The sequence below is a fragment of the Buteo buteo genome, chromosome 7, assembly GCF_964188355.1.
Source record: "Buteo buteo chromosome 7, bButBut1.hap1.1, whole genome shotgun sequence".
In the NCBI taxonomy this organism is placed as follows: Eukaryota; Metazoa; Chordata; class Aves; order Accipitriformes; family Accipitridae; genus Buteo; species Buteo buteo.
In genome coordinates this window covers 38,005,186-38,141,737 of record NC_134177.1, presented here as the reverse complement: position 1 = coordinate 38,141,737, position 136,552 = coordinate 38,005,186, and the positions used below count along the sequence as shown (strand labels likewise).

Genomic DNA, 136,552 nt, shown 5'->3' with positions numbered 1-136,552 from the left:
TGGGAGGGCATTGCTCTACCCAAGAGCTGTTGTAACACGCTGGGGGTGACCCTGCTGCTTTGCACCTCGGGCACGGCAACAGCTTCTACCTGCTCTAGAGGTTGAGCAGTTGCACGTGTCGGTCTGGGAGACCACGGGGGGACGTAACGTGAGGTGCCTTTGCTGCAGCCTGTGCCAACTGTGGTAACACCTGTACCGTGGCGGTGAGTCATCTTTGAAGCTGTGGAAGCTTCAGAGGAACCTATATGCGAGTTCGTGGTACCTTTTTAGCATCGGCTGTTCCTAATAAAATAGACTTCTTCTGGTACGGAAGAGACAAACCGTAATTGTCTCCAGCATATTCAGAGCAACAGTTCTGCTATAGACAACTTTTTTTGTAAAACTTCCGTTATCAGCTTATGTTTAAATAAGAAAAAAAAAAAGCTAGAAAGCCCTTAATAAACTACTTCATAGCTAAGAGCTCTGCTAGAAATGCTAATTTTGTAGCAACTGCTTTAGCAGTCAGAAAAGCGTTGTACCTTATATAGTATCCTTTACACAGAGGCCAGCCAGAAACCATGCAAGCAATGCAAAACTGGGTCTTGCTCTTCTAATCTTTGGTTCAGATTATACGTACTGATTTCAAGATAGGCTTCTGCACCCGGATTTCATGTGGGAACAGCTCTGGAAGGCACATCAAAGCAATTGCTTTTGCACCTCAGCTTAGAATTGGAAGAGAGAAAGTCTAAGTGTATTTGCATATACGGCGGTTAACTATCTATCAAAGCAGCATTTCCTCTGAAAGCTTGATAGCAAAGTTCCCATCCCAGAGTTGCAAAAGTTGTAAACAGTTGGCTATTTTATCATTTTTATGATAGAAGAGTCACCTTCTGTCATAGAGATGGATGGATGTAGATGAGCGGTTGTGGTAGCTTCAGAGTGCCCTAATTTAAATATAATAAAATTTCCCTGTACTGACTAATTTACATGCCTGTATCGAAGAGGGGTATTCTAGAGCCCTGGCAAAAGGCAGCATGAAATGTTTTGTTCTGCCTATAAAGCGTGTGCCTGGCTGGCTGTTGCACTCCGGTAGCTACAACTATACAGGGCCGTGACATGCACGCACAGACTTTCCTATTCCTAGAGCAGGATACATATTTCATGTACTGTAATGGGGCTCTAAGCCAGTGGATAAATTCTCCATTATTCATAAACCCTCCTTATTCTGTTCAAGCACAACAAAAACTAAGGAACTACTATTTTTTTATTATTTTTTTTTAAGAGTACAGTGAAATTGAGTCTGATGCCTGCAAACTGCCAATGTCGAAGCGTAAGAAATAGTTTTATTCTTACAGCTCTGGACAGAAGCTCCAGGTTTGGCCATTAGCAATGTTGACCTCAGGGTATTTGCTGCCTTTGAGGCTTGATATTGTCTTTTCTGTAAAAACTCAGAGAGGACTCGCTCTTTGCTTTATTTGCTATGGGTTTTTCTGGGCAGCATCTGACGCTTCCAGTGCACAGGGTTAAATCCTGCCCAGGCTCTTTGCTAACAGGGAAACTTGAATTGTTTGGGGCACTAGCCCCACTGGAAACTCAAGGGCTGCTTGGTAAGGAACCTTGGCGGCGCGCGTGGTTCCTCGCCGTCCGAGCCTCTTCCTCTCCCCGCGGCAGATAAACCGAAATCCTCCGGCGAGCGGCTGCCCAGGGTGAGTTCGTGCAAGTACCGCCCGTGGGTCCCTCTCGCGAGCTGGCGAGGGGCTGACCGGCCAAGCGGCGGATGTTGGGGTTAGTGATTCAGATGATGACAGGAAACCAGAAACTGGCTAACGAGCCCCGAAGGAACCGGCTCCAGTGTCGGTGGCTGCAGCTGTGAGATGCAGGAGGAGATGGGACAGACGGGGGAGAGCGGCTGAGGCTGCGCGGGTAAGGTGGGAGACGGAGGGATGGGGACAGAAAGGCACCGGGGGGAGGCGTGGGGTTCGTGTGAAGGTTTTGGGGCAGGTGGGGTGTCCCACTGGTTTCGGTGAGCTTGGAGATCCTAGGCTAGACCTCGGTGACCTTTTTAAAGAGGGTTCAAGGTCAGCCCTGCGAAACCCCTCGGAAAAGCAACATGCTGGATGTTACTCCTCGCTGCTGCTCATGGCCATCACCTGACAAGCTCCAAGGTATGAAAATTACCAGATATATCTTCTCAGCAGCACTTAGGTGCCTCTGGACCAAAGATGAGAGTCTGTCCCATACAGCCTGGAGTGCCTGTTTTAAAATACTGTTCTTTACATCTCCCCACTCCATCTGCTGATGGCAGCATGGCTTTTTTTAAATTACATTATCTCTGCATTCACATCTGCTAAAACATTCTGGAAGATCCAGGCTGAGCTGAGCTGCCCTCATCCCAAATCTATTCGGTCCTGCTTCTGGCTCCTGCCTGTAGCTTCTGAGACCGCTGTTCCTCCCGCAAAAGCCCAATCCTATGAAATAGCTGACTTGAAGTACCCTTTCTGGGTTTTCCATGGGTTTCAGGGCTGACTGGCATCATCTATATGAATGTATTTATTTTGCTGCATATAAGTGCTTGAAATTGCTGATCCTAGATGGAAAGAGCTTTGTCTTTGCATCAGTTTTCTCTTGTGATCAATGTTCAGTGTAATACAGGCCATGAGGTAGACACTTTAGCAAAACAGGATAATTATGGGATAATCTTGTGCAATATCGGCTCATTTTCATTGCTCTGGACTATGTAGGAGTACTCAGTTACATACGTACAGGTTGCCTGTATCTGCAATTCCTAACGTGGTGTCTCCCCGGACTCTGCGGCGAGGGATGCTGCGTGGCTTTGATGCTGCCTGAAACAGGGGAAGTTAAGGACAAATACAAGATATTTCTGTGAATTACCTTCTTATGCTGGCATACTTGTTGTGATTAGGATTTTGCACTGTACCTTCCACCTGAGTTTTTTTAAAGCATTTTACAAAGTGATAATCTATGTGAAAGTTGATTTATCAATTCTAATTTTCCCTTTTGTCCCAAGTTCTACTGAAATGCATCTACTGCTCCCCTGGCATAAAATAAAGCATGGTCTGCTTGAAAAGCTGTACCGAACCAGACTTTATCTAGGCTGTAGCAGTTTTCCTAGGAAAACTTACACTGGCATAAAATCTGGTAGGAAATGGGATGTGCAGGTCTCTGGAAAGGAGCTTTTCTGGAGGCTCAACGCTGGTCGTTGAAGCAGTTCCAACTGCAGGAGCTTCCTGGGTGTGAGACTTAAATTTCTAAATTGATGGGACTTTCTGCGGCAATCTGTGCAACATAGACAAACAGAGAGTAGTGTTTCTTTTCTTAGAAATGTTGGAGACATTGAGTCAAGTTGAATATTGCATCTGTTCGACAAGTCCGTGTGCTAAATTTCATATGGCGAGGTTTTAAATAAACTCTCCACTTTATATTTCATGCCAGTGACTCATCCAATCAGTCTGAATTAATCTTCATTTATTGCAAACTGGTGCAGAACACAAAATTTTCTGGAGGGGAGAGAAGGTGACTGTTTTATATTTGCCTTTTGGGCGTTTTCTTACAAATCAGTTGAATACATGACATAAACCTGCAATTTCAGTCTTTATCTTGCAATGTGAACTTGGGGGGTGGGCTTGACACCTGCAAAGGGCTAGAATGACTTCATCAGAAATGATCTTACAGAAAACCAGCCATTTTTGCTGATGCCACATCAACACATTCCTCACTCTCCTGGTTTTTAGGCAAAAGATTTAAATACATTTTAAGTACTCTTAAAGGTTGGGAAGTTCTTCCAGACTTTCCATCCATTAGGAATTTTATTTCTAGCCTGTGCATATCCAGTTTATACCCACTCGTTTTATAAGCCAGTGTTGTCTTATTTAAATTTAAACAGTTTTTCTCACTTTGGTGTTTCTCTCTCGGACAGATTGACAGTGAATGTCCATGTACTCTTGCTCTCCACTTTATAGACTTTAAAAGCAAGAGACCTTTCAGTCTTCCCTGATAAAACAACCTCTCCTTCCCTTGGCTGTTTATAGTGAGCCCTGTTACTGGGTTTAATCCTTAATTTAGTACTGGAAACCATCTGCACCAGCAGCTGGGCTGACAAGACCTAGCACGTACAGAGTGAATGATCTTTTGCAAGTTCATTGATTATTCCCATTTTAAAAAAAAAAAAAAAAAAAGGTTGTCTCTTTGCTCACTAAAAAATATCTGAGGCCATGAGAAGAGCAGCCCCTGTTCAGGAAGGCGTGCTTCCCCCTCTCAGGAGAGGTGCCATGCAGAGATCATGACTTTATCCAGCCTCCAGCGCGTTGCTTTCCCTGGAATTGGTTATTTGGAGCAGCTGCTCCCGGGGGATTTCACGGGGCCGTGGTGCTCGGGCAATGCTCGCTGCTGGCAGCACACGCTGTGGCCGCACCAGCTTCCTCGTGCAAGGAGAAACTTCTGCCAGTGCAAAAAGGGGGAAAAAAAAAATGCAAAAGGAGAACAGAGAAGTGTAGAAACAGAACAGGGCGTTTTGACACTGTCTGAATTTTGCTCCTGAAACTAGACGGGAACCTGTTTTCTCCCTGTGTTTGAGTTTAGCATCTTGAAAGCAAGGCTGGCCAGGAAGTCATTAACTCCATACGTCCTTCTGATAGATCTGGACCTCATCAGAGACCTTAGTGGCTCGAGTCTATTTATTCTCCTCTCTTCTCTCCCCAAGGCGGAGAGCAGGGAAGGCACGTTCAGCCTTCCAAATATTTTATTTATATCCCACCAGCCGTGACTAAGTGCCTCCAGCCTTCTGCTTGTCATAAATCTGTTCATCACCTCCTTCCATCAGCTCCTTAGGAGAGGAGGTTTTGTACCAAAAGAAAGGATGTTCAGGGACTTGGGTGTTTGGTGAAGACAAATAATAACCTCTGGGCCGGTGTTGTGCTTGTGACTCAGTGCCTTTGCTGGGGGGGATGCCGTGATGGGGATGGGATGTGTGTTGCCCTGTTCAGCAGCCTCTGCAAATAACCACCTTTGGTGGTCCCATCGAGTGAGGGGCTCACAAGCAGCCTGGGTTTGCCACATCGCTGCCCTGCTGCAGAAATAAAACCAGCTCTAGAAGAGAGATGGTGGCCTGCCCTGCAATGGTACAAACTAGGTCAGTGTTGTCAGGTGCCTTCAGCTCTGTCTTGCCTTTTCTTTAATTAAAAAAAAAAAAAGGGGGGGGGAACATCCCCCAAAGAGCCACAAACAAACCGTCAGTTTTATAGCCCTTTGTATAATGAATTTTGGTCACCAATATTGGGCCAACTTCCCTTAGCTGCCTCTTGCAGATGCTTTAGAGATGATCCGTAGCTCATGATTTCCAGGGGGGATGTTGAGCCAAGGAAAAATGATGTGAGAAACCACATGGTTCTGACCAGGCTCTGTCCCGATGTCCCGGCTGCAGCTGGGGGTGCTGGTCCTGCACCTCTGGGGTGGGTCCATGGGGGTCTGGCCATGTCGTTAATCTAAAACGACTCATCCCAGCTTCTTCAGCAAGTGCTGCAAGAAGCTTTGCAGGGGAATGCCCCCCCCCAAGGGGTCTGGAAAGAGCAAAGCCATGATGGAGCAAGTGCTGGGAGCTGCCACATCCTTGTGAGCCCAGGCAGCCTCGAAGGGAGTAGAAATAAACCCGGTTTGCTCACAAGCAGAGAGGATGGTCTCAAAGCCAAGTTGTCATCCTGCCGGGTGTAGGGTCGCTTTTGGGCCATGGGGTCGTGTTTGGGCACTGCTGCGAGGACGCTGACACCAAACCCCCGGCAGCCCGTCCTGTCCTGCAGCAATTGCTCCCTCCCGGCAGGACCAGAGCGACGCTGTGCTCGAGGGGCTGTCTGGAGCAGAAATGGGGGACCGTGTCTTTCCTCTCCTTCCCCTGCCCCACAACCGCTTACGCCGTGCCCTGGTAATTAGGATGCTGGGGTAGGACTGGGACTCCAATGCCAAACCGGACCACAAACCTCCCGCCGGCATCCTCGGCTCCAGCACCGAGCGATGGGCGCGGGCAGGAGGATGCTCGCTCAGCACCGAAAGGCTCGGCTGCTGTGAGGAGAACTTTGGGTTTTCTCCCACGCGAAGCGGGTGTCGGAGTGGCTTGCAGTTTGGGCAGAGAAGTGTGATCTATTGCGCTTTACGCAAGCGGAGGCAGAAGGTATTCAGCAGGGCGGAATCAAGCTGCTGGTTTCTATCGTCTGTTATTGATATTAGTTTAATTGTTTTTCATTATTTTAATTACTAATTATTTTTGTATGTACATATTCCCCCCCGCCATCCACAGTGGCTATACCGATACAATACAGGCTTGAATTCAGGTTAGGTGGTAGGAAAGCTTCTTACCAGGCAGAGCAATGACGTTCTGGCCTTTGGCAAGTTGAAGCTTCTCTATCCCTAGGGACCAAAGAAGTAGTTTATTAAAAACAAAAATAAATTAAAATAATCTCTAAGTAAAGAAAATCTGGCCCCGGGGAACAGGAATGGGCTAAACGATCTGTCCCAGACCCAGCAGGCTGTTTTCTGTGATATTTATAGGATAGGTTTTAAAGGAAGAAATTGAAGCCAAATCATGCTGATTATTACAAAATGTTAGCTGCTGTTTGTGGAAGAGCCTGTCATGCAAAGGAGGGGAAGAGTCAGTGTCTGAGCCAGCAAAATGCAGGAAAAAGTGTGGGGAATTTAACATTTAAAGTAACTCTGCGCTGCAGGGAAATAGCCGGAGTGCCTCATACGGAGGTCTTGGCAGATTGAATATTTCCAAGCGCCTCCCTTTCTGTCTTCCTTTCTCGCTATCAAAAAATAGCGTCTGCTGACAATGTTTGACGATGGAAACGTGGGTTGCGGGAGTGGGGAATGAGTAAATCCAAATGGGTTTTTCCTCTTTGTGCTGATGACCTGAGGGGAACCCCGTGAACCTCTTCTCTTTCCCTACAGTGAAACAGGGGTTCGGCTCCGGGGCGCGCTCAGGTCTTACTGGAGCGGAAAGCGCGTGGGCAGCCGCTCGGACCAGAGCAGCGCCGGGAAAAGCCGTCGCCTCTGCCGCCCCGAAATACGACCCTGAAGTGTGTTCTCCATCCTTGCGTACCCCCGATGCTGACGGGGTTCCTTTCGCCGCTCTGTTTCAGGCTGGATGCGGCCGGGCCATGGCGCAGCTGGAGCTGCTGTGGGCGGCTGCCGCGCTGATGCTGCTCGGGGCCACCGTCAGCCTCTGCCTCAAGTGCCAGGTCTCCGGTAAGGTCCTGCCCGTGGGCTTCGGGGTCCTGCCCGCGGCCCCGGGCTGGGCTGGGGGGGGTCGTGGTGGGCAGACCCTTTCCTCTTAGGAGGTCCCCTCCGTGGTGGGTGGCTTTGGGACAAATTCTGCAGAGGCTCTGGGGCAGACAGGCAGGAGGAGGGCAGGCACGGAAGGAGAGCCTGGGGGATAAATTCATATAGACGTTAAATACAAAGAGGGTGGGGCAAGCACGCACCCAGTGGGGGTTTGAGCCCAACTCTGAGCACTGGGTGGGTTTTACTGGGGGAGAGAGGCTGCGGTTTGGGGTTTGGGGGACAGGAATGGCTCGCTGACTTGCTTTGCGGTGTCAGAGACAAATGCTACAATTTAAACATGGTTTAAAAAAAATTAATCAAAACTCTAACCCAACTGCTGCTCGCTCCCTCCCCTGTCTTCCTGCGCTCCCAGTTGAAGAAGTTTTGTGAACGTGTTTTATTGGTCTTTCTGATCTTTAACTCCCAAATCATCCTTTTCTGAGAGCTTTTTTCCCCTTGTCTTCCAGCCACCAAGCGAGAGAAGCAGCCGACTGAGCGGAGGAGCCAGTAAGTTGCCTTTCACAATCGCCCTTCTCCCCCAAACAGCTCACCCGGGGTGAGACCCTGGCCAGAGCCAGACCCATTTCATACCTCACAGCTGAAATCTGCATTTATATAAAATAAATGAATCCCAGAATGGGGTGTGCAGGGCGCTGTGCCTTAACCCAGGGCACTGCTGAAGGGGTAATGCCTTCACAAAGACTAATCCAAATTTAAACTGAAGCTCTGACCGTGATACCTGTGAGTCATTAATCAGTTGGAAAAAGATCTGGGAGAATTGGAAGGGCAAGTCCTTACCCTGTCCTGTTGTGCCCCGAGATGAGGTAGAGAGGTTGGTAACTTCAGAAACAAGACCCTGCCCTTGGCTGGTGCTGGTGGGACTCTCTGCCAGAGCAACCCCTGACCTGCAGCATCAACAGCGAAGGAAATGCAATTGTACACACACACACACACACCCCTTATTTCCTTCAGCAACAGACAAACCACAGCTAAATGATATAAAAAAAAAAAAAAAAAACCCAACAAAACCCAAAACCTGGCTTGTAACCTTTGATATAGGAGCAAACGTGGTGCAAAGGGGCTCTGCAAAGGCCTCTGTGGGGTCGGGGTGTTTGTTTCTGCCCCACTTGCCCAGGACTGGGGTGAGGCTTCGGTGTGGTCCATCGCAGACTGGAAAAGCCAGCACAGGCTCCGTCCCCTGCGGGCTCATACTGAATCGTCCCGACTTCTTGAGATTTATACCTGGATTAGGTGCTTTGACTTCCAGCTTGTGGTATTGTGTGCTCTTTTTAGAGATCTCTTTTGGGTTAGTTTGGGCTTTTTGCAAGCAAAGTGGTTAAACTCTATACATTTGCAGACTTTGCAATGAGGTCCGCTGACACCTCCTCTCCCCGCCAGCCCTGTGCCGTGAATACCGGCTTGGGATGGGGGGGTGATCTGAATGAAAGCGGGGGGAAGGGACACTTTCAGGGTCCCAAAATCAGAGTTAAGTGCCTGTATGCACCTGCTGTAGAAAAGCCATTGAATCCTCTTGTGCTCTGAGGAGCAGCTCTCCTGTTAAATAAAAGGTAAAGAGGTTATTGGGCACATATGTTATTTTTTTCGGGTTGATGTTGAGGGATGTTGGAAGGGGCAGGGACAGCAGCGGAGGTGAAGCAGTGGGGTTTGAAGCCATTTCATGGGTGAACACCCAGGTTTTTGTGGGTGAAAATGCTCTTCTGGCCTTAACTGGTGCATAAAGTGTCAGAGTAGGAATTACTCTAAATGATGTTTTCCTCATCCCTGGGTCCTTCCCTTAGCTGATGTTGGCTGCTCTGCCAATGCAACATAAGCACATCGTGACTTTAAAGGGTCAAAGAGGAGTCCGGGAAACTGCTCCCAGCTCTTACTGGTCCTGTGTGATGCACCGAGCGATGCACCTCGGCATTTCACCAAGCCCAGCGTGGGGGCTGTGCTCTCTTCCCTCTGCTCACCAAACAGGGAGGTCTCTTGCATCTGTTTTTCTTATCATAGACCCCCAAATTCAGCTGAAGTTGTACCTCTCTTTTTTCCAGGCTCGAAAGCCAGCAGACTTTTGAGGTGATTCGATCCCATTCCAGTGAGTACGAACGTTGCATGGGGCTCCTGCGTCATGGGGTGATGGGGGTCCTGCACGCACAAAATGGGGGGAAAGTAAAAATAAAAGGGTCACCTTGAAGCCAGGTGTTAAAATGATATGAGACCAAGATTGTCAAAGCCACCTTAGATGCTTCTAGGGATGCGAATTCTGAGCTCTAGGAAAAAATCTCCTTGCGCATTGGAAATAAATCACTAAAACAATGTCACTGAAATGCAATGCCTTATTAACTTGGGCTCTGTGAAACCCTGTGAAAACGGCAGTGTGGGTGAACCTGAATTGATAGGAGTGACTCATTTATCATCACCCCCTTACTGCTTCCTGTGGCAGGCTGGGTTAGGCTCTGACCTTTTGATTTTTATCCTGAGGCGAGCTGCTAACAGGGTCTGTATTAAATGTCACCATCTGCATCTGCGGGGCTGCTCCTTTCCCTGGGACCTTGCTGGGCCTGAGCCCCATAGCCCCACTACGAGCCTTTGCTTCAGCCCAGCCCGACCAAAGCTCATGACCTACCGAAGCATCTCGTGGTGTGGAGGGGTGCTGAGCATGGGAAAGGCCCCCAAATCAAGTGGGTTTGGGGGAGAATAGGCAATAAGGCAGCAGTTGGGATTGTAGCTTCCTCCAGTGTGTGTTTGCTAGCTCTGTGGTCTGCACAGACACCATCTTTTCCTCTATTTGTTTCCCGTTTTGGCCATTTATGAACTTTCAAGGAATGATTTGGAAGCTATTTTGGGACGCATTAGAAATATGCTTGCCAGTACCAGGGAATCCTCTCTGGTGGATGCTCTGTGCTCTTTGAAATACCTGCTGCTGCCGTAATAATTAACACCCCTTTTTTTTTTTTTTCTTGGTGCTAGCTACAACCCAAAGGCTGGAACAAATTAAGGGACCTGAAATCTTATCAATAGCAAGGTAGGTAAAAAACCCAAGTAAAATCTAGCTGTGGAGCCAAGGTTGGATGAAGTTCACCTAACATATGTGAATGTTCAGGACCTGGGATTGGATTGTGGACCCTATAGATGTGGCTTGGCCTATACTTAGAATCACAGAATAGTTTGGGTTGGAAGGGACCTATAAAGGTCATCTAGTCCAACTCCCACTGCAATGAGTAGGGACATCTTCAACTAGATCAGGTGGCTTAATTTATTGATGGTCAATATTGGGTTTAGATGGCTTCTAGGTTTTCTTCAGTCTGACTGCATTCTACTGGCAACCATTTAAATCGAACCCAAGGAAACAAGCTGTTGCTGTACATAATAGGTATGCGAAATCATGAAAAAGAAATGGCCGTTCTTTGCTTATAAGCAGTCTGACAGGAGAAATGCCCTTCTCCCCATCACCAAAACTCCCAAGAACTACACAGCCGCAATAACTCTGCTGCAATATTCAGGCATAGTCATTCCCATCTTGGGATTTGACCCCAAACTCTTCATCTCCCATTGCTTGGTGTGTGTCCTGTTATAACCTTGCAGGGAGGTTTCACGGATGGTCCATCTGGCTTAGTCATTGCTGTGGTTTGTAACCCCTGGTATGGTTTGCTCAGACCTGGGATTTTAGCTCCCTTTTCTCTCTTTCAGGAAAACCACTGAGGTGCTCGGTGCCTCCCGCCACGCTGGATACGGTGAGCATCTCCCCCAGGACAGGCACTGCTTCAATGCTCTCCCCATCCACGCAGCCACGGGGGAAGCACCTCAAGATTCATAAATGGGGATGCTGCAAATCTTGGCTCATTTGTGTATGTGCCAGCTGGGAGCTCTCACCGGTTTTGGAAAGACAGAGCCTCCGATAGGCTGGTTACTCACTGCTGGACCCTGGGCAGGGGATGGGGGGGTTATCCTGGAAGCAAGCTGAGCCATGATAAAATGAATTCCTATTATTAGCACCTACCCATGATGCTGCACAGCAACGCTTAATAAGATCTAGCCTGGGTCTGAGTTTAAAATCCAGTGCTTTTCCTGCTCTGGCTGACCAGTCCTGGTTAGAGCCACAGGGCCAGATTATTTAAAATATCCCACCTGGCTGTCCCAACACCTCTGTCCCGGGATGTCCAACCTTGCAGCCGCTTTCCCCAGCCCCGAGCAAAGAGCTGAGCAGGGGCAGAGCTGCTGATGCCAAAATGCTCGGCGCCTCCGTCATCGAACTGCTCCCATCGCTCAGCCTGAGCCCGCGTGTAACGTGCCCCTCTGCTTTTCCCCAGGGAGCAGGACCGAACCCAGGTATCAGAATTTCCTGACAGGTAAGGGCTGCAGCCACATGCCCGGGGGTTTGGGGGGGGAAGGCTGCCGAGGTGATGAGAGGCCACCAGGGATAAGAGCCGGTGGGGAGCGCGCAGGCAGTCGGCACCGCAGCTGGCAGAGCTCTGGCTTGGTTAATTTAGTGATTGCTTTAGAAGATGTGTGCTGAGCTGATTAACGCTCAGAGCGGAGGGGGCCGGGATGTTCACGAGCCCTCCGCTCCCTCCTGGGGCGGCGTGAGCTGGCGCTCGCCCTGAGAGGATTATCGGTGCGTGGGGCTGTGCTCTCCTTTCCCAAACCGGGGAGGATATTCCTGATCTCCCTGCCAGCTGGCATGGCAGGATCTGTCCATGAGAAGTGGTGAGCCCTTGTGTATTTTCAGGGCCTGGGGTGGATCGGGGCTGCCTCCCCTTGCTCCAGCCTCCCGGCTCTGCTTGTGGACAGGTTTTGGGGCCGTGCCGGGGGCTTTCTGGCTGCTGGGGACATCTGCTATAGCTGTGCTCGGGGAATTTGTCCGGCTCTGCTTTGAGATGGCAGTCTGAGTTTATGCAACGGGATGGCGTGCTGACGGCAACCCCTTTGTGCTTGCAGAGGACTGCCTGCAAGGGGACGCTGCCTACGTGTAAGTAGCTGGTTGCTGCCTGTTGGCGTGATCGAATGGAGCCGTACTGGTCCCGGTGCGGTCCTGGGTCTCTTGTCGCTCAGGCTGGGAAGCCCCTGGGCTGCCTGGGGCAGGAGGAGCTCACGGCGGCTGCTCTTGTTGCAGGGAGCCCATCTTTCTGGATTACTACAACTGTGCCAGGTTCTTCACGCCACCCAACGGTAAGGTTTCCACGGGAGCGAGATGGGTTTCTTCTCCAGCCACCAGCCCGGCTGTCCCGTGGCTCCAGGGAGCTCGCAAGACTTTTCTTGCCTAGGTCTGTGCGTTATTGCTGTATGGCCTGAAGCAAGCGTGGGTCCAGGAGACGTGGGTTTGTTAAGGGGTGTAGCAGAGCCGTGGGGTGTGAGGGACGCCCAAGCCCTGATCAGTCCCTCCATTGGCTGGACAGCCCGAACACATCCGTGGCTCCAATTGCACAAAACACTTTGTTCTTACTCCGTTTCATCTCTGGGCAGCAGCAAATTATCCATCACTGCAAGAGCGTGCAGGGTAATGAGGCCATTTCCCTGTTCTTAGCTCAGTCTGGTTTGCATGAGCAGATATTGCAGCCCCACAGGGTCCTGCCCAGATGCATGGGAACGGGCATGCCCTCCTCCAGAAGCTTTTTGCCAAAGGGACACCTTCAAGTACTTTGTGTGCTTGGTTTAGGAAGCTAGTGAATGAAGGTGGGATGAAATGCACCGCTCCATTCAAATGCATCTTTTCAAGGCACATATTGCATCTGTGAAACGTTTTCACTTCCCTGGGTACTCAGCACTTCTCTGCACTGACTCAGACATCAATCTATTTTTATCTAAAATGAATTTCAAAACACAAATCCTATTTTTTGTTTAAAGAGACTTGGGGGGAGGAAAAAAAAGATTTAAAAAAAAGAGAGAAAAAATATCTTGTTTACCAAAAAAATTTACCTTTAAAAAAAGAGGGGGGGGGGAGGGAGAAAGAGAAACCTGAATATATTAACATAAATGCTTTTGTATCCCTTATTAGTTTTAATGCTTTTTCTGTGGCTGAGGACTACCTAAAGGTAGCGTCAGTGTGTAGCTCTTACGGAACTGCTCTGAGTGCCTCGCTTGGCTAATGCCTTCCTCTCCTGCCCAGCGGGGTTTTGGGCAGCAGAGCCCTCGCCCATGCAGGGACTGCCTGTCCTGGCTGAGATCAGTCAACCTGCTGAGCTCGGTGCTTGTCCCCTTCGAAGAGGCTTTGGAGAAGCATTGGAGGGTTGTGGGGTGAGCAGCAGCGGTGCTTACACTGTCTGCAAACTTTTCAAGCTTAGGTGCCATGACCACACGAACTGTTGGGTGTCAGTGGTGTTGTCAGCGTCAGTGGATGCAGGTTTTGAGGTTAGCAATATAGGGACTCACGTGGTTCAGCTGTTTATGGGCCAACCCAGAGAGCTGAAATAACCAGCAACAGAACAAAGAGCTTGGGGGTTTTAAATTCTTTCAAGCAGATTTTGGTTCTCAATGCTATTAGATTTTTACATGCTTGGACTGGGGGTCAGTTCCTTCCCAGAAACTGAGAATAAGCCCAAGAAGGCACTGGAGTCGCAAGCTTAACACTCGCCAGGAAGGAAAACCCTCTCCCGACTGCTACCCTGGGCTGGGAGTCTGGTGATTCACTCCTCGACAGAGCCAGCCCTCCCCTTGTTCACCTTAGGGACTGCTGTAGGGTTACCTATCCGTAAGAAAAGTCATGGTGCCTCAGGACCAGCTTTGGCAGCTCACTCTCGGGTGGGTCGTGCCGTGGCCAGTGCCGTGGCTGGAGAGGCTCAGCCGGCGCTCCGTGGCATTGGTGATGATGCTCCCACGGGGCAGCAATCGCCCCGTTCAACTGCGCTGGGGATGCCCCGTTCCTGGGTCAGCACAGGCTGTCACAAAGACTGATGGTTTTTTAGCTAATGTGCATTTTGTTGTGGGAAATGGCCCTCTCCTGCAGGTGCTGAGGGATCTTCCCAGGTCAGCTACGCTTCCTTAAGTCCTTTGTCCCCCCTCTTTCTTCTCTCCGCCAGAGAAAGAGGAGGATTCCCATTCCTATCAAAACGTCATCATTGAGGCGTCTCACAGCTCCGATCTGGGTAGGTGTGTTGCTGTTGTGGTTCATGCGTGTTGCACGAAGATATCTGGAAGTGCAGAGAGGGACGGCGACCTGCTCAGCCGAAGGAAAAACCCCTCATTCACAGGCTTGGCTCTTCTTATCAGCTCTGTGCCGGCGGAGCTGGGGTACAGGGGCTGCTGCACCCACAGAGCATACCTGGAGCATTTCCCCTTTCTGCAGGAAAATGCACGTGGTGATACCTTCCCTGCCGAGAGCTCACCTCCAAGCCGGTCACTTTGACTTGGAGGTTTCTGCAGCAGTTCAGGAGCTTTGGGGTTTGCATTGCTTCTCAATGTTTTTAGTGTTATAGCCAAGATTGATCGTGGTTCTAGCCCCCAGCTCAGGTTTCTCACCACATCCAGCCCAAGAAGGCTGCAGCCAGTGAGCCGCTGGAGGATGATGTTGGACCACAGTGTCTGCTTAAGGGCTTCCAGCTTCTGTCCTGGGATGTTGCAATCAAAATAGGAAGTCAGTTTGGTTTCCTTCAGTGAATTATCACAACGCTTTCTGCATTGCTAAAGCCTGCCCTGCTCCTGCCTGGCTTTGTGCAGAGCGATTAGAGGAGGCAGGAGCAGCAGGGACCAGTCTGATCCCTGTCCGTGCCTGCAGCTATCCAGGCGCGTGGTCAGGGCTGGAAAAGTGATGAGGCAGCATCAGCAGACCTGCGGCAGGACGGCAGCAGCCTGGCTGGAAACTCAGCCACGTGCATGGGGCGGTCGGGGAGCAGCGGTAGGAGGGGGGTTTCACAAAGGTCCATTTTTAGTCTATTTGCTGTTCAGCATCATCCTGTCCAAACTCTTTTTAGTCACAGATGACGCTGTAGACTATGAGAACAGTGCAGTGATAAACATATGGAAACTCCAGGAAGCAGAAGGTATGTTCTCAGTAATTGTTTACTATTTAGGGATGGGGCTCACGGACAGGGTGCCTGTTGCGCTAGACCAGTATAGACCATGCTCAGGGCAATGCAGCCATCGCGCCCGTCTTGAGTTATTTTTTCCCCAGTCGTCCGTGATAAACATCTAAGGCAATGTGCAAATTGCTACATGCACTTGTAATTGAATGCCACTGTGATGGCACCTGGTGTTCCTAGTACTCAAAAGGCTACCACGTAGGTGGCTGTGCCTAAACCCTGGCCATGGGGTGCCACAGAAGGATGTCACTCTTTTCATGTCTTATATCCTTCTACGTTTTGAAGTTGCCCTGGTGCAAGCCTTGTAATCCCTTTTGACAAAGAAATGTGCAGCATGCGCATCCAGTGGGACAGCCCGTGACTCTCCTGCAGTAATCGGGGGGGTGCATATTTCTTAAGCTTTAAACAGCAGTTTAATCTAATGTGCGGCTTCCTGTGAAGCATAGGGGGTAGCCTGGCCTGGGAGATAGTGGTGAATGTATACATATATGTTTAAGAGCTTTCTGATATGTATTTAAGAGCTTTCTGTCTCTGATGTGGAAGCTGCCTAAGCAAACTGATTCTTGTTATCCTGTTTGCGCACCCTCAAGATTAAATCTAAGTCCGTCTCTCTTGGCTCTGAAAAGCTGTCCACGCTCGCTGCTTGCAGAGTGTTTGCAGATTTGCTGTGACCATTTTGAAGCCCCTTCAAGGAGACCTTGACACTGTGATCTGAGGTTTCTTAGCCCAGGCACAAAAACATGTTGGTACTGAAGGCTAAATATTGGCAGGACGCACAGTGTGTCTATGGTGCGATGTGTTTTTAGATCATCCGGCTTACTGATCAGTGCTTCCCATCCTCGCCCACAGCTCTGCAGACAGAAAGCCCGGATGATGAGCCAGACTACATCAACACAGCCCCTGCCCCTCTGTCAAAGCAAAGGTAAAAAGACAGCAAATGGTTGATGTATTTATTTAGGGGTGAGAGGATTGTGCTCATGCGAAAGAGAAGCTCGGTTGGAGCTTTGCTTCTTGCTGGCAGGGCCAGCCATTGCCCGGCAGCCCACGCGGGCAGCGCAGGGAGCAGGAGCAGCCTGCCCCGTGCCATGCCATACCAAGCTGACTAATACAGGCCATGGAGATAAATTTGTTAAAGTCCGTGTCCCAGCACCGCCCTCCTCCAACAGGAACTTAAAACTGCTTCAGAGCAGCTTCGTGCGGCACTGCTACGTGCTGCAGACAGGAACCCCCAAAACTCCTCTGGTCTGTGCAGCTCGGAGGCTGAGCAGCGTAAAGGATTCCCTGGGCTCAGCTGAGCCCTGCCTGCTGTGCTACAACACCATATCCTGCCCCATTATCAGCAGCAACCTGATGCCGATGATAAAGAATTACGCAAGGCAGTTAAAATAAAAACCATCTGCGGACAGTTGCAGGAAGATTGCATGACACTGAATGAGTGGGTGATCTAACAGTGTCAGTACATGCATCGTAATGTATGGAAGAAAAAAGCAGCCTCAGATATACCAAACACAGGGACAGGTTCTGCATTAGCTGTTGCGGCTCAAAACGGGCTCTCAGAGGCTTAGCAGAGAGCTTACAGCAGATGCCACCTGAGTTCTTGGCAGACAAGCATATGTGGATTGCTGGGAAAATGAACCACTGCTGTGCTAACATACAGATCTGTGGTGTCTCTACATGCTGGTTAGAGCGTGTAGTGCTGGTCACCCTGCTCCAGGCTGGACTAGGACTGCAGCTGGGAGAGGGACTGGGACCAGTATTGCACTCCTTGTCAGGATTTTACTCTCTAAGCACCTGCAGAGACCCAGCGAGATTGTCCTTATGCCACATGCTGGCAGCTCCAGTTACAGGCTTTCATATTCCCCAGACTGTGGGCACCAGCAGTGGGCAGGCTCCAAAATCAGATCTTTCTGAAGCTGTGCAAAGTATTTAAGAATTGTCCCCACCATGTAAAGCACAGTCACCCTATTGTCCATGTCACAGCGTTTGCTTTGAACTTCAGCAGCCCATCCCGGCAGCGTTAGCTCTGACAAAGACTGTGTTGGAGGGGAAACTGCACCAAAGGCAGGTTGTGCTTTTTGGTCAAGGATTCAGCATGTGTCACCCATGGCACACAAGTCCATTCCCAACACCATGTGCGTGTGGTCTGGCTGGTAGCAAATACAGCTCAGCCTGCTCGGACGCTTCTTCCCCTGCCCACGGTCATCCACTGCTCCCCATGGTCCAACACCATGGGAGCCCCGGCCCAAGGAACCTGCTGCAGCAGTACCTCGCTGCCAGGCATCCCTCTTTGCCTGAGCAAGCCAAGTGAATATCATAAAAATGGACGGTTTCACATGGGGTTGCAGAGAAACTTGCTTTTTTGCAGAGAAACTTCTTTGTTTTGGAAGGTATTTATATAGGAATAGCCAGGCATTGTGTTGGCTAAGCATCTGGAGGGAGGAAGCCAGATTATCCATGAAAAAATGAAAAGTAATTTTTATAAGCAATTCTGCATTTATTCATCTTCCACAGAGAAATTTCAAGGAGGAGGGGATTAAATTTCTGCACTAGTCACAGCCTGGCCCTGCTTTTTGCTCTGGTAGTGGCTCTATGGCACCAGCCACACCAGACTGCTCTGTTTGTAATGGGGAGAATGCCCACCTTGTTCAGAGCTGAGAGAGGAACAATCAGGACTGATAGATGCCCAAAACATTTAGCAAAGCTGCTGTAATGACCACACCTGACTTGGTGGAGAGCACTGATCAAAGCAGCGCAGGGGCTACCATAAATCTGCCTCCCAAAGTGATAAATGAAGCTGGGAAGGTAGAAGAGGGAGGAATAGCTGTCCTGCAAAGCACTGGTGATAACAGGTTTTCTGGGAAAACCTCCAGTTGTAAGCCCTAGCAAAATGCTATTGTGGCTGTATGTGTAAATAGCTTCTGGCAGCTCTGCAAGTAAACTAAAATTGCCAATGCACTTTTTGCCATTACAATGATGCCTCTTTTATAGCCTTTGCTAGCAGAGTAATAAAAGCCCCATGTCCAACCAACAAATGCCAGCACAAGTTCTCCACCAAGGGTGGGTGAATTAAAAAATGGGATCCTGGCACCTCTGTGCCCTCTGCTCTGCTCAGGGATCATCATCAGGGAGCACGGCTGGGGCTTCTGCTTAGATGTAGACATTTTGTAGTGTACCTCGCTACTTGTCCCTGGAAAGAAAATGTAAGCAGAGTTAAGAAATTGAAAGCAGGGATTAAAAGTCAGTGGACTCACTGTTTTTCCCTCTCTTCTTTCAAGTATTCTGCACAAAGTCTGAAGAAGTCCTTTGCTGAGCTGTAGGAGCACACCCAGCAAGCACACACACAGGGAGAGGGAGGACTTCAATCCCTCAATGAAATCTCTTCTCCAAATTGTGCCCAAGATCACATAGAAGGGGTGCCGCCGAAAGGAAGAAATGCTCTGCTTGAAGTCCCGTGAAGTCCAACTGCAAACCTGAAGCTGGAGAAAGCACTCTGCCCGGCAGTGAACCACCGGCACGAGCCAAGAGCTCGTTATCCCACCTGATTTTCCTGCACATCTACTCGAGGGAGGATGGCCAGTCCGTGCAGTGTTTTCTCCTGTCAGGCATGAAATGAATCGTTAAATTGCTGAGCAGTAATGCAGCCAGCTACTTTATTTGTCAGGGTGACTCATGCACGATGGTATTAAGACACAGGGATTATGTTCTGATTTAGTTCCTATGCTCTCCTACAGAAGTGGTTTCCTACAAGAGAGGAACTGGCAAGGCAGAGGTTGCTTTTACAACAGCAGTGGTTCTCTGGAATTAAATGAGATACCAACCTGTTCACAAAAGCTGAAAAGGATTAAATTCCACCTTATCCACAGCTTGTAATTCACAGTGTCTCTCTATGGCAGTCTTCCTTGTGTTTCGGTATCTCTGTTGTAATGATAGAAACACCCTGCAACAACTGGGAAGGTCTGATCCACAGCTGTCAGCCTCGGAAACTGCACCAGTCGTTCAGTAGTGCTGTAGGGAACAGCAGCCCTGAAACATAACCCTTGTCTCTTGAGCCCTGATGCACGGGTTTGGCACCATTGTACCACTTATTTATTAAAATCGAAATGCATCTAAAGAAAATGAGGTAGTTTATTACAGTTTGCTGTGATGCAGATGTTGTCTGCGTTGGTTGGGTGAGACAGATTGGGCTGGGAGCATGTGAAATGACACAGAATGGTGTGTGGGATCTGATGGGGAGAAAACATAGCTCCTTAAAGCCTTCTTCCTCAAAATCGTTTCAGAAAACTGCTTCAAGAAGGGATGGAGCCCCACACTCACATCTCTGAGACTGGTAAGAGTGAGGAGAGAAATGGAGCTAAGGGCGAGCGAGCCCTGAAGCAGGAGAAGGGGATGTCAGGTGCTTCCTGCTGCAAATGACTTGGCTGTATGTTTAGCAGAATCGCTGAGACCATGGGTGGCCACTGCTCGTGTAGCTGAAACGGTGGTTTGGTGGTTGGCTTAGGAGAAGATTTACTTGTAGCTCCTACAAATGCTTCCACAGGACTCTTACAACAGAGAAAATCTAGTGCACTTCAGGGATGTACGCGTGCAGGGAGCTACAGTTGCCTTCTGCTTGCCCCAGCTTCTCCCAGCCCAGCTTCTACTCACACCCTCTGGTTTCCTGACATTTAAATACTCTGCAAAAAGCTTCCACAGCTGGGGGACACCAGCATCCCAGTGAGCCTGGAGCACAGTGACAGCCACAGCGTGCGCTGGCTCTGCACAGGCTCACAGACAGGCAAGGAAACGAGGAGATGCCTTTGTTACTAAACAGTGCCTGGCTCTTCCAGTGAGGCAACATTGTCACCCTTGGTGACTCGTTGAGCACCTGAACAAGCTCCTGTTCCCCATGAAGTGCTGCAGACTGTAGATTTTTTGCTGGAGGGGAAGGGCAAGCTCCATTTTTCAGTGATGTGCGGTGATCTAACACCTACTGGTGAGTCATCTCATAACCAGAGGGAGCCATTAAATGATTAGAAGATTAGCAGCAGTAAAAGATCCTTGGCACACAGCTAGAGAGCTCCCAGAAAGTTCTAACCATTAGGTGAGTGCACGGCCAAAACATTAAAATACAAGATTTAGTGCTCCCCTCGCTAAGCAGAGAGGTGAATTAGACCAATTACATTTTCCTGGTGTAAGGTTCCTCCGCTGCCAAAATCTGAGTTTGAAAGTTGTGGACCTAAAGCAGGGGGGGCAGGAGCTGGATATGGAGTATCTTCCCTCCTCTTCCTGGGAGTCTGAGCAAATCCCCCCTTGCAGCTCTCCGGAGGAGCTAGCTGTAACGAGGGCTAAATCCGTTCTTAGCTTTGTAAAGCTCCAAAAGTACTTTTCAGCCAGTGATCTCATTACACTGGAAGATATCCAGGGGCTGTTACGGGAACCTTCATCAGCGTTATTACAGTCTTGTTCTGAAACACCTCATGGTTTTTCTTTGCAGTGGGTGCGTATGTGTGAGTGTGTTCACTGACGCACTGTCCTTTCAGGACTCGTTTTTAGGTGTGCAAGGATTTCTGGTGGTCAACCAAAATTGCCAGATCCTGCGTTGTCTGAACATAATGCAAGGAGAAATGACATCTCCCCTGGGTCCATGTATCTCTCTCCTCATATTAGGTAGGCAGCCAAGTAAGCAATTCACTTCCTGTTTTCAATTTAAGATGCATTAGAAAAGTAGTTTTGGCACCACTGGTGCGGCTCTGAAATGGAGCTGGGGAGCCTTAGCTAGCTGCCGGAAAGCAGTTGCTCTGCCCTCAGAGAGGGTGAGCAACCACCTTGGGCAGAACCAGCTGTGTTGGTGGTATCTTGGACTGATACTATGCCTCTTCTCTGGAAAAGTGAGTATGATTATGTGCCCCCAATGCTGTAAAGGGTTAGCCCAGAAGAGAGTCAGCTCCAAACTGGAGCTGTGGAAATGCAGCTACTGAATATAGTTTAGAAAACCACATCAACCAGGTAGGAGCAGGAACTGTGGCCCTCCGTGTTTCCACCCTTCCACTGGCACCAACACAGCAAACCAGACGACGCGCAGGTACGTACATGCAGTGGGGTAAGGACCAGCCTCACAAGTCCTCCAAATATGGGGTTTTCTATTTTATGAAACTTCTACAGTAACATCTCTTCCTTTCCCATTCAGCAATGAACATATTTAACTAGAAAGCAAAGACAGAGTAGGCTGGCTGTGATGTGAAGCCAAAGGAAAATTAATCTATTCTTTAAAAGTGCCTTATTTAAGTTTTTGGGGACAAGAGCTGTGATGCTGTGTCTGTAAAGAACTCAGAAGCTTAAGCCCCTTAATACTAAATTATTAGTTGTATATTTAACAGTGTTTATGCTAGTAGTGACAAGTCACTGGCTAGGAATCAAAAGGTAAATTTGATAAATTGACTATTACATCCATTATTCTAAGAGCTGTTTGCTTTATTCCATTTGGGAGCAAGCTCAAATGTGTCTGTGCTTTAGCTGTCAATTAACTTGCTCTCCTGCACTTTGAATTAAAAAGGGTTGTCTTCAGGCTCTTGTCAGAGGAGCTGCAGAAAGTCTTGATGGGGCAATTTATGACGCTACCAGCTCTTGCTGCTGAAACTCAGTAGCCCTGTGGCTGAGTCAGAGAAATGGAGGGTGTAACCAGCCACTGCTTCAGTGCAGGGGCCGGTCGTTGGGCTGAAGCCGACTTATACTGCCAAGTGATGATCAGTTTGGCACAGAGACAGCTGTGGTGCAGGCAACTGAATGCTTGGGGTGGAAAGCGTCAACAGAATGGGCAGGGTGAAGTGCAGGCACCAGTAACTTGTACCTCTACCACGTTTTGTTTGACTGCTATAACCAGAACATGCTTAATTATATTAAGATGGCTCTGCTTGGAGACACACATCTTGCATCTGATATGGAGGTGGTCAAATTCAATTTATATTTGCTTTCACTCTGCATTTCACACTTTACTGCTCATCTGCATTGGCAAGGTGGTTTCTAAAACTGAACAGACAGGAAAGTGTGATGCTGTAGCTTTTTGGTATGCCGAAACTACAGTGACATTACCTAGCTTGGGACAAGCAAGAACGGAAAAGGGAACTCAAATGCAGACTATCCCAGAATTTGGTAAATTTTTAAAAGATTACGAAAGGAATATCCAAAATAAATAGTTGGCACCATTAAGAAATGTGTAATATGTCTCCTGCATATGTTTGATGAAAATATATTCCTTACCCACAGCACATAAACAGCACCCAGGAGTGGCACCTGCTCAGCATGCCTCAATTATAACTTCATTAAATGCCTTATTTTGTGCAAAAATTTTTCTGTCTTGGTCTAAGACCACCACTCATGACCACACTTGAAGTGTAATCACTAACAATGGGATTCAAGTTTTTTTATTCCTGCAGACCTTATTGCTCTGGACTATCACAGTACTCTCTTCTTACAACATGTAAGAGTTCTTGGGTCAAAGTAAATTTTAAAGCTTTATTGGTCTAAATAAAAAAGTACAAAACATTTTTACAATAGAACCTGGTTATTTTTCTGTGATTTAGCAAAACCAAGGGAACAGGCTCTTTGCATGCAGAACTCAGGACGCACCCAGGGCTGCTGACCTTGCACGCCAGGCCTTCAACCTTCCAGAAAGCAGGCTTCAGCTCAGTGAAACATCTAACTTGCTGCCGGGGCGGCGGTCTTCTGACACAGTCTGGCCAGCAGTCCAGCCATTTGTAACAGTGAGTTCACACCTTCTGCTATCTTCATATGAGTGTACCCAATTTCCTGGTGATAAAGACATTGCAAAATCTTCTGTTTTCTCCCCCAGTCTAGGCATAATATGACTAATGACTAAATAGAACCTATTCCTTACTACTAAGAGACCAACTTTGAGTCACTCAAACTTCTCAGAGAAGTGTATCTTCTCATGTAAACCAATTAGAATGCCTTTTTTTTTTTTTAATCAAAGCCTGTATTTCCCCAATTCCTTTATAAGAAGCAAGGTGCATACATTTGAGGACAGGTTTTAAATCTGAAGAGCGATTCCATTACACCAGTTTACCAATTGTTAACTGGCTGTTAATTTAATTTAATATTTTACTATCTATTGGACTAGAATCAAGTAGGCGCTTGAAGAAAGTTCTCAAGGAGTTATTTAATGCTTTGATGTAAATAATAAATTCAGTCAGCATTACATTTGTTATGAATTCTAGTTGATCACTAAAGTGACTTTTGCCACTTCTGTGGGTGGTTATGATTACATGTTAAACTTCAAGTCACCATTCTTGCTGACAAACTGATGATGCAGAGTGGGAAAGAAAGCAGTAATGAATTAAGAAATACTCTTTTTGCGGTACTATATAGCAAATCTCAAACAGAAAACCCTGAGCCTGCCCCTGTATTAGGGATCACATCACCTTCTTAAAAACACCCAAAAGACCCCACTAGGAGCTAGGTTAGTACTAACCTTGATAAATTCCAGTTTCAGATATTCTGGCATTTGAAAGGTTTTACACACACGGAAGATGTTGCCAATCACATCTTCTGGAGAGTATCCAAGTCGCCACAGGTGGGCAAGAATCTGTGCAGGCAAGAATAATCCCTCAATTATCTGCAAAACTTATCAGGTCAGTCAAGTATATTCACTTTTGGAAGAGCTGTATATAACTACTGGAACTGCATGTACTATTTATCAGATGATTTAACCTCAATTGTTTAGGAAGTAATTTCAATACAACTTGATTTTTTGCTTGTGAGCTTATTCATCTGAACAAACCCCTGCATAAAAAGGATTTAATTCATCAGCTTATTTACATGGTATTGCCCTTATCTTAAAAAACAACACACTGTGAATTCTTCAAAACAAACAAGAATTCTGTAGAGAAAAATTGTCTGTCTACGCCAACACAACACATGAAAACCAACCTTGTATGCTTCATCAATATTTGCACTTATGCAGTGCTGTATCATTTCTTTCACAAGCAGAGGATGAGGCTCGTCACATACCTATATCAAAGAGAAATAATACACTTCAAAATATTAGAAGACTCTCCATTAAACCTTTGGTATTTTCACAAAGCTTCTATACAGCTAAAGTACTGAATCAGACACGTTCTATAATACAGATTAAATTTTAACTAATAAGACTTTTCAGCTATCCTGCCATGGCAGACTCAATGGCATGAAATGAGAAGACCCAAGTAATAGATTCAAAAGTTATCACTGTGAAATTTCCCAGCAGTTATGTGATTCATGTGCTTTGAGAGAGCTGGAAAGCCAGAAGGTATCAGGCATGCCATTAGGGACTGCTAGCGCACTCTCCCTTTTCAAAACGCACACGCACTTTTTTACGGCCTAATGCTTTAATTGCTACATATGTAGTGCTGTCTGCATACTGGCAAAGCACTTTCAAAGGCTTATATACCTGATGGAAGTTCTCACACAGCTGTAGTGCTAAAATTTTAGCATCACTGTTTTACGCTACTACTAACCTTAAAGACGTTTTCACTGTTTATAAAGCCAAATCCAGAATATGTGGACTGTAAGTTGTTTAATGCCTGTGAAAGAAAAAATAAGACTTCATTTATTTTTGGAGTGCTCTACTTCTCACTCCCCTCCTCAGGATGAAACACACTTTTCAGAAAATGATGCCAAATAAGCAGTTTCCAATTAAGCAACAGAGTAAATTGCAAATGTATGCAGACTTTGTTTCCTCCCACAAATTTGGTATCCAGTTCCCACCAATTTACTTTTAAGAAGCAGATCCACCTTAAAACCTCACAAAATGAAAGAGTTTAATTATTTTTGTGCCACAGGTCACATCCTCTTTGCTTTACCTCTCCAAAGATAAATCTTTGAGAGCCACAATTCAAAGGTTTTTTTGCTTTAAACAGAAGCCTTTGTTTCATTGCCTTTCTTCTTTTACCTGTCTCATATCTCCTTGGGCTGTGAAGATAATGGCTTCTAGTCCATCATCTGTATATGGTACATTCTCTTTCTCAACAATTTTCAGTAGCCTTGCAAGGATTTGTGAATCTGTCAGCTTGGTGTAACGCAGCACTGCACACCGTGATTGAATAGGTTCTGAGGACAGAGATGCGTAATTAGCATTTCCCTCTTCTCTCAAAAAAATACCATTTGTTTTCATCTTGGAAGAAGGTATCTCAGCTTCCAACTCTTCATTTGTCTTCTTTTAAAGAAAAAGAACATGTCAGCTCTAGACAGAATGTAGCATCTCCTTAAAAGCATACAATTTTTACAGTCCATCAGTTGAGCCCAAATGTGCTGCTTGAGTTTTCCGAGATATGTGCAAATATATATATGAAGCTCAGCTGCTTCTGTTCTCCGTGTTTTCTGAATGTATATGTTTCTCATTGCTAAACAAGAAAAGTCTAAAGGTCTACAATGTGCTAGCCTGTAGGCAAACTTTTATGTTTCAGAAAGCAGGACAAGAAAAGGGGTTCAATACCCATTAAACAATACATCAAACATCTTAAACTGTAGCAGAATTGGATGGAGATTAAGCCCAAAGCAAAGAAATCTGCTTCTGCAGTCATGCATAGCACTATCCATCAAAACCAGCTGTTCAGAGGGTTCACCGGCTACACAAATATACTCTTCTTTTATTAGCTGAATGTACAGGTGGTTTGATTTTTCAGAAGTACCATGGTTTCTTGCAATGAGCAGGTCCAAGGTATTTCTGAAAAGTGCCTTGGAAGTTAGCCAACAGTATGGAGAACATATGACAAAAACTCCCAGGGACTAGCAGCACTTTACCTATGATTTTGTCAGAGGCATTGCACGCAAGTGCGAAGCGCGTTGTTTTGGAATAAATTTCCATTGTTCTTCTCAATGCTTGCTGTGCTCCATCTGTCATGCTGGGGGAGAAAAGAAGACAGATTTAAGCCCTTCACTGACTTACAGGTGCAGCCTAATAACTATTTTTACACAAGCTTCAGAGTTTACTGATATTAAACAGTGCTTTGTAAATTAATTGATATTCTGCCTTGATAAACTAAGCAGCTTTCTCTAGTCATGTGAACAAATTACCCTGCAATGCAAGTAGTCACCAAGAGCTCCATAAAACTAACACACAAAAATAGATCATTAATACTCTGAAGAATACTGCTAAGAATACTACTACTTATATGCAGATGGAGGAGAATGTCCCGTTTTCATCCAGTGAAATTGTCTACGTAAGCCAGACTCTTTTCCAAGGGAAAGAGACAGTAAACTGGAAGATGCTATTTCATATCCAGATAAATTACAAAGTGTTTCACCCCAATATTCAGTATCTCCTTTGAAGCAATGATCTTTGCTTGATATGAGTAACCTCGTAAGAACACTGTTCAATGCATATTTATTTCCCAACAAATTATTTTTGATAGCCTGATAGGAACATCTAAGACTGTCCAAGAGAGCTGCTCCACAGACAGGATAGATGCAACACACTTCACATAGTAGCTGAGGTTAAGAAAAAATCAACGTACCTGTCTGCTTCATCAAGGATGATTATTTTATGCCGACCTTTTGGAAGTGTGACCTTTTGCTGGGCAAACATTTTGATTTTGTTTCTCACAACATCAATGCCTCTGGAACAATAATTCAAGTGATTCATGATCAATGGGGTGAAATTACATAACAGATTTTACTCAGCAGCCGCATCAGCTGAAGCGGTTCCGAGCTCTCTATTCTCCTGCTGTTTGTTCCTGCCCCTTCAGCTGTGCCAGTATAACTGTTGTGAAACCATGTTGTAAGCCAGACTGCCTAACTGATTCAGAGTTAAACATCAATACTCCTCATTTCTGGAGGCTTTGAAAAAATAGTTTAACAGTATCAGTATATATGTGTCAGTAACCTTACAGTACTGCCACAAAATTACTTATGTTTGGCAAAGGTAGGGGTAATAATTGAACAAGGGCAGAAGCGTTTAACACTGCTTTGCTTCTTTGCCAGTACTTCACACAGCTACATCCACAGACCCAGCTATAACTCAGAAGAGTTTAAGAAAAACAGCTGGACAGATTGCATCATTTTAGCACAACATGGGTGCTTTTCTAGACTGAGTCTCAGCAAAGACTTACTTTTAAAAATAAAGGACTTCAGTTTTTTGTTCTGTTTAGAAAATGAATGTTGTGATTCTATAGCTCTTCTATAACTGATATTAAAAAAAGCAGGTAAACTGTATTGTACTTATAAACAACCCTCTAGAACATGTCCTCAGAATACTTCAGGACAGGTCTGCTACAGAACTTGGGAAATATAATCAGCCCTTAGTGCCTGATCCTTGGAGTAGAGTCAGTGTCCTCTACATACCTAACACCCTTATCCTACATTTTAATCCTCAACTGCCCTTACAGTGCTAATTTCTATCACTTCACTTTTTTTCTTAAGCATTGAAGAGTTCCACTGTAAACAACTTGTTCACTTTTCATTCTTACGAGGATCTTCATGAATGCAGGAAGCTTAACTCTTTAAAGCGAATTCAAGAAAATAGTACCATTATGGATTCTGCACTCCATCTGTTTATATTTTTGTGCATGAAGGTACCTATCAAGTTTATAAAACATCAAGTAATAATATCTTTGTTGATAGGTGGACATCAAAGATTGCCTAACTTTTAGCCGGAAAAATTGCATTAAAATAAGTATTAGAGGCCTTACTGTAGCATTAAGTCTATCACGCTGGCCTGAGTTAAACTAAAAATAAAAATGGATACTTGCTGCTTCATTAAAAGTTTGATAAGGTTTATTCATTCTCACCTGTCATTTGAGGCATTCAGCTCCAAAACAGCATCCTTTAATGCAGGACCAAGCAGAGCACGAGCCAAGCAGAGGATACTGGTGGTTTTACCTGTTCCTGGGGGACCCTAAAAATGCAAAATGCAACAATTGCTGGTAAGTTTAATATCATTTTCTACGTTGTACACTCTACAATGCTCTCCCATCATGAAAAACAGCTGCAACAGAGGAACTGCAGGCAGAACACCAGACTAGAGGTTGCCTGAGTTCGGGATCCTGCCTCCAACAGAGGAGAAAAACGCTGCAGGGAAAAGCAGGAGACATGCTTCAATAGGCATCTGAGGGCCAGGTCAGGTTTTAACAGAAAGCTGTTCACCATTTGTGTATTCTGCCAAGAACACTGCTTGCTCAGTGGCCATACAATCAACATCTCTTACCAATACTTTCAGGCACAATGCAAATCTATACTGGGAGGCTTTTGTGGCTAGATTTCAGAAGCCAGGACCAACACAGTGAAATACAGTAAAACACAACAATACTTACAGCAATTATAATATTTGGTACGTTCCCCTCTTTTGCGAAGACCTAAGAAAGAATAAAAATTTTAAAAACTATGTAACAAATAGTTTCCAATTCTATTTTAATAATGAGAAACAGACCTACAGTTTCTTTTCTTCCCTCCTGCTTTCATTTTTTGAACCTTGCTGCTTTCATGTTTTGTTTTTTCAATTGAACCGTTAGAAGTCAGTCCCTAGAATAATATGGAAAAACTTAAAAGCACTTAATCCCACAGGTCTTTAGTACTCTTGCCTTTCCTTTGCACCTGTTACGTTTGCTAGTATAAGCTTTCTGTTAACAAATACTGTGTTCACAAACTCACTTGTCAAGGAAAATATTTTTCCTCCAGAAATTTATGTTTCTTTCTGTTGTTATATAAATTACATTTATTCATTGAAACAATATTATTATAACAGCTACAAATTTTCTAAGTTGTATCAAAACAGGGCCAATTTAAACAACATTCCAATTCAAGAAGGCATTATTTCCTTGAACACCACTCAAGCATGTCCTAAAATAAGTAACTTCTTGAGTATATCAGAAACTTTTTTTCCCACATACTCAACTATGGATGTAAAAATACAAAAGTGCTTTTGGTCTGCGGATCTGCGCAGAATCGGTTTTTGAGCTAACATCTCAAAAAAATGAAGGGACAGCTACACACCTCCAACCTGCTCACCGTATCTTCATTTCCAACTATTTCACATAGTTTCATGGGTCTGTATTTTTCCACCCTGTAAAAGTAAAACCCCACACACTTCAGCACATCTAATAAAACTTTTAATAGTGCTTTACGCTGACAGAAGAGGAGGATTCCGCTAAGACAGCACGCGGCAAAGATGACTTGATGTGTCTTTAGGGCAAACGCCGCAGGGTGCCCCCTCCCTGCTAAGCACAGCGTTCCACAACACTAATTCCTGAAAGGTTGTTTTACTTCCGTTGGTATAAAAAAAAAAGGAAAAGGAAGAAAAAAATGCTCAACTCGGACACGAGTTTGGTGCCTCAGTCTGACAGGGCTAAGGGGAGACGCCGTCCTGTGCGCTCTCTCATGGTTAACACAAGGCAGCGCTGACTTTGTCTGGACTCGACAGGGACTTCTTGCTTTCTGCCCTAGGCTGCCCGGTGCCCTCTCCCCACTCACTCCCACTTCACAGGCCCCAGCCCTGCCTGGGCAGGCTACCGGCTGCAGGCAGAGCTCTCACTGCTGCCAGAGCCCCCCACTTCCAAGTCAGACCCAGCTCCTGCAGCCCGGCGGGTACGGGGGGAAGGCCCTAAGCCGGCTGAGATCGGGATGAGGATGAGGATGGGGATGAGGATGAGGATGGGGCCGGGGCCGCCCCGCAGAGGGAGGCAGGGCCCGGCCCACAAGACCCCCCTGAGCGGAGGCGCCGCACGAACACAGGCCCGACAGGGCGGCGCGAGCCTCCGCCTTCCCGCCAACGGCGCGCCCCGCCCCCCGCTCACCCCATAGGCTATGCCACGGTAAGCCCCGCCCCCACCACGCTCTGCACCAATGGCCCTCGGCCTTTCCCGCATTCCCCGCCCCCCCGGCCCCATCTCGCAGGCGCTCAACGGCCGCCCAGGCTCCTTCGCCTGCAGCCGCCGCCCCCCCCCCCCCAGCCCCGGCGCAGGCCGCGCCGCCTCCGCCGCTCACCAGGGCAGCTCGTAATGGCCGCCGCCGGCGGGAGAGGTCCCCGGCGGGTCGGCGGATCCTCGCTTCTCGCCTGCCGCGGGCCCGGCCTTCTCGTCCCCCACGGCCTCCACCTCCATTTCCATCCCGGCGGCGCCTGGCCCGGCCCGGCCCCTGTGTCTCCGCCGCCTCCGTGAGGGGAGGGCCGCGCTCTCGGGCCCGCCTCGCGGGGCGGGACGGCGAAGGCCAGGCCGGGCCGGGTGGGTTCTTCCCCGCCCGGCTGGGGCGGGCTCCAGCAGGTCCCGGCGCTTTTGGCGGCAGCTCTGGGAGGCCGCTGGGGGGTGGGGGGGGCAGGCCGGGCACTGGAGGCGGCGGGGCTGGGCTTTGCTGGGGAGGGACTGGCGGGTAGGCCTAGGGGCCGCTCACGGCGGGGCTGGGTGGGCTTGTGCTCCGCTGTTTTGGAGACTGACTGCTTTTCCTCCCCTACTGGTTAAGTGTTAATTAATAAAAACAGTAATATGTTTGCACTTCAGGAGTTTAGTCTTTGTTTCTTCTTCTAGCTTCCTTTATTTCCCCCTATAAAATGAAAACAATAAAAGATGCATCACAAAATACCGTAAGTAGTTATGTTATAATGAGGGTATGTGGTTGTGGTGCTACCGTTAGAATTTGGGTATCCGTACTGGTTTTAAACTTGAGTAGTTACTGGGGCCTTGGTACATCTTTAAGCTCTGCTTATGCTCCACATAATCAATGACATTTGTGTTAGCTCAGTGAGCAGAGGATCTGTCCTTCAGTCTGGACTCTTGATTCCTCGGGAAGTGTTTCCAATTTAAGATTGGTGGGAGACGGAAACTTGGAACTGATTGTATTTGAAGCCACGTGTGAGTGGTGATGCCCTTCTAAGGGGGTAACTTCCTATCACTTGCCACAACATTTATGTTCCAATGTTATTGTCAGTGCCTGTTGGTGTTTTGAGGTTGCCATGTGAATGTTTGCAGGTGAGAGCATTGCCTTCAGCCTATGGAACTGCTTCTGCCTGTGGCCTGACAGCAATGGGAGTTTGCCGAATTTCTTATAAGGCTCTAAAACTCTGGAGGGTGAAGTTTCCATTATGCAAAGTGCAGTCTCATATCTGAGTTTTTATGTAGGGTGGTCAGTGCTTTAATCTTGTTTTGCATATTTATTTATTAATAGCTGTACATGGTTCCTAGTGGGTTTAGGATAAGTGTTATTTAAGGGTGAAAGTGTAAGTGGTCTGCAGCCTTTATATGGCTGGCTGAATTAACTGTGGATTAACTTCACTTCCATTGGAGGAAAACTAGAAAATTAAATACTAACACAATTATGTGGCATATGAGGGTGAGACAGTTGGTATTTTTTCTTTTTTTCAGTATTCAGACTGTTTGTAGCACATGTGCCAGATGAATACATTGTTCCTGTAATATCTCAAACTCGCTATGTTACTCTTGTCTTTGGATTTGACTTGCTGCAGTATTCAGCAGAACCCAACACGAGACAGTGAAATAGTGCAGCTGCATACAGCACTGCTGGTCATAAGAGTCTGGCAGTAGAGCACACTGGACGTGCTTTGGTTTCTTGCCAAATTAAACAGTTGTTATGCTCTTAGGAAGTACCAGCATCTAGATAAGATATAATTTTCCTGGCCAGCATTAATTCTCCCACTATATGTGTGGGATTGCTGCTGATAAGCACCCAAAGGACAGTAAGAAAGGCTGTTCATAAGAATTGTTGCAGAGAGCCTGATGACAGATTTTGTGATGTGTTTCTACTAACCAGTTGCAATGTGTGTTTCTTTGGAGCACGGTCTTCTAAAGCACTGCAGCCCCTGTGTAGCTGGTAACTCCTCATTTATCCACAGTAGTTCTGTAGTTCACCAAACACGGAACAAGTATTTACTGAGGGCACAACAATATCAATAGGGATGTGTGGCAGCTAGATAGGCTGACCTGAGCTGAAAGTTTTAAAATCCTCTGTCCCAAAATCTGAACTGTTTTTATTGTAGTCTGTCTGACATCAGAGGATACATCCAGGATAAAATTAATTCCAAATTCAGTGCTGAAATGGCAGAACTCTTTTGATGTGTCATCAACAGTGCCTGAATACACAAGCATGTAGATGTAGTGTATTATACTGAAAGGAGAATAACCCTGAATTCAAGATTATTCTTTCTGACCTGTCTCCCTCCCACCCCAAAAGATATATAGAAAAAGCTTAGTAAGTATTTGTAATCAGTATAGAGTAGAGATAAAGGCTTTTTGCTAATGATTTAGTTAGCAAGGGGGATGTTCCTCTTGAGCGTATTCAAATGGCATCTACTACTAGTAATGGAGATCGCTGTCAGAGAAATAAATAGTGATCTTGTAGTCATCCCAGGAGCAAGGAAGTCCCAGCTGCAGGTGCTTGATATAGGGAACAGTCCTTTAAAGACCATATGGAGGCTCTTCTCAGATCAACTCCAGTCAAGGGCTCATGCTCTAGCCCCTACAGGGAAACTAAAGACCAGTGCAACAGGTTTCATCAGAGGGTTGGGTAAATGCAGAATTTGTGGCAAAAGAATTGCTGTTTTGCGTGCTATGGTTGGTGAAACTGAGGATAGCTTGTTTTGTTTGAACAAGAAGTTGAAATTAGTGAGGACATTAAAAGTGAGGCAGTAGTTGAAGACAGCGAAGAGCAACAGTGATGAAATTATGATGGGGGATGTGAGGTATAAAATCCAGAAGGCAATAGAAATAAAGCATAAGAGAAGAAACTAACTTGAGGCAATCATTAGTGAAAAGTATGTTTCTGTACTTCATATTCAGTACAGAGAAGTAATAAAAAATTTCTTATATACAGAGGTTTTGGGAAGGAGGGGAGAACTGTGTAGTATGCAAGGTCATTTTGCTTTTGGGTTAAATCTGTGAGTTCAGCTTACTGTTATTGTTAGGGCTAACACTAATATATGTTATTCAGCAGGTCTAAAAGGCCTGGGGCTGAGATCTTAAATGACAGTGTTAAGAGAAGTGCAGAGTTCCTTTGGCTGTCCATTCCCCATCCCCACCAGCTCTGCAGTCTCAGTTAAAGCTGTCACCTCCTATTGCAGCGTGCTGTTGTTCAGCAGCCACAAGTAGGTCACGTAGCGCAGATGGCCTTGCTGCCAGGGAAGTGCGGAGTCTGCAGTCCCCTCTGAGGCTATTCCCTGTTCGTGCTCTCTCCCTTTCACGCGGTTCGGTTGGAGACAGTGGAATGAATTCTGATGCTACCAACCATTTTATCTTTTGTTCACTGAGGCTGAAAGCATAAAGCAAAGCTGGTACAAATACCAGGAGTGAAAGTAATGATGGGGTGGTTAGAAGGGAGGCTGGACTGGTGCTTTATGAAATAAGGCATCACTATATTAGGGGGTTTCATGGGCTTGACATGTCTGCACCCAGACTGACAGGGGCCCTGATTCTTGTAGAGCTGCCGTGCTTGAGCTCTAAGAGCAAAACAGGGGATGACATTGTCAGTATATGCAAGGTATTAATTTGTTCTTGTAGCATCATAGCACCCTCCGTTCTTCATGGATTTATTCATAGACTGTCCCTGGGAAGTACAGTTGTGCTGATGTGAGCTAATGTTATGTGTGCCATTTAAAATTTCTTCCTAATTATAATGGCTGAGGTCACACGTTCGTTCTCCACCACCATACTGCCATATCCTCATTTATTTCCCCATTCACTGCTTCATCCTTCCTCTCTCGTTAGCATCTCTAGTAGCTGCAAAGCAAGAGCAGCTCACCAGAACAGTCTAGGTAAATACAGTGTGACATCTGCCTGCCCTGCTACCTGAGTGCTTTTATTTATGGCATCTCATTACTTTTTACATTTTCATTAAGTACCTTTAAATGCTTTTTTAATGCTGTCACACGAAATTATAAGCAGCATGCTGTCTCAGTCTGCAGTTAGGAAATTTATACTGCTAGAAATGAGGCAAGTCACAGACAGTGGTGACAGGGTAGCTGGAAAGAACAATTTCAGCTTATTGCTACCAGGAGACTCTAATGTTGTATATATTTACAATTGTTTTCTATAAGCACCTGAAAATACTTAAAAGGGTAGATTTAGATCACTGCAATTTTAAGCCAGAGAAGCTTTATTATGATTTTTATGCGTGTGTTGAGGAACAAATTATAATTTGTTCAGTGCTTTACACTAGGTTACAAGAAAAGGATTCAGGAGCAGTGACCTGCTAGTCCTACTTTCCTGCTCTTTGGATGCTTAAGACTAACAATGTAATTGAATTTTTTTTTTTTTTTTTTTTTTAAGCACTTAATAGAGAACGAGTGTCCAGTACAAGACCAGACGTGTGGTTACAGCTTTAGTCAGTAGAGGGAGTATGGACACCTGTATTAGAAGCCACATAGGGTCACCCGTGACAGCCAAGAGAATAGAGTTTCTCCTAGAATTCCTCTTTCATCTGCAAAGAAAGGTAAGTTCTTTAAGTATACATTTTCCTAGGTGCCAAAATGCAGCTGTTGGCTACTAACACTGTTGATAAAGCTGAAAGTGTAGGAGAGGGGAAAGATCCTTTGTGCTTGCTGTGCTTTTCTCCTTGCAGCAGTCGCCCTGTGAGCTCTCAGCTGCTTGCACCTGCAGCTTGGGGCTGGCGTGGAGCAGTACCTTTTCTCCTCCATGTCAGGATCTTGTGTCATCTTTAGTGACTGCAGAAGGGTTCTGTTTGCACAAACGCCTGCCTCCATGGAGGACACTGACTCCCTCTTTTCACTGAGGAAGCTGAAAAAGCAATTGTGTGGGTTACTTCTGTTGCCAAATATAGATGTTGCAGAGCATCCTGCAGCAGCGAGTGCCTTGCTGGGACTCCCTTGCGTAAGAGGAAGAACCTTGATGAAGAAGAAAGAACCTGATGGCTCTGTGAGCTTTCTGCTTGAAGACTCAGCCCCGAGCTGGTGCAAAACCAGAGGAGTGGTTTGAGGGCTATGTCAGCTAAGCTCTGATGGATGGTACGATCCAATAGTTTGAAATGGAAGTAGACAGTCATCCGTTCTTTTACCAGTGTGCCACTTAGTTTGTGTTTTCAGATGTAACACTTGGTCTCCATGGCCTCCGTTTCCCATAATAATGGGAATGTGGACTGGCTTGATTGATGTTTATGAGAAACTTCAAAAGAAATTTGCAATGAAGTTGATACAAAGTGGATTTTATTCTTTTAATAGTTACAGTATTGCTTGACTTCTGGTCAGATTTCAGTGCAGCCATGATATAGCATGATACTTCTGTTTGGTGCATCCTGCGTTTCCACTTTCTTGTGTTGGTTCCTTATGTCAGCAGTCTGGTAATATTCTCCGCTGACTGCCCCTAATTGGTACTGCATGATATTATGCAGTCCATTTGAGCTGTATCTAGTCTCTTAAATGCTAGGCAAAACTTGATCAGAGACCTTGTTTGGCTGAATGCAACAAAATAAATAACATTCATTTGTGCTCATTGTCTGTATGTAAAAGATGAAAATGCGATAATATTGTTGTTTATCAGGAGCCCAGGAATTACCAGGCTGTAGCACTCTGGATTCCTTCAAGTCCACAGAGCATGGAACTATCAGAAATATCAGAAGGAAGAGCTGCGGTATTCCAAACCAGAAATTTCCTAAAGGATAAAGGAGGAATTTAGCAAAAGATAAAGGTAAAGCTCGAGGATGGCTTGACTGTTGCTCATGATATAGAAAGTGAGAAAAATTTGACAAAAATAAAAATGTGGTTGTGATCTTCAGACCTCTGTGTGTATGAGTGAATTTTACTCCAAATGTTTGGTGTGGTTTTGCCTAGATATGCAATGAAAAACAGGACTTGTACTGTTAAGAATTGTTTTAGTGGCTGCATATCAATTTGGGATTTAAATGATGACTTGGTGTGTTACATTAAGTCTAGAGCATAATACCAAAATATGCACTTGGACTTTGATTGTCTCAAGAGAAAATGGCTTGTGAACCTCTCCTTAGGCTGGGAGAATATGAAAGGGAACAGTTCTGCATTACTGGGTGAAGGTCTATGCTGTTTTATGGGGTTAGTCTAGTGAAACCCAGGTGCTGCACTAGCTGGCAATGTACAGTTAGAGTTGGCCACAGTCCCACGTGGTGCCAAGCTGGCTCTAGAGCTCCAGGCAGCATCTTTCAAATGAGATGTGACAGGACACTCCTGTGGAGGTAAACCTTTGGATATTAACCTTGCAATCCAGGCTCCATTCCACCTGTGCTAACTCCTTAAATTTAGGGCTGCCTCCCTAAATTTCCCTTGCCTTAATTAGGTTCTGTATATCCTCTGATTAAAGATATTTGTTGTTCATTGTTTCTAGTGCTACAGTATTGAAGTTATCACAGAAGTCTGAGAAATGAGGGTAAGAGAAAAAGCTTCTCTTTCCTGCATTAGTCATCTGAGTTTTGCCCCTTCTAAGTGAACAAATCCTATCAGAGCGCGCCTTACCGAGTTAAGTGAGACTCACCTGCAGGTTTGAACAGTCAGGTTGGAGTATCTCCTGGTGTTTAGTGACTTCCTTGAAAATACCTGATTTCCCTGCAGCCAAGTTGCTCTTTTTCCACAGACCTGTTGTAAGGTGGTGGTCCTCTGAAACACAAACACAACAGGAAAGGGCAGTAAGTTCCCATGTGAGAGCTCCATTTAAGCAGCAGAGTAATTTGTCACTTCATTGATATGCATTTAAGCACTATGTAAGAACAGGGCATTTTAAACAAAATGAGGCAGTTTGCCTATCTTTTCTAGTATCCAGTAAATCTTGCTTTAATGGTGTGTCAAAGTAACAGAGTTAATCTAATCAATTAAAGTGAAACATTAGCTTATATATATCTCTTCTTTTGTAGTTTTTTTTTTTTTTTTTACCTGCACTTCCTCAAAGCAGCTTTAACTGTAGCAGGAAGGGAAAATCCTTGTATCAGCCTCCTGAATGCTCCAAAGCATCTAAGAGCACTACAGTTGCACAGAAGCTGTACTTAATCAGCTTCCTTGGTTTTTTATATAGCTTTCACACTGCAAGTCACAGGATAAAAAGTTTCCATCAAAATTGGCTTGGAGAAGCCTGAAACCCCTTCATACATATGGATTGTTTATTATATTTTTGTTTGGTAAATTGACAGGCTGTCTTTAGGATATATCCAGATACTTAAAGATATGCTTATACATTTGCAGGTTTGGTGTCAGATTTTGTAAAATGCTTTTGGGGTCCCTCTGGATAAGTGTAAGACCACTATAATTGTTATCAGTCCTAAAGAGGCCAGACAAATGCTAAGATACAGTACACCTAGCATAAACATTTGCTATGTAAGGATTTTGCTGACCTTTTATTTAAATTATTTTCTTAATAGCTTGATTTTTAGTAAAGCTTTTAAAGAGCTCTGAATTTTAAAAATGTCCATTTAAATTGGCTTCTGGTTAGAGCACTTAAACTATTTATCTCTTCTGAGAGTTTTTAAAGTGTTTGGGGTTTTGTGGGTTTGGGGGGTTTTTTGTTTGTTTGTTTGGGTTTTGGTTTTTTTGGTAATCTCTGTTGTAGATATTTGTGGCCAAGTTTTGTTGAGGGGGAATTGGGGTGCATACATTGGTAAGGGAGAAACTGTCAGTAACTGAAGACCAGAGAGGTGTCCTGGCTCTGAAGGCTGAGGTTTCTGATACCAACTCAGAATTTGCCTGCCTGAACTTCAGTTTCCAGTGGGATTTGTGCATTTGTGTGCTGGAGGCAGCTGGATGCATCCGAGTGGGATTTTCAAAATAACCAGCGAGAAATGAGTGTAGTCCTAGTCCTATGGCAGTGCAGGAGAAAACTCCCATGGACTTGAGTAAAACCAGGATTTAATTTAGGAGTGCTCTTTTGGGGGGTTTTGTTGTTTTAAAAATTTCTTTCTATAACAGTAATCTTAGGTGATGCTTGTACTGATAGAAAATTATTTCTTCCACCCCTTGCCCCAATACCATAAAGAGCACCTTAAATATTAATTTATTTTTTATCTAATCCCACCACATGCCATTATTAATTCATATGTCGCATCCCTGGAAGAGTTCAAGGCCAGGTTGGATAGGGCTTCGAGCAACCTGGTCTAGTGGAAGGTGTCCCTGCCGATGGCGGGTGGGTTGGAACGAGGTGATCTTTAAGGTCCCTTCCAACCCAAACCGTTCTATGATTCTATGATATGTTTTACTGCCACCCAGGAAAACTTTGCATATAAAATGTTGGCATTATTAAATGAATGTTGGCTGCTGCATCCCAGGGCGCGTTTTTCTGCCTCTCCTGATGTGTGGGGGTTTTTATTGTCTTGGTTTTTTCCCTTCTTTTCACTCTGACTGCCCTGCTATGACTTGTTTCTCATTTGCTCAGCCCTGCAGGGGAGATATTCTGAGGGCTAATATTCATTAGACAGTAATTAAAATAATGAAGGATGGATGTTAATGTAAAATGCTACATTTCTTTTGTAATGTTCAAGAAATAAATCTTCCCCTGCATGTATCCTCTTTTAGGAATCTGTCAGAAAGTAATAGGTAGCTTCTTTCTTTCCCTGCAGATTCCAGAAATCTGCAAGGAGGAGTTCAGGCTTCTCAGAAAGGTTTGTTTTTTTTTTTTTTATAGTGTCCTGTGCAAAATAATTAGAGTTCAGGAACAGTCAACCCTGATGGTAAGGCTTATGAAATTAGGAACAGCCAGTGCTGTGTGTTAGGTTTCAGTTGCAAAGGGACCGATGGTTGCTCCTCTGCACGCTATTACAGCTTACAGGGCACTTCTGTGTCTCCAGTTAGTGGCCAGCAAATGACATCTGCAGCTTCACGTTGGTCTTCTCAGGGAAGTGAAGGATTGCAGAAGATCGTTTTCTCTACTGATATTAAGGGTCGTCTTTGTTATTGGGGGCACAAGGAAATGGAAGAGGGCTCTCTGACCATGTGGAAAGACAAGATCTCTTTTCCCAGTAAGGTGCTTATTCTGAGCTCAGGTGCGCTCCTATTTTGAAGGCATATGCAAAATAGCTTTAGGCTGATGGAGTTTTAGGACATGAGAGGAGTGTGGCAAAGTGGGGAGAGAGGTCACCTGGAAAACTCAAAGCAACAGCTTACGCAAATGGCTGGGGTAAATATCAGCCTCTCCAAAGCGAACCTTGGAGGGATCCCATCCTGGTATGCATCCACACCAACCATGCAGCGTGCATTCCCCCTGCGATGCAGTGACTCCCTGCAGGACCCCCACTACAGGACAGCAGCTGAGTTTGTTCCCTGCTGCACTGGGTCACCACACAGGACATTCAGGGTGCAGTTTGCCCTTTGTGATCCTCCTTCCTACGATCGCAGGAAGGCTGGTAGGAAGGGAGCTTTCATGCTCCCAACCTCCAGCCCTGCCTCTCCTTCTTGATGTCCTGGACACTTGCCAGCTTGCAACCCAGTGCCCCCAAGAAATATTTACTTCCTGTTTTTTTGCTTAGACCTCCAGAGGCCTCATTTTTCATGAATAAAATATGAGCTGTTCTCCTGGAGCCATGAAGGGAGGAAACCACTGCCAGCTGGTGTGGCCGCTGCTTTTTATTGCTGTGGTTGCAGATGCCTCCACCCTCGCAGGCAGGGAGACCAGAGAAGAGAGGAAAGAGCTCCAGGGTTTAGTCTAGTGACTGTTTCCAGTGTGAACTGTGCTGTCTGGAGCCAATACTGCGGAAGAGCTCGCTTTGTGTAATACCTTGTTTCAAGCAGTTTGTAACTGAGGAATTTAAATGTTTCAGTTTGAACTGAAGTTATCCATGATTTATCTTTTGCTCAGAGCGCATCGCTGGCTAATGTTCAGTTCTCAGACTGTTGTAACCAATGATTATTTCCCTGGTGTTCTCGTCCTTTTTTTTTTCTTTCTCTTTTCTTTCTTTTTTTTTTTTTTGTATTTGTCTAGATGAATGTAGAGTTGTACAATCACTTGTCTTAGCTGAATCACATCTTGATTTTTCCATCTGTTTCCACAGTTTATCAAGATTATTTTACATTAGCTTTGTTTTTCTGCTTTTCTTGGAGCTCCTCTTGTCTTGGTATCTTGTTCAAGTTTAATAGACATGATATGAAATAATAATGTTAAATAATAGCATTTACCCTCTTGGTGACTGTACTTGTGCTCCCATACTTTGAACACAGAACTTAATGGATGAGGTGAAGGGGTGTCAAATGCCACTTTCTTACCCATGTAAGTAAATAGCAATGTGTTGTCTTACCCACAAAAGTATTTAGTATGGTCTTCCTGGGCTTTGGGAACTATTATCTCCCTAAACATAATTTTTCCTGGAGATTTCCAGGCTGCCAAACAAAGCTTTTCATGCCAGTATTGCTTTTGACTATTAGACTGATACCAGAGATGAAAACAGAGACTGATTCCTACACCATTACTGCTTCCCTCAATCATTCTCTTAACATAGTTTCTGAATCCAGTACTTATATCAGCTCAGAACAGGCCAGTTTGCTAGGTATAAGTATAGTTTTATAATAGTTTCTAAGTCTGCTCTGAGATTTAGCTTTCTAATTCTGCATGTATGCTTGCTAGTAATATTTTGATAGAATCTTTAACTAAATTGCTAAAAACTTCATTCATCCAGGCAGCACACTTGCTGGAAAAAAGATACTGCCAATATACAGGTGGTAAAACTGAAACAGGAAAGTTTGAAATGTCTTGCCCAAGAAGAGAGAGTTTGGGCCTAGAATGTGGTCTTTCTCCACTATATTGAGTACAATTGACTTCTTCCTTTAATTACTTACACAATTACATTTGTGCATGTTTTATGCATGTTAATAAACGTGTCTATATACAAGTATTTACATGTTTGTACATGCAGGACATTTGTGTGTGACACTATATAGGTTTACTTGGTTAAATACAAATTGACCAGTAGCTCAGAAAAAGGTCTTAGATGTTGAAAAATACTACTTTTAGCCCCTAAACATGAAACATAGATTCTCCCACCCCTACAATGGTTATTTGGTGATTATTTGGTTATTTTGCCCACTTCTCTGGATGCTAAAATGAAGCAAATGCAGTTGTTCAAGTTATTTGTTCAGTATTTCAGTTGTCATTAATGTAAGATACTGTTTACTGCTGCACTATAGGAGGATTCTTAATCAGGTAAGTTGCTTCCCAAGTAGATAGGGCTATATAAATTGAGTGTACCGTAAGTCCTCTGTGACTGTTCTTCAGAGACAACCCTCTTTGTCTGATCAGTGAATTCCTAGTTAACAACCTCCTGAAATGCATGCTGCCATCAGATGATAAAGGTGCTGAAAGGCCAGAAAATCTTACATACCGTCATTAGGGTGAATATGAGCTGGGCTTGAGCTGTGGCTTTCTCTGCCTTTCAGGAGTTCATCTCCTATAGATAGATGATACAGTAATACAAATGCCACCTGCACTGAATTACTTCAGCTTAGGAGATGTGTTGAAGTGGAATAGAGAAAGACAGAGCTGCACACACAATCTTGGTTGTAAAATGAGTATATAGCAGCTATACAAACGGGTTTGATTGTACCGTTTATCAGTCAGCCGCTTCACTGGGCTTAACTGTTAGTGGATGTGAAGGTTTGACACAATACAACCAGAATACAGCAAAATGCCCTTTATGAACATCCCTTGTTTCAGTGCATTGTAATATACACAACTGTGCTTAGTAAATCTCATCTCAGAATGGAAATATTATTATTTATTGAAAATAACCTCATGATAATGGTGCTACAGAATGTAGTGTGCATACACGTGCACATTGAGTGAAAGCAGCACAGATGAACTAGACACACCTCATCTGGCAGGATTGTAGGTTATAAATCGGTTTATTAGAACTGGAATTTTATGGAAATTAATGACTAAAAAGACATCTGAGCTGCCAGAAATAGTCTTTCTTTCCCCAGTACATCAGTCGGTGTAACCTTGAGCAGGTATTTGACTTCCTTATGCAGCTGGAAAACAGGGTAAAAGGCAGGAATATAATTGGAAAATACTGCAGCAAAGTGGATCTTTCTTGAAGAAATAGTATTTTACAAACTAAAAGCTTAGTGCTGTCTCTAATGGCATCCCATTGCATCTGTGTTCTGCTGCCTCAAAACAATATAATGCAGAGAAAGGTCTGATCCTGACAGGGGGCTGTGCACCTGCAAGCCACAATACAACAGTGCACACTTGGTATGGAGTTGACTTTTATGATGCATCTCAATGTAATTAATTTCACGGGGATTTCTCCTACACATGAAGTTAAACCTGCACTTACAACTTTTGCTAAAATGGGGTCTCAGTTCCCTATTGAAATCAATAGGGAATCAGCAGTCTGAGAGCATGGTGTGCTTCCCAGCACGGAGTACTTGGATGCGATTTCATTGCAATGGGTGACAAAAACACCCTCTACTGTAGGTCAGAGGGTTGTGGAGGTGGAAAGTAATTGCAAATAATCTTCTGCTGCAGAGATCAGAGAATGGCTTCCAGCAGATCTGGGGGGCAGCACATCCTAACTAACTAAGCCCATGGCTTTGGCAGTCTGCAGGCACAGTTCCCATAAAAACAAATGCCAAAATTGTTGTGGGACAGGTCTTGTTTTGTGTTGGGAATGACATCCGCCTCCTTCAAGCCTACACTGGTACAGCAGAAGTATTTCACCCTTCTGTCTGCTTCTGTGATAGAGGGTTACAATATTTTTAATGTACTCCACGCCTCTTAAAACAATACAGTCTCAAGGCAGCAATGATGGAATGAATCCAACAAGCTTCTAGTTTCTTTTCATCTACTGCCCAGATCAACCTGCTTACATAATTCTAGATCTACTGAGTACACAAACTGATCTTTAAATATAGCGATACGGGTTTTTTTGCAATGTGGGGATAGGGAGAGTGAAACTGCCCTGCAAGTTTGAAGTGCTGTTTACAGGGGTTAACATCTAATATCCTCTTTATTTTCTATGGAAGCAACTGCAGGGCAGAACCCTGCATTACAAATCTCCTTGGCTGTTCTTTCCCAGATCAGTCATGTCAGCCCTGTGAAGGGGGATCCATATAAGCTGGGGATTTTAAGTGGGGAAATTGTCAGACTTCAACTCCTTGACTATTGGGACCTGAAGGTCACTGCAGTATGTCATTCTCAAGGCAATTTTCTCTGGAACTGCAATATGGTTGTGGCTTCGTTTTATGACCTTGATGTCACAAAGTATTAATAATCTCCTAAAACAAGCCCACTTGCAAGAAAAACCCAATCATTTGTTATTTTTTTTGATCAGTATTTATAGCCTGCTTAAATGTCATAGCTTTTGGTGTGATACATAGGTATGGATGCGAGTGGGTGGGTTTCTCTGCCATGCTTACCTGTATACAACAAGGAAATTAATTTTCAGTCTGTTGGGAGGGCAGCGGTTTCCATGACATTTTAAGCCCAGTTTGCAAATACCTTCATCTCTTTCCTTTAGCTATACATAGTTAGATGGGTGTGACGTTCATATTTTTAAGTGTTTTTCACAAAAAAAAAAGACTCTATGAATTTCTTATTTCCTTTCTTCGATAAATATCTCACATAGTAATCCGCTATTTCTGTTCTTTTGCCACAAGCATTCTTAGATGTACAGCAAAGAATATAAAACGAAAGGTACAGGCAAATTACCTCCTGGAACAGACCAGAAGCCTGTTCAAGCAAACATCCCCTCTGAGAAGCTGACTGTTATCACAGGCTCAAAGAAAAGAGAGGCAAACCTTAAGTGTGATATCAAACAATTATAAAGTCTGTTCAGAGAAGTTAATTTTTTCATCAAGAGTTAAGGGTTGTCTCATACTTTTTTATTCTAATTAGAATTAACATAGCTACTGCTGCAATATAATTATCTTAATTACCTTTAATATATTCTGGCATTGAGTTCCGCAGGTTAATTTACCTTACTTGTATTTTCCCACTTGTTAACTTTATTTTTGTTGTCACCCTCCTCAGATTCTGTTTCTTCTAAAGAGGGTAAAAGAACACAAAATTGACCTCCTTTCCTTTCTTTCTTTTATATCTTCACAGCTAACAAGTTGGTGTGTTCCACCAGCCAAAGCCGAGACACATAAAGTGTATTTGTGTTGTCTGAAGCTAGGACTGCAATGCACACTGGCATGACTGAGCCCTGACATTTGCAGAGAGGGACACGTAGCACAGTCTTGTCAGGAATATGGGGCATAATTACCGCATCCCCCGTTTCTAAACATGGTTCTTCTGTGTGTGCATGCTTTGTGTTATGAAATGGAGTAAGCGTGTGCTTTATGGGTGCTGTGAGGACTGTTGGGTTAGTGGCTGTAGTGCACACTGAAGATCCGAGCTAGTTGTCAGTTCTGACAGGACTGAGAGAGACTGAGTGTTTGAAGCATTCATTGAGCTGTCTGTGAGTATTTAGGACTGAGACAAATACTAGAGTAGGCAGCATAAGCTATTTTAACGTGTAGCTTCCACATTTAGTCTGGTCAACCCAAAGCCCTTTACAGATCAGGTTGGTATCATTGTTCCTCTTTCACTGTTAGTGAAAACAGTTGTTGAGATGGAGGGAGTCTCCATTTTACACCAGCAGTAAAACCAGAAACTAGATTAGAGTCCAGTTGTCATGTGTCCCCATACAGTGCTCTATAGAAAGCCACACTGGCAGCATTCTTGCGGTGATTCTTCCTTATTGGAACATATAATACAATTTATGTAGTGCAGTTAATAAAACTGAATTGGCAGGTAACTGAAGAAGTGTGTGCAAGGTCATGGATCTGGGTTATATTGTGGCATTTGACAGACAAAATCCACATGATAAAGGATTTTCTGTAATAAATATTCTAAAAGGAAAACAAATACCTGGCAAAGGATCAGGCTTTCTCAGCCTTTCTTTATCCGTTTTAGTAACACTAGGATTTTGGGGAGTCATGATTGCCCTTTCCGCCTGGCAATCACCGCAGCAATATCCAGTCAGTGAGTGAGGTCATTTGCAGCATCTTGCTACTCTGCTGTCACAAGGAATATTATTTCTGTGTAACAAAATAATCTCCTGTTTATAAAGACATCACACCGATTCTTTAAACCTTTTAATGTCATACTGAAAAAAGACAGCTGGGATCAGTGGATCGTTGAATGGGTTGATGGTGGAAACATACTATGGTGGGAAAACTGAAATTCTAACATACGGTAGATAGTTCCTCTGTACCAGAATAGCATGCTTCTGTTGCAGATGGACATTCCTATGGAAGGAGAACAAAATGCAGTTTAATTATCATCCAGCACTCTCCTGGAGACAGGATAGCAGCCCATGCCCCTGCATCAATGCTTAAACAAGATGTGCTTTGAGTTTTGAGCTATGTACTTATGCTATGCTCATTACTGTGGTATTTAAGCTAGGTTGGTCAGGGTCTTTGGTTGAAACCTCTCCTTAATTAAAAACATACATATGTTTGCAGAAAGTAGAGGGCTGCTAGCTGTACTGTCAATGGCCTCCTACCTTTTCCGTTCTTCTGCCTTACACAAGAAAATTGCTAATATTCCACACCTCAGTATGGAGCCAGCACAGCTCTAGCAGAGCTCATTAACGCAGGCTTACTTCTCACCCAGTATGCAAAGCTGGCTGGGAAGAACTAGCTTATCGGCTACTTTAATGACTGGAAATTAGTGGACTATAGGTGATCCTGCATGGGACCGTAAGTCATGTAAACCTCTTTATGCTTCAATTTTCTCATGTGCAAATTGTTACAAAGATTGTTTCTTGTGTGCTTTGGGATATTCTGGGAAAGAGTGCCCTGTGTTAAATTAAAATGTCGGTGCCTTTTGGGGGATAGCCTTGCTTTTCTGGAGAATTAAAGGCTAAGAAACCGAAGTGGCAGGACTGGATGTTTCAGTGGTCAGTGCCCATGGTCAGGCCAGCTGTTCAAACCACCTACATGCATTGCCTGCTGAAGATGTTTTAAAAGTCTGGCTTTTCTCTAAGTGTCAAAATTGGAATTTGTTTCCCTCCTCTTCCCCAATAAACACAGCCTCAGTTGTAGGTACTGAAATCTTTTTTCAAGTTCTAGGCACAGATAGGAAGCTTTTTCATCCTGGCTCCTGTCCCTCATCTTTGATGTTCTAACACAACTTCAGTTCATGCAAAGGAAACAGGACTCTCTTGCGTCTCACAGGTGCTGCACATTCTGTATCTCTGGTAGAAAACATCTGGTGCTTCTATTTGGTCTGAAATAGTATTTGTGTCAGGGCCCAAACAACAGAGAAATAAAGTGTTGGGGTTTTTTTTTCATAAAGTACAGGTTGGCTCCAATATGTTACAGACCTTATTCGACCAGGTCAGAGAAAATAACAAATCTTCACACCCCTCACAACAGTGAGAAAGGTCTGGTGGCACATACTTGGAGCAGCAGCAGAAGAGGGGAATAATTTTTCAACATACAATGAAAAATAGTAAGTGAGCCAGAAGGATTTGCAATTCACAGAGATGGAGCTTGGATGGTTTGCAGACAACTGGTGCTGGTATACATATGATGCTTTGGCAACTGGAAAAATGCAGAGTTGCCCCATTATGAGTGATCTTTGTCTACTGTGTTTTCCTGAGGATACACTGAGCTACACGAAGGTCTACAGAGAATTACCGGAGGCTTTATAAAATAGAATGCAGTTTTACCTAATGAATAGGGTATCAGACACCGAGCTGGAAACTCTAAGGCTGGCTTTCTACTCCGACTTGAACATGTATAAAAAGAAATGCATGAACTGAGTGAAGTACAACATGATAATGCCCAGAGTCTGGCCACCTAGGTTCTGCACCCAGCTGCATTAGAATGGGCCTTGGGAAGATGATAAACTAATCCCTCCCAGTTTCAATTCCCAAGTCTACAAAATATAGGTGATGTTTACTCACCTTTGAGGTCAGTAGGCATAAAGGTCCCTTTATTTATGCAAGCCTGGCTAAATGCAACTGTCAGTTGTCCCGATCTTTAAAAAAATGGACTAAGCAAAGGACAGCCTGATCTTTAGTCTCAATTCAGACAAGCAACAAGCTTTAGGGCAATAACAAAGAAAATGAAAATAAATATGTGGTATTGTGCTGGGATGGGAGGGCTGCTTAGAATGGCTTAGCCACTACTTAACTTCTGGTTTTTTGCTGTGTTGTTCCCCGCCCATGAATAAAATGTTATACTCATTAGTGCCAAATCTCCCTTCAGTCTCTCCATGCTTTGATCCTCCTGTATTACTTTCTTTTGGTCATGCTTAGCTGTAGATGTTCAACACTGAAATGTAGATGTTGACCAACATATTTCTGTTTCAGCTGGATGATCACAGATGTTATTTTTTTCTTTCCATGACTCATTTACTTCATCTGTAAAAAGTAGCTTCATATTCAGATGAAAGATTGGCAATAATCTACTGACTTTAAAAAAAGAGCTATTCCAAGTTCTCCACTGCCAGTGTGATCTTGTGTTGGTCACTTGGACAAACATGGTATCAGCAGACAGAATTTCAGAAAGCCTCCACTTAATGGATGGTGAATTTCTCTGAAAATCCACTTGCCTTTGGGCTCATGGATAGGAAACAGTCTTTGTGATGAAAATTACACTATTTCTTTGATCATGCAGTGTGGTCCATTTTATTGTTTTGCATTTGTGTGGAGTGCTGTCCCACATTCCTCAGAATAATTGCTACTGCAGCAAGGTAGTTTACTTTAAAAATGTAGAACAACAGGAACCAGACTGTGCTAATGATTAAATTATACTGATGGTTGAAGTTTAAGTAACAGTTAATGCACTAATTTCAATATAGGAAATACACTAAAAAAGCAGTAAGAGCTCCTCTTGATCTTCATAATTAATGAGAACTGCCATGATCTTTCAACATATTTCCACCCACACTTGCTTTTATGTTAGCAACTGTGTAGGAAAGCACAGCAGTCAGCCTAGTAGAAAGCCTTCTTTCAGAGCACTTTCCATCACACTGTAGAAGCCATGTGCACTCCCCTGAAGGGTCCTGGAGCCCGATCTTGCCCATGTTGAATCCTGGCCAACAGCCTAATTTCTTTCTATGAAACAGAACAAAGTCAGGCCTTCAGACAAGAACGCACCTAACACGCATGTCTGATCTACATGCACCGAAATAAGCATCATCAGCTGTGCTGAGCATTTCTGGAAAGAAGCTGGGTGGAATTCATATCACTTAACTTTAAACATCTCATTTGGGCTAATTCTTGACTACCCCTATAATTCATGAATGGAAGTGAGCATTGTTAGAGAGCAATTAATCCATTTTAGATGTCTGCAATATGATGAGGGGAATTGCACCCAAGCGCCTGTTTCTCTGCACTCGTTACATAGTAAGTCTAGACAGTTGGCTCAGATATAGATGTCTGAAGATAGATGAGAGGTTTCTTTCACCTAAGGAGATGATAGAGCAGAATCTGCTGGGTATTAGAGGCTTTGCAGTGGTGCTCGGTTGGATAACAAATGCCTGAAAACATGGCGCCACTTGGCTGAATCATTGCAACTGTGGAAGATCTTAATTTAAAAGCTGTTTAAATGAAGTTTCTGAACTTTAGTCTTGGCCTAGAATGGGTAAGGCCTAAAGCAATCACTGATCCTCAAGATAAGAAGTTCTTTCAGCAGCTCTGTAATCAAAGGGAAAAAACAGCTTGTCTTTAGATCACTGCTTTAATCTTGTTTCTCGCACCACTGCTGGAATTTTGTGCTCTGCCACCAAATGCAGCAGGGTATTTATAGCGTCAGCTTGAATGAATAGTAAGAACTTATGCTCTTGTTGCGGCTGCATCTCTGAGGTGATGGAAATCACATAACTGCAAGTTGATGGTAATGACGTTGCACAATATTTTCAAATACAGTTGTTTCTGCCACCGCTCAGTTCCCACAGTATATTGGCAGGGCAAGGGGATATATTTGGCAAGGATTTCTAGGCATGTGGTAGGGAAAAGACTGAAAGGATTCAACTCTGAAGCTTTTGTTGACTGCTGGGGTCCTGATGTCACCACTTCATGTGGCCTATAGAGGCTCTCTGTGGCCTTCAAATGTTGCTGCCTTTGGGGAACAAGTGCAGGATCAGGTCTTTAGGAAGCGTAACCTATTGGTATGTGACAAATCAAGTGTCTCATCAGCTCTTTGCAGAGAGGTCCTTCATCTCCTGCTGCTGGGTAATAAAGTAGAAAGATAATTGAACACTTTGGCCATTTCTTATCTGCTGTCCTTATTCAAACAATATAGATAACAGCAAAACACAAAATATTTGCTCTTTTTATTTTCCTAGATGTGTAAGTATTCCCTTGTTTTTTACATTACTTTGTGTAATGCTTCAGTTTGTCAGGATAATTTAAAAGAAAACAGCTGTGAAGCTCTTTAGTGATCCCAACAGCTAATGCAAATACTTACCAAACCAGAATAATAGATCAGTCAAGTGGAGATGGTTTTGACTATCTGTGAGAAGCCACCTTTCACAACAAAATATATATCATATTCATAAAATAGGAGGGTTGTGTATAGCAAGAGGTTTATCAGGCAAATGTGATAGCTGAGAAATGTCAGAGATTGCATACCAGCTTTCTACACTTAATGGTTTAATTGAAAGTCATGGCTCTGCTCACCTGTGTAAAATTAACAAGTCCTCATATATTCATAGGCTGAAACTTAAGTGTCTGCTGTGCTTCTCCGTGCTTGGGATCATCAGTGCAGGGCTGTTTGCCTGCACGCAGGCCCTGTGAGTAAATAAACAGTTACTGGGAAATAGTAGTGCCATTCTGCAGAATGATGGGATTGCAACGCTTATTTTCACCCTGAAGCTTTGCTTGTGAAAAGCAGGTACAACAAAAGCTGAGGGACAGCTTTGTGGGAGAGGACTTGATGCCAAAGACACAAATTCAAGTCTACAGGTACTTCAGCCACATCACCACGAGTGCTCTGGCCCCGAATGATCTTTCCTTCTCTCCCTGGAAATACCCCTGAGAAAGTTTAGTCAGAGAGGCACATTTGTCAAAGTGATTCAAAGAAATTACTCAAGAGCTGTGAAATTTTTCTAGCTTCATCTTACTGAAGCTGGTGGGCTCGATTCTCCTCTTGGTTTTGCATCAGCGTTGCAGAATGCATGAGCACGAGGGACACCTGACTCCATGGCGTGCAGGTCTGCCTCTTCTTCAGGGAGCGTGAAGTGCCTGGCACAACGGCCTCGCATCGCAGGACACCGTGAGTCACTGCTAGAACATAAAATATAACAGTCATTACAATATATGACTATTTGCACACAGAGCCCTTGGGACAACAGAGCTCTAACAAAGAAAACAAAAGCGCTCATAAAATTCAAGACCTCTGCCACTGAAATGGAGAAGCAATGAGAAACGTGCCAGCTTGCAACATAGCGCGTCAGTCCTGGGCCTCTGTCCTGCAACAATTCGAGGCTGAAGACAGGAAACAGCACTGAGCTGCTGCGCGTACCACAGACTATTGGCAGGCAAAATATAACCCCAGACTTGCTGACCTTCTTTGTCATAATGTAGGTATAGGTCTGTAAATGAAACGTTTATATGGAAGGTTTTTTTAATAAGAACAAATTAGCGTATATAAGATACAGCATAAAATTACGCAATTGATCAAAAATGAGAAGGTTTAACTTCTGAGCAATACATAATTTGAAATCCTACCCTGAAGCATCTGAAAACATTAAAGAGGACTTTTTCAAAACTGCTTTAAATTTACACTCCTCCTTAAAAAAATGCATGGCTACATGTAGCACTTCTCCTTAGTCTCTCTGGAGCTCACAGAGGGAGGTCACCATCATCGCTCCCACTTTGATAAGGAAAAAAACTTGGACCTAAAGATGCAGACTAGCAGAGCTGGCAAGCCAGGGGTGAAGCTGGATGGAGAAGTGAGACCTGTTAGAGTCCAGAGCCTGATTCAATAGGCACCTTCTCATGTAGCTCTTCTCTGCGTGACATACTGTCTCCCTAGGCAACTACAGATTAGAGAGGAGACAAAAAATCTTGTATCCAGAACCAGAAAGCAACAACTTGAGCTTGGATGTAGGGAAAATATCAGGGAAAGGCAGTGAACTAACAGTTGAAGCAGAGGCGTTGGAGTCAGGTGCTTCAGGTTCTATTTTTGACTCGGACCAGCTATTTCAATTCTCTTCGCTTTGGCTTCCCTTCCGCAAGATGGAAAATGAGGATGCCTGCGGCTGCCTCGTGGGGCTGGATCGTCTTTGCTGAGGCCAAGGCTGTCAAATCTCATACTCTGGATCATGCTCAGTTGACCTCAGCTTTGTTCTTCTCTGCTTTGCTGCCTGCATCTCCTTCACTTGCCCCTCCGCTGTGCTTTCCCAGGCCCATGCAGGGCGTACGGAGCAGAGTCACAGCACCCCATGTCAGGGCTGTCCCCAGGTGGGACTCTCCTCCGTACCCTGCGGCCTGGGGCCTTCCACCAGAGCGTCTGACGTGCAAAATCTCACGCGCTGTGCAAAGTCTCCCCTCGGGCGATGTGGGCCATCTGCAGAACGAGTAAAGCGCGATGGCTACAGTTGTGGCCCTCGTACGAAGCACTCCCACTCCTGTCTGAATTAAAGATGCTATCTCGGGGCACAGGCGCTAGATACGACCCTGCGCCGTTACCTCTCCATCTAATGTCAGCCCAGTTACATCTCTGGGACCTATCAGATTATCAGCTCAGCCCGCCCTGCCTGGCTTTGAATGAACGAGTTTGCAAGGCTGCAGGTGCTTTCTCTTTGCTGCATTCCCTAGAAAATCCCTGGTAATTAGGGCTCTCTCCCTTTTTTCCAGGAAGCACTGCCAACTCCTCCTGCCCTTCTCGCATCGACCCAACTCGCTACCACGTGAATTCAGGTGTGGTTGGAGAGCTCCTCCTTTCCAGCGACCAGACCCGGAGCTGCGAGGAAGGGAGGCCGCATCTCAGCCGAGCAGAAGGTGAACTTCACGATTATTTCTTTTTTTTTTTTTTTGACGGAACGAGCGCTAAGGGCTGCGGGCAACCAGGAGGAGCCTCGGCGCTGCCTTTCCACCCTCCCACCCGGCTTCCGGCGGCGGCGGGGTCCACCAACCAGGAGGATTTCGGTGCGGGGCGGCCCCGGGCCGCCCCCTTTGTTCGCGCGGGCCGCAGGGCCCGGCCGTGCCCCCGCAGCACCCGCAGGCGGCGGCGGCGGCGGCCGGGAGGAGGGAGGGGGCCGCGCTGCCGGCCCCATCCTCCTCCTCCTCCTCCATCATCCTCCTCCTCCTCCGCCAACCCGGGCCGCCCGCCCAGCTCCCTCCTTCCCGGCTGGGCTCCGCCGCGGCCGCCCAGGGAGTGGCACGGCGGCCGCCTGCCAGGGGCTGTGCAGCCTGCGGCGGCTCCGGTTCCGCTCGCCGGCGGGCTGTGAGAGGGTAAGGGGGGACGGCGGGGAGGGCGGCGGGGGGGAAGCGGCTCCGGCAGCCCCCGCCGCGCCGGCAACAAAGGAGGGGGTGAGGGGAGCGGGTGCGGGAAAAGCCCGGGGGGGAGCGGGGCTCCGCGGAGCTGTCAGCGGTGGCGGCTCGGCCGCGGTGAAGCGTCGTCCTTGGTCGGGGGAGGGAAGGCACCGTCCTCGTCGCGGGCCGCGTTCCGTGTGAGGAGGGGCCCCGCCCCGTTGCCTTCGCGGGCAGGAGCGGGGCACCCACCGGCCGGTGGGGAGGGGGCTCGGGTGGGAGTGGGCGGCCGTGGGGTCCGCCCGGCCTGCTGCACACCCACCTGCACGCTCACACCCACCCGGGCGGCCGGACAGGGCTACAGCCCGGCCCCGCACCTCCGCGGGTGGGTGTGGGTTTGGTGGTAAAGGCAGCCGGTGGGTCACGGACAAACGGCTCTGGGTGGGAGCAGCCGGAGAAGCGGGGGTCTGGTGCTGGGGAGATGGAGATAAGAGCGGGCGTTAGCATCGGTGGCTCAGTGCGGAGCGAGTTTCTGTTTTGAAACGGGAGGAAGATTTTCTTTTGTCTCCGGGAAGCTGGACCGCTCGCTGGGCTCGGTCTCCTCTCTGGATTTTTGTTCTTGAACGATCCAAGTATCGACGTTAACTACATACTGCGGGATTTGATGGGGGTTTTTTGTCTGTAGCGAGGAGGTGTGTTTCAGAGGCAGGCCCAGCTGGGTCGGGCTGCTGGCGTTCGCACGCTGCTCAGGTTGTGGGTGGCAGGACGGACGGAGCAGGTCTCTGCCCCTTGCATCTCCTGATACAAACCAGCAAATGGTCTCTTTGGGGAAGCATCCAGGGATGGAGGCAGAGGCACGCGTTGTTATCTCCAGGGCATCCAGGCAGGCTGCAACGGCGTTTGGGAAGTGCTGGGAGACAAAGCACTGTGTCAGCACCGACTGTTATTTGCTGCTCTATTGAGCGTCAGTCTCATAGGCCTGCAAACCTTGCCTCAGGAACTCATCCTGCTGGAATGGATGTCAAGTTTCACTAGCCCATCGGTTACTGTTGGCTAGAAGTGCTTCCTTAGGGGTGACTTGCAGTTTGAGTAGAATTGGTCTGTGTGTGGACAGAGATACGTTGGGAATGCTGTGTTCTCACAAAAAGGTGTCACTCTGCCTGCCAGAAATCACTGAGACTACAGGACTTCAAAGGCTCAGCTCTGAGACAAGCCACAAGTTAAAATGTTAGCACCAGCCATTACAGGCATGTCAGGGAGAAGCTGTGCAGGAACCAGTCTATCATCTCAGGAGTGCTCATGTGCGGGGCCTGCCTTCAATTAAGGGAAAACCTGTGTGTTTCAGGAGATGCTTTTAGGATAAGTATGGACTGGATTATCTACTGAGGCCAAGGGTTGGTATGTGCTCCTCTTCTGCTTGGCTTCCTGCCACCTCCAGCCTTGGAGGCTGCCATAATTTACTCCAGCATGTAGCAGTTCCTGGTGCATTTCCTCTTTCTCCCCCCTTGTGCTTTTGCTCTGGCAGAAGAAACGATGAAGAACCCAAAGGGGGATTTTCCAGTGTCAAGGGATGCAGTTATGTAAGGGTATGCATGCTAGTTCTTCTTCCCTTGTGTTACTGGGTGGTTAAAATGGGTAAGGGCATGGATTCCACCTCCTGACTAAGGTTGCTGTTTTTATTTATCAAAATGCTTCCTCTATCTGTGAAACTCGGGGAAATGAATAATTTTTTTTGGGGGGGGTGGGTGGGGGGTGGCATAATTTTGGTCACAATGAGAAAAATATATAAAGTAAGTTGCATCCCCAAGATACATGGTGTTGGTACCACTGCAGAGTGTATACAATGCATGGCAAGGTTTATATACTGACTTTTAAAGCTCTGGGAAAGCCCAGGTACAGGTAGCTAGACCTGAACATGAGTTGTTGCTAACCTCTGTTAAGATACTGCTATGGTCTTATTTATAGGGGGATCTATAGGTATTTATAGAGATACTTATAGAAGATGTTTATGAAAAATAGATATCTTGTGACCTGTTTCCCCCTCCATCTCCCAAGGGGTCTGAGCACAAGAATGACCAAGGCAGTTGCTGACATGGGGCGAGAAAGCATTTTTTTTAATGCTGCTCTATTGCTGAGTTAAAGACAGCTAACAATCTCTGGCTGTTGTTCTTTTATCACTGTTCTCATGATATTTACGGTAGAATTTCAGGTCCTGTTTTCTTGGCAGGGCACCTTGGCTGATAGTACTGGTGATGTCAGACGGCAGCAAGACTGGGGCTTTGTTTTACTGGTCAGTTTTCTAAAACAACCAAATTAGGTAAGTTGCTGAATAAAGATGACGTACTTTCCAAGGTCACTCCAGAAGCCCAGGTTAGAGAGAGGAATTGGACTTAGTCTTCCTGAGTCCTGTTTTAGTCCTGCCTTTTCCATGCAGCCATCCTTCTGTCCTGCGTGAAAGCTCTCATCTCTCTGGCTGATACTGACAGAGAATCACAGAAGTCTGTTAGGGCATTGATGCACAAAGTCTCTTTCTGCAGTACCACCGTGCTCTCAGAGCATTTCCCCCTGCTCTGCTCAGAGGACCCTGTGTGCTGTGGTTGTCTTCTGTACTTTGTCCTGTTAGGCACTGCAGTTCAACAAATCAAATTCACTTTTCTTGTAGCTGTATTTAATTTCTTGCTCTTACATTATTGTGCAGTAGCTCTTGCTGTAGCTACCAGTGGAAAAATGACTTCATTGCATGTGACTGAGTCTGGCACCTTAAACTGATACTTACTGCTATTCCTGAAAAAGAAAAAAAAACCAAACCAACCTCCAAAAAACCAAAACCACAAAAAACCAAAAAAACCCCCCAAACCCAAAGAAACCCCATTAAAAAAAACCCCAAACCCACAATATTTCTGCATCAGACTTTTTGGAAGTCATTCCCGTGCAGTGGCAATGGTTTTGTTATCTCCTTTTAAGTGAGTGAAACTGTGTCTATCAAATAGCCACGGTTGTTTCAGATGCAGCATAAGCAAAGAAAGATGTGTGAAGAAATAAACCCAAGCATTGTCATATTTTGTTGTCACAGTTTAATTTTTTTTCCTTCAGTATGATAGAATAAAATACGATGCTGGCTTGAATTGGCATGAAAATTAGGTGCTACTTTTCTTTCAGTGTTTTATTTTTATTATCTAGTGTTTACCCACCTGGATAGTTGTAGAGAAATGTGGCACAGACTAGTGAAATGCCCTGCTGTGGGTTCTGAGCTAGCAATGAAGTCCCCATCTCTTCATCCCCGTCTGTGCTGAAGCACAAAGGGAATCTGAATTTTGTTTGGTTTATTTTAAGAGTTAATGCTCTGAAGTCTGATGTTGACTCCCTTGATAACTCCATTTGTGCCTGGGAAAGCTAAATGATTATTTTTGAAAAGTATTTATACTCTGTGTCTATAACAAACACTTCCGGAAGACTTCCAAGTCCTTTGATGTGTTGGATATTCAGAGAGATAGTGATGCCTAATAGAGTCAGGCAACTATCCTCTAGCACTGTTTTCTGAGTAGTCTTGGAAAAAATCTTTTGCTTCTGTTTCTCTGAGGTACAAAATGGGTGATGGAGTTCTGACCTCCTTTGAGGTCTGTGAATGAAATGCTATGTGGATGTTGGATATTTGGATCTCGGAACTCTTTAATTACTTTTTGGTGCTTTTTAATACCTCTCCTGTGTTCCCTCACGCTGTTCCTTTAAAAAGATAATGCAAATAAAATTGTATTGCTTGTGCCAGAGCTCTTGGTCAAAATGAATCCTGTTTTATTTTGGTGAATAACTTGCATTGTGTAGTAAAGGCTACATGGATGCTGGTTATATGGAAAGGACTTCCTGAAAATTTGGGGTGGCAGAAACTTCAAGAGGTCATCTGATCCATCTGTCTGTTCCAGATTAGGTCTGTCTTCATCTGTGTTGTTCAAGGCAGAGGTTTGAAGATTGATATTTTTATTTTATTTTATTTTTTTAAAGAATGGCATGGGCAATGAGGGAGTTTCTGCAGCCTCTCCGGACAGTCTAGCTCAGTTTGAACTGATGTTGTAGTTAGAACTGCATAGTATGTGTCTTTCCCTTTGTATTTGTTGTCATTGTCACTTTGTGTGTCTGCCTGTTACTGTAGAAAGGACAAGTACAAGTGTTTCATTGACAAAACCAGCACAATTTCTTTTGCAGCATGAACTGCTTATGGAGGGGCAGAGGAAGGCTTCCAAACCAAGGCACCAACTTCTGGCATAGTCACTAACAAAGGCTTTCTCAGGCTAGTCTGTTCTTTTTCCTCCTTTGACATATTCCCCCCCCCTTTATTTGTTGCATCATGCTCTGAAAAATTCTGTGTCCACCAATTAGTGCTGGAAACTTTTCAGTAATCCTGACAGGCGCAAAAAGCAGCTGCCTGTTGAAACAAACAGCACTTTCCCATCTCTTGCAAATACTCCCATTCATGACCTGCAAGAACATCCCCTGGATGCAGAGGCTGTCCTGGCTGGGGAACAAACCTCCCTGGAAAAAGAGGCCTCTCCTGGAAGATGTGGAGAGGCACTTATGTCATGAGATGTATTTAATAGACTTTTTAGCCTCATATTTAGCTGTCATATATTGTGTGCTATACTACCTCAGTGGCTCCTGTCAGCCCTCTGGGTGAAGCCTGTCCTGGTGATTAAAGTCTGCTCCTTAGCTATATTTGGCATATAGTTACTTGTTTTATAACTGAGATTCTTACCATGCAAACTAGAGCAGGTCGGTCTGCAACCTTGAATAAGTGCTTTTTTTTTTTCCTCTGGACTTCTGTTTCCCAGCTGGTAAGTTTAGGACATTCTAGCTGATGACCAATCTGCCAGCCATTCCTAATGGCTATTTAATGATGGGCAATATGGCACAAAAAGGCAGGCTTGTGAGGAATATGCTGCTGAGGCAGAGGAAGGTGTTTTGCCTTACCCAGTTCATATTTTACATGTCAATTTATGTAGGCTTTTACTGGGATCTATGAAGTAGCTTTTTGAACTTGCTGAATCTCTTCCATAGGAAAAATTTAAGTTTATATGTATATTTATATATATTTCTAGTAAATGATACTGGCAATAAGCAATGCCTCCTGTGAGCTTAATCTTGGTGTCTCCAGAGCATCTACAGGCACTTTTTTTGTTTTTATCTCTGAATTCCCCTTGAAGCATATTGGCTAGATGGTAGGAAGGTGCGGGAGCACTTCCAGCACACTAACATGGAAATGTCAAAGTCAAATGGTGCTTTTGGGTCATCATATGGGTCAGGTTTATGGAGTGCTTTATATACTCTGCCTTAGGGTGCTGGAAACATTGATTGCCTTTGTTAGGAGAGTGACAATTTGGTTTTTGCTCTTTCTTTTTGGTTGAAACGGGACCAGTCTGCGTTAGAGATGTCATGCCAGTGCTCTGCGTTATAATGTACTCAGGCTACTGCTTGTAACTGCTTTATACTTGCTTGGCTAGATGAGATTATATCCTGATGTCTGTACAAAATCACGATTGTGGTCTTGCCTGCATTGGAGGAGAGATTAATGGCATTTGCAGTATAGACACAACCCGTTTCTGTAAGAAGTGAAGGAGCAGCTAGGGACATGTGGTGGCTCTAAAGCTCTGACTAGAACATATAGTGCTGCAGTACTCCAGGAGTGTGGTGGGTTGATCCATCTGTCCTGCCTACCTGCATGCAGGCTGGGTTCATCCCATCAGCATCACTCTTATCTCCAGAGATATGAAACGTTAAATCCCATTTTTTGCACTGATCCATCTAGCCAGACCTGTTCCTTTCGGCTGCTGGGATCTACACATCAAGCAGTGCTGTATGAGTGCTTCCCGATGGCACGGTTGTGTATAAGTGGAGGTGCTGGTTAGAGCTAGGCTGTGGAGCAGTACAGCTCTTGTAAGGTCTCTGTTGCTGCTGGAGGAGGCTGGGATTGACAGCCTTTCCCAGATGTGCACAGCCTGTGTTGTGACAGGCTCTCTTGTCCTAGCCAGCCCAACAGGTCCTGCTAGAGCACGGGCAGCACACCGAGCATGTTCAGTCTCCACGCCTGCTTTGGAATTTGACTGTGTAGGATGGTGTTTTCTTTTTTTACCCCCTAGAAACTGTGATCTCTAACCTCCTCTGATATGACATACAAGGTAGCCATCCTATGGTGCTGTTGTGGCTTAGTGTGTTGCTTAGTGCCTAGAGGCTTTGGGCTGGCATCTGCTTCTCTACACATGGTGCAATCCAAAGTAAATGACGGCCTCTGCAAGGCAGAAGGTAAGGTGTGGGTGAAAGAAACCATGAAGCAGGAAGGGATAATGTAATGGTGTTGACAGATAAGATCCAGTTTGATATAACTTGCCAAAATTTTTATGGTTTGGTCATTGATAGGGATGTAATTTGACTAAGAGACATATTCCGTCTTGTACTGGCTTTTCTGAGCATCTTTGTATTGGGGTTGCAGGTGATAAAGTAGGAAACTCCATGATTAACACGTACTGGCTGAAAGCAAACTTTCTAGATTACTGGCCACCCTGTCTCCACCACTGGTTATGGTGGGAGCTGTGTAGATGTGTCGGTGTCAGCTGAGGTCTGGCAAAATCGCAGTATTTGTAGAGAGGCTCAGGAGAAAGCAGCAATTAACGTACATAGCCCAGAGGTCAGCTGCTTAAGTGGGAGGCTGAGTGCAGGCTGGTGAATCGGCAGGGAGGAGGGTGCTCCAGGGAACAACTGTGGCCAACATTGCTCCGTTGCTGCCAGCACAGCGGTGGGAAGGAGGATGAGCGTGGGTAGAGGGGATGGGGGTTACACAGTGCCTTGGTGCTCCGGAGAGAGAGTGGGTTTGCTCTTCCCTACCATCTTTAGTTTGGTGACCTTAGATCATTCAGTAGGTACCAGTGGTGTAACTCTCCAGGTCTACCACCCCTCTGTTTGCGAGCTTGATACCGTTATCATCCCTCTTCATGTGGCAAGGAGATTACTGACCACTGTGGAAGAAGAAGGCAGGAGTCCTGGCTGTCAGTGCTGCATTTCAACTGTGAGATAGTGGTCTGGATTTCCTTTTCAGCTTACCTCCTGTTGTATCTCAGCTTACTCTTAACAGTCAGAGTGTGAAGGTGGGTTGGTTATTCTTTCAGCTTTTGGGAACAGTGCTTTGTTTGAAGGAATGAGATGATGTTAGCTCATAATATTTGGCACAGAGTTTGTCCAAGGCCTGGTGAGACATCGCCTGGGAGGCAGCATGTGTTTTGGGTTGCCCATGTCTAAACCAGACTGAATTCAAGTGGTGGAGGTTTAGAGAAGGTCTCCTAAGATGAACCAGGAAATGGTGAGTCTCTATCTCGGGACCTCTCAAAGGAGAGCATTGCTTGTTCAAAATGATATAGTGAAGGCGGAGAAAGGGCAAAGCTGTCTTGTGGGGGTTGGACACAATGGGAGAGTGTCAGACTTGTGCAAAGGGCAGAGTAGGTATGTGGGCAGAAGGCTGGCTTGAATAAATCTGGGCTGGCAACTGGTGGGGGGGGTTCCCAGCCAGCAGAGGCTGAAACTAGCACTGCTGAAGTGTAGGAATGAAAAATCTTGCAAGGTGGTTTTGTAACTAAATGAAAGGGGTTACATTAGGTGCAGGGTAGGCCCTTCCTATCCTGCATCCCTGCCTGAAGTTTCAGCAGCTTGTGAAGAGGCAGGATCAATTTTCCCTTCATGTGACATTGTTTGCATCAGGGTTCTTTGGAGTGGGTTTCTGTACTAGATGTTACACCTACGGTACCAATGGCCTGGAGCAAGGGTTTGCTCTTGTTCCTGCTATAATGACCAGATCTCCACTGCATACCAGATTGCATTAAATGTGTGATTGCATTAACATGGTGTCTTTTCCTAGTGCACTTGAGGGTGTGTGTAGATACTGGGCAGCATTAGTGGGGCTTCAGTGGCAAGCCCAATGTGTCCCAAGGTATTTTCTATTACACCAGAAACATGTTGCATTCCATTCTTGTTTTCTTTGCTTTTAACCAAATCACCTGCAAGTTTAAACTGGTACAGCTGAATTACAGTCAGACAGGCTGCCATAACACTGCACTGCAAATGAAAACAAAATTCCTAGTTTCAAAAAACTTAAATGTGCGAAGAGGGAGAGAAGAAACTTGCAAGAGCAGTTGTTTCCTATTTGCAGCTCTTTGTTGCTCCAGCCTTTCAGTTACAGTCTACAAACCAAGGCTGGCCTGTGAAGAAGCCTTCATTGCAGGTGCAGGTTGTAAAAAACAAAAGTGGGAAGAAATCAGGGCAGGAGGGACCTGGGTCCTGGTTTTGTTTCATAATCAAAGTCCAGGGCAGAGGTTAGATTACAGAAGTGCACAAATCAAGATCTATGTGTTAGCCTGAGCTCCAGTGAATAACAGATTAAGTGCCAGGGTGAACTTTAATGCTACACTAAATCAAGCAGTCAAAAGCCAGGAAATTCCAAAACTTCAGATCCTTCTGCAGCTCCGCACAGGGTGCGTAGCGTGGCTGAGTTATTGTATAGCTCATATTTAATTGGAGAATTTGTTTCTCCAGTAGTAAAATATCAAGCCATTATAATGGAATATGTTTATCATGTATCATTGTCTTTCCTGTACTCTGCCTGCCCTCCTCATGTTTCTTTTCCAGATAGTGCTTATGACAAATAACGCTTTCTGTGAATAGGAAACTTGGATTTTATCAAAGCCCCTTGAATTGTAGAGAAACCTTCCATGGAACTGAGTAGCCATTGGATCAAGTCTGAATTACCCGGAGGACAGCAGTTCTGAAATCTCTGCATATTCTGTTCCCTTCCCATGTGAGCTGTGCAATTTTGGTGTCCTGCCCCTATATATTTCTGTAGGGACATGGTCCCCTGCCCCAGGGCTTAACTCCAGGGAGCAGAAACTCATGTAGATCGAAGACCATCCCCAGAATGTTTCCCACAAATTAGAGCTAGTTTTGCTCTGCAATTAGTGCAGAATTGTTGCTATCTACTCTGTCAGTCTTCAGTAGGCGTTTTGCCAGCATGGGGAGTGTGAGCTCATCAGCAAGCCCATAATTACTCCCCAGTTTGTATATGATGACTTCCTTGAATGTCCTTTGTTTTCTTTTTCTCCCCCACTTTGCCTCAGGTTTTGCATTGTGGTTTTTAGTTAGAGTGCAATAGGATGTTTTTGCACATTCTTCCTTTAGTAAGCATTGTTTATAACTAAATCACAAGGTGATTAGTCTATCATAGTGGTTAGCATTAGCTTAAAAAAAAAAAAAAAAAATCTAAGTTTTTAAATAAAAGGCCTCTAGGCCTTTGCATTCCGTGCTAATTATTACAAAATTTGAGTGAGAAGACTAAACACAGGCTTTTTTAGGGATTAACCTTTCAGACATGTAAGGGCCTCTACATAGTAACAACAGAGCTTTATGGCTGAAGAACCTGTGTGAATTCTTCAACTGCAAGGGAGAAAAAGCCTTATGGCTGACAGAGGTTACTGGGATCCCCTGGTTTTCGCTGTGTGTAATTGAAGGCAATACGCTCCTTTCTTTCATTCCTGTAGTACTTCATCTCCTCCATTCCCTCTATGGGAGAAGGAAAGGTTTTCTTGGGAGAGGAGTCTGACCTTAATTAAGAATGAGCACCTCTTATTTCCCCTATACTTTAATTAAGTGAAAGGATTTAGTCCTAGTATGCCTTGTGCTTCAGAAATGGGTTTCTGATTGCTTGTTGGAAAGAGTAACTAATCGGAGAAGTGAGAAGGCGATGGTATGATTACCTTGGATTGGATGGAACATCTTAAGGAATTAAAAGATAAAATTGCCCTTTCTTGCCAGCATAATCTCTGTCTCTATTAGCAAAGCTGCAGTTTGGCTTTATCAGATCATGTCTCTATGTTGATCGGATTCATTTCCTGTCCCTTTCGCAGAAGACTGAGTGGTTTGAATACGGCCTTCGCATTTGATTTCAAGGCAAAATTCTGTTCATAAAATCCCTAGCCTGTCTTTGCAGTATGGCTGGTGTGGGGTCATGAGCCTGGGACACTAAATCTTTACCTGTCCTTGCCTCTGGCATGCGGTCAGTTGGGCGGTAACATATGGAGCTTTATTGCCTGAAGATCTCATTTTCCTGGGCATCGGAAAGGTGCAGAAAAGGTTGGAAATATGAAGTGGATGCAACCAAATGCTCAGAAATAAGAAATGAAATAATTTTACATAACTTAAAAAAAAATCAGTATCTTTAGGCCAGTAAAGGTTTTGTATAAGGCCTAATAAATGAATACCAGACACTGAACACTTTTTGCCTTTATTCTGTATGCTTATTGTGGGAGTGAGTGAATAGCTCCTCCAGCGTTCAGTGGATGAAGTTCTTCACTAGCAGTTTGTTTTCAGGGAGATGTTGGGCTTCAGGTATTATTTTCAACATTTACAGTGCCTGATGCTGAAGTCTTCTGCAAGCAGTAATGCTGTTTTCTGTGGGAGATTTTGCATGGGGAGTGCGACACGTGCAAGAATGAATTGCTGCAGCAGGCAGTTGTAGGTCTTGTGGGGAGCAGGGGTTGTTCTTGGGCTGTGCTAAGGTAGGTTCAATCTTGCCTGGAGTCCCAGAGGTTCTTGAATGTCAGAGGGTAGGGGACCAAACCCAGAGACCTCTTCGAGGCCCTGTACTCTTTCTGAAATACAAACCCAGAACTTGAGTAGAAAATTAAGTTCCTGCTTTTATGTTTAACTCTCCTGAATGTGCATGCAAAGGATGTGTCAAAACCAAGGTGCTGTTGGACCATCCCCAGCTACACATTGCGTGGCAGCACGTGGGATTGTTTCCCTTTCCTGTAGAGGATGGGGCTTTACCTTGCAGGCGTAAAATGCACTTTCTATTACTCCATGTGGAGTCACTGTTATTACATTGTCAGAGCAGCTGCAGACAGAATTCCTGGTCTTTCCAGGCTGTGTCTTTATTACTAATGCAAGAGTCTTTGTGCAGATTCAGGCACACCATCGCATCTTACGAAGCTCTGAAAATGGCTGAAACTCTGCTTGCAGATGTGCTACCGTAGGGCTGCATCCCAAGCCCTGGTGTTCCTCATCCTTAGTATGAACATGAGGGAAGCTGGCATAGTGTTTTAAATAATGGCACAAACAATTGCTTCTCAAAAGATTATCTTAGATGGGAGTAGGGAAAAACAGACTTTATTGTGCAAACTATCCAAATACTTGTCTTTGAAGTCAAGGATTATTTGCATGAGTCAAATTTGTTTAAAAAAAAAAAAGTGGTTTACTGCTGCTCTGCATTGTCTTTGTTTATCATTAACCTTCCGTACAACATGATAACCTTGATTTCCTTCAGTCTGATAACTAGATACTGTTCTTTACCTTTTTTATGGGCCCCTTGCCCTGAAAAGGTGTGCACACAACTGACTGCAAACTTCAAATTTAATTTCTTATGTGTGGATTTCCAAATTAAAAAAATTAGAAACCTAAATTTTGGTACTCGCTTTTTTAGCTATATATTTAATTTTAAGAAATAAGGAGATGTTTCCCCACAAAATATTGTATATACCTAGCTGTTACAGCAGCGTTCAGATACAGCTGGTCTAAATTCCACTTGGGTCTGCATTCAGAACAAAATCCCTGTACCTTGCCTAGGGTTTCATGTTGGGTAAACTCTTCTTACATCTAGATCCATCCAGAAGGAAGCACCAGGCACAGGATGGGATTCAGGCCAACTCAATCTGGTGTCTGGAAACCTGTTCCAGTGTCTTGCAGTTGTTTCACTCACTATGTCGAGGTGAACCGAGCCTTAGATTGGCAAATGCCCGTGAGGGCTTTCTTCTGGGGAGTGTGCCGAATCTGGGAGTCTGCTTTGTTGCTTATGTCCATCTTGAATGGGATGGTATTTCATGTGGCAAGCAAGTACTAATGTGCCTTGTTGAGGGTAGGAGGGATGGATGAAGCAGAGAAACTTACAGATAAGCTGTGTTGCCAAGACTGACAAGGGCTTTTGCTACCAACCCTTGTTTTGTGTTGTTCCTCTACCACATTTGAGAAATAACTGAAGTCTAAGCACCTCCAATTGTTTCTCTGTTTTTAATGTGTGCTGTTCTGATGCCTGGCCAACATTGTGGATACTTGCACATCCAGATATGTTGCTCCTGGTGAAAGGTATTTTTTGGATGTACATCTGTACTTAGTTTAGAACTGTTCCTCTTTTTGAATCTAAGCCTACGTGACTCAGATCCAGCTGTCCCCTTTTCTGATGGAAGAATGGAGAACAGAATATTTTGGTCATTTGCAGCAGGCTTTCATATTGTGCATTCCTGGGATGCTTTCCTTGATTGTGGGAACAGACAGAACCATTCATCCCAGTATGAAAAAACTGCAGGAAGAATCTAGCAGAGATCTAGAAAATCCTTGTAATCTGTGTCATCTTGGAAAAGGAAGAAAAACAAAATAAGCAGAGCTGGTGGCCCTGGAGTATCCACAGGGGCAGATAGGGTGTTTTTTTTACGGTGTGTCTGGAAAATAATCGCATTTCCATAAAGTTATACAGGAAGGCAAAGCTTACAGCTTGGGCAGGTAATATAGGGAGTAGGAAAGAGAAAATGGCTCATGTGTTTCTTATGCCACGTACAGCATCATATTTGCCTGTGTTCAGCATTTACTGCTGGAAACAGACTTTTCAGAAGGTTTCTGTTAATAGAGCCTGTTGGGATGCTGAGGGTACAATTTGTTATCAGGGCAAGTTGTTATCTCTAATGGAGAAGGGCAGTGCCCTGTGGAGATGCTGGCCTATGTCCCAGGCTGAGGATATTTCTGCAGCACAAAAGCTGCATCACTTGGGAGCTAATGTGGGACTTGGATGGCTTAGAGCAGCGTTGCTCTGGGTGGTGAAGATGACTTAATAGTGTAATTCGGAAGAGCTCCATGCTTGGCTTTCAGAGCTTCCTAAAAATCTGCTCATATATTTTTATGTAGAAGTAGGGGAGAAACTAGTGACAGAGAAGGAATATCTGTCCCTAGCAGCAGGCATAGGCTTCTTTAAAAATGTCCCAGGCACCTATTTTTATCTATGTATTTCTAACAAGCTGCATTTACAGTAAAATTTACTCAAGTTCATCCTCATTTCCCTGTGTGATAATGAGTGTGTGGGTACACGCGAAGGCAGTCACCCCTGTTTCCTGGCTTTGGTCAGTCTGCAGCTCATGGAGACGAGAATGACACTTCAGATATGTGAGTTAGCCCCCATCGACTTCCCTGTGAACCGACATGCAGTGAGCATAGCTGGGCAAGGGGTGTCTGGCTGTGATGCAGGGTGATGTTTCGGAAGTTTTTGGAATGTGGTATGTGGCATGGAGACCCCAGTGAGTGTGGCTGTGAACTAATTGTGGTGATTGTATTTCAGGGTAAAAGAAGCTATCTGTTCGGAGGGTGGCTTAATTAGCAGCCTGTGGAGTTCATTTGTTTTTCAGCATTAGTATGTTGAAAGCAAATGTGTTTGCATAAAGGTTTCTGGCAGAAATCTTCATGCAGTGGGAATGCACTTCCTCTTATTTCTCTCCCCCTGCATAAAAATAAAATCCAGTCATCCTGGGAAGAAGCAGAATATCACAATATCCTGTGACTTGTGTGGCCAGCTATCTTCAGGGATAATGAGTAGTGGAGGGAGAATGAACTGAAGTTCTCTGTCTCCTCATAGATGAGCAGCAAAATAGAGGAACGGACTAAATTCACTGTCTCCCTAAAGCTTATGTGGTTCTCACTGCAAAGTTGGGGATCCAGAGAATCCCTCTAACAGAGGCCTGAAAAACTGTAAAATATTTTTATTCTTCTGGCACTCTTTCCTGCTTAAATTCTTTTATCCTTCCCCCATCTACATTCCTGATTGTGGACTCAACCAGCTATCATGTTTTATCTGGAAGAAATAGCATCCCCAGCTTGTTTAATCTCAAGTACAGCATCAAACCTTGTAACCATATGGTAAGACTGGGCGATGAGATGTGTAAATCTAGGAGTAAGGGTATATTGTAAAGAGAGCAAACCTTCAGGTTGAAGGTAATAGAGATGGGGTGAGATCTCTTGGTAGAGCACATCACCTGCCAGCAGAAGTGCTAGAAATCCAGTTGCTCTGTAAAATCAAAGCTAGCCTGGGGCAAAATATGTCATATGAGATGGAGTGGGTGGAAGGGAGATGTCTGATGGCTTGACAGATAGGAGGAACCAGGCTGATCAATGTTTCTCACTTCCAGATTCTGTTACTTGTCTCCTTGTTTTATGCTAAACAGAGCTGGAAACCGCAGCCTCCTGTCCAGCTCTGTGACAGCATCTGGTCCTCGCTGGCGCTGTCGCAGGAAGGCTGTTTTCTCTCTTGCTTAACAAGAACTGCTTGCTCTTGTCCATTGTTCCCGCTGCTGGTGATGTGATCTGAGCATCCCACTTCTCATAAATAGCCCTGACTTCTGTGTAAGCTAAATAGTCCCAGTTGGTGCTGTCTGCAGGTATCTGAAGCCACCCCAGGTGTTGAACATCCTTTGTGGGGGACGTGGGGAAGAGACAGGGCTTGATCCCTTGGGTTTTCACTCAGGGTCCCTCCCCAGGCTGTCTCTGCTGATCCCTCCTTTCTTTGTCTCTCTAAGCCGGTGTGGGATGACTGACTCTTACTGCTGAAACACTCTTTGGTGTCTCAGATATTTGTGAGCCCTCAGGAATACAGTTTTGGAATTCTCCTTGCGGTTTTTCCTCCTGTGTCTGCTTGCAGCTTTCCCTGGAGCCCTGCCAGCCCTCCCTTCGCTCTGACCCAGCCTGTGTTGAAATCCTTACTCATGCCTTAATCACTTCCCGTCCCCGCTATTGCAATTCCCCCCTCGCAGCATCTGTAAATCTTTGCTACATTAATTCTCCGGAGTGCTGCCTGCAGCAGGCTACCTCCTTCCTTGGCTCAGGAAGGAGGTCTGGCTGTCCCCTGGCTTCTCGCTGGTCCTGGCTGTCCCCTGGCTTCTGGCTGGTCCTTGGTTTGCTCTCCTTGCAATTCCCTTTGCCGTTATGTTGGCGTTGTCCCTGGTTTGCTCTGTCACCACCTTCTTCCCTCTGCATCCCAGCCTGCTCAGTCAGCCTGCCTTAGCTTCCTTTTAGCTGATAGTCTCAATTTTTTGATTGTTTTTCTTTATCCATTAGGAATGTTTTTGCATTATTTTTTTTAAGCAACTTAGTCATTTCCTTTATTTTTCTTTTATTGTCATAAAACTTTTTGCTTGAGGAGTTGTGTGCTTGTTAATGCAACATCCTTGCAAGGAATTTGGAGGGTTTATTCTGTTTGCCTGCTGGGAAGGGAATGGCATGGGGAAGGATTATGTGACTTCACTAATGAGTAGTTGGTACAGTCATGCTTAGGTTTCAGAAAAGTTTGGGGTTGGTTTGTTGGGGTTTTTTTTTCAGTCTTACTGCAAATCTATGGGGTCAGATGCCCTTTTTCTGTAACAAGGTTTTGGATTTGTCCTTAAGGAAAGGAGCCGCAAGCCCCATCTCAGACACTGGCCTCTTCCTACCTCCTCCTGTCAATTTGGAGATGCTGCCCTGAAGTCTGGTGAGAATGGGGGCCATGCACCAAAGGTCTAGTGCTGAGGGTTGATAGTGTGCCTTTGGTAAGGGCTCTGACAGCAGAACCAGGTCTTGGCTGATGCATGAACTGAGACTTTAGAACTTAAAACCAGTCAACAATTTCAGTTGCTCAAATCCCAAACTGAATTTAAATTCTTGTTTGCTGGTTCTAGGAGGTTTCAGCTTTGGTCCAGGACTCCAGGGTTAAAGTGAGACTGTGAGATTGAGGGAAAGAACATTAAGATGGGAGATGAAGGAAATGATCAGCCTTGTTTTACAGGAGAAGAAATGAAAGATCCTGACTCTCCTAGGGCTGTGAGGAGGGAGCTGGGCACTGCTTTCTGGCAGCCTGTTCGGTGCTCTCTGTCTGATTTCTTTGTGCTCTGTTCTCCCAGGTCTGTGACAATGGAAGAAGAGGTCCATCATCGAGAAGCCTGAATGGTGATACCAGGACAGCTCTTTGAGACATTTGCAATATAAGCCCGAGATACATGAGACAGCAAACATGCTGAAGCCAAGTGGACTTAAAATCCCTGGCAGGGCTGGGAAGCACTCCAGCCCGGTGGGACGGGCATCAGGGACCACCGCAGCTGCCGTCACCACTGGTTCAAAAGAAGGTAAGGACTTGATTTGGCAGGGGCATGAGCTGACCCAGGTGATTACCTGGCTTAAAGGCAAAGGCCTTGTGGTGCCAGTGTTCAGTAAGACCTAAAATTCCCCGTCTGTACGTGTTTTGATGCATGCTCACAATCAATATAAGTGTAATGGGGTGAGTAAATGGCCTCTCTCTCCCAATTAACGCATAAACTAGGCAGGTTGTGGAGTGGGTGGGAGACAGATGGATCCTTTCATGTTTAGGGCTGACGGAGAGAGGTGCTGCCTCCTGTCTTGCTTGTTTGCATATGCATACCTGTACAGACACTGACATTTGAAGAGCTAGTAATAATTAGGCAGATAGGAACCTCACCCATGACCTTCTTAAACACTGTCCTATAGCCATTGCTTCTGGCCTGTGATAATGCAAGAGTAGGAACCAGGCACTTAAGGTGATTTGTTCTCTGCTGATTACCTCAAATTAGCGCCTTTGTTTGAACAGAATCATTTGAAGCACTGAGATTTGAATAACGATTTACCTAGACATATGTATACACGCTTTACTGTCTGTTGGTCTATAGCCAGTGTATACATAAGCTATACAGACTGCCATTATGCAGTATAATTAACACTTCAAAAACATTTGAGATGTGTTTTGCTTAGGACTCATTTTTCTGGCTGCTTTGACTGCTGGGTGGTTGTTTTTTTTTTTTTTTTTTATTAGATATTTTATTGCTGGCTGGGGTTAAACCATGACAGATATAATTTAGCAAATATTCAAGGTGCAAGTTTATGTAATGTTTTTTTGTTTCACTTTGTTAAAAAAGGCTTCCCTCTTGGTTCTGGGGAAAAGCATCAGGATGATCTATATCCTATCAATCACTTGTATGTTCAGTATATTACACTTTCATTTGAGAATGTTGCTTGTTGAGGTCTGTCAGCCTCTTGTCCCATAATAATTCAGGCCACTGCCCATGTGCCTGGCTACCTTTCTGTATGTTTCGGTCCAAAAAAAAGTAGTGTTTGGCAGAAGCAGGAAAGCCTTGTACCTGTCAGACAACATTTTTAGTATAGGGGATTATATTGGACAAAATTTGCTTTAGCATGCTATGACAAATTAGCCTGTGATAATGATACTGCAAAAATGAGGGTCACCAGACAATGCTATCTCTTGTCAGAGTAATGCAGAAGTGTCAGTTATTTAAACAAAACAAACAAAAAACCCCATCTCTCTGAAGTTTCTCTTGTACTGGGGCATGTGTCATTGTCCCATGAACACCCTCCACTGAGAGGGTGCTTCAGGCACAACCTCTGCACAGGACTTCCATGCAAAGACCCTGCTTGCTGCTGAGAGACCCTGGCTCTGCTCCATTGTTACACATCAGGGGCTCTGCTTTGCTCATGGATTTCTTCAGCTGAGCTTTCTCTTCTTTCAGTGATTGATGGTGTATGTATCATCTCCCCACTCTGTAAATTCTTTCCTTGAACAGTATTGTAAAAGCCATAGTTTTAACTTGGCTTTTTGCACATGTGCAAGGTCTTGTTTGAGGGGCCCATCACTGCATGAGATCATGGGCTGAGATCCAAATCCTTTGGTGTAGTACAGCATTGTAGGGAATGGAGCAACACTGCTCTTCTTTGGCTGAGGACTTGGCCCTAGATGTTCAGATAAACATTTGAATTGCACTTTTCTGTGTTTGAGTGGGGTTTGATATTAGAAAGACTTAATCAAAGTATCCAAATCAAAGATACTGAAGCCTCCTTTATATTTGTTTGCTAGAGGGAAGCACAAATTGACAAAGGAAATTCTTAGTATAAGTTTTATAGGTCAGGCTGTTTATTTTGAAGTTATCCCCCAGACCTGTTTCTGTATTTCCCCCTAGTTTCTCCTAGCACAGAGAAATGAACTTGAAGGACTCCAATGAAGTGACTGTTTAGCTACCAGCTGTGAATCTCTCAAGGTGCTTCATGCTGGATTTATAATTGCAGTGCAATGTAGAGTTATTTTCAGTTGATTTTTATCACTTAAAAAAAAAAAATCAAAACCCAAAATGAGGGAGAAGATCCGAGGACTGTCTTCCCCTTGGAGGCTTTGCACGGAGGCGTCTCGGCAAACACAGTCGGTGCGTGTGTTGCAGTATGAAAGAGTTAGTCAGCACTGATAGTAAGCACGGGGGTCCGATGCAGCCTTTCAGCTGAATGCAGCACTTGTTTGCTGGAGCTTCTTTGCGCCTTGTTGAGCTATAGCCATCTGTCACTGTGATAGATGTGCAGCAAAGCCAGCTGAGTGTGGGCAGAATCTGCACCTAACTGAGTTTTACCTTTGCCTGAGAAATTCTAAAATGAGTTTTGTTCCTGGAAAAATGTGTGTATGGAGATGGGGAGAAGTCTTGGGATGGTGGGTTGGTACCGTGCAATCACTGTGCTATGAGCTGCGCTGCTGCTCCTCTGCCTCTCAGGATGGTGCAGGGGGCTTTCGGGAGTTGCAAAGCTGCTGGAGCAATGACAGCACTGAGCTGTTCCTACCTGGAAGGTGAGAACAGAGCACAACGGGGCTGTTTACCCAGTGTGTGCTAGGTGGATAGCTGCGATAGGGCTTGTAGCATCATCTTTGACATCATTCCTAGCATCATCGTCTTGCTCCGTATCCTGCACAAGAGCTACTGCTGTCTCTATGTGTGGCCTGTACTTGCTCTTCTTCCTGCAAAGGCCTGGCCAGCCCCTCGCTGCCTCCTGCTCCTCTCCTTTCCATTGATAATCTGAAGTGGTGAGCAAAGCATGCATCCCAAAATCCTGTTGACTTGCCTATGTGCCCCTTTCTGAGAGTGGCAGCATCTGTACTGGCTGTGGGGCCCAGCCACAGCACAGACAAGCGTGAGATTCAGCCTTTGGCAAGGAAAAACTCCAAGAGAAAATATTCTTTTTACTGTCAAAGTGGTTTAATTCTATTTCAGAGCCAAGTGTCCACATCATTAAAATCCTAACCGCAGCAGGCACTGACGTAAACTTTGAGGATGCCTGCTGCCAGAGGATCTGGTGGTAGATGGCCATGGAGATTGGATTTCATTACCTTTCCTGGGATTAATCAGGTCTGGGCCACTGGAGGGTGATGGAGCTTTGCCCCATCCTCACCCTTCTGTCTTGCTAACCTGCATCACTCAATCTCTGGCCTCTAAGTGCATGACTGCTGTTAATTCACAGCAGTACTGATAACCCAACTTTATCAAGAGGAGGTAACTATATGCCAGCCTGAGGGCTGTTAGATCTGGTAGTGTGCAGTCAGCACTGAGTGCTTTCCCCAGTGTCATGGCGTTGGAGCCTTTGTAATGTACAGAGGGACAATGGGAGAGATGAAGAGGCTGAAAACAATTTTCTTTTGTCTATTTAATGTCAATACTGAAAAGGGCTTTTTCTGCTTTTCTTTCCTCTTCTGTCACTGTCCAGGAAAGTGCTTTCATGTGATGTATCAGGTGTCTGCTGGGATGGAAAGTTCCTCTAAAGATACCAAGCTTTACATCAGGTCTTAAAAACTCGCATGAAGGAGGCTGCATGCGAGGCATTAGAGAAGCCCTGCAGAAACCATGAGCTCTGCTCTGTGCTGTCTTTGAATGTTTCCATGAGCTCTGTGAACCGTGTCTGTGCAATGAGAGTCTTTCCTGGGAGACTGTCAGGGTTTGCCTGACTCCAGGGGGATCTGAGTGCACTGGATTTTTCTGAACTCATGTGTTGCCTCCACACTTACCTGTCTCTTGCCAGAAATGCCAAAAGAGATTTCTCCATTTTCTTAGGCATTTGGTGAACCACCTGAGCCCTGCAGCTTGATGGAAGAAAAGCAGTGTGGTTTGGATTACAAAATACAGAGCTGAAACATTGATCTCTATGAATTTGCTGCTTTGGGGGAAGACAGAAATCTCAAAAGCTTGAAATATAGTTGCAGAAGAAAACCATAATCTAATGAAGCACAGAATTAAACTGCAACAATGTATAGTCTGTTGGCTCTGAGCTGTCTCTTGGCTCTGGTAGCCTGGGGCTGACTCAGAAAGACCCCACATTGAGGTTTTATCTTCCAGACTGGGTGTCAAAAGAAGGTTCTCATTCTCCAGTTGTACCTGAGAGTTGTCAGAGAGCCATTAGATACAAATGAATTTTGAAAAGCTTCACACATTCTTCCTCATACTTACCCATAAGCTGATCAGTCTTGTCTGCAAAAGTGTAAGCAGATGTACTTTCCTTTATCCTTAGTCTGGAATACACAAAGGTGCTTTGATTCTTACTTTCTCTTTTCCCCAGCGCTCTGTTCATATTCTTTTGTAGAAAGTCAAGTGTCTCTCATCCATCTCTCATCTCTCTTCCTTTCCCAGGCAGTGGAGTTGTACCCTGTTAAACATTTCCATGTAATCTTGACAGCTCACATCTTATGTAACAGGATAGAGGCTCGATGCAGATGTAAGATGCTGTGTGTGCCTGTATATATAATTTCACAATTGATGGCTGTAGGTTTCTATAGAGACCAAGTATGATGTAGTCATAGCATGTGTGTCAGGCTGGCTCAGAATATCAGAGTTATTTTCCCTGAAAACTTATTCAGAGCCCCTGTTTCCTACCAGCTCTTGGAGTGTCCTCTTTGAACTTTCCTAGAGTACAGAGTTATTGTGTCACCTACCTGAGCTGGTGCTTTCAAAGACCCATGAGGTATAAGGGCTTTTTGTGATTATATTCTGGGTTAGGTGCATTGGCTTCTTGTGGGTGGGGTTTGGTGTTTTTGTTTGTTGGTTTTTGGTTTTGGGGTTGGTTTTTTTTGAGAGCTGAAATGGTCACTTCCACTGAAAGTCAGTGGGGGACTGGTGAATTCTTGGAAAACATTAGCTTTGATGAGTGGTGACCATGATGACTATCCCCCTCCCTTCTCTCCCATAAAGCTGCAACAATGGAAAAAATAAGTTCTGCTGCTTTGTGGTAACTATTTTCCTTAAAACCAGACTGAATATTCATATCTAGCTGTCTCAGGAGAGGATTTCCCACAAATGCGTTGGCTTATTTCCCATGCTTCAAGTAAAGAAAGTTGCTGCTCTCAACCCCATGTGCAAGAGAGGTTTCTGTGCAAAAGGTGTGGGTCACTGGTAAAGGGCTCAATATAATGTTTGGATTTTTTGTTACTTGCAAAGCTCATATGTCTTGGTTTCTCTCCCACCCTCCTCCTGGAAAAGCCTGCTTTTGCCTGGAGTTGCAAGATGGAGAGAATGGAAGCTATGATGAATGGGTCCACACAGCCCTCCCAGCTGGTGGAACAGGTGAAAGCCGCTGGGAAGGGAAATGTTCACATTTCAGAGTGGTTTTTGTCTGCTCAGAGCAGCATTAGAGTAACTTGGTTAGAGGAGAAAGTCTTGCCTTTCATACTGCATTTTGCTGTCAGCTGGCTCTGGCGTTCATTTACAGTGCTTTTTATGGTTCTTAAATCTCTTCTCTAATTAAAGAATTCTGGCAAAAGGGGAAGGAAAAAAAGGAAAATTCGTATTTGCAGATGGAGCTGGGCAACACTGGGACTTAAGCGCTGGAGGCAAAAAAGCCCAAACCTGTTATATTTTCTGAGACTTAAATGCATCCAGTCTGAATCCAGCCTAGATCTTGAATTTTACAGATGGATCCTGTCTTTCTGAATGGGCAGGTGCAAATATCTGACCTGAATATCATATTTAGGCATGGCTATGAGTATCAAAACTGTTTTTCAGCAGGTGCCCAGTTTTATTGCCAAAAACTATACTTTGATAACTAAGCTATACAGCATTGCCAGGAGCCTGGGAATGCCTTCTCATTTTCATATAAGTGTATGTACATTATTTTTGATGAAAAATAAGGGCACAGAACTATTAATATTTGCTGGCATAATGTCTGCCTTTGCAAACACTGTATGACACTTTTGTTCACTAAAAATAAAAGCAAAGTAGACTGGAGTGCTCACAGGGCCATTAAAGAGCACTAGATGACTGACTCCACAGGGTAATTAAACTAAGTATGTTGTAATGAGGGTTTTATAAGCCTGAGCTGTGGTAGTTATTGGGGTAGGTAGTTGTGCTTGGTTTCTGATTGCTAATCGGCTGAGGCTGGTTACATCCTGGGGGATAGTTACTGCTGTGCTGAGGGGGTGAGCTTCATGTTGTTCAGGCAGCAGCTGGGACGGGGTTTGCTGGGTGCAGTCACTGAGTTTGTGTTGGGGGCATGCGTGATCAGAGCTGTCACTCCAGCCTGAATGTGATCAATCACTTCTAGCATAGGAGAATAAGAAGAGGCCAACAGAGGGTTGGACAGACTGGACTCCATGGGTTACATCCCAGGTCCCTCTTCACAATTAAAGGAGGTTTCCTTTGAAAATTGTGTGGCATAATGTTTTTATCAGGGTTGAATTTGGGTTTGAGTCTCCTGGGAGGAAGTTAAATTTATTTTCTGATTTGTTTTCTAGAAATGCAGTTATCTTCTGAGAACTGCTTCTAGTTTCAGAGACTCAGCAATTCTATATGGATAAGTCTCTTTGTACACCTAGGCCCCATCATTAATGAGCTATACCTGTATGAATTCTGCTGGAGGGGTCTAAATCTCACCACCGCCTTTGCTCCTCTGTAGGATTAGTGCCTTGCTCTTACCTTCCTCAGTGGGAAATCTTTGTTCCTTTTTATTTATCTGCAACAGGGTTAACAGCAACATCTTGGTAAATTAACTTGGAAATCAGTTGTTCACCCCTCAATTTTCTCAGGATTTTGTTGGAGTAAATTGGCTGGATGTATAGCAAGAAGAAGTAATTTCTGTTGCCTCCAGGATTATTTTGCAGTAAAACAGAGGGAGGGAGGGTGTCCTTGATGAGGAATTCATGCCTTGGTAATAAGAGAGAGCTTGGGCAGGTTACTCTCAGGTAATCATTGATGGTTTGGCAGTGTCTTAACACAGGCTTTATAAAAAAGCTGCAAGAAAGTGTTGAGGCTGCCTGGTTTTGTATCAATCTATTAATTCTCATTCCCAAATAAATATGAAAGACACTAAACTACTGTTTTGTCTGAAACAAAAGAAATGGGATTGTAGTGTCCTGAGCAGCTGATTGACTGGCACAGACATAGGGAGCTAATTCTTGTCTATTCAAAGGCTTTGTGGCTCTTGATTAATATTAACTTGGGGTGTTGTGCATTGGTGAATTGAGAGAAAAGACCCCACGTTGTGGGGCCAGAGGCTGCTATTATTTCTAGTAAACGTTTGTTTTTGCTGTTTTGCTTCAGCCCTCACGGAGTGATAGGTATTGTCAGCTGCCATCTGAGCGCTGTCCTCAATTAAATCCATGCTGCAAGTGTGAATGGATATTCCTTGAGTCAGATTAGTGATTGTTGCTGGAAATGCGTCATCGGTGTCTGTGAAGTTTGATTAGGTCTTGCTTTATCTTAATGGGTCTGTGTACACAGCATGTTCTGTTCCTAGGGGAATTGGGAGGACAAGGTGCCAACGAGTGTGTGTTAATCAAATGCCTCTGACTACTACAGTATCAGCAGATTATCTATCAATTAGTGGTAAGAGCTACAGTATCCACATACACACAGACAGTCATCTATTCAAGAAGTTATCAGATATCTGGAAGAAAACAAGAGTATGTTTTCAAGGGCTGTACAGGAAAAAACTGCAAATGAGAGTTGCTGGTTTGCTGATTTAGGATTGATGTACAGCTCAAGTGAAGAAGTGAGGCTGGGAGCGGAACCATGGTGGCTGACGGTCAGTGCAGCTGAGGCGTAGGAGCTGTGACAACCACTGGAGCAGCTATGCTGAGTGATTGTTAGAGATTGAGCGTGTTTGTTCATCGCTGCTGTGGGGTGACTGAAGTGCCCTGCATGTAGGTCACATTACTGTACAAATCCACTTGCTTGTGGATGCTGATGTTCTCGTGAGACCCTGCAGATTTGCTTCTAATCCCCACTGCGTATCCAGAAGCCAAATGTTTTCTGGCGTGGTTGTGGACCAACCGTTTGACTATTTGCATAGGGCTTGTATTCAGCTCACACGTCCCTTTCATGAGCCACTCCGTCTGCCATCCTGCAGTTTGAAATACATTTTGTATTGAGGTTTCTAGGCAGGGGTGTTGGAGGTGGTGGTTCCCCTCTTGAAGAGGGAAAGGACCTTTGGCAGCATTCATCTCCCAAGGAGAAGTGGTTTGATGCATTCTAAGCAATATAAAAGGGTATTGAATCAATCTTGATTTAATCAGCTTTACAGGTGACATCTAGAGACAACTGGGAGTCTGATTTTAATTGTCTTAATCATTAGATGCTCTTAGAAGGATTTGATATAGTTAATCCTTAATATTCAGTGCACTCATTGTAGAATGAGATGCGAGCACACACTGAAGGCATATGGAGGTCAGACGCCCTCCTGCTCGCTCTGTCTGTAGCTCCTCGCAGAACAGCAGGGAAAGAAAATCTGCTTCCCACAGATGTTCAGCTTATGGTGGTTTGACTATAATGAACCAAATCCTATTCAGCTGGGCTGGTGTAAGTCTGCAGTAATATCAGAATGCTTGCGGTTACACCCATCAGAGTAAGGGTGCAGCTTTGGGGCAGAATCTGCTCCCACGTGTTCTGCCTCAAACAATTGATCTGATCCTGCGAAAGCAGATTAATCATTAGCAGCCTGAGCCAATATTCATTGAAATCAAAGGAGAGATTCCCTTTGGCATAGATGGATTTGGGATGAGAATCCATAGGATTACAGTGATATCAGACTGTTGCTACATAGTAGTGGCTATTGGTTGGATCTGACCATTGCACACTGACCCTGCATGTGAGCATCCTCCTTGCAAGCAGTTAAATAGGTGAATTGATCTCCACAAAAGCCTTAAAATATTTAGAATACAGATATTTTTCTCTATTTATTTTGGGTTCAGTAGGATATTTACTTTTTTTTTATAAAGATGCTAGAAAGTAATATCCCCTTAAAAGAGAGAAATTGTTTTTTATGTGGTAGTGAGGTCTGTAAGATAAATGGTATGTATCACAATGCTTACTATAAAATAATAAGAGTTGTCAAAATTGGGCTGAGACTTCAGCAACTCCATTTAGAACACAGTTGATGGTGTCTGCTACAAAATGTGACTGTTTCAGCAATGCTGTTTCCAGCACAGTAAATGTGTGTCCTGTGTGCTGTGTCCGGGTCATGGATGGCCCGGAGGGTGCAGCAGAGCGCTTTACTCGCATGGTCTTCCCTACAGAATTCTTTGTGGGAAAGAAAATATTTGTGCTTGGAGATTTTAAATGTTGCAGAGGAAGGCAGTGATGAACTTTGCCACGAGTACCTCTTAAAAACTGAACATGCACTGAAAATTCAGGAATTAATTTGTGTGATCTAGTGTACTAGTGCTCTAATTTGCAGGGCAGTGTTATGCAGGAGTTAACTGCTGCTACAAGAGTGTTCCCAAGCTGCTTTATGAATTCCTACCAAGCGCAAGCTGTAAGTCATTCTCACTTTCTGTAATTATAAACCTGCTATGCACATAGGAAACCTCTCTGTTTAGACACTCCAAATGCTTCACCACCACCTGTGAAGCCTGGGGCTGTGAGGTAGGTCAGTATTATCCGTGTTTTACACACCAGACAATTTAAGAGAACTAGGTCTTGCTGCATGTCATCCTGTGAGTCAGAGGTGAAAGCGGAATAGTTATCCTGGCCAGCAAGTTTTTCTGGCCTTTTGCCCTCCCGGTCCTGGCACCAGGAGCAGCAGTTTCCCTCTCTGACACTGCTTCCCCTAGTCCTTTTCATTGACTAAAGTCCTGTGTCTGTAAGCATTAGGGCATTTTTAATTTGGCTGAGGGCACACACTTATTGAGCATATAGGGTGTCTCAGTCCCGCCCTTGGGGCGTGCTTGTCTTGTTTCAGACTTAAACCTGTACAGTTTTTTAGGATTCACATCCCTGAAGATGACAGGAGCCTTATGTATTGTTTATGTCACAGAATTGCTTATTGCAGAATATTATATTTGGAGGTATTTGCTCAAAAAAACCTGCCAGAAATTGAAGGGCTTGATGCAGACTTTGAACAACAAATTCCAGATAAGGATGGTATGATATTGAGAAAATTCTGACCCCTAAAAAGGTCTTGGGGACATCATCTTCACTTGATTGACTGTTGTCCTGGCCAGGTGTGTTTGGAGGATAAAAGCACAAAACTGATTGTCTGATAAACTTTCGAAGAAGTGGCATAAGAGAGAGGGATAGTTCACATCCGAGTCTTTCAAACCAGTAAGATGTGCTGGGCTTGGGAATATACTGTGTGCTCAAGAGTAGTCAGGGTGGCTGGTGGGACCACGTGCTGAGATTTTTGTACAGCTCAACTAGTCAGCTCCCACAGCTTTGTCCATGATCTCTCACTTCACATTATGGATTTCACTACCACCACCGCTTCTCACTTCACCCACCATCACTCCTGGAAGGGTGTAATGTATCATTGCTGGTGATCGCTGAGACATAGCTGTTGGGTTTGAGATACCTGCTGTGAGTTTCTATGTTCATATCATAGCTCAGATATCTTTTAGGGTCAGATCTGGATCATGGTCATGGTTTTTTCTCAAAAAAAAAAATAAAATTAGACAGCCACTGCAAATAAGTGATTTGGATTTTCTGCAAACAGTGCCTGTTCGTGTACAGCTCATCGCCTTTTGAATTGGATACTTAGCTGTTTAAGCCAGATATTTGGAATAAAGTAGATGACTCAGTGTTAATCTGCTCTTAAATATCCTTTTTATTAGATTAGGCAAAACAAAAACAGCCCAACAAACTGTGCATTCTGCATAGCGTGGATCTGTGTACAATCAGTCTATTGTGTGACTTTCATGGGAGATGTATAGTCTGCACAATCTGCACATGGATGTATGGCTGCAAAAATAAATGGCCGATGAAGTAATGAATCAAAGCTGCGTTTCAGCACAGTGCAGCCCTAGGGTTGGGCACAAGTTTCTTTTGGCAATTAAGAGATGTTGGTCTTTACCTCTCCTACAGTTCCCCTGGGATCCTGGGGATGCTGCAGATGGCCCCTAAAGTGTCCCTCTTTCAGGCAAGTTGGATGGATGATTCAAAGGGATGATATAAGTGTATTGCTGTTGTGTTTCTACTGAGAAGGGAAAAAACCTACATACAAGACAGCAAGCATGGTGCATGCCTTTCTGCTGATACCATCCCAGTGGTTCAATTAACAGTGGCTTAACTCTCTGCTGTCTTCCACGGTAACTGGTTACACTGAAAATAAGCCTCTCCTAGCATGCTGATAAGGAGCTAACCAAGCATCCTCCCTTGTTATTACATGTCAGGTGTTAAATCTTTGTACTTTTCCCCTCAAGACTAGCTGCAGACAGGGCATGAGAAAGTACCTTTCACGGCTGCAGGCTGTGAGCTCTTGCAAAGAGCAATTGCTATGAAGATTAGCCCAACTCCTGCCAGAGGGAAGCAGAGCAAAGTAATATCCAAAACTCAGAGAAAAGCTTGTGCTTGTACCTAGGAAATGTTTCTGAGGGTCAGCAGGTGGAAATAAGAAGTTGGTATCAGTGAAGAGAGAAAGAGTAGGGAAGATCTTACTGATGTGGTCGATTGCTACATGTCTAGCCCTTCACATGAGAAAGACCTCCCAGGTGCCATCAGATCACTCGCCTGAGCTTGTAACTTCCAGCTGCTGAAATACGCCCCTGGCTTGAATTAAAGGATGCTTTAAGCTTGAGCTGGGGGTGTGTAGGCCTCTGAAGTGCTGCTGGTCCTGAGCTGATAGTGCAGCAGGAGCATGGCTATGAGCAGCATGGCTCATCAGCTGTCATGCCAGGCAAAATGCTGTGCTACAGTAGAGCTGACCTGACTTGAACAGAGTAACCAGATCATCTGAGCGCTGTAAGGATGTAAGAGAGAGTTATGATGCTTGTTACATAGCTGGAGTAAGTACTATGCCCAAAGGCAGTCTATGCCAAAGTCAGAGTCAAACTAGGCTCCCTCCTGGTCATCTAACCTTCCTTTCCCCGGGTTGCTAGAGGTACGGCCAGTCTGCTTGTGCATGGCTACACAGGTTGTGTCCTGTGAGTAAATACTCCGAGTTATGCACACACAGCAACTTTTCCTGCATCACATTCCCTGTACAGACTGTTGTTCTTGGAGCTGCTGATCCCCTGGTCTGGCTCCAGTCTGATCATAAAGTAATAATTACTCTCTTGAATGGACCAAGCCAGGCCATTTTTTGGTATCTTCTACATTTTATTGGTAGTGAGCTACTTCCATAATTTCTGAGTGAATAAGTCAATGGCCTTTCTGTGTCCACCTGCTTGAGCAATGTACTGCTTGGCTGCTCATCTCTTTCAGTTAGTGCTGTAGCTGGTTAGGAATGGCACCAGAGTCCATCTGAGTGCATTTTATGTGGGAATGATGCCTGAGCAAAAATCCTACACTTAAAAAGGCTGTGAATTGATTGCTTTTCTGGTGGAGAGAAAGCACTATGCTTTGCTTGGCTGCTCTTTACAATGTTTGGTACTCAAGATAAATTTCTCCAGTTCAGAAGGTGTCCTGAGACTGCTCCTCTCTCTGTGCTAGTGCCAGTGCTTTGCCTGGGAAATCGTTTATAAATGTCTCATTAAAGACCTGTGTCTGCCTCCTTTTCTTTCTTTTTGTCATCGGATCAGCTCACTGAGAGCAGCTGTCTTCACTTCCGTAATAGCAGCCCTGAAACCGCGCTTGTGCCTTACAAATTCCCACAGCCTAAGAAACCGCGGACAACTGTGCACGTATGTATGTGCTGGGGTTTGCAGACATGGCGGGTTTAGACTGAGCTCGTTCCCAAGCTTTTCCATGCTTCTTTGAAAAGAAAAGACTCTAAGAAGTTAGCTTTGTGCTAGATTTATAAAGAAGCTGAACATATGGTGTGACTTCAGCTATGCAACCGGAGAGCTGGAGATGCATGTGAGGGCGTACTGGTGATTCGAGGGGAGGTTGTGTTACGCAGTGCATCGCTTGGGCTGCTGGAAGGAAGCTCACCGTGCGGGGTAGGAGCCATCCCTGTAAGTGTATCTCCCCCAGTTGGTGTTCTCGCTCTCGGGGCTGTCTCATGGGTTACCACCATACTGGGCTACCCCAGGCTGCTTTCTAATGCTCCTTTCTGTCCTTAAGTCTTTTAGTAGTTGCAATGGGCTGGGCAAGGTAACAGTTTGGATATGGGGCTGGGGGGACAGGACTTATTGAATCTTTACAGCTAAGGGCTTGTTTAAACAGAAAACTATATCCTCTAGTTAGATTAAGCTATGGTGAATAAAGTGAATAATGCTTCCAAGTGGAATATTCTCTAGTTGAAGTGATTTTATTATTTATTTATGGAAGAATGAAGCCTGTATTATTCCATAATACACCAAGGGTTACTTTAAATACACCAGGGGTTACTTTAGCATCAACTTAGTTTTTCAAATGTGTCTGTGACTTATTTTTAGAGGCAGGGGGTGGCACAAGCTGGGGAGGAAAGCATGCGTGCTCCGTTCTTTTTGTCAGGCCTAAAACACCCTTAAAATTGTGGTATTTTTGTTTTCATTATTTTCTGGGAAATCAGGGTGCTGCGCCGGAGGTGTGATAGATGGACCCTGTTTTCAGACCGGAAAATGTTGAATAGTGTATTGAAACATGAATGTTGAAAGAATATACTTATGGTTTTAAAAATAATAATTATGTAAAAATTAAGACTGTAATCTTGACATTAATAGATCCATCCATATGCTGCAAGTTAATTATCCCTCGGTGAAAGAAACCTTGTGCATTTTCTACTAGTCACTTGCCTCCCTAGTGTCCTGTGCTGCTGAAACCTATCTGCTCTGCATGTTTTGTTGAATACCATTGTTTATTTGAAAAACTTCAAATCCTCACACATGGCAAATGCATATCTTTGCTGTTCTTTTTTTTTTTTTAAGAATTACACTGGATCCACTATAGCATAGCGGGTAAACCCCAGGGTCCTCTATCCCTCCTGTCTCCAGCGGGCACCAAGAATGCACGTCTTGCCTGTGGCAGAGCAGATTTCGTACCAGTCAGCCTCTTGAATGAGACCTTTATAAGAAAGCCTTTGTTCAGTATGTCTGAGGTTCAGTGCCCTTCCCAGCTGCCCTTGTGAAGACAAATATCTGCCTCAATGGGCATCTCCTTGCATTCGGTACAAAGCAACTTTGCAGTGGTTCTCATTCGATTTTGCTTGCTCATTCATAATTCTCGTTCACTTTTTTATTGCCCTCTTTTCCTTCCTCCTCATCGCAGGTTTCTTTCTAGGTATGTCTCCTCTCTTCAAAGGAGCTAGAGCCAGTGATGCTGAAGTTGTATCAGATCTTAATAGCTATGCCATGGGTGTTATTCCAGGGGGACAGCAGGGGCAATAGATTTCCAGGGTGCCAGATGCAGAGCTCGTCTATGTGCCAGATTACAGCCCCAACTTTTCAGCTTTGAACTTGCAGAGCTTTCAGTTGTTGTTTCCAAGTCAGCCATAAATCCCTCGGGCTGCTTCCTCCCACAGTGTGCTGCCAGGCATTTGGCTATTGCCTGAAAAGCATTGCTTTCTTTCGCAGTCACCTCTTCCCTCTATTTCTGCCTTACCCTGCAGTTTGAAAGGGCTGTGATAAATCTTGCAGAAAACAGCTGCTTCGTTGTTGTGCTCGATAATTTGAATTTGGGAATGGCGGAGTGGGCTGGCTCTCACTTGATTGCCAACAACGTCATGTTTATGTAATCCAAGCCGCTTTGAGAAGCTCCAATCCCTGTGTGGGAACCTAGAAATTACATGTGGTGAGGCCTCACCATCGCTGAGCGCTGCGAAGGCAGCAGGCAGCCAACCCTTCTCCCGTGGGAGACCCTGTCAGCCTGCGTGGCTGCTGCTGCTGAGGCTGCCAAGTGAAGCCCCGTCTCCCTGCCTGCGCAGGTGGCAGCTCCTGGAGCTGCAGCAGGCTGTGCCTCCTTGGCTCTTGCCTGGTAGACCAGCTACTGTAGTCGATAGGGACGAAGGCTTGAGTCTTTGACAACGGGTGCTCTGGACTGTCCTTCTTCGTTCCCTTCTCTGTAGGGGAAGCTCTAATCAGCTCTGCTCTCCATTGGTTAGTGAATTTCTGTAGTGTTATGCTTGGAGATGAAATGGCATTGCAGACCCAGAGAGGCTTACAGTAGTTGCGATGTAAAAGCAATGGGTAAAAAACACAGAGCCAGGAGCTGATAGGTACTTGGTTGTAAAGACAACGCACTGCTATTCTACACCTCCGGCTTGTAGTAGAGGCTGGTGGTCTGTTGAATGGGAAGGTATCATCCACCACAGATGTTTGGTGCCCCGAGTACAGGCTGCAGCTTGAACGGGGGCAGTGTCTGACGTCCCAGCTGAGACCACATCCCCACATCATCACCTGAGCATTGAGCCAGGCTGCTCTAATGCCTCTTAGGCTCTTACCTAATCCTTGTGGCAGTAAAAACATACATTATTCCTTTTAGCTGGCACCCCTGTGGCCAGCAGTGGAATTTTCCAGCTGACAAAATCTATCTTGGCTTCCACTGGGCTTTATGGTCCCATGGTCATGGGACTGTCCTGAAGCCCTGCCCAGGCTTGGTGGGAGCAGAGCTGGTACCAAAGTTTTCTGACTAGTAATTTTGGTTGCAAGGCTGCACATCGAGAGATGCTCATGAGCTGCAAGGCATGCTGCCCTCTCACAGGTTAGTGACATCTATAGCATGGGCCAGCGAGATGGGGATGTAGTGTCTTCAGCTTTTGTGACAGTGATACTTCTGTTGGGCTGGTAGAGCTTTTCTTGCTGGCTAGTGGATGAGAAGCTTATTGATTGCCATGGAGAGGGAATGCAGCCCGGGAGTGGACAGGCAATTCTGTGCTGCATGTCAGGCTTGTGATGTGGTGGAATCTGAGGGTAACAACCTCTGAAAATTAAAATAGAGAAGGAAAAAGATCTCTCCTAGGGGCATTTTAAAGCTCTTTTGTAAATATCATGTGTTTTCTCACTTCTCCCTCCCTTTCTGGCATGAGATAACACTGGTACATCTCTCCCCCACCCCCTGCCCCCCCTTCCTTTTAAATCTAACATGCCTCCATTTTATCAATTAACTGCCTGTCTCCTTATTCCCATGGCAACACAACAGGCTGTTGCATTTCTGATTCCTTTGGCAGTTGGGGTGCCTGGCATGTGTCTCGGGAGCAGTAAGATTACAAAAAGGTTCTGCAGGGAATAGGAAATACATGGGCAACACTCATTATGCACCACTTCTCATGCTAAACTATTTTTCTCTTCCTCTCCCCCCTCCCCTTTAGAAACAAGTTTCCTTTCCCCTTTGTTTCAATTGCCTGGTATTAAGAAATGAGCAACTGAAGTACTGTGGGAGGTCGAAAGACGTGGCGGGAGCAAGGGGATGCGTGGTTTTGTTGGATGTGGATGGCACTTAAACATATCACGAGGCTGAGCATCTCACTGGGGATCCAACAAAGAAGGTTATTCCTGCTGATGCTGCAGAGCAAGTGCTCTGTTTCTGCTGCTTCAGCTTTCAGAGCTTACTTGAAGGGGTGTTTTTCGCTCCTGTACTGCACGAAGCTGTCTCTTCACACCTTCCCGCAGCAGATGTTTCCAAGAGCTGGAAGAGTCCATCCGCTGTTTGCAGAAGTCCTTGCACTTCCATGGATTTTGGACACATGGCTTTCATTGGCATGGTAACAAGAGCCATGTGAACAGGCTGAAGCTTCAGTTAAAACCTTTAACCTCTCCGGCTCTTGGCTGATAGGAATTTGTTTGGCTTCTGAAGTATCGGTGCCCTGTCAGCATGGGGTGCCCTGTCAGCATGGGGTACCCTGTCACCGTGGATCCCTAAAACTGATGCAACAAGTTTGCAAAAAGGGCCCCAAGCACTAGGTCTGCTGTGGTTATTGTGTAATGCGTGGGCTATATGAAAGCTAAAAGGAAAACAGAGATTTAGAGTTGGATAAGATGTGCATTTAGCGGATGCTGTGTATGACTTTGATTTATAAGTTGTTGTTCAGCCCTGAAACCTACAGGAAGGCCATTTAAGCCAAAAAGAATGAGCCTGCTAATGAACACAATAGGGTTGTAAAAGTTGGAAAGCCCAAGTGGAAGAGATCCTGCTTACTGCTTGTTGTGTCTTGGAGCCTGGTCCCAGCGAGAGGGAGGGAGGGAGGAGCTGCTGTTGCAGTCCCATCTAGCAAGCGAGGTTTGCGTTGCACAGAGCAGCAAAGGGGGATTCTCCTGGACCAAGGAGGAAAGAGCTTTCCCCGTCACTGGCTTCCAGGTGAGTTGCTTAGATGCCTAATAGACATTCAAAGAGTTCCTGTGTCGTCTTGATCGGCATCACCAGGTAACAGCATGGTTGGAGTAGAAAATACTCAGTCTACATTTTGTTGGGTCTGTTTATCTTGTGTAACTCTGTTCTCAACTTTGTACCTGAGATATGTACCCTTGCTTTGCTGTTAGCGAGTTTCTTGGAACTTGGTGTTTAACTGGGGAGTCTGACTAGAACAAGAAGATTTTTCTTCTCCAGAAACAGCAAATCCAAGCGATACAGCCATAGACCAGCTCTTTAGGTGCCTGTAGGCTGGAGAAAGCTCAGGAATCCTGGGCTTTTGGGTTGCTTTTGCCTATGCTGTAAGACCTGCTTGGAGAGCGGGTAACTCCAGATGTCAGAAGATCAGTGCCATCAGCTGATGTCTGTTCTGGGCTATCCTAAGGTACTCATGGGATTGAAGACAAGTTGCTCATCACTACCTTTTGTGTTCTGAAGGGCTGGTGACGAGATACCTACCTGGGAGGATTAGAACTTAGTCTGTTCAGACTACTCTGGATGTTGTCTGGCCATCTAGTTAATGGGACCATCAGACCTGAAGCCAAGAAGAATGAGTTTAGCTTGATCATAGTGACTCTTGGCTTCTCTGAAAACCTAGTGCACAAAAAGCCTGTTAGTTGCATGATAGGAAAATTGGTGGCTTAGTTATTATTTTATATATGGGTAAATGAAGGTCATGTAAAATACCAAGTTTCTACAACATGGCCATAATGAAGATGATGAACCTTCTGGCAGTTCCTCACTGAAATCCTATTTTTTTAATAACTAATCTCATGCTAAAGAATAATAATGCTTCTGACTATACTGCTCTGTTGGGAGCCTGTAATTAGATTGTTTCCCTGAGATGTTATAATTACTGGCGTTTGGCAGCCCTGCCTGTCAGACAGGCACCTAAAACAGACAGGGTGTATAAAGTCCCACTAAAATATTGGCTTTTTGGGGAGCGCAATGTTGCACCAAGAGTCCAATGAACCCCCCCGGCCCCCCGCCCCAGTCCAAGTAAGTTTTTGAAGGTGTTTGCTCTTGCAGTGAAATATGGTGAGTCTAGATGTGGTTTTAAATCCTGCTGCGTTGTTTGTTCAGCCTTGGGCAGCCTTCCTGCCTTTCTTTGCTAGAGCTTTGCTGCTGAAAGGTTTGCTTATCCCAGCCATGTTGCAGAGGTGTTTGTGAGAGCTAGTGTAACCTATATCTTGATCATTAACTAACAGCCATAATAAAGACTGCTAGTGTACTGAAACCCAGGCTCCAGTAGGACTAGAAAAACAGCTTTGATCTTTTGTGAATACAGATGCAGAGTCCCCCCCAAATTTCTGTGCTTATAGTTCCCATACAGTAGAGTTGCATTCGGCTGTTCTGCTTGGCACGTTGCATATGTGCGTCGCAAACATGTCAGAGGCACGAGAGCTGTGTGTTACGGCACTCTGCCGAGCATGAAACCAGGATGTAAGTTGTGTTTCTAATTTAATTTATTCTCATACCCATGAAAGGAGAGAGATACATATCTCAGATGTTGTTGGTGATAAACCCCTGTAGCCATCTCTGGTTATTAAACCGAGTAAGTATTTTTTTAAAATCTAACTTGCTGGTTCCTAATCTGGCTGCTTTACTATCTTGTGCTATTAAGCATTGAAATGAAAATGGTAGCCTTATTTTCTGCTTCTGGTTGTTTTTATGGTTCACATGGATGGAGCCCTGTTTCCTTCCTACCTCTTTTTATTTAAAGTCTTTCGTAAAGATCAAAAGCTCTAAGCATCCTTATATTGTTTGTTTTTCAGTTTTTAAGGTGAAACACGTTCTTGGATGTAATGCCATCCCTCTAATGGAGCTCATTTTGACATACTGTCTTTTACAAGATTAAGAGTAACACAAGCTTGAATGTCAGACATTTGCCAAAAAAAAAAAGTTAATGAAGAACATGTGAGATTGAGGAAACTTTCAGAGCAGGGTCCAAAGGCCAAGAGAAGGTTTCTTCCAGGGAGCTGGCTGAGCTCTTCCAGGAGCACTATAGTCTTGGTTGCCACTAACCTTTTCAGTTGGGAACAGTATTTATGCTACTGCTCTTCCTGTGCCAGTCATGGGAAGGGCCTCTTGAACATGCCCCATTTGGCTAATTTTCTCAAGAGTTGTTCCAGCTCCAGCCCACCAAGCCTAGTGAGCAGGTTGGAGGTGATTCTGTTTGTAAGAGGAGTTTGTACGATCATGCCTTAACTGCTGCTCAATCCTGGGTCAGATCAGCCAGAGGTACTGCTGACTTCCAGAAGCCACAAACTGGCAGAGTTTGCCATAGATTTGTCAAGAGTGTTGACTCTGGAGTCTAATGAGAACCAAAGTGTCAATATTAGTCCCCCTTAACACAGCTGGTTTAGCAGAAACTGTAAGTTATTTATGCTAGCGCTGAAGCACTGGTGCTCTTTTCTTTCCCCTGACATTAGACCTTTAGTAAAGCTTTGAAGTATCTTGGTTTGAGAGCTTTTATGTTTTTCAGGCTTTCTAGGAGCTGAGTCTGATCTGTCAGGCCCATTACTTCTGAAAGAGCTGTAGAAATGGTGCAGGCTGAGCCATAGTGATGGCTGAGGCTGAACAAGTTTCACGGTTCGTTTCAGATAAGCACTCAAGTTTGGTTTGTCTCTGCAGCTGCTTAAGCTTACTGTCAGCCTTCTCTGGTAGCAAATAAAAATTTCTTCCTGTGCTTTAGGCTTTTCTGGTTGGTGGCACCCAGCAATTTCAGCTTAAAGTTTGGCTGAAGAGTCCAGTTAGCTTTCATTGAGCACAGGATGTGTGGGACCAAGTCTCATGCGCACCCTCCCTACACCAGCTGTGGGGGAGAAGCACACTTGGGACCTTCGTGCTACCAAGAACTGAGGATGACTGAAGGTCCATGGTATATGAATTTCTGGATCTTATTTTGCAGCTTATTTCCTCAATCTCTTGTGTGGTTTCTTTTAGGGCTTTACTTAACCTTCCCCTTTAACCTTTGGAGAGTTTTAATGAAGTCCATGTGTCCTTGTCTTTCATTCCCCCGGGGCCTAGGCTGAAAGCCCAAAGTTTGTGATAGGAGAGTTTGACACTGGGGTCAGCAAGAGTGGGGTCACTGCTAACTTATTTGCTTGGGTTGTCTTTGTTCCCCTTCAGATGCCAGTCACGTATTTAAGGACCTCCTTGTGTGTTACAGAGAGTTTGGACAGTGAAGGGTGTGCTGGAGAGTGTGAGCAGGACAGTGAATTTCCAGTTTTCCTTCTCCCAGTGAAGTGAAGCATTGCTGGAGGTCTGGCTTTGGCTTGACAGGCTGATGCCAGAATAACGGCGTTCTTTATTGCAGGTTTTATTGAGTTCAGTGCACGGCGTTTGAGCCCTGGGAAGGCTGTGCATGCAGGGGTTTGTAGATGCTTCCTGTTTATAGATATGCTGTTTATATTGAATGTACCCCAGGTGTCTGCTCACTGCTGGGTTCTGCTCCAGCAAAGGGCATAGCAGCAGCTGGGAAAACTGAGTAATTTGCAAAGGCAGCTGCGTGGTCCCACAGGAGCTATTAGTGCCCTTGGTGGGACTCTCAATGCTTGGACTAACTGCCTGTATCCAAATACATGGAGTTCTCATGGTGTCAGGTACTAAAACATCAGTGCCTCACTCTTTCTTTTTCATTTTCTTTTCCTTTTTTTTTTTTTTAAAAAATTTTTGGATGAAAGGATGACTTTGGCATCTTTCTTCAAAGCAGCACTTTTGATCCTTAAGCACTTACCACCGCTCCTGTCCTTTTGAGCTTATTCACACTAGTGCTGCAACGCAGAGTACCTTTGGTGCTGTGACGGGACTGGGGGTAAGTGGGCATTGTAAAGGAGGATGAAGATATGGGGTTGGTTCTTTATGTTGTGTGTGAGACCTGCAGAAACTGAGCAGCAGATGGAGATTTCTGTGCAGATTGCTTTCCTGCTAAGGAAGATGTGTAAGTAACGGGGTTGCTCAGGTTTTAACCTTCACCTGGTATAAACCTGCAACCTAAGTTGTTGTCCCAGATGTTTCCTTTTTGTAAATGCCCTTCCCTGGTGTTTTGGCTGCCTTTTAGGATTTCTCCTCATACCAAAACCTCTTTTCCCTTGATTCACAGGCTCACCTTTACACAAGCAGGGTACCACCTCCACCGCCAGCGCCGAGAAGTCAGGTTCAAAGGTTGCCGAGGTGGGCGATGATTTCCTGGGAGACTTTGTGGTGGGCGAACGTGTCTGGGTAAATGGAGTGAAGCCAGGTGTGATCCAGTATCTTGGGGAGACGCAATTTGCTCCAGGCCAGTGGGCAGGGGTCGTTCTGGATGACCCGGTGGGTAAGAATGACGGCTCTGTCGGTGGAGTACGTTACTTTGAATGCCAGCCGCTGCAGGGGATTTTTACGCGACCCTCCAAGCTGACGCGGCAGCCGGTGGCCGAGGGCTCGGGGAGCGACGCCCCCTCCGTGGACTCCCTGACGGCTCAGAACTTGTCACTGCACTCGGGGACGGCCACGCCACCTCTCTCCACTCGTGTCATCCCCCTGCGGGAAAGCGTCCTGAACAGCGCCATGAAGACGGGCAACGAGTCTGGATCTAACCTCTCGGACAGTGGGTCTGTGAAAAAAGGGGAGAAGGACTTACGGCTTGGAGATCGTGTGCTGGTGAGTTGAATTGCGGGGTCCCCCGAGGAAGGCAAAGGACAAGGGTTTGTCCTCTCCCTAAGTATTCCTGGTCAGGCTCAGGACAAGACAAAAGGAGGACGGAGTTGGTGGTGAGGTGTGGGACAGAACATGGTCTTGGAAGGGGATGCCTGGACCATGCAGGCATTGAATTTCTGTATTTACTGTTATTTGGGACGCTGTGTCTTCTGGACATGTCTCTCTCTTTTTCACATTGATGCAAGAGAATATATTCCGGAGTGTTTCTTGTATTCGACAAATCCTGAGCAGTAGAATGAGGTCAGAGACCAACTCAAACATGAGAGGGAAATAGAAGAAAAAACACTGATTATTATTTTCTAATCCAGTCATACTCCCCATAATGGTGTGTATCGGGGCTTTTGAGGCATTTGCGAGAGTGTCTTGTTGCATGTAGTTGTACATACTCTGCAAGTATTTGCAAGAATCAATCCTAGCTGGTCACTCCCCTTTTGGTGCTTCAGTTTTTACATGTTGGATATGACACTAACTCCTTTCCTGTACAGAAAGGAACTTGCAATTATTTTTATAAAAGGGCAGGACTTTGGGAGAGATCACTGTACTGATGGGTGGTTTCTCCACATCTGAATTCTGTTGTTGTTTTCATTATCTAGAATAGAGTACCTGATGATTTTAAGCCAAAATGCCACAGTTGCACTAAGAATGGCTTACTGGAAGTTTGCCATCAAGCTTGTCGCCATTTGTGTCCTAGCAAAGGAGTAGTGCTTTCAGTGGAGGTTTAGAAGGAAAAAAAACATCAAAACATGGAAAAACTGAGTTTAGTTTTGCAGTTTGGTAAAATAGAGTTTAGTTTAGTGTATATGATACATACTGTGATATCAGATATTGGAAGAGCTAAGCGTTTGAGTACAGATTTTTTGTCACTGTATCCTCAGTAATATCCCTGGATCTAAAAGATAAAGGTGACTCTGACTAACAGCAGTGACAGGTTGCAGAGGGTTAGTCTTTGCGCATCCTGTGCAGACTGGCTCCCATTTAAAGTTAGCTATGTAGTGTTCCCTTTTGGGGGCACCTGGTTCCAATACCAATAGTGGTAGTAGGGAAGTGTAGACAGACTTGCCATCTCGTTAATAATAGGGGTTTGGTAGAACTTGGCTCCACAACTGATGTGAATCAGGAGGAGTGTGTGCCTGCAAGTGTCAGAGGCAGTCTCAAATGTCCTCTGTGGTCTTGGAGAGCAGGTTTTTCTGCTGGCGATAGCAGCAACCCTGGGCAGGCTGTGGCTCAAGCTGATGGAGTTCATTGCTTTGCTTTTTGCAGCCCCATGGGGACTGTGAGCGGCTGGGCCATGTTAGAGCAGCCCTAGGTGGCTGAAGAGCACCGAGCGGCTGTGACAGACCACACATGTCTTCTGAGTCAAAACTTCACGTGGCACAATCTTCTCTGAGGATTTCAGGATCTGTTGTGTCCAAATGTCAGGCATCTCTGGCATTACAAATACACTTTTGAAGCTAGCAATGCACTTGCACGCCAAAACACTGTTGGGTTGTCCAATAGTTTTCATTTTATTTAAATGAAATTTAAAACAATTTTAAGTTTGTTCATTTTCAGAGGAAAAAACCTGAAGATGGGTTCTGCTTGTGCCCACTGGATGTGACACTTAAATCTAGTGTGAACACGTGGGCTTGTAGACCCAGCTGTAGAGGTGAGACAGTTCTATATTCTCAGATTTTCCCCAAAATGTGCATTGCATTCTGTATCACAGCAGGAACTGACAGCTGCTCAAGGGTTTGCCGCTTGTCTGTCCGCTTCCTGACTTCACCAGAGTCTGCTTCTTTTCCCTCCCCCTTCCCTACTGTCAGCAAAGCTGCTGCTGTCCCTGCGAGTCCCAGGGGCAGGAGTGGGCAGGGAAAGGTGGCAGAGGCATTCTCTGTTTACGCATGCACTGATGCTTCATGTTGGTGTGTTAAAGCAGCCACACATGGGCAAAAATGAACCTGGGGGATCTGTCCTCCTTTGGTTGGTTTAGATTTTTTGCTCCCATTTTCTCCTTTACCTGTTACAGGGAGCGGGGAGAGTGCTGAGGTGAGAACTTCCTATTTTAGGAGCAGCAGTCATAGAAGGTAAACTGCAAAATATAAAATCTACAGTAAACTTGGCTCTGTTCTTTATGAACCAGCCAGGCAATGAAATAGTGTTCTCCATACTTCATTGTTTAACCCTTCTCTTCTCCTGACTGTAAGCTCACTGGGGCAGGGTCTGTCTGCTTAATACTCCACTTACCTCAGCAGAGCCCATGCAGATTGAGATTTCGGCATACCCATGCAATACGAACTGTTAGCATCTCTCCACTTGGCTTCTGTTGAGTTGTTTTTTTGGGTTTTGGGAGTGGTTTTGATTGGTTAGTTGTTTTTAATGAAGGTGCATCCTTAAAAGCCCTTCTTCCCTGCCTGCTAATTTATCCATTCCAGATGTTGTAAGATAAAATTTGTCCCATGATTTGTTAGTGTAATAATCAGCTCCAAAAGAGAGAATCTGGAATGAGCTCAGCATCTCACTGGCTCTAGCAGGAATGCTTAGCTTACAGAAACATCAGGAATTGTTTGCATGCAGTAGTAGAGGTCCAGGAAAAGAACAGATAATGACAAGAAGAAGAAATAATTTGTTGTTACAGTTCAGTAACATGTGCTTGGCTTGGCAGATGGCTTTTTTTAGTAATGGAGATGTCAGCTAATCATGTTTGGTGTTTGAATACATAAACAATAATTCTGGGTTAACCTGAGTTGCCTCAAATTCCCTGAGTAAATCTTTGCTCTTGTCCTCTATGGATTGGTACAGTTTTACTTGTCTTTATTACTCTTAGACCATGCTTTTCTGAAAGATTATCTTTTTAGTCAAGAATGACTTCTAGGCAGGTGGGATCCACCAAAGGCTTTTCAAGTGAGGGAGGACATGTGTCTTCTGTAATTGCTCAGTGGATGGAGCACAAGGTTGCAGGGGTTCCTTCCAGGTCTGTAAGACTGACCCCTGGACGATCTGCATTCTGGTCGTTTCCTGCTAGTGGTTTTCTTGAACTTCATTAAAGTCCACTATAGCTTGAAGACATTTTTGCTTTTCAATGACTTTGTTCTTAGACCCTTTCTGACTTTCTAGCAGTTGCAAAAAGTGACTTTTAGCTTTCCATTAGAAGCTTTGCATTAGAAGAATTAGATAATATTTGCCTTTGGCACTTTCTAACTCAGACTTTTTCCAAGAAGCAAAAATTGCATTAAAAAGATGAAAACCCCAACCTGATATTGTAGAACTCATCTCTTGAAGTCTGGCAAATGAATGTGGAGCAATTAACCTTTGCTTTAGTAAGAACGGAGCTTCCCAAAGTGTGCTAATTGCTGGAATGCTGCTGTTAATATGAGGCTGGCTTGTTGCCTTTCTCCAGGGAAAGAAGGGATGGAAACAGAGCAATGGAGCATTTGAGCATTTTCTGCTTGGGAGGAATCTCTGCTGTGTTTTTCACACAAGAAAATGTATTTTACATGCTTTGGGGGGAGGCTTTCTCAGGAGCTGAACTCATTCCACCCTAGATGTGCTTGCTTTCTTAGGAAGGATGGGAAGGAGGTGGCTGTTTTCTATATGTCAGTCTAAATAAAAAAAACTAAGAAAAAATAAAAAGTTCCTCTTAATAGAGGTATTCTACTCTTCAGCAATCCTTCTGTCTCCTAACTGGGATTGCACTCTTCAGTACTGAAATGTAATAAACAAGACTGTTTAAGGGCCAGGTTCTATCCCAGTGGCTGATTGACTCTATTGCTGTGGGGTGTTGCCCCAGATACCCTTTGGATGGATTCTAGGTTTGTGATTTTGCTAGAACTTCTGGGTGGCCAAAACAAGAATAGATGCCGGAATAGCAGAAGCAGCACGAGCAAGGAGATTCTGATGGAGCGGCACCTCAGCTAACGGACGGGCAGGACTGCCACGGCAGACTGGCTAAGCTGGTGGAAATAGATTCTGGGCTCCCCCCTGAGCATGTGATTTTAATCATTTTCTCCTCTGTATGCTGCAAAGTGTTTTTGCCTGCGGTGTGTTGCAACCTCTGGCTCCTGGCAAATGACAGAAAATTCTCATGAATAAACTACTCCTGTCCTTTTCTTTAGCATCCCCCCTGCCTGCCCCCCACCCCAACCCTGCTCTGCCAGCCTGAAGCTGCAGGAAGCCTTTAACCACTAGAGTGAAAAATAATTTCCAGTAGAAGCTTCCCTGCAAGAATTGCAGCCTAAGCCCTTCTCCTTGGGCAGAGACAACTACTTGCTCTGCTGCTGCCAGCTTGCTTTGAGCTATTTCAGTGCCTGAGACTGAAGCCTTGCTGCTGTGAAGACACGTGAGGTGTTACGAAGGAAGGATTTGTGCTCTTTATTTTTCTGGTTAACTGTCAGACCTCTCCCAGCTTGCTGGTGTCTTAGAGGTGCGGCAGTGCTCCTGTACGGGCTTTACAGACAATCACAAGACTTATTTCCTTATTGCAAACCAGGCAGTAAAAAAAAAAGCAGGATTCTATTCTGTAGTTCTACCAAGGCAGTATTTTCAGGGAAGATGTTTTTAGTATTTAAGTTTTTAGCCTGCTTTCAGCTCGGTCCATAAGGAGACAAGCAATTGCTGTGTCATGACTGGAGAGCATAGCAGTACAGCAGAGCCCAAGACCTTGTACGGGGGCGTGGGAACGATGGATCTCCATCCCTGTGGAGGTTTTGTGATGGGCAGTGGGAAGTGCAGTCTTCCAGTTGTTTGCAGAATTCAAGAGACAGGAAAACATCTAGGTCTCCTAGTCCAAGCTCTTTTCTCACCATGTAAGATTTTTGCCCTTGTGTGGTGTGGAGTACAGCGTGACTGCTGTTGTCACAGGAGCAAGCGTTCCCTGTCACTGCAATGAAACTAAGAGGAAATAGATAGCCCAAAGCAACCGCCCTGCCCTGCTGCCACATGGACCCTTTCAGGCTTTTTGTGCATGCACACACACTCCTAACCATTCATTTAGGCTGATGCATTGGCCAGTGCTTGTCTTCTGTTTGCAATATCTGTCATTAAACAGGAGTTGTAAGTGGCCTGTGGTGGAGCAAACTGTATTATTAACGTGGGTGGACTTTGTGTCGGAGACAGCCTCAGGAGGGGATGCTGTAATTCTAGGCTTACCTCTTACACCACATCCCTAGGACATTATTTTCTCACTGGTGCCTGAAAGATAAATGTGCACAAATGTCTTGCATCAGCAGTGCTGTCAGACTCATCCCTGTGCATTGCTGACTTGTGCTGTGGGGCTGGGAAGGTACAAAGATAAGTGGTTGGATTAAAAGAAAATATAAAAATTCTTGTAACTTCACATAGGGAGGACTAACCTGTAATTCCTGGCTGCCTATTTCTCCCCTTACCCTAAAAGCCAGGTCTGGCATTCACAGATGACATAGTGAGTATCTGGTCGGATGCCACCTGGAGTAAGTTGTATTTACTGACAAACCTGACCACAAGCCAGATCTCCACCTTACCATCAGCTTGCTGAACGCTGTCCCTGGCTGTCAGCTGGGACACAGCCCCGGTAAGTGATGGCATGTATTTCCCATAGGTATGTACGTTTACCCCCTTGTACTTACAGATCATTATTTCATGTGATCTGTAATGGCTGGACCCACACCCACATGCTGCTGCAAAAAACACCCTCTGTAAATCAAGTCTTGTGCAATGATCTTCTGCCATCAGTGCTTGGAAGAGCTAAATTATGTGTCATGGGAAAACACAGCTTCTACCTCTCGCAGCTTGGCTGGAAATAGGCTCCTTGTCTGGGTGGATGAGTGTAGGGGGCAAAAGAACCCTTTTTTCCCCAAGGGAAAGGATGGGTGCTTCAGTTTATGCACTGGATACAGCCTGCAGCTACAGCTCAAACTGGAGCAAGCAGCACTTGTCCAATAAAGGTGAGCTCCAAATTCTTGTCAGTATCATCCAATAACAGTGTAGACTAAGCTTATGTGCTGCACATTAAAAGTAGTTGAAGGTCCTCAGAGTAAAGAAAGTGTCCTGTGTCTGCCCTTTCCCCACTGTGCCCTTCCTTTCTCTTCCCACAGGCGAGCAGTAGGAGAGTTTCACAGCTCTGCCAGGAACCAGCATGAGACACGGGACCCTGCAGAGGAGGCATGGCAGTGTGCTGTACTTGGGCATTTACTGTTCCCACCTTGACCCTCTGGTCAGCAGCACTGTCTTGTGGAAATGCTTTGGAAAGCAGCTGAGAAAATAAATTTAGATGGGTAAATCAGAATTTTAAGCAGAGAGCACAGCATCATCTCTGTGGCTTCTGCCTGGGGATATGCCGAAGCAGGTGTCTACAGCCATTACTGACCCCTGAACCATGCATGACATGGGGGGGAACAGTCCCTGTTGGCCCGAATGACACAATTTTAGTTTTCTTTTCTCTCTGAGCAGTTGTGGTGGGTTGACCCTGGCTGGATGCCAGGTGCCCACCTGTCCTGGTTTTGGCTGGGATAGGGTTAATTTTCTAGCAGCTGGTATAGTGTTATGTTTTGGATTTAGTGTGAGAAGAATGTTGATAACACACTGATGTTTCCAATTGTTGCTAAGTAGTGTTTAGACTAAGTCAAAGATTTTTCAGCTTCTCATGTCCAGTCAGAAAGAAGGCTGGAGGGGCACAAGAGGTTGGGAGGGGACACAGCCAGGACAGCTGACCCAAACTGGCCAAAGGGATATTCCATACCATGGGACATCATGCCCAGTATATATATAAACTGGGGGCAGTTGGCCAGGGGGGTGGGTTGCCACTTGCTGACCAATGCTCAGTTAGTTCTCGAGTGGTGAGCAATTGCATTGTGCATCACTTGCTTTGTATATTCCAATCCTTTTATTATTATTATTGTTATCACTCTATTATTATTATTATTATTATCATTATTATATTTTCTTCCTTTCTGTCCTGCTACATTGTCCTTATCTCAACCCATGAGTCTTACTTTTTTTTGATTCTCTTCCCCATCCCCCTGGGTGGGGGGGAGTGAGCAAGCAGCGGCGTGGTGCTTAGTTGCTGACTGGGGTTAAACCATGACACCACACAGCCACTCTGTCACTCCCCTCCTCAGCTGGACAGGGGAGAGAAAGTATAAAAAAAGGCTCGTGGGTCGAGATAAGGACAGGGAGAGATCATTCACCAGTTACCACCACAGGCAAAACAGACTTGCCCTAGGGAGATTAATTTATTACCAATCAGATCCGAGTAGGATAATGAGAAATAAAACCAAATCTTAAAACACCTTCCTGCCACCCCTCCCTCCTTCCCGGGCTCAACTCCACTCCTGATTTTCTCTCCCTTCACCTCCCCAGCAGCACAGGGGCACGGGGAATGGGGTTGTGGTCAGTTCATCACACGTTGTCTCTGCCACTCCTTCCTCTGCAGGGGCAGGACTCCTTACTCTTCCCCTGATCCAGCCTGGGGTCCTTCCCATGGGAGACAGTCCTCCATGAACTTCTCCGATGTGGGTCCTTCCCACGGGCTGCAGTCCTTCACTAACTGCTCCAGTGTGGGTCCCTTCCATGGGCTGCAGTCCTTCAGGCACAGACTGCTCCAGTGTGGGTCCCCAGTGGGGTCACAACTCCTGCCAGCAAACCTGCTCCAACATGGGCTCCTCTCTCCATGGGGCCACAGGTCCTGCCAGGAGCCTGCTCCAGCACAGGCTTCCCACGGGGTCACAGCCTCCTTCAGGAACCCACCTGCTCCGGCGTGGGGTCCTCCCCGGGCTGCAGGTGGAGATCTGCTCCACCGTGGACCTCCCTGGGCTGCAGGCGGACAGCCTGCCTCACCAGGGTCTTCCCCATGGGCTGCAGGGGAATCTCTGCTCTGGCGCCTGGAGCACCTCCTCCCCCTCCTTCTTCACTGACCTGGGGGTCTGCAGGGCTGGTGCTCTCACATGTTCTCACTCCTCTCTCCAGCTGCAATTATGGAGGTTTTTTCCCCCTTCTTAAATCTGTTACCCCAGAGGTGCTACCACCATCGCTGATGGGCTCAGCCTTGGGCAACGGTGGGTCTGCCTTGGAGCCGGCTGGTGTTGGCTCTGTTGGACATAGGGGAAGCTTCTGGCAGCTTCTCACAGAAGCCTGCGATCCCCCTGCTACCAAAACCTTGCCATGCGAACCCAATACAGCAGTATTGGAGTGTATTGCAAGCAATGTGTTGCCCACAGGCCCTGGGTTGTGGATGGCTGTTAAGAGGTTCCTGCTGAGAGCAAGAAACTGCTGTGGGGCGAGCAGGGAGGATATAAGGGGAAAAGAGCAAATGCAGGCTGGAAGGGAGTCTGGCTTGCAGCAGCCAGATTGAGATATGGCCTGGTGCTAATTTGGTAAATTGTTTAAATGATATATTAGAAGCTCTGATGAAGACAGTGTCTGGAAGGATTAGCATCATTGTCTTTTCAGCCCTGGGATACTGGTCTGGATCCAATTTTGTCATTTTGATGAGAAAACCATAGTAAAACATGATGTCAGTGATACTACAGTTAGCAGGGAAGGTGTGTGGATGTCCTTCTGTGAGTGCATGTTGCTTTTCTGACTCACCAGTTAGGACACAGACCTGTTAAATATTCCCGACATCATTTTGCTGTGAAGGTCAAGCCCAAGACTGTCTCTCGAGACTATTGGAGATCTTTTGTTGAGAAAAGGCCAGGTCAGGAAGGTGGTCTTTAGTCAAAGGCATGAAAAAGGCATCAGAGCTGAGGCAGAGAACTTTAGTCTGGAGCTGAACTTCCCAAGAGATCAGATGTGTGGCTCTGAGGCTGCTTGAGTCCAGCTGGAGAGGGTGGCCCACCGGGAGCTTGTTTAAAGTTAATCGTAAGTGGTTTTACCTGAAGCAGAGAAACTTGGAATGTTGATGCTGGTCAAAATACACTCCGAAACAAAAAATCCTATATTGCTATGCCAATATTGTTTCTGGTTTTTGGAGCTTCAGGAAAGCTATTTTTAGCTGCTGTTTGTTTTTTTGTTTGTTTTTTTTTTTTTTTTCCCCAAAACCAACTATAACTAAAACCAATAACACTTTACATTTGGTAAAGTCCTATTTTCTTGGACATGAATAATCTCACTAATAGCTTTAGTAAGGTAACTATTAAAGGCTTCTCAGAAAAGCCGTGGGAGTTTTGCTCATTTTTGAATGAAACTTGTCAAATATAAAAGCCATGGCATGTCTGAACTGCTGGGGTGTAGCTGAGCCTGCTGGCAGCCTTGTGAACTCTGTGCTCTCTCGTGCTTTAGCAAAGAGGTGCGTTGCCCTGTCCAGTTTGTCTTTGCTTAACTCTGGACACTTGGCAAGTTGAAGGTGCGACTGTGGCTCTGATTAATGTGCCAGGCTGAGAGGCGCAGACAAGATTTCTATAGAGAAACTCATGACTCAGGGTGGCACTGATGCTAATGGCAGGCTGAGATGTTCATGCGATGGAAATTGTCTGGTCTCTAGCGTGATGATGGCAGTCATGTTAGTGCAGTAGGAGCCATCCATGCTAGGCTGTCTTTCATGCCAGGGTTGTGAAGCATGGTATCAAAGGTAGGCATGAGCAGAAAGGGCAGCTATGAGCTACCATGAATTCTGCTGTGCAATTGCTACCTTCCCTGACTTTCAGAAGCTGCCTTTTATTCTCTTTCCAAGGTGATACCTTTCATTTATTGAAGGGTCTGATAGAAACAAACACTTCCAATTTGATGAGGCTGTTCCGTGCGCTGATACGACCTGCTAACTGGCTTTTTCCAAACCACATTATTTATTTTTGCAGTATTAGCAGATTATCAGGGCTGAATACATCTGCATGTATGAGTTGGATGAATTTTCTAGGCACTACATACATAAGAGTTTCCATGTGCCTGCCAAAAGATGGGAAGTTCAAAAAGTGGGTTGAGTGCTGGCATGTGAGTGTGACAGCCTGATACTGGCTTCTGACTGTATTGCCAGCCCTGCTGGGATGTGGGGAGCACAGAAGACAGACGTGTCCATTCTGGCTTGGGGAAGAAGATAATGCTGTATGGTGAGGGTGTATTTTGTAGAAAAGGTGGCAGAATAGTTAATGCTTGAAAGAGAAAATAAAATACATCACTTTGGAAGTAGAGAATCACTTTTGAGGGGAGCGTTAGACCTGATCCGCGCTTTCTGTCTTCATCAATATATGGCTTTCAGGCAGGAATGTGATCTGCTCTCTTACTGTGCAGTTTTGGTATTGGCATAATTAGATAATGTATGTACTAAGTCAATAGGGCTAGTTATTTTCTCTCCTGTTTGGAAGAAGCTTTCTCAAAATAAGTAATATATATGGAGAAGTAATTGAGTGGTCCTATTGTTCGTGTGGACGGAGGAGTGTAGCCTGCTAGTAGATGCCCTGGAATAGCGTGGTAAGAGTCACGCTGATGGAGGGAGCTCATCAGGTTTTTAAGGTGTTTACATAAGGGTCTGTGGGGTCAGGATCATGTGGCTTGGTGAAGGAAATGTGGCTCAATATCTGTAATTAAAACTCAATAAAAATAAAATTGGGGAGCTTACCAGCAATGGTAAGTTCCTATAAATGACACTAAGATGAATTACACCTATATTGAGTTCAACTTGCAGCTAAAGAAATGTATTAGAATGGCATTAAATCATTGCATTAATATTAAGAGGCTCAATCTGTATAAACTCAAATAAATCAAAAAGGGGGCTGCTGTTTGACTGTGAGTGATAGGTAAAGAATTTTTCTGCAGCTGTTCAAATCTGTAACTTGCCAAGTACCTAAGACTGAAATTGAATCATCTTTTTACTTCTGGATGCAGTGTACAGAAGGCTTTCTTGTGATACTTTTCCTGCTGGCAAATATTTTCTTCCTTCCTATAGCAAAGAGAACAACATCAACAAAGGTTTTTCCATAAGCAGCACTTTGAATTCCTAGTGAGAGAAATTACAGAAGACTAACTCAAGCTGCGTGCTGCAGCGCAGCTTCCCAGGATTTGAGGTAGGACCCAGACTTCAGAGCTGTATTCTCCAGTCCATTCAGGTGCAGTTATTTTTAGGCTGGGAGAACTTTCTCCTTTGCATAAGCAATTTTCAGAATTTTTAGGGATTCAGAATTGGTAAATCTGTAACATCCCTACCCTGGAATACAGAATCTGGAGATTTCTGTATTTTACTATCACTGTTTCCTGTAGGAGAATATTACTCTGTTGATACTTGTTTATGTACAATTTAATATTAAGCAAATTAATAACCACCAGTCATTCAAGATAAAGCTGCAAATTTAATTTTAAACATTTTTAAGCTTTCTTCCTTGAACCTAGGCTTTAGCAGAGATAGGCTAAAAAAGGTTTAAATCATATGCTGATTCCTTGAAGTACAAATCTTTTAGAAGAACCCTCCCACTTTTTTGTCTGTCTTTTCTCAGCACAAGTATCTCAGCAAACCTGTAGGGGCTTCCAGTGCAAAGGCAGAGGCAGCTGCTGCTCAGTGTTCTCATAGCAGTGATCAAAACACAGCTTCATACATTCCTGACTTATGTTCTCCTAGAGTCTACTCAGCACACTGAAAGCTTTAAGTGTATACATGGGAGCAAATGGTGTGATTTATTCTTATTTCTCTGTGGAGGGAAAAAATCTGTGCTAGTGGAAGCCTAGCAGTAAGATGAGACCCTTTCCCATGCAGCATGCTAGTGCTGTGAATTGATGTAGGATGTGTAGATAAAAGTGGAGGGTTTTTTCCTGTACAAAACACCTCTATTTTGAGAGGTTTGCTGGGAGGGCTATGTCCAAGCAAACCCTGCGTGGGGACAAGCTGAAGAGTGATGAGTGCCTTCCTGGCTCAGCTTGTCCCTTTGATGTCCTGTCCCAGTATTGCTGAGAACTGCCAGCTGAAACTGCACAGTACTAAAACCCTGTTAGTGCAGATCTTGATTCTTTATGGAAGGTAGGTATAAGTGTGCTTAGAGGGCTTGAACTCCTTCATGGCCTCACAAGTAACCTTGTACAATTAGTCAACACCTTGAAATATGTTTTCGTTATATTTGTTCTGACATTTTCCAGGCAGCCAGGTCCAAAAGTCAACTCACTTGTAGTTATTGGAGAGACACCTTTAGAGCTAGGAGAACTTGGTACGAAAACTATCTGTTCTGGTTTCATTAGATCTGAAACAGAAAATACTCATATCTTCCCCCCGCCTGCCCCCATAACTGTTCCAGCTTCAGTCCTCTGGTTGCAGCGCCAGTGCTGCTGTCTCTAACCCTCAGCATCTTGTCTCCAACAGGTTGGTGGGACAAAGACAGGAGTTGTGCGCTACGTGGGAGAGACGGATTTTGCCAAAGGAGAGTGGTGTGGTGTGGAGCTGGATGAACCCCTGGGGAAGAACGATGGGGCGGTCGCTGGTACAAGGTACTGTGTGTTCTCAAACCCAGCCCTGGGGCATGTAGGGTCCTACACACCTCCTAAGGTGGCTGGGGGCCAAATGCCATTTGGACCTGGGACGAAGAGTTAGGGCTGTGTTTGTTTGGACATTGTGGGTTGGGAGGAAGAGTCCAGTTTTGAGCCTTTTAGGCTTTGGGATAGCTTTGTAGGGAGATCAATAGAAACCTCATCACTGGAGCATTTTAAAGCAGGATCAGATAACATCTGTGAAGAAGTAACCTGAGGGGCTTCAAGAAACAAGAGAGAGTAGGGAGAGAAGATAACTTATAGCGGGATTTAGTTTTTGCAAGAAATTGATTCTGTGATTTTATTAGCTCTGCTTTCTACTGCACGTTCCCTTCATAAACTTTCTTCTTGTGCTATATCTATAATTCACCCTGTCAGAACTATAGAAGATAAAGATTTGACTCAATTTTTTCGTCAGCTTAATGTTATTTGTTCTGTTCTTTCTGGGGACAAATTTCCAGAGATCTGAAAGAACAATTGGTGGTCGTTGTCTGTCCTTGTACTAATTCTGTAGTGTGACAGTTGTCTGCTGATTGATCTTACTACCTCTGACTCTGTAGTCACCTCCGCTATTTTTTTTTTCCTTTCAAAAAAAGCCCTCATTAGTATCTATAAAACTAGGCAGGGACGTCTTGCAGGCAAGCTGTTTCTGTTCATGTGGAAGTTAGGTAAAGGAAGGACCCCCAGCCTCAGATCTTGAGCTTGGGGATGTTCAAATTTGAGTTATACAGCAGCACTTTGACCCTGCTTCAAATACAGGTGGAACTGACTCCTTGTCCTTCACAAGTTCTTTTAGTGGGAAATACTGTTGATTTCTTGGAGGTTCTTAAAGGGAATCTTGTGTCAGAGGTGAGATTTAACTTTGAAACTGAGGAGTTGAGAGATCCTCCCTTGTTAGATCTCAGGTTCTGTAATAAAGGTTTCTTTTGTTGGGTCAGCCTAATTTTGTCTAGCAGCCATGTGCTTTCATTTAAAATGAGAGAAATGCTGCCTTGTTCGATGTCAGGACAAGAAAGCAGTAAGTGATTGGCAGCAGGTAGCTGTGTTCCAGCCTATTCTCAAAAGAAAGGAACTGGGATGGTAGAGAATAAGTCACAGAGTGAATCCAAGTCTCTGCTTTCTTTATCATACACCACAAATTATCTCTAAGCTTTATCTTCAGGATGCTCAGAAATTATTTGTTGTCTCTGTGCACGTGGAAGGTGTGGAAGGCAGATGTGAGTGTAAGGGTACCATCTCTGTCTCTCCTCCTCACAACTGTGTTGCTGTGTTTTGAAAATGCAACTTTTGAAAGTCATCTATCTTCTGAAACTGCTACATCTTAGCTGAGGTTGTTACAGTATGTGCCCTGTCTGCAAGGCTTCTCCTTTGTTTCCCACTTTATCAAAAGCAGGAACAAATGAGCTCCACAGCAGGGATCGGGGAGCAAGAGTGAATTAAGAGGTTTGGATTAAACAGGGGAGATTGAGGGAAGTCTGTAAGGCATCCCTGCCTCTTGCGTCCAGGCTGATTTTGCAGATCTTCTAGCAATAATGGATACTAGCCTATACAGCGGTGGTACACGTGGACTCTCCAGCTGAAGGGCGCTCTGTCCACCAAGGATCTGGCTGCAGGTTTGCAGCATTGTGCCTGTTTGTCCTTTGAGTCTTCATCCAACCTTCTGATTTTCTTATAGCATGTGCCGATTTCAACAGCAGTTTTGGAGGAGAAGCCAACATAGTAAAAATTACTCCCTTGGTGCATGGAGGCACCCCTCAGACAGTCTTCCCCATGTTTGCCATGGCCACATGGGATTCCTGATACTGCCCTGAGCTTGTCCTGGCAGAATCGGTCCTGTCCAGGACTCTGGAGTCTCTCTGCTTTGGTAGTTATTGCCATCTAGTGAGCATCCGTGGCCTGGCTGCCCAAGACCAGCACTTGCTGCCGCAGTAGCACTCTGCCACAAAAGGAGAGTTGAGTCCAAAGAGCTGACTCTGAGACAGTGGAGGCTGGTGGAAGTAGGAGAGGCAACATGTGGGCAAACAAGCGAGCAAAGGACATTGTCACCATCTTTGCTGCCATGGGCAACTCCAGTTGAGTCGGTGGTGAGTTGGCTGAAATTTGGGGAGGGTCACTCAGATTTTCCTGCAGGTTCAGGAAGGGGCTCCAGGTCTGGATGTGCATCAGGGGAGGGTTGAAAGGCCAGGGTTTCCCGAGCAGCTTTTGGCTCTCCAGTGGAGGCTGCCTGCAGGTTGTTGTTCAGTAGCAGTGCCCGAGAGGATAGGATATCACTGTGGTGAGCCCCACTCCGTACATCAGATGGGTGCTGCTGAGACACTGAGGTTTGCTGCATCTGCTTTCCTGTCTGCACAGGAGGCTCGAGAAGTGCTGGTGTGGTTTTTTTGGTTTCTTATCCACAAAGCCAAGCAAGTTCTACGTACTTGTCTCTAGTATATTAACCTTTACCTGCTTATTTTACTGTTCTTCCTTCTCTGCCTCTATGCCCACTAAACTGCTCATACTTTTGCTTTTGCATAGTCTGAAACATGTCAGCCTTGGACACTGAAGTGTGTTTTTTATGTATTTCAAAATTTCCTGTGCTGTTTCCCACCTGCAGTTTGCATTGCCATCACAACACCATTTTTCTTCCCTGTTTCTTTTCTGTAATGTGAGTATAGAGCTCCTTAGCACTCAGTGAGAGCAGCTCTTGGATTGTAAGCAGATTTTTTTTTTTTCTGCCAAGTGTTCTGGACCCAGTTGCTGCTTCTGAACTATAAAAGTTAATTGCAACCACTTCCAGTCTGGACTAAAAGAAAATGAGCAGACATAGTGATGCAAGTTTGGACTTGCTAAGAGCTGTCAGGGGGCTTTGGAGTGACTTAGCCTTTGGCATTGTTGCAGAGCCACAAGTACCAGTCTATGCTTAGACCAGTGGAAGGGGTTGTGCCATGCTGTTGGTCCGCCTGTGCCTATGGCAGTTTGAGAATATGATGCTGAGCAGGGCTTTGGCGGGTTTGCAAGAGGTCAGACTGATTTTCTTCCTTGAGTGCCTGATCTGCAGCAAGGTCAGCCTGCGGTATGGCTGGTTTTCCAAACCCAAGGGCCTGTGTTGGCAGCAAGCAGAGGGGTCTAAGTAATTTTGGCTTGTAGAGGGTTTATTTTTTAAAGATTGTTACAGAAAAAAATTAGGCTTGAGCAGATGTTTGAAAATGAATCACTTTTCAGCTGGCTGGAGATCAGGCTGTTCTCTGGCCTCCCAAGTACACAGAGGTCTGCCTGTGACACAGCTGTGTGGCTGCCAGCACGTAAAAATAAAAGGAAATTGGGGAAGCAGCTGCTCACATCTGGAGAGAGGGGACTTGTGCTAGCAAAGTTGCATTTCTGTTATTTATTCATTAGGACCTGCTTTTTATGTTAACATAGGACAGACTATTGTATGGCCCAGTAGTTAGTCCTAGCCTTGCTACAAAGCCTGTGAGAAAGAACTCTTAAAGGAGACAGTTTTCTGTGTTGGTTACTCCCTTGAAACAAGGGGATGCAATGCCTGGAGGTGATTTGGTTTTACTTGCTGCAGTGCAGCTGGCCAGCAACAGATAAACCCTGGCTTGAGCTGGTCAGCCCAAGTTCTGAAGGGGTTTCCAATGTTTGACACTGTGGGTTTTGGCTCATTTGTATTCTGAAAGAGGGCTCCAGAGAGACATAATCATCGGCCTCACTGCAATTGTGGAAGAGAGCTTGCACTGTAATTATCTGATCCTCCCTTTTTTATGCTTGTTTCTAAGTTTGTTTGCATGGGAACCCGGTTCTCTTTCTCTGCCACCCAGAGGAAATGGCACACACTGGAGTTTGCTCTAATGGTATTTTTAGCATCAAAGTTAGAAGCTGCCATTTCCCCTTTTGTTTGGGGAGGAAAGATTTTTACCCTATAGAACACTTATACAGAGCTGTGTGATTCAGATCTTTTTATTTGACATGCTTTACTACGTGACTTTCTTGCAAAGCAGGGTAGAGAACACATGCAGGTTTTGGGAAGTTTGGTTTATAAGGAAGGAGTGCATGTGCTTTCTCTGTGTTTATGAACTGGGATCTTTGTGCTATCCAGGCTACCAGATGGGTCTTTCCTGGCTTCTCATCGAAGTGCAATAGTGTGGCAATTATCTTGGGTTTCCCTGTGTAAGCACTGCAAGTGAAAACATGAAGATTGCTACTACTCTAAGTGGCAGGAAAGGAGAATAATCCAACTGCTTGCATACAGGAAACAACATCACAGCAAAGCACCAAGAGATGAGCTGAGGGCCAGGGTTGCGTATTGCTTAGCAGTGCCATTCGGAGAGGCTTGGGTGAGATGGATGCTCTACTGCTTCTGACTTGGTGCATCTCCTGTATTACAGGTATTTTCAGTGTCCTCCCAAATTTGGCCTCTTTGCTCCCATCCACAAGGTGATCCGGATTGGGTTCCCATCAACCAGCCCTGCCAAGGCAAAGAAGAGCAAACGAATGGCCATGGGAGTGTCTGCCTTAACCCACAGCCCCAGCAGCTCCTCCATCAGCTCCGTCAGCTCGGTGGCATCGTCTGTTGGGGGCAGGCCGAGCCGCAGTGGGCTGGTAAGTGGCTCTTTCTACAGACCGTGCAGCCTTGACCTACTACTTCTGTGACCCAGCTCTACAAAGTGGGAGGGTTGGGGTTTTGTTTCAGCAGATGCACTGGGGCAGCTGCTCCTTCACCATCAGTGAGATGAGGGGAGTGGAGTGTGGGATGCTGTTAACCAGCTTACAAATAGGATTCCCTCCGTGCACACGAGAGTCATAACAGACACGGAGCAATTGTGACCATTAAAGAGCCTGAACTGCTACTTGCAATGGGACGAATCTCAGCTCCACTGTCAAGAGCAGGTTTTATATGGGATCCCTGCAGAAAAATGCCATTGCTTCTTGTCCCGTGTGGTCATGTAGCAGTGCGCTGCTGTATTGAACAGCTATGCAAAAGCTTCTACAATGACTGCGTTCTGCTGTGGAGGGGTGACACTGTCCTGGATTACATGCCTTATGCTTTGGCAGGTACTCAAGAAGGCAGACACCAGAGCAGGCAGCAATATTGTTAAAACCTCTGACTCTGCTGTAGTGTGTGTTGCATCTTGGCTGGGGATGAGGGTGCAGTATCCGTTACTGGGAGTGGATCCAAGTAACCCATACCAGTCTTCAGTTGAGATCAGTCCTCCCAGCTGAGTTCACTGTTTGGGACTGCACCAGTGCAGGTCATCAATATAATACATTTAAGGCAGTAGATGATACAACACATGATAATCTTTCCTGACCCAGTTCCCACCCTGTGTCCTGTCCTTTGGGAAATGGTCCTTTCATTGCAGTGTAGAAGAGCTATTGAGCTTGTGAGCAGTGTTCAGATGTCTTGCAGACTTGTTAACTCCACGGTAGGGTCCAGAACTGGAACTGCAGCTCTGTACAGCCTAATAAATGATCAGTAGGTGAGCTGCATTCCAGATTTAACAGGGGACTTCAAGCTATTCTAGACTGAGAAGGACATAGCTTTACCCCTGTCTCTTTTTAACTCTTCTTCCAGCTGACAGAGACCTCTTCTCGATATGCCCGAAAAATCTCTGGCACCACAGCTCTCCAGGAGGCACTGAAGGAGAAGCAGCAGCACATCGAACAGCTACTGGCAGAGCGTGACCTGGAGCGGGCTGAGGTTGCCAAAGCCACCAGCCACATCTGTGAGGTGGAGAAAGAAATTGCCATCATGAAGGCCCAGCATGAGCAGGTAGGAGGTGATGTGGCTTTATCACCAGCACTCAAATATCTGGCATCCTCTGAAAGTTTCAGATCGTAACATTACCCCTCTGTAGCTTCCTGATGTGAAACCTGGGCTCTGAATTTCTGCCTTTTATGTGGATACAGCTTCCTGCATGGTGGGTTAAGCTGAGGCTCTTTCTCCAATCCTGCCAGTGTCACATGTGCTCTCTCTGCCCCAAGCCAGGAGCAGAAAAAGGGCTGTGCCAGAAAAAAAGACAGTAGATAGTTTGTGTCTGGGGGATCAATACATTTGAATGCTGAAATGCGAGTGGAGGGCAAACTTGTTCCCCTTAGTCACCCAGTCTGGCTTTGGCTGAGACTGCATTGCAGTGGTTTTTTGATGCTATCGGCCGCTGCTGAGAACATCAGCTCAGTTCGTATGTCACTGCTTTCCTGCCAGAGGATGTTTTTATCCCATTGAGTCAAGAGATCTGTAAGGAAAATGGGGTGGTCATAGTAGCTTTTTTTTTTTTGCACAAGCATTTGTACAAATGATATTTTATGCACTTGAATGCTTAAAGAGAGGAGTTGTGTTTGTGCTATTCGTCAATGTGTGGCTCTTCATGACTGCTGTTGTCCTAAATTCTTTGCTTATGTTGATAAACCCCAGTCAGCTACTAGGGAGCAGGATTGGCACTGCATACCTTTGTGTGGTGGGCCACACCTGCCTGTCAGAAATGCAGGAGAAATTGGCAAATCAATTGGAAGCTGCCCTCTTCCTTGTGTATAGTATTTTCCAGTCATTACCAGTAACGAATGAATTAACACAAGTCTGAACTGTCTCATGCTTCTTGACCAGGGCTGAATTGCACCTGGTAACCTCAGACCAGATTTTCAAAACTGTTCAGGCTTCAAGTTCTTAACTCTTAATCAGAGCTGGGTTCTCCAAAGGGTTCAAGTCAGAGAGGCAGTGAAGCATGGATCAAATTTACAGCTGCTGGAGATTGAGCAATTTTTTTCTTTTTGATGCCTAGATACTGGGGTCTTTAGAAAATCTACCTTCTCACCATAGCATCCTCTGAAACAGATCATCAAAGACTTCCGTTCCCTTGTTTTGATCCTTTTTTAAACTCTGTACTTCAAACATTGTTAACTTTTGTGGCTCGGGCTCTTTTTTTGCTGCAGTACGTCACGGAGGCAGAAGGAAACCTCCAGCGAGCACGAGCTCTGGTAGATGGGATGCAGAAGGAGAAGATTGAGCTGTTGAACCAGCTGGAAGAGGAGAAGAGGTAAAGCAGGAGTGGTTGGGTGTAGAGGAGGTGAAGTCATGGGGGAGATGAGGATCTTAACAAAGAACATTGTTCATTGGACCTAAGGTGAAGAACGTGACCGGGAAAGTAATCTTTGGATGTCTTCCAGTACCTCAAATATGCTGTATTTCACTCTCCTGGCCACAGTGGTGTGCCTGCATGTAGGGAAGGGGTGTGCTGCTTCAGGTAGTGGGAAGTTTAGAACAATTTTGCTGCAGTTGCACATCTGATGTGACTCTTGTCTAGGGTTGGGCGTCCAGCACTGTGACTGCCCCCGTTTGCTGACAAACTGCTGCTAATCACAACTGAACAGTGAAGTATTTCCAATTAGTCTTGTACGTTCCTATGTCTTATGGCTCTTAGAGGAGACTCAATGCTATATTGTTCGGTGGGGTTGCAATGAGCTAATTGGTGTGACGTGAGCAGTCTCAGGTTTTTTGAATATGCTCAGCTGAACCTGCCCTGCTGTTGCAATGCAATTGAGAGGCAGAAGACAAACAGCCAGCCAGGGCAGCTCGTGCTCAGGATAGGGGCAGCTCTGTTTTGTTGCCAAAAGGAGTTTCATGATTTGACACTGTTTCTTGCCAAATGCGTGTAGCACTTCTTAAGAAAAAAAGACACCATCAGCTTCCATTCCTGCTGGCACTTCTGTCATGACCCTGATAATTATTTGACAGGCTGCTTGCATGTCCAAGAGCACTTGACCATGGCAAATGTTGCACTGACAATACAATGGTGGGCAACAGTTGATCTACCACTGCCAGTAGAAGGCCAAATAGTCTTGGTGTCCTTCTGGGCAGGGAAGTTATTGAGGGTTTTCAACCCTCTTCCTTGTTGTTCGGTTCCTGACACAAAGCACAGACAAGCAGCATTATTTGCCTGAAGGAATGAAGGGCACCAGTAATATCAGTTGCTCTGAGATTTGATACCGTGACCAAACTCAGCCGTGTCACTGTGTAAAATGGAGTTACTCAGTAAAGGTGGGATTAACTGATGGCAAGGGTGTGGATAGTGACAAAGCCTTGCCTTCAGATGTTCTTGGCTAAGGATACAGTATATCCTTATATAGGATACAGTGCAGTCTGGATAATAACTGTGAAGGTTGGGCCATCCCAGACCCCTAACCTTTCTGTACAACCTGGCTTTGCTAAAGACCACTTCTTTCCCCTCTACTTGTGATGTGCGGATCTTCAGGTCATTCCTTCTGAGGAAGGGAAGTCAAACTGGAGTACAGCCTTACTGTAGTGTGATTCATCACCTCCCCACATCCCAGAGGCCCCATCATGTATATATGATGATACATACATTTCCTCTCTGGGTAAGAGTGAAGATCTGCTTGTCGTTCTTGGAGTCCAGTTGCTCCATATATATAATTAACTCTTCAGTGGGAATAGAAAGACATTTCTATGTATTAAGTAACTGAAACCAGCGTTGATTTCAGTTGAATTATGGCCCTCCTGAGGACAAATTGTTCTTTCGTGCACAAGTCTCCCCATTGTCCTGGTAGGTAGCTCACTTTCCCAGCTCCAGGAGGCCCTTTAACCCAAGACAGCCAAGTTCTTTCCTAAATATCAACAGATGCCTCCTCTAATTAGAGGAGGTTTAGACAAGGAAGCTTGTTTATGAAGTTAGATATGTACACTCATGGCTATTTTTATCTGTAACAGAATCAGAGGCCTTACATCTGGCTACCAGCTCAACATCCTCATTATTGTCTTTTTTTTTTTAAATCAGTAAAGAGAACAAAGAGGACTGAGTTTAGCAGAAAATTGAATTATTTTGTATTGTTACTGGATTTTCTCTTCAGACTTTGTAAAAGAGTCCTAGGCACGTCTGTGTTTGTGCATGTGGTTTTATGTGCATCTATGCTTGACTTGCCTATACAATCTCTGGTGAAGGCTTTTCTGCCAGGGCAGTGCACCGTTTCCACGTTGTGGAAACATCAAGCATTGCCCACCATCTACCAAGGAGGCAGATGCTCTGGTTCCCTTGGAATATTTTGTATGGAACATACGTGTTTGGTACAGGAATTGCCCAGTGCTTGGCTGCAGGATAACAAGGTGAAACCTGGTTTTGGTTTTCATGTTTTCAGGATCCCAGTGTCAGTGAACAGTAGTTGTGCTTGCTGAGGGGTGGTACAGCAGAAACAGCATGTCTGTGAGTGTGTATCTTGCAAGGAGGTAAATGTTTGCTGTGTGGAAAGCTTGCTTATTAACTGTCTTGCTCCATGGGTCTTGCTGTTTAGCTTCTGCTGAGCTGTTTGTGTACAAAGATTGTCTGTATCTGTCTCCTCTCAGACTTTGGTTGTGCAGAGGAGGCCCATGTGCAATGGCTGCTTAGAAATGCGATGCTGATCTGGGTGTTACCGATTGCTCTTTGTGTCTTTTCCCCTCCCCAGGAAAGTGGAGGACTTGCAGTTCCGTGTGGAGGAAGAATCAATTACGAAGGGGGATCTGGAGGTAATTCCTAACACCCTTAACAATTGCATGTGGGGCCTCACTTGAGTAATTTCTGCCACCTTTTGCTCAACTCTAAACAATACTTAATCTTTATTGATGGCTTTGGACCTGCTGTGAACACTGTGGTATAAACTGTGAATATTGTTCTTTGGTATGTTGCCCAATGACTAATAATGCTAGGAGCTGCCTGGAATTAATCACATGCAGCCAGCCTGGCTTTAAATGTCACCATGAGTTGCCAAGCCATGTTAAAATCTGACTGTAGCTGAATGCATTTCAACATATGTTTTTCCACTGTAGAAATGAATTGACTGTTCAGTCACTGTCCCTGCAGTGTCCTGCTATTAGCTGCTAATGGGCACGCACAATCTCCCAGTCAGATGCTACTCTATTCCAGCCAAAATGCCATGTATCGTTCGACCTGCAGTGTCCTCGTGTGGAGTCCTCTGCCTACGAGTGTGGGGTTTGACACTAGGATACCCTTTCATTTGGAAGGGCTGTTGCTCAGAGCAGTGCTGTTGCAGTGAGCGTTGTGCAAACTGGAAGTGGTGTTGGGAGCTTGCCCTTGAGTGGGAGGGTTTTCTGTGGGGGAAAAAAAGGAAATGAAAATATTTCTGTGAAAGCAAGGCTCTGCTCTACACATGGAAATCAAGGGACTTTCCCTTATCTTTAGCTATAGTGCTAGGTTAGTAACAGCCAGAAGTGTCAAGGGACCTGCTCCTGTGCTTCGCTGTCAGTAATATCAACAAAAGCCCTGGAGAACGAGAAAACTAGGTGATGAGTATGTTGCTATGGCTTTGACCCTCTTGGCATAAACCTCTCCTCTTTATCCGGAAGCTGAAGCAGAGTAATGCATTTGACAGGGTATAAATCAGCAATGCGCTGATAGCAGACCTTTGCTAAAGGACAGCAAGCGCAGTTTCTGCATAGTGTGTGGGTGCAAAATCAGGTTTCTATTGATTCCTGAGCTTATGTGACAGGTTTCCCCCAGTGCTTTAGAGAAGAGTGGTTGATCCATCCATCATTCCTTTTGAGAGCAGCAAATTGCCCCGGTGTAAGCTTTAAGTGTTTAAACCTGGCTGTGTAATAATGGTAATGGGCTAGCTAGCAGGTATCTTTAGATATATTTAAAAAAAAAGCCACCACATTTTAGCAAGATGGTAAGCTGCTGTGACATAAGTGCTCCTATGACTGCAGGTCCCAAACTGAGGATAGATCTGATTTTCATTTGGGCTGGGAAGGAGTTGCTTTGCAATGGGGATGTGGCCAAGCTTCTTGCAGGCTGCCAGAGTCCTGTCCTCACTTCCATGTTTGTCTGTACTGAAGAACAAATAACTTCTTAGGAAAGAGTCATGGAGCAGCTTGGTTTCCTGCGATCCAGAGAACTGGGATGTCCCCTGTGAGTCCAACACCAGTGACAGCACAGGCATTGACAGAGGGCTTGGCTGTGGTCAGTTTTTACATCCTCTGCTGTCTAATTTGGATGCTCAGACTGAATGATTGACACACTGGAGTTAATTCTCACCTTCCTGCTTTGTTGTGGAGACAGTTAGGATTTCCAGCAGCAAGTAATTAACTTAAATTTCATATTGGAAATCAAGGGGGGGGGATAAGTGCTCCTTCATGTTGTGGTCTGTTTCCTGGGAAGTGATTGTTCCTGATATTCTTCATGTAAAATCACAACAAAGTCAACCAGTGGCTGCTAGCACAGCCCCTCCCATCCCTAGCTAGAGCTGAACTAACCACCCAAATACCAAAAGCAAAACCCAGTGACAGTTGTCTCCTCTCCTCTGGTCTTGTAGTCCTCTTACGCCAGCAGCCCTCTTCCGAGTACTCAGAGGAGAATGTTTATCTTGTACTTAAGAGCCGGTAACAGACACAATGGTAAGAAGAGATTATCTCCTCTGTGGTCCCTGGATCTAGGGTTTCTGCTGAAGGCTAGGTTAAATCCCACAGTATTTTTCACAATACCATATAGGTTTTGAATAATCCAGCACTCTCAGGTGTTGAGCACAGCAGGCAACATCCCTAGAACCTCTTTGACTAAAGAAATCAATGTGTCTGAAGCCTGGAGATATATATCAAGTTTTTGTACCTCTGATAAAGAAGGACCTGCAGATTTATCCTTGAAATGTAGTTATGAATTTAACCCATTTTTGATCCTGGTTGGCAATGCCGATGCTACAGTGCTTTAGAAGGTGAAAAGCAGTTGCAGGAAAACAAAACCTTTTAAGAAAAGCTTTTTATGGTGGCAAGACCATGTTTTATAGGAAATATTAACCTCTTCGAGGAACTATCTCATGCTCATCTCCTGGAACCTGCATCATGCCTTGAACACCAATGGGAAGTCAGTTTGTAATTTGTGAATAGTAATTTAAGGCTAATAGCTAGGAGTCTAAAATTCAGGTCTGAACTTCCTCAAGATAGTGCAGGAAAACTTTGGATTTGAGGCTCTGATACTGGCTAGCCAAACCAATTTGCATAAAATGAGAAATAACACAGGACTGGATGCGAATCTAAAATTTAAGGACTGTAAAGCAGTTGATCTAACTTTCTTCCCTGATTATTTTTCTCCTCTATTTTCATGTGTTTTTCCAGACTTGGAAAATAGCAGGATTGGTGGATACTGAGCAAGAGTATCAGGTGGAACTGAGATAGCTTGGCTGGGAACTTGAGTGTCAACCTCAGGAGTCTTGAGAGAGTCTCTTTGGGAGATTCAGAGATTAGTTTTGTAATAGGTCAGCATCTTCAGGTAGCCAATATCTGACGTGCTGCCACCAGTTAAGGTAATTTCAAAAGTTTGTGTTGCTGAAGTTTCACTTGGGGATTTTGAGCTAGTGTAAATTGAGGAAAATTCATTGGTATCAATGGAATAATTATCCCTGTAAATAAAATCAAACCTGGAGCTCCATCTTGAGATGTGGATCTTTGAGCTTTGCAGAGAGTGGGAGAAGTCACTCAGTAAAAAATTAAGTTTTTCTTATTAAGATGCATTCAGCCAACTTTTGCACTTAAGTGATATTATTTGGGGGTTTTGATAATGTTTGGGTTCTTGAGACCCACATTATTATTTTTTTTTTGCCTCGTTCAGGGGTCAAATAGACCACATAAAATATGGAGTAGTCTGAATATATCTGGCACTTGTGATCTTGACCATCTATGAATACATGTACAATGATACCTTTCAAGCCATAAGAGAAAACATGGATTTTTACAAACTTCAGTTTCCATTGTTTGTACGCAACTAACCAAAACTTGCTTTATTGTAGGAAAGGGCAGAAAATCCTTAAAACTGTTTCCAATAGAAAGAGGGGGAGGCAAATAATTATATGGAAAATGAAGGGCAGAAAATGGGAGTAAAAAAAAAAGGTTCTGATCAGGTTTGTTTGCTTTTTGGTAGGTCCAGTTTAATTCAAAGGAAAATGTTGGTTTTGTAAGCTAAAAAAATGTGAAGGCCAGAGTCTGCATGCATTTTCCCATGTCTCCTCTCCTCTTTTATTTATGGGAAATTTTACATGATATTACAGTGGTTGTTGTGGAGTCCTGAGGTTTGCCACCAAGTGCAGCTGTATGGTACTTCTGCTTTAAAAGTGAAGGGCACTGAAGCAATGCCCTGAGTCAATGCTCCTAGATTTGGGCAGGTTACATAAACTTCTTGTGCTTAGTTTAATCATCTGTCTAAAAAACAAAAAAAAAACCAAAAACAAAACAAAAAAATAGTTTTGTTTACTTGTGTACAAGGCTATTAGAGTTTTAGTGTGCAAAAATTACTTTGAAATTCATAGCAGCCCTATTCAAACCTAAAGCACTGATTTATATAACAGTTTAGTATCTAAATTTCTCCGATTTGCTTTCAGTGCAGTGTATTTTTGGTTTCAGCAATGTGCTATGTACAGTATGACCTGCTTTTTTTTCCACTTAGTGCAGGGTTCAAGCTGTCTTCGGAGCAAAAAGAGGGTGGGAACTTCCAACTCTTTTCAGTCTACCTTGTGCTTCTTGAGGAGAGATGCAGAGAATCATTGCAAGGTCTTTGCATTCTCTTATGTGGTGCAAGGGTCTTGTACTGGTGGTCTGCAGTGGTGGGAGCTTTGCTTTTTAGGAAGTGTCTTCAGTATAGTCTTGATGCAGGAAAACGCTGAAGCAGCTTTCTAATGCAGAGGGATGTTTTTCCCATCACAGATTCCTTTTTCTTTTGAATAGCCACTACGAGTACCATGTAAAATCCCGTAGTGACCATTTTCTGTTTGGTTGGAATTTTTCCTGCTTGTTTGGATCTTTATTCTCCTCCTGTTGTGAACTGCCTTTCCTTGTCTTGTACACTGAAGATGATGTTGCAGCCTTCTCTTTCCCTCTCTTTCTCTTTCTCTCTCTCTCTCTCCCTTCCCCTTTTCCCATCTCCACTGTTCTTTTTTCCCTATGTGTGACCAGACTCAGACGCAGTTGGAGCATGCCCGAATACGGGAGCTCGAGCAGAGCCTGCTGTTTGAGAAGGCACAGGCTGAAAAACTCCTCAGAGAATTAGAGGACACCAGGGTAATCGACCCCCACTTGCCCTGCCTGCAGAACAGCGCGCTTGCCCCCTGCGTTGGTGCTCATGACGCCTTGCTTTGGGTTTCTTTCTTTTGGTTTTTGTGGGGTTGATTGGTTTTGGCTTGAATTTAGACTTCCCTGATTTTTTGTTTGGTTTTTATTTGCTCTCTCTCCTGGAAATAGTAGTATGGTATAATTTCTAGCTTTGCTTCTTGTGTGGGGACTTGTTTCTCAAATTGAGTTTGCTTCTCTGCCCCATGCCACCATTTGACACGAGCTCTTCACGATTCATCTTTCAGTTAACATGCCCAAATAATATCCGCACCCTGCACAATTCATTCTGCCTCGAGGGTCCCCCAGGCTGTAATAGGAAATAACATTGCAATCAGCATTCCCTTTGTCCCCCCTCCAGTTGTGGGAGCTGCCATGTGAAATGGAAGATACTGGTGAGTGCAGGTGGACCAGCTCTGATCCTTGGCCATGCCTGCAACAGGACAGGCTGCCCAGATGAACAGTGCACACGATCCTAAAAGCAGCCAGTTGTGGAAAGGGCTTTTTCATGCTGGTGTGGTGTGAGAAGTGGCAAACTTGCTACAGTGAGCTTGCTTCTCACCAATGGATTTTAGAGCTGTAGAAAACACAAACGTGAGGTTCTCCAAAAGGGCTTAACTGGTTTGAAAACCCCTGTGCCCATCTAAAATAAAACCACCCAGCCTCCTGGGCTGATGGTTAGTGGGGAAAATGGCAATTGAAATGAAATGGAATTGATTGCTTGTGTTTTGGCTTGGTTTCCTTGTTTCTTCTTTTTCTAATATTTCATCTAGTCAAATCTCTTCTCCATCCATAGCTGCAGCACCCTGAACTCCCTGTGACTAGCAGGTAGTTCAGCCCTGTTAGGTTACATTCAGATCGTAATACATTGATCCATAGCCCTTATGCTCAATGTTAACCATAGTCAGATTTATTGCCTTGCATCCTCTAGCCTTCTATGTTATTTTTACTTTGCTAATAAACTCTAACAAGTACTCGTGTAAAAATCCCTTTTCCTTTTTACACCAGGGTAAACAAATTACGATGCAGAAGAGAGGTCTGTAGGCTGAGGATTGCTGAGCAATAAAGGAAACATGATATGCTTGACGCTGGTTTCAATGCTTGTGATATTCCTGCACGTGCAGTCACATTTCCTCTGCGCATCGTCTGGCAAGATGCCTAGTCTGGAAATATAATGCCCTTTCAGGACATTATTTTTCATAAATCACTGTTGCTCTCTAGCGAATTTCAAGGGTTGTTTCAAAGATGCATGTTTTTCTGTGGAAAACGAAAGGTTCATATTAGAAAAAACAAATTGCAATTGGCACAAAGACATAACTGTTAGAGTTATTGGTGATGGTTACCCTGGTGCAAAACTGTACTCGGATTGGAGGGTGCTGGGTATTCTTTTCCTGTTTATTTGAACTTTGACTAATGTACTTTGGATTTACTTCCACTGGAGCACACTTACTAAAAGGAAGGATGCAGCGATGAGAGGTGGGGACTGACTTTGTCTTCTGTTGTGTTGCAGTTAACCACGGTAGCAGAGAAGTCCAGAATCCTGCAGCTGGAGGAGGAGTTGAGCCTGAGGCGCAGCGAGGTGGATGAGCTTCGGCAGTGCCTCAGGAGCTCGCACCAAGCAGAGACCCCTGAGCATAACCTTGGCTTGCAGTCAGAGGCTCTTCGTCTACGAGATCAACTGCTGTCTGCCAACAAGGAGCATCAGAAGGAGAGCAGCCAGCTAAAGGAGAAGTACGAGAAGACATTAAAGAAGTATCAGCAGGAGATGGAGAAGCTGAAGTCTGTCAATGAGAAGTACGCACAGGAAATCGTTGACCTAAAGCATAAAGTTCAGCAAGCCACTAATGAGAACATGGGGCTCATGGACAACTGGAAGTCCAAGTTGGACACGTTAGCTTCTGACCACCAGAAGTCTCTGGAGGACCTGAAAGCCACACTGAGCACAGGCCCCGACACCCAGCATAAGGAGATTGTGGAACTGAAGGCAGTGGTGGAGAGTATAAAGATGGAGCACCAGCTTGAGCTGGAGAACCTGAAAGCAAAGCATGACATTGAGACAGCTGTTCATATAAAGGAGAAAGAGAGTCTCAAACTGAAGTTGCAGGAGGCTGTGGATGAAGTGGAAAAAAGCAACAGCAACTGGAAAATGCAACTGGAAACCAAAAGCAATCAGCACCTTCTTGAGCTCCAAGATGTGAAGGACAAGTGTCGAGATGCTGAGCTGAGGGTGCATGAACTGGAGAAACTTCATGATGAATATAAAGATCAGACACAAGCGATAGCTTTCTTGAAAGAGCAGATTTCTTTGGCTGAGAAGAAGATGTTGGACTATGAAACATTACAGAAAACAGAAGCCCAGAGCAAACAGGAGATCCACAGATTGCAGGAAAAAGTGCTTGTCTTAGAGAACAAGCTGCAGTCCATGGAGGCCCTGCATCCTTCTCAGCATGCAAATGTATGACTTCTGGGTCATTGTGCTTGTTTATCATCACTGTTAGTAACCCTTCCTAGGAGTAGCCCTCAGCTGCTGCCTTGTGCAGTTTTCTGAGGCTTTTATGCCTCAAAGTATCTGGATGTTGTTACCTTCTATTGATTAGTGCTTTTTCTGCACTACATCTCCATGGTAAAGGTGTCTTCCCGCTCTTGAAAGCCAGTACAGTGGCACAATTAGAAGAAATAAGAGTCAAAGAGAAGTGGGCCACATCTGGGCTTGAAGACACATGAGTCCTGTGGCAGCAGTATAGGGCTATCATGGTTTGTCAGGGTGGGCTCTTACCCTGAGCAAGCAGCATTATTAGCTGGAAAAGCATTATTTCTACAATACAGCTGTTGTCCTCCAAGGAGCTGCAGCAGTCTTAGTGTATTATTGAGCAAGGCCCTTTAGGGGTAGGTGGAGGACAGGGTGGAATAAGAGTCATTGCCCATGCTGAAATAGAGCACTTAGCTTGTCCAGCATGCGGATCATGGTTCGAGAGCCTCTGTTGGGGGCTGAGCTGATGGGGTTGGGTGGGAGATGTGTGCCAGCAATGAAGCAGAGGCAGTGGGAAGGCTTTGCAGCATGTACAGGAGACACAGGAAAATGTTGACTTTGAGGATTATAGTGGAGGAGCTGCTAGCAAGAGTCAGGATGGCACCAGGGTGGGGAAGTAAAATGCCTGATTGGATACAAGTCCTGAGCCTCCCAGGGAATAAAAGCAGTAATAATATGAAGAGGTCAATTTTCTGTGGCCTTTGAGTCTTTTTAAGTCATCCTCATTTTTTTTACTATTTGCCACAGGATGCCATCCTGCCTTTGTGCATGGCACAGGGACATGTGGCTGGCTTTGCACTAGAGTGAGTGGGGGAGATTTGCTACTCATGGTTCTAGGCTGGACCCCTATTTGTGTTTGGATTTTGCATGAGAAGTGAACAAAACCCCAACTTACAACTTGTCCCTGTGGGGATGCAGTAAATTAAAATAAGCCATGAAATGTGCACATTTTAAGAATACTCATTTGAAATCTACTGCTGGTGATGTAGTCACTGTTCCAGACTGAGGTGCCAATGAAGTGAATACAATGCCAATGTTTAATTTGCCAACGTGAACAGCCCCATTGAAATCTGTTGCACCTCTGGGCAGCAAAGTGAAGCCCATGAATTACTGTTGACCAAGTCAGAGTTTCATGCCTGCAAAAAGGCACACTGGACTCGACAGGAAAGGCAAAAGCCCAAGGAGGAATCTACAGCATTAATGGTGTTTCAAGGGTTGCTCAACATGCTTCATCTAGTAAAGACAGTTGTGAACAATAAGTACAGCCAGGGCCCTGCAAGAAGTGGATGTTATTACAACATGTCACATATTACAGCCAATATTCAAACAGGAATGAATGTAAAAGAAGAAGCTGGAGGCTTGTTCCAGAGCCCTCTAGATAAATGTGGAGGGCTCTGGGGGATATTGATATTGGATTAGAACCAGGGAGTCGCAAAATAATTATTTTAACTATGTATTGATTAAAATCAGGAAAATGTGGTAAGAAATGCATGGGTGAAAGCCTGTGAGTATCACAGGGCAAATTCTATTTTTAAATGTCTTAGCTAATTTAACGTGACTGCAGTATTAACTACTCAAATATTTTAAACAAACAAATAAATGTGTTCTGTGACCGTCTTTCCTAGACCTTCAAGTGAGACCCACAACTGCACTTCCAAAGAGCAGTTAAAATAGTTTTTCCATACCAAAAGTACATCAGGTATTTCCCCTTTGGGTGTACTACTGCTTCTGCTAGACGTATCCTGCAGCCCACTCAGGCTCTTGGGGACTGACCTTGGACCTTTCAGTGGTGGTGACCACAGCAACTGCTTGATCTGGGGCATGTGCTGAGGTCCCACCAAAGGCTGCTGGATGTGAAAAGGCTTGAAGGGTGGCATTGTGGCCTCTGCAATGGAAAGCCTGGCTGTGAGCTCTGCTGTTTCTGGCTTTTCGTTCCAGTATAGACAAAAGAGGGTGGGGAAAAGGCAGAATCCCCTATATGGACTAGCATTTGCTTTTTATTATTTTTATTAATGTATTCATTCTCTAATAAGTATTATTTTATCAATGTTTTATTACTGTTTTCATAACGTTGGGCACAGTTAGATTCTTCAGAAGTTGAGGAACTTGTTGTCTGATAGGTCTCAAGCTGAATGCTAATGAGCATTTGCACCTGAATATTTGCCATAATTAACCACAGGAGACTGGTCCAATGGAGAGCAGCTCTTCCATCGCTCTGCACAAACTCTGAGCTTGTGAAAGCTGGGACCAGAGCTTGTGGGGAAAGCCTGATCACTTTTTCCCTCCCTGGTGAATCTCGCTGTTGTGCTCAGCTGCCTGGTGTGTGTGGGCACTCTCAGATGGTACCAGTTAGCCTTCAGTAGTACCCAGCTGTAGAAGTGACTCCTCAAAAGCATTTTTTTCCCTCTCAGGAAGGATGTAAAAAATTGTAACTTGGGTACTGGATACACTTCTGCTTTGGATGGGGCTTTGTGGTTGTTAACTTGGCTTTGAATCTTTGGGTAAAGGGCTGTTTTACATCTCATATTTTACATTTATTTCAGATGATTGAAACTAATGATATTTCAGAAGAAAAGATAAAAATGAAGCAGACTATGGAAGGTATGAAATTTTATTGGTTTTTTTTGGAACACCCTGTTCTAGCAAATCGTGTGGCTTCCCTTCTTCCAACTTTCTGCTCTTGCAGGGACGGCTGTGTGGAGGGGGCTTAGGAAGCCATTTCATCTCTCAGATTTTGCTGGATGGCATTTGTTGTCTGCGGGTTTTTTTTGGTTTTTTTTTTCCTTCTAATCCGGCTGAGCATATGCAGGGGTGGATGTTTTTTATTTGCATTAGACATTCACCATGCAGATGGTGCAGGCTGGAGACAGGTCTGGGGAAATGGGCGCACTTCCATCCCATCACTGATTTTTACAGTGGGTAAAATCCAGACATTAAATGTAATTTGTTCATAGGAGAGGACTGCTAATGGTAGATATTAATGTGACAGGCTTAAAATAATGGGGTTTACTTTTTTTATTAAGCTTACTATGAATCAAATCCATCCTTTTAACAAGACATAGAATTGATGCACTCAGAAAATTTGTATAAAGTAGCTTTGAAACTGAATTGTGCTCAGCCTCCCTCACAAAGAGGGTAAGCTGTAACCCCTAGTCTGAGCAACAGCAGACCTGGCAAGATTAATGCTGGATGGCCCAGATGGTCCCTGTTAGGAGCGATGTCCTACCACATTGCTGTGGATGACATACATTTTTGGGTGTCTGAAGGATTCAAGGCTGTTCCAAGATACGTAAGGTGCTCCCAGATCATGTCTTCCCTTGCTCATTCCCAGGAGACTCGTATTTCTTCATTCTTCCTTAGGGTTGGTTTTTATGTAGCAGAAAACATTATCAGTCTAGATCACAAAGGTGATTTGTAAAGGACTAACTTGTCATTTTTCTTTTCAAATGGCATTTGGCTTATGGTAGCATAGCTTTTTCTCCATTACTCACCTCTAATGTGTCTGTTCTCTGCAAAGCCCTTGTTAAAGTCCTGCTCAGGATGGAGCAACTTAAATGGAGGTTACTGGGGACTTTTACTGGCTTAAACTTCACTTAACAGAAACTTTGTTTAGTTTGAGTGTCCCTCCAGCTGTTTCTGGATTCAGACAGAGGTGTTCTGCCCTCAATGCTAGCTAAGCATTGTCAGTCGGCTCATCACTGTCTTTGCAGGTACAGGATTACATATATGCTATACCAAATTATATGATTGACAGGTAATTCCTGCCTAGTGAAGGGAAAGCATAACTAGGTCCAGCAGCCGCTGCTCTTAAAATGGCCACTCAGTCTGTGTGCATGTTGTTTCCACACTGAATAAGCCATATATAGATGTACTAAAAACAACCAGTTCAGACTTGAGCCACAAAAGCATCATACTTCAAATCTACAGTTCTGTTTGAGTGTGGAAATGCATCGGTTCCAGAAAACGTGTCTTTGCCTTCCAGTGTAGGAGGTAACACAAAGAAATGTGCAGAAAGTTCCTTTCTGTGATTTTGATTAATGTTTTATTCCCTTTTTCTTTTCCCACCTTGTGGTTGCTTTCTTAAACCTGTCTGATATGGCTTCCCAGCTGTGTATCCTACCTCCTAATGCCTGGATGGTGGTGAGTGCAGTGAGAAACACCCGTTATTTGTCTCCTGCTGCTTCTCTGCTGATGAAGGGTACCACCACCACGCCCCTGTCACATCCCGACCCATGCCTTGCACTCGATACCTTCCTGATTTCCACAAAGCATTTTCCAAGCTTCTAATCTTTGTCTTTTCTTTTCATCCTCCCACAGACCTCCAAGACAAGCTGAGTAAAAGAGACAAAGAGGTGTCATCACTGGTGTCCCAAACCGAAACTCTAAGGGCCCAAGTAAGTGGTAAGTTTCCCTAATCCAGTGCTGGTGGGAACTAGGTGTTTCCTTGCTCGTCCTCTGTACTGGTGTTGAACAAGGGCCCATGTGCTGAAATGGCTGGTGTTAAAACTGCCTGTCTTCTAATGGGTGTTGCTGGTAAAAATTTGTTCAGGAGTTTCAGTCTCTTTTCAGGAGTTGAACACAAACACTGCAGAAGATATTTGTATCCTGTGAGGGAGGGTTTGGGCTCATTGAATGTCAAAAGCTGAAAGAGGCAGAAGTAAATGGAGCCAGGTGTGTTGTTTCTGAGATCTGCCCTTAAATAGGGCCAGATCCAGAGCTAACCAGGTCTATGCTGCTAGGAGTGGGAGTTGGGAAAAGGTAAAAAGCAGGAATGTAAGTAAAGAACTAAGTGACCTTTCTTCCCCCTGTATCCTCTGCTTCTTGTAGCTTTGGAAAATAAATGGAAAACAGCAGAAAAGAAGGCTGATTCGTTGTTAAAAGAAAAGAAGAGGCTGGAAGGTGAACTGGAAGCCTTGACCAAGAAAACACACGATGCTTCAGGGCAACTGGTCCTGATTAGCCAGGAGCTACTCAAGAAGGAAAGGTCAGTCTGCAGGTCTGACGGAGCTCTGTGTGTTTAGGGTGCTTTAATTTACCACCAAAAGAAATCTAGAGGTCGAATTGTTGAAGTTCAGCCCCCAGCTTTCCTGTTCTTTAGAGATGCTCATGTGCGAATTTGGTTAAAATCAGGGGTTGTGAATTATCAAAGGGACTGCCCTTTCACTGCTTGCCAGGACCTGCAAGACAGCTCAATACCCATGTAGATGCCGAATTAAGTCATCTACAAGCCAGCTAAGCTGGCTGCTGCCCTGCTCTGAAATGCGGTGCCTTATGCAGGTCCCAGTCTCTTTAAAGCTGGCACAGCGGGGAGGACAGGAAATCTGAAGCCCCCGAAGCGGTAGGAGTTGGGTCAGGTTTGCTCGCTGGCCTTCCTTTGGTGGGAGGGAGCGCAGCAGGGCTCCAGTGGTGTGTGGGCTCTGGAATGTCTTCACCTTTTCATGCTGCTTCTTCCAGGAGTCTGAACGAGCTGAGAGTGTTGTTACTGGAGGCGAACCGGCACTCCCCTGGGCCAGAGCGGGACCTGAGCCGGGAAGTACACAAAGCAGAGTGGCGGCTGAAGGAACAGAAGCTCAAAGATGACATCAAGGGTCTGCGAGAGAAACTGGTTGTGCTGGTGAGGGCACCAAAACCCCTCCTGGCCTTGGCCTGGGGGCTGGAGGGCTCTGCTGCTTGGGGAGGGTCCTAGCCCTTCACCCTTGCTCCAAGTCTTCGTGCTTTCTTTTGTGCTACTGAGCATCTGATGGGAACTTTCTTGACGGCGCCTGTGAGCTGTGGCCTGGCTTAGTGGCACCTCATTAAGCAGCAAAAATGTCCATATGGCCTTCTCCAGTGTTTTGCTGTTCCCACGGGTTTTTTAGATCCATGGCTAAATAGGGCTAAAATTTGTGGGAGAAACTGAAGGTCGGTCAGCTACCCCACATTGTTTTATACATTCTCTGATCTAGGAATAAGCAATGTCCTCCGATTTCTGTGTACTTCAGTGTCCTCCAGTGGTTGAAATGTGAATAATTTATTTGAACTCTGCTGGGAACAAACTGGAGCTGCTGCTGGTCGCACTTGATAAAATTGCCTTCAGGGTTGTGCTGTGACCCCATTTACTGTTGAAATCAAAACACACTTGTACGAGTTACTGTGGATTTCGACTTTGCTTAGTCTCTGTAGTTACTGGTTTTAATCTAACATGCTCCTATTTTCCCTTTGCTCTATAAGGACAAGGAAAAATCAGTAACGGATCAGCGGCGATACTCCCTGATCGACCCCTCGTCAGAGTCAGAAGTGATCCGGCTGCAGCACCGGCTTGTCAGCACGGAGGATGTGCTGCGCAATGCGCTGGAGCAGGGCCACCAGATGGAGAAGCTCATGGAAGCGATGAGGCTCTCCTCTGAGAAAACACAGGTAGAGCATTGGCAATCATTTCCCAGGTCTCTCAGCCCTCACCAGTCATCTGTCTTGAGCAATCTCCTGGGATCTTGCCCTGTACTGTGAGGGGTAATGCAGTCAACTGGGTCCCTTTCTCTCTGCTGGAAACAGCCTGGCAAGACTTTGTTCTGTCAGAGGTAGCTTAAAGCTAAGAAAAGCCTTGCTAGTTGGTAATTACAGATCCTTTTGTGCTCTGCAAGAATGGTTGCTAAATGTGGTATTTTGGGGAATGTTGCAGTGTGAGTAACTGTTCTTTATGTGTACAATGACGTGTGACTGCACATCCTTGTGGTACAGGCACTTTATGATATGGAAGTTGAGGGTTTCTGCCATCCCTGTTCTTTGAGAAGTTTACTTCCATGCAGTCCATAAGCAGAAACTTTGGAGGTGACTCTGGGAAAATATTTTCCTTTTCTCTTACCAGCTCCTGGAGGCATCTCTGATTCTGATCTGGGTTTGCTGATGGACCAGGAATGTTCCCATTCCAGTTACTGTCTTCTCTTCCCAACTTCCTCTGGTCTCCCTTTGTTTCTTCTGACAAAAGCAAAACTGCTTCTGTTTGTCTTGCATCCTTCTTTATGAAATTGAAGGCTGCAAATAACTTGACTCTCCATATTTGGCTTTTTCCATCTCGTACCTGTGGTGTTCAAGCCCTGACTGATTCCTCCTGCTAAGTGCTGTGCCCCTTGTGCCAAGCTTTGTGCTTCATGTCCTTTATTGCTCTTCTAGCTGTATTTTCTCTTGTGTCTGCAACCAGGTCATGGCTTTCAGAGCCCAGATGCACCAGTGCTCCTCTTGTACTTGCTTATTTAAATTCTTAGCTGAAAAATGTCTTTCTCTTGCAGTAATGAGCTACAACTCGCATTCAAGCAGACACCTTAGGATAGTACAGAACAAGTCTCTAGACACGGAAAATGGGCAGAGAGCTTGTTTTCCCAGATGCAAGTGCAGATATGTTGTGGTAGGTAATCTGAGGGGTATCAAGTCTTCTCCTCCCATGACACTGTCTTCTGCATAGTTTGCAGATACACCAAATGGCTGTTTGCATTGCAGTAGTACTTGCAGGGAGGCAGTCAGGAGGAGGGTGCACGGTAAAAATCGCAGCCCTGAAAGCTCTGCTGGCTCAGCTGAGCATCTGTGTGTTGCAGACAAGTCTCTATATCCCGCAGTGCAGCGGCAGCAGCCGTCTGCCAGCACCAGACAGGACAGCTGTAGTTGTGATGACAAGTTTGTGGCAGTCCAAGACGTACTGTAATCCTGTCGGTACCTCCGGAGTGACTTTACCTTCTGCTGTAATTGCTATGTGTCAGATGAAAATGCATCATGACAACCTCATCTGTTGGAAGCTATGGTAGGGGTGGGGAAAGTTATTCTCTGTTTGCTATAATACTAAGTCCCTTGAAAAAAGGAAATCCTCCCTTTCGCATTCCTGTCTCCAGAGGTGGTGCAGGTGCTAATTATTTCTTCCCCAACTGTGGAAAATAACTAATCTTACATAAAGGGAGTTGGAATGGACCTTATGAGGTCAGCTAATCTATCCCTCGTATTACTTTGATACTTTCATGCTTAAGAAATCTTAGAGATACGACAAGATAGTATTATGCCTTCAGCTACAAACGACGGTACTAAGAGACAGACAGAGGATTATTGTGGGAAGCTAGGCTTCAAACTTCTGTTGATGTCAGATTTTCAAAGCGCCTAGTTACAGGGAAGTCTGGATCAAAGCTCCTAGTTTCGGTATGATACCTGTTCATCCTTCCCATTATGAAGGGGAGTTGTTAACCAGGGGCTTTCAGGCTGAGCCTGAGGGTGTTGCTGGCCTAAAGAGATCCTGGTGCAATAGTTAGGGAATTCATGGTTCTTCCCCAGAAGTCACGTTTCCGCTGTAACCCATCCTGCACTAACTTCTGACCTCCCATCTCCTCTCTGACAGCAGCAGCTGTTGCCCAGGCTCTGCCTTGGCATTGCTCTCCCTTTGTCTGTAAAGCCTTCACTTCGCAGCGTGCTCAAGAAGGAAATCTCTAATTACCACAAGCTGCTGCTGCTCTCCCTTTGCAGGCTTCGTCAGCCGCCGCGCTCTGCAGTCCTTGATGCGCATGGCTGGCCTTGCTGTTAGACAAGGAAGTGCAGGAGCTGGGGGAGCATAATGGCACTGTGTCTTCGTCTCATTGTCAAGTAATTGCTGCCTTGCTATTTCCATGCCTGCAGCTGCAAAGTATTTGTCCTGTAATAGAGGAAGAGGATCTTTGCCTTCTCTGTGTCTTGGGAGACCCTCAGCTTGGGAGACCCTTGGGACCTCACAACTTTGCGGGAAGTGACAAGGATTTGGCATTCAGGCCTTTTGTTGGAGGTTTTGCAGTGATTGCTGTGGGAGCTTTTTTATTTAATTTCAAGTGATTTGCGCCACTCTGTTCATTATCGTGACCATGTACTGAGACCAAATTTCAAACCTAATTCCTGGTATCTGATAGCTGCTTAGTGCAGAGATGGGGTGTGCTGGCAGCCAGGGTAGCATATGTTGCCTTGTGCAAGGCCTGAATCCCCTGTGGCAGTGGGTGCAGACCCCAAGGCTGAGTGACTACAACAGCACTGTTCTTGCCATCCCTCCAGGTAGGATTCACTGCCTGGCAAACAGTTCAGGCTCTCAAAGCAGAGCTCGGTTTGAATCTCTGCCAGTTTTTCCTGCCCAAACTAAACCTTTGTCCTGTAGGGTTGGTTGTGCACCTTCATGATCACAGTAAGAATGGAAGCTGGGTAGCTGGGGCTCCTCTAATGATGGGTTTTAAACCTTGCAGTCTTGTCTGCCCATAATGTCTGGTTTTGCTGCTGTCAGCAGTTCACCGACAACTGTGAATCTGATTACCAAGACCCAAGAACTGACATCTGGCATGCTGTGACTTCAGGCTGCAGCTTTCTTCTCATTTGTGCCAGTTGTACTGTCATTTTGAAGCTGAAGGGCTCCATATTATCCCTGCTAAAGAAACATTATAAATGTTTAAAAGTTCTTGTGCTTTCTAAAGATAGAACAGCCTGCCCTGGCTGCAGACTCGTCCCCAGAGATGACAAATGGGGAATGGCAAATGTCCTTTTCACTGCTGGGATGTTCACTGTGCCGTGTTTTGCAGCTAATGCTGCCCCTGGCTGAGGTTTTGTTTATTGGGATTTAAGAGTCAGAAGTGAAGAGCGGGTCTGTGTCCATAAGGAACTTGGGGGATGTTTTGTAGCTGGGAAGGATGCAATCTGGCATGTGGGGATTGGGCCAGGGTGCAGAGGGCAGGAAGTTTCTTGCCAAAAGTGAGGTGGGATTTTTGCATTCTCCTTTCCTTGTGTGGAGCAGGCTGCTAAGGAAGGAGATGGCAGTCTTGCCAGATTTCAGCACTTGTAGGCAACATCACTAGGCTCTGTGTCCCTCTTCAGTAAGTATTGTACATTCTCCCTTGCAGACTGTTGGAAATTCTGGGTCTGCTAACGGAATTCACCAGCAGGATAAATCCCACAAGCAAGAGGTAAGTTATAAGCAGAATGTTGTTTAAAACAGTGACTGCTTAATGTGACTTCTTGCCTGCTGTGCTGGGGACAGCTCTTGGATGGAGGCAGTTCTGCCAGCAAAGCTTGACTATGTCATTCCCACAGTGAAAGCAAGGGGCTTTGCACAACTCCAGTTCCCAAGCATGGTGGGAACATCACCTTACCATTAAAACCACTTGAAGCCATCAGGAAGGTGCTAGTGAGATGCACACTGAGGTGCAGTGGGTGCTTGCTCTGGGAGGAGCAGTGAGAAGGGAGTTTCACCTCAGTCTCCTGGGTCAGTGGCTATATGAATCTTTTCCTGGCAGCCGCAGCTAGAACCTGCTCAGTCCCAGATCTCTGCCGTCCCCTTTACATGGGTGGCATTTGTGGGACGTGCTGTCCTAGTCTCCTGTGGTTTTCATGATGTAGGGCAAGACCTGTAGCCTCAGACTTCCATCTCCTCACAGGCAGGATGGCCAGCCTGAGGAAGAGGCAATGTGACTTACTGGGCAGAGCTGCTGGTCAGGACATGGCAGGCCTGGTGGCATTCCACTCCATGCCTCGGTTTCCTCTTCCGTAAAAAGACCTCTGCTTGCTCTTCTTTTGCCTAACAAGGTCTCTTTTCTTCCAGGAGAAGCTCTGATAGAGAAGAGGTGAAAGAGGATCATTTCACGCCAGTATCAGCTCCTGTGCACAGTCAGGAAAAACGATACCACATCTGGCTTTAGCACCTCCAAAAGACCAGACACAGTATTTTCACTTTAAAGCAGGACAATGTTTATAATATACTAACTGATGTAATCAGGACAATCCTGGAGTCCAGTTTTCCAAGGCAGCCATTGTTCCAGGAGGGAGCAGAAAGATCTCTCTGGGTTTGGTTTCTTACTTGTATTGGTTTTGACTGTGGAATTTGTATTGCTTGAGTTGCCCTTGTCCCACCAGCTGACCTGGTCTGGATGACAGCTGCCCCGAACGGTGGTTGAAGTGTCAGCAAGTCCCAGTAAGCCCACAGGAGCTGCAAAGGGATTTGCTTGTGGTGTTCAACTCCAAAGCGTGTGCCCAGAGGCTGCACGCTTCCCACGTCGTCTGTCCCTTCCCTTCTACCCCCGTCAGTGTCTTGAAGACCTGCACAAGCAAGTGAAACCTGCTGGGCTGACTGTTCACGCTGGCACGCGTAGGCTGAGGAAGATGGGGTGTGGGAATGCGTTTCCCTCCTTGCCTTCTAGAAGGCATCGCTGTTCTAGAGCACGGAGGCTGCACCTAGTACTTGTATCATAGCATGTTGTGGGAGATAATCTGATTTCAGAGGGTTATTTATTTTGTTTCTCACCCACTGCTGTTTGGGGAAGGAGCTGTAGTGGCTCTGAGTCTGGGGACAGGCACACCTCACGCAGGTGTGGTTGGCCTTTCTTCCTGCAGAGAGATTGCTGGGCTGGCCTGCCAATACCCTGGGCCACAGCCAGGCTGCCCAGCCTGGTCCCCCTCAGTCATATGTGCTTTATTGGGTCTTTTTTTGAGCACAGGACTCCACAGACAGCTGGATCTCGGCATCGCTGGCCTGAGAGCTCCATGCTGGCTACAGTCAGTGTGGGACCGATGCCCTGAGGAGATGGTTCCCTCCTTGCCTGTTTAATTTAACAGCTAATGGGGGATTGCCTGGCAATTCTCCAGAGCTATCCTTGGCTCTTCAGTATGATGCCCATCCCTTAATACCAGGAATGGAGGAGGCTAAAGTGCTGCTGTGAGCATTCATGCAGTAGTGGCTGTCTGTATTTGACGGGTACAGCAATCCTCTGTGCATGACCTGAGTACGAGTATTTGGAGCAGAAAGAATCCAAGACAAGCCCACACAGCTCTTGTGTCCGTATGCAGCAGTGCAGGCCCAGGCAAGGGTCTTATTCCTTCTTCTGAAGGCTTTACTCTTCTCTTTAACTTTGCACCACAGCTCCCAAGGGACATTAGGGTGGAGGAAGGGGATAATATGCTCTTAAAGGTGTGAGAGAGTCCAGTTCAGATTAATTGTTCAGTACCACAAGAAAGAGTCACAGCAATCAATATTTTACCAGGCTTCTCCTAGTTAGTGCCTGACTCTTCCAGTGTTCAGAAGCTCTTGTGTTATGATGGGGCATCTGTGAAAGAGGCCAGGACAGAAGAGACCACTGAGAGAGGAGATCTGAGCCAGACCGCAGGCAGATGAACATTTCGGCATGTTGGCTTCATTGCTTTTTGCCCTGATTTTCTACAAAGTTGTGTTACTTCTTCCGTAGTGGGTTGCCAGACTCCTACTCCCTTGAAGGATGGGCAGCCAGAAGCAACCTGGGAAAGACTTGGGCTTCATGGCTGCAATTCTGCCATGAGGAGGACGTTGCTGAATCTGGGCTACGACACAATACTGGACCCTGCTCACTTGGTGCAGGATTGGTGATGTCACTTCATTCAAAGGGAGGATGAAAGAGGAAGGTGACTTGTGAGGGGAGTAAAGCAGGTCAGAAAACACAGTTTACATCTGGCGCACAGCGGGGGGAGGCAGAGCTTGGGATCTAATTGGCTGGAAATAATTCCAGTGGGATCCCATCCTGCCTTGTAGAAGTGTTTCATCAGCTCTTACTAGTCACCAGGAAGACTGCCACATCCCTGCCTAGCTCTGGGAGTTTCCCAAGGGATCATAGGTGTGGTCTCCAAAATCCTCCTGGTTGGTGTATTCATCTCCTGAGTGATTTAGGCAAATCCCAGAGGGAGTGTTTGTTGTTACAGCCCACGACAGTGAATACCTCACTGGGAGCTACTGTTTTTAAGAATTTAGGGCTGGTGTTTCCCAGAGTGCTCCTGTTGGCTGGATGGTCTCTGAAGTCATGTCTGTAGCTTCCACTGGGTTGAGTGGAGCTAACGGAGTGCTTCTTGCGGTGCCACTTGTCTCCAAGGCAGGGCTTCCCGGGCACCTGCAGGTGGGAGAGCCTATTCTGGTTTGTAGCTTAATTTCCCTGATAGGTCTTCTAGTGACTTGTGATCAGCTGCCTTCATCTGCAGAGGAAGGATACCTGCATTTGCCACCTCCCTTGATGCACCTTTGGCTCTGCACAGGGCAGGATCCCCCAGGAGTGGTTATGGAGACCATGTATTTGGTTCCATTAATCAGATCCAGAGTTGTCAGGGTGGCAGTCGTTCTGGCTGGAGGAGTCTCTGGCTCCCACCTCCTCCCAGGGACCATCCCCTGTGAGCGGCTCAGACCTGTGGCTCTTCATCATCACCCGAGCTGACTGGGCAGAATAGCAGCAGATGGGTCAGAGAAGGCTTAGAGTTAGTGCTGATGGTCTCTGGCTGTAAATAGCTGTGCTGGTCCCTAAGGATCAGCCAGGAGCTGATGGCACTTCTTGGCTTTCTGTGGAGGCTGTGTGGTCTTTGTGTTGCAGGGCTGTACCGAAATGTGTCCCCACCTGCCTTGGGGTGCAGGTCCATGGGAGTTGCTCCCCAAACAGGACCAACTACAGCGTCAACAGGACATGCTATCACACGTGTCATCTGGGTTTCAGCTCAACCCTGCATAAAGTGGCCAGGAGAGGGTTTGGACACCAGCCATGTCCTCCCTCCAAAATTGGCACAGGTTTCCCAAGGGCACCTGCCTCTGGCTGCCCTTCTGAGGTTGTAAGAGACCAAACTAGGGACAAACTTGGAAAGGACAAGGAGGAGATTCCCCAGCCCCTCTATTTATTTGTAAGTTTAAGTGCTATTTTTGCCTATGTGGTGGTGTATAAAGTATTTCACGATATTTGGTCTTACTGGCTTGGTTCTTTGGGGGAGATTTTCAAAGGCATTGGAGCACTGATGCACCCATCTCCTGTTGTTGGTCAGGGGCTGATTCCTGTTTGTGCCTTCACTCCCCCTTTGGCTTCAGCCTTGCTCTTATCTTGATCCCCAAGAGCTGGTACAGAGGGGCTGTGTTCTCCCCAGCCCCTCTCCCAGCTTGTGCGTGCCATGCTGGTTTTGCATCTGGAGCCGAGTCCTGAGCATCATGCCTCAGAGCACCAGTGCAGGGTGGGGAGCAGGAGGTAGCACGCTGCTGGAGCCCTTGGCACCTTGGACAGACCAGCACCCCAGTTGTGAGACCAGCCCTCATGGCCAGCTGTGTTACCCCAACAGTTAGTGATGCTTTTCTGCTGAAAGCTAAGACATTATCCAGTGAAAAAAGTCTTTGAAATGGAGACTGCTCCATGTTTAGTGATTTATTCTCTAACCCTCTAGACCAAAGGGAAAAGAATCAGTCTTGGTTGGTGATTTCAGCTTTATTCCTTCTTACAGCATCCAGAGAGCTGGAGCAAGGGGCAGCACCGTGCCAGTGCCATACTGAATGACGGGTGCAAAGTTGCCAGCCAAGGCTTTACAGCTCTTGCCTACCCCTAGCCACCAGTGGTTCCTCTGGCTTACAGTAGAGATGCATGAGGGTTTCATTAAAACAAAATGATGCAAATGACACTGTAAAAGTCTTAACAAAAATTCCAGTACTCCGTTGTTCGGCAGCTTTAGCAGCTCAACACTATCTTGTAGGGAGTTATTAATACACTAAGATCCTATAGGCCTCATGTAAGTTACCAGAATAAAGATGATACTAGATGTATAAATGGATGATAACCTTTTACCCGTACAGTATGTATTACAATTTTGTAGCTTAGTCATTTTTTGGCTATCAGATTTTGTTAGTATGATATAAAAAAAAAAAGAAAAAAAAAAGGTTTGACTGCTAATGTCTATTTTGTTATTTGATTCATTTTATTTCTTCCTCTGTACAAAAGCTGTACAAATCTTAGTTTGTGTAACTACTACAGATATGTATTCATGTACCATCCACCCCCTGTCCTGGCTTGCTGGTGTGGTGAGCTCGTTAACAATAAAATCTGTGGCTGAAGTCAGGCACCCCGGGGCTGCTGGGGGTGTGTTAAGGGTGTTTTGCAGTGCACAAGCCATGGGGAGATCAAAATGGTTGGGGAGCAAGGGGGGGCTTTCCCTTTGCAGCTCAAATGTGGGGCTTTGGCAAGTCCCTCTTGCCCTGAGACCAAGTGGTGACCTGGAGCCATCAGCATTTGGGCTCTGCCGAGAGCAGGGTTTGCAAGCGGCCGAGAGGTTGCAGACCTGTCCTGGGGGATGAGATGCACCAGGAGCCGGCACGCGGCGTTTGCTCTTCTGCACCCTGTGCTGGAGGTGAGGACAGCCAGACCAAACATCGGCTCCTTCCCAGAGCGGCTCTCCTGGCCCGCTGCTGTCGGGTATCTCCCGAGCCACAGGGTGATGGTGCTATTTATTAATCCATGATTATTTCTCTGTTAGTCTCCCCAGTCCCTCTCTGACGCATCCACAACACCCCGAGGTGAGGAGTGTCACAGTGTGCTGCGCTAGACCTACCTCCCCTCACCTCGAGGCTGGTACCTATTTGTTTGAGCGATGCCACCTTGATTTTACAGGGGCAGAGATGGTGGTTGGGTTGTCCTTATCCCTTCCAGCTCGCTTACTGCAGACCTTTAGAGCACAGGGAAACAGAGATTGCTGTGGATCGGTTCGGGGGGGGCTGCGGTTGCTGCCAGGATCAGTGCCAGCCTGCAGCCCCACGTGTGGGTCCAGGTAAGCCACGCTGCTCCCCAGCCCAGCCCTCTGCCCCTCTTCCCCTGTGTTCCCACCGCATGCCCGTAGTGATGCTCTGAGCGTCGTGGGGTTACGCTGTCCCCCATGGGGCACGACGGGGAATTTACTCCAGGGCTTGGTGCTTTTTTCATGGTACGGCATCTCTTAGTTGGGAATTTCCCTGACTTCCCATGGCCTGTGCCCCAGCTCAGCAGCACCCCATACAGCAATGAAACATCTATCTCTCCTTCTGCCGTGTTTTCCTGCACCCACGGGCTGTAGATTCTTTACAGAAAGGCAGGGGTTTCCCAGTATTGCCAGCTGTCTTAAGATACAGGAAAAAAAGTGGGATGCTTTTTTCCTTGCTTCCTGGCTTCTTTTCTTGGACTTAAAACAAAATTCTCCACTACCAGGATTACCTGAAAGTTTTAAACTCTTTTGGAATAGCTGGTGAGGTTTGCAGGTGATGGATTGATTCCAGAGTGCAGCCCCAAGAAAATCACAGGTGACTGACAATAACACCATGAAAACTGGCCATGCAGCCTTATTCCAGAGCTGTAACATGGTCTGTACAGTGTGGGCTGTGATATCCTGCTGTTTTATTTTTTCAAGGTGTGTAAGAGTTGCTGTCAAAAACAAATAACTTGAGACTTTCCGTTTCTTCTCCAGCTCCTGGCCCTGTGCATTGTAGGGTCTCAGGATCTCCTAAAACAGCTGGGCAAGAACAGCAGGTCCCTGGGTCACCGCGCCGCTTATTTCTAGAGCGGGTGCTGATGGCATCCGCTGCTGCCGTGTGCTTCGCTGTCCTCCAGCGGCTGGAAGGAGAATAATTTATATGAACTTTGCTTGGGAGAAATTTCCCGACACGGGAAGGTCCATCCAGTCTCAGCCCAGCATTGGTGCTGGGCAGGGAGCTGGTGAAGTTGTTATTTTCCTTGGCCTTTGCTTGCAAAGGCTGCTGCTGCTCGCTCACATCAGGTCCTAAGATGCTGCAACTGGGCAGCACTGGAGGGTGGGATCCTCTCCCAGCCCAGCAGCTCCCGTGTGTGATCCCACTGTCACGGCTCAGCCCTGGCCCCGAATAGCTGCTTCAAGGAGG

General features: G+C 45.4%; 3 protein-coding genes across 4 annotated transcripts; 2 read left to right on the top strand and 1 right to left on the bottom strand.

Annotated features, from left to right (window-relative positions):
• The first annotated feature begins 1,809 nt into the window (after window positions 1–1,809).
• Window positions 1,810–19,427, top strand: LAT2 (linker for activation of T cells family member 2). The gene is made up of 13 exons (XM_075033337.1): window positions 1,810–1,902; window positions 7,128–7,233; window positions 7,776–7,815; window positions 9,363–9,406; window positions 10,282–10,336; window positions 11,002–11,045; window positions 11,622–11,660; window positions 12,250–12,280; window positions 12,425–12,480; window positions 14,328–14,393; window positions 15,219–15,287; window positions 16,176–16,248; window positions 18,602–19,427. The coding sequence occupies exons 2-13, from the start codon at window positions 7,146–7,148 to the stop codon at window positions 18,618–18,620; spliced, it is 624 nt and encodes a 207-aa protein (XP_074889438.1). The 5' UTR covers window positions 1,810–1,902; window positions 7,128–7,145; the 3' UTR covers window positions 18,621–19,427.
• Window positions 19,428–22,797: 3,370 nt separating this feature from the next.
• On the bottom strand, window positions 22,798–30,524 carry RFC2 (replication factor C subunit 2). The gene is made up of 11 exons (XM_075033336.1): window positions 30,279–30,524; window positions 29,289–29,358; window positions 28,610–28,651; window positions 28,088–28,194; window positions 26,816–26,917; window positions 26,103–26,203; window positions 25,252–25,409; window positions 24,818–24,883; window positions 24,252–24,332; window positions 23,794–23,907; window positions 22,798–23,111 (listed from the first exon to the last, which is right to left on the bottom strand). Exons 1-11 carry the CDS (start codon window positions 30,398–30,400, stop codon window positions 23,001–23,003), a joined length of 1,074 nt encoding a protein of 357 aa, XP_074889437.1. The 5' UTR covers window positions 30,401–30,524; the 3' UTR covers window positions 22,798–23,000.
• A 21,853-nt stretch (window positions 30,525–52,377) lies between these two features.
• CLIP2 (CAP-Gly domain containing linker protein 2) lies at window positions 52,378–134,752 on the top strand. 2 transcript variants are annotated; one of them, XM_075032460.1, is made up of 18 exons: window positions 54,811–54,981; window positions 68,166–68,247; window positions 68,657–68,878; window positions 90,318–90,856; window positions 103,143–103,267; window positions 107,677–107,890; window positions 108,864–109,061; window positions 110,219–110,322; window positions 112,742–112,802; window positions 117,231–117,335; window positions 118,894–119,838; window positions 122,457–122,514; window positions 124,231–124,314; window positions 124,741–124,897; window positions 125,368–125,527; window positions 126,124–126,309; window positions 129,777–129,839; window positions 130,475–134,752. In XM_075032460.1, exons 3-18 carry the CDS (start codon window positions 68,767–68,769, stop codon window positions 130,484–130,486), a joined length of 3,123 nt encoding a protein of 1,040 aa, XP_074888561.1. In that variant the 5' UTR covers window positions 54,811–54,981; window positions 68,166–68,247; window positions 68,657–68,766; the 3' UTR covers window positions 130,487–134,752. The 2 variants fall into 2 exon arrangements, with proteins under 2 accessions (XP_074888562.1, XP_074888561.1); XM_075032461.1 differs by lacking the exons at window positions 54,811–54,981; window positions 68,166–68,247; window positions 117,231–117,335 and adding an exon at window positions 52,378–52,646.
• Window positions 134,753–136,552: the final 1,800 nt, after the last annotated feature.

Coding starts and splice junctions, on each gene's coding strand:
- RFC2 (XM_075033336.1), bottom strand. CDS start 30,400: ATGGAAATGGAGGTGGAGGCCGTGGGGGACGAGAAGGCCGGGCCCGCG. Junction 25,410..26,102: donor TGCCTCTGACAAAATCATAG/GTAAAGTGCTGC, acceptor CTCTGTCCTCAG/AACCTATTCAATCACGGTGT. Junction 23,908..24,251: donor ATATTGATGAAGCATACAAG/GTTGGTTTTCAT, acceptor TTGCCTGCACAG/ATTCTTGCCCACCTGTGGCG.
- LAT2 (XM_075033337.1), top strand. CDS start 7,146: ATGGCGCAGCTGGAGCTGCTGTGGGCGGCTGCCGCGCTGATGCTGCTC. Junction 9,407..10,281: donor GGTGATTCGATCCCATTCCA/GTGAGTACGAAC, acceptor TCTTGGTGCTAG/CTACAACCCAAAGGCTGGAA. Junction 11,661..12,249: donor GTATCAGAATTTCCTGACAG/GTAAGGGCTGCA, acceptor TTGTGCTTGCAG/AGGACTGCCTGCAAGGGGAC.
- CLIP2 (XM_075032460.1), top strand. CDS start 68,767: ATGCTGAAGCCAAGTGGACTTAAAATCCCTGGCAGGGCTGGGAAGCAC. Junction 68,879..90,317: donor CACCACTGGTTCAAAAGAAG/GTAAGGACTTGA, acceptor CTTGATTCACAG/GCTCACCTTTACACAAGCAG. Junction 125,528..126,123: donor GAGAGAAACTGGTTGTGCTG/GTGAGGGCACCA, acceptor TTGCTCTATAAG/GACAAGGAAAAATCAGTAAC.